At 39.9% G+C, this 121,896-nt stretch overlaps 3 protein-coding genes and 2 long non-coding RNA genes across 9 annotated transcripts in view; all 5 read left to right on the top strand.

The window, feature by feature from the left end:
- LOC147252460 (uncharacterized) overlaps positions 1-13,238 on the top strand; it is an 18,494-nt gene extending 5,256 nt beyond the window's left edge. Inside the window, exons 2-5 of one of the 2 annotated variants that reach the window (XR_015118847.1) lie at positions 513-669; positions 9,083-9,140; positions 10,709-10,840; positions 12,410-13,238. This is a non-coding gene — a long non-coding RNA (uncharacterized LOC147252460). The remainder of the gene's footprint in view (positions 1-512; positions 670-9,082; positions 9,141-10,708; positions 10,841-12,409) is intronic. The other variant, XR_015118846.1, reaches the window with a different exon arrangement.
- Positions 13,239-43,705: 30,467 nt separating this feature from the next.
- parp4 (poly (ADP-ribose) polymerase family, member 4) lies at positions 43,706-78,725 on the top strand. 2 transcript variants are annotated; one of them, XM_086220772.1, is made up of 37 exons: positions 43,706-43,895; positions 45,915-46,042; positions 46,344-46,569; positions 47,723-47,843; positions 48,544-48,622; positions 48,720-48,824; positions 49,195-49,353; positions 49,538-49,675; positions 49,795-49,962; positions 51,282-51,433; positions 52,847-52,978; positions 54,869-54,967; positions 55,277-55,460; positions 55,797-55,938; positions 57,621-57,760; positions 57,994-58,125; positions 59,857-59,943; positions 60,134-60,298; positions 60,451-60,497; positions 61,173-61,254; positions 61,508-61,645; positions 61,732-61,921; positions 63,105-63,175; positions 63,575-63,762; positions 65,330-65,429; positions 65,702-65,872; positions 66,026-66,106; positions 67,073-67,153; positions 67,256-67,351; positions 67,456-67,602; positions 67,693-67,722; positions 68,797-69,318; positions 70,440-70,558; positions 73,889-73,958; positions 75,707-75,809; positions 76,537-76,669; positions 77,737-78,725. In XM_086220772.1, exons 1-37 carry the CDS (start codon positions 43,721-43,723, stop codon positions 77,945-77,947), a joined length of 5,112 nt encoding a protein of 1,703 aa, XP_086076898.1. In that variant the 5' UTR covers positions 43,706-43,720; the 3' UTR covers positions 77,948-78,725. The 2 variants fall into 2 exon arrangements, with proteins under 2 accessions (XP_086076898.1, XP_086076899.1); XM_086220773.1 differs by having other exon boundaries at positions 68,797-69,206; positions 70,475-70,558.
- A 4,627-nt stretch (positions 78,726-83,352) lies between these two features.
- Positions 83,353-83,789, top strand: LOC147252462 (uncharacterized). Its single transcript, XR_015118848.1, has 3 exons — positions 83,353-83,381; positions 83,483-83,579; positions 83,669-83,789. It is a non-coding gene; the product is annotated as an uncharacterized LOC147252462 (long non-coding RNA).
- Positions 83,790-86,808: 3,019 nt separating this feature from the next.
- vtcn1 (V-set domain containing T cell activation inhibitor 1) lies at positions 86,809-91,832 on the top strand. The gene is made up of 5 exons (XM_086221145.1): positions 86,809-87,005; positions 87,747-87,811; positions 90,564-90,923; positions 91,080-91,331; positions 91,726-91,832. The coding sequence occupies exons 1-5, from the start codon at positions 86,974-86,976 to the stop codon at positions 91,830-91,832; spliced, it is 816 nt and encodes a 271-aa protein (XP_086077271.1). The 5' UTR covers positions 86,809-86,973.
- Positions 91,833-94,255: 2,423 nt separating this feature from the next.
- On the top strand, positions 94,256-111,243 carry trim45 (tripartite motif containing 45). Of its 3 annotated transcripts, XM_086220776.1 has the most exons (9): positions 94,256-94,614; positions 94,695-94,985; positions 97,158-97,446; positions 97,789-97,934; positions 98,963-99,279; positions 101,846-101,975; positions 104,399-104,513; positions 105,318-105,444; positions 107,560-111,243. In XM_086220776.1, the coding sequence occupies exons 2-9, from the start codon at positions 94,867-94,869 to the stop codon at positions 107,712-107,714; spliced, it is 1,398 nt and encodes a 465-aa protein (XP_086076902.1). In that variant the 5' UTR covers positions 94,256-94,614; positions 94,695-94,866; the 3' UTR covers positions 107,715-111,243. The 3 variants fall into 3 exon arrangements, with proteins under 3 accessions (XP_086076902.1, XP_086076901.1, XP_086076900.1); XM_086220775.1 differs by having other exon boundaries at positions 94,256-94,985; positions 105,318-105,472; XM_086220774.1 differs by having other exon boundaries at positions 94,256-94,985.
- The last annotated feature ends 10,653 nt before the right edge of the window (positions 111,244-121,896 follow it).

A 121,896-nucleotide genomic window follows, 5' to 3' on the forward strand; every position in this document is an offset into this window, starting at 1 on the left:
TATATATATATAATGTGTATTGCCCAGCAAGGGAGTCATATTAATATTGGATGGAACAGGACCCCAACACTACCACCTCCCATACCGTATGTGGATATGATGCAGCAAAGTGGCTGCAGCATGATTATACTGAATCCACTGTGCAGTTGAGGATCATGGGATTCTCTCTCAATACCAGAACAATCTAATACATTCAATCATTTCCAGTCAAAATACAGGTTAAATATGGGGCCCATTGTTGAAAATAATACAACAATTTTCCATGAAGAGGAAGAAGATTCTTTCTGTAATGTAGGACTTGAGGCTCTAATGAGACTAGGGCAACAGCACCTGATTTAATATATACCGTCAGCAACCCCACTATCATGCATGTGCGATTGATGGGCTGTATTACTTTCCCAGCCACCATGTTTATTAATGACCTGAACATGTAATTTCACAGATTATTGGAGTCTGATTCATTAATTTATTTCAAACAAAAGTTGCTCATGTGTTACTTTTCTCTTTTTCAGACCAGAGACTGTTCAAAGCCTGGTTGGTGTTTGAAAGATCTACAACACTGCTTTTAAACTACCCCCGTTGGTTTGAGACTAACTCAGACCGCTGCATGATTTGGAAGTAAATGCTCAAAAGGTGGCAAGGAGTCTGAGAGTACAGGGAGGGGCTGAGGTAGGATGCATTGCATCACCAAGCACCAGAGCAGCCAACAGAGAAATTCAATGGCATTATTCAAGTTTCAACCAATAAGCAGTCAACCCATGACTCTCAACTCCGTGTTTATTATCCATCTATCCATACATTTTGTATATCATTTATCTGTGAAGGGTTGCAGGAGCCTATCTCAGCTGACTTCGGGCAAGAGGCGGGGTTCACCCCAGACAGGTCGTCAGTCCGTCACAGGGCCAACACATAAAGATAAACAACCATTCACGCTCATAGCCACACCTACAGTCAATTTAGAGAATCAATTAACCTAACTTGACATCTTTGGACTGTGGGAGGAGGCCGGATTACCAGGAGAGAACCCACACAGGAACAGGGAGAATATATATATACACACACACACACACGTGTCACATCTTGAGGGCAAGAAATAAGACCCAATTCCAGACCGAGGGAAGGAGTGTTCACAAGAAGGGGGTATTTAATAATCCAAAAGACAAAGTACAACAAAGGATTCAAAGTACCAACTGAGGAGCAAATACAAAGTACAACAAAGGAAAAGACAAAGTACCAACAAAAGGGGGTCAACAGGCCTAAGTCCTGGATGCGAAACAAAGTATCAACAAAACCCAGAATTTTCACAGGAAAGTGAGGAGCAGGAGCAGTGACGACAAGAACATGAATGAAAAAACAATGGTCCAACGCGGACAAAGGGAAACACAGAGGCTAAATCCACTGGGGAAATGAGACACAGGTGGTGCAACCAACACAGGTGAGACACATGAGGTAATCACAAGAAGGCGCACAGGAAGACAAGACACTACTACAAAGTAGGACAGGAAGACAAGACATGGAACATGAGGCAGGGATCATGATAGTGTGTCTGCATACATTATATCTCTGAGGATATAATATATTTACACATGTGTACACACACACACACACACATATATATATATATATATATATATATATATATTCACTGAAATCACAAAAATCTTGCATGGTAAAGCTCTCCCCTCAGCACTTACAGTGAGGATTTGCATTTGTATTTGTATCATCTTAAGCTCCATTGTGTTTTAAGACAATTAGATGTAATTACTTTGATCCATGAGGGATGTTCAACACCAGCATACAAGCTGCCTAGAGACAAACTTTCCAAGAAGGAGGCGGGACCCGCTGGTAGTTTCAGTCAGCCTCTACATTACCAAGACATGCCACCTCTTGGCCTCCTCACCGGTGTTTTCCCACATTTGTAATGTAAATGTAGAACTGTTTTCGTTCTGGGAAAATGATATTTAATTCATACATTCTATTGATGCAAAGATATGGAAATTTATTTTCGTGACCCACAGTGGATTACAGGCTAAAAATGGAAGCTAATAATTAATTTATTGCTGTTAAAGATGCATGGGTTTACTTTAACAAGCTGAGGCGCAGCACGTCAAAAGAAATGTAGCTAAATAATTAAAATACAGAGAAAAAAACACCATGTTGGAAGTGCATTGTTTTGCAGGAGATTTCCTTTTATGAGAGGATGGTAGACATAGAGAAATTATGTTTTTTAAAAATCCAAACCCAAAACACACAGGTGTGCTCATTAGCACCTGCAGTTATGCACATGCATTTATTGGCACGTCAGGAAAACAGTGACTTTTATGCGAAAACATTTGACCGACAATGCATTCCATTGTGTTTGTAGCAAAATTTCAGGGAAGAGTGCACATCTGTTTCATCTGTGAAATTTATCTGCCAGGTTTATGATCCAAATAACACATTAGATGTGTCAATCTGAGAATTTAGAAAATGAAAAGGATTCCCAGCACCACTTTTACTCATCTTTACCAGTAACTCTCGTTTAGCCAGTTTCAAACAACTGCTGTATGTTGTTGTCGCACTATTGAGTGCAGATGAAGTGCACTTAAATTCCATACATACTAAACTACAAGGAAGATAAATAATAGGTAAAGTGCATCACTCAAACGGAATGGGATACAGAAAGGAAAGCATTGTTGACTGTGTGAATGTGCAAGGAGATCCCAGAGATTTCCTTCTTACGTATTCACTTAGCACTTGAGGTTGCCATTCTTGTCAGAGAGACTGAGGTATCACCTTTGTGTAAAAAGAATTCATACATTCAAACTTGATCAAAAAATGTAAAACATGTAAATCTGGTCAGTTCAGCGACTACACAGCTTTAAATGATTTAAACAGTTTCAGCACTGGGAATAAATCAAGATGATATAGATAAACACCTTCCCTCACAGTTTATATCTTTTATATAAATGCTTGTCAGGAAAATCAGGGTGGGGGGGACTCTTAAACTGTTGGCATTTTAGTCTACACGCTGAGCTCCACAGGATCTTGCGTGGATTAACAATTGATGCCAAAGCTGTTGTGTTAGATCACATTCAGTTTTGCCAGTGTTTAAATAAAACTAAATATTGTTTTTGCTCACAGCAAAATACTTGCTTTGAGCCACTTAAGGGAGTCAACAGCTCTGCTTTCAACTTTCTGATCTACGAATCAGCAGATTTGGCAGTTTATTTAAACTGCAGGACTTTCCCATCCTTTCTTTCTCAGTGGTTCAGCCACCATTCACCACTGCCTATTATCTATTCACCTGCAGGCTGTTGCAAGGTATTCAAACCTTTGCTCATCACTGACCAACATCTTAGTCTGGGGCCTGGATGTAAACTCTATGTTGCAATAAATATTTTAAACATGAGTTCCCTGACTGAACTACATTGGCACAAGCAATAGAAAGCTGAAACATATTGTACTCCTCAGAACACAAGACATTGATATGGTCATACTAGATGGCATTGTTTTGGCACCAACATAAGGAACTGTTAAGGATCCTTTGATCAGGGTTTGATTATACCAGGGTGGGTTAATGCATTCCATCTTATCAAGCTGCTCCAGCAAGCCTCTAAAGACTCCTTGGCAAATCCAGTCCAGAACACGATGTACTGACAGGAACTAGTAAACGAGATCATATTTCTGCTATATTAGCTTCTCTACACTGGCTCCCAAAGCCCCTGACAGTCAGGCACCATCATATCTGAAAGAACTCATAGCACCTTATTACCACTCTGTACACTGCACTCCCAGAGTTCACGCTTTATTTATTCAGGGGAGTTTCATGGAGAGTTCTGTTTTTCAGAAGCACCCTGATCACACAGACACACATTCACACTTGGAGGCTGTTTGGTACAATCGGGCTGATCTGTCAACTGCTGAGCAGCAGCTGGATTTGAGGGCCTTGCTCAAGGGCATCTCAGTGGTGGTAATGAGGGAGAAGCATGCGCTTTGATTTCAGTAGCTATTTCTCCCTCTGGAGTCAAAGATTCTGGGTCCGTGATTGTAGCCACCTTGTAACCCAAGAGCTTAACTCATTGTTTTCGATATCATCAATATTGTGAGTCTCTGATTGAAAGCAGCATTAACGAACTAAGAGACCTAATTTCTGAATTGAATTACATGTTGGCGCTGGTAATTCATAGCACAACCTGAAAATTATGGTTAGAGGGTAGTGACATGCATGATTAAATGATCAGCCACAGGTGGACGACATTCAGTGTGTAATGAAGTGCTTGACCACTTTTTACTTACTGATCAAGTTGCCGTTATCATTAAGCTATAAAATGCTTACATAGCACCTTTTAACCAAAAGAAACTGTGGCTCAAAGCACTTTAAAAGTTATTGATTTAAGGACTTATTTTCAAATTGAACAAAACTGCTCCAAGCAAATGTACATTGATCAAAAAAAGACAAAAATAAGAGATGTGAAAACATTTCAATAATATTAAATACTGCAAAAATTATATAAAATCTATGATATCAAAGTGATTGACAGCAGGGCTGTTAAATATTCCATATTCAATTATGTATTCAAATATATAAAAGAAAGGACTATTTAAATATATTGATATGATATGTAAAATAAAATAGAAAATCAAAGTACTTGTGAGACGTTTGGCCACTGCTTTAGCGTTAAGCGATTACAGTTCTGTTCTTCTGCCAATTGGTAGCAGTAATGCACCATCCATCCATCCATCTGTCCATGTAGACAAAAACATCCATCCATCCATCCGTCCATGTAGACAAAAACATCCATCCATCCATCCGTCCATGTAGACAAAAACATCCATCCATCCATCCGTCCATGTAGACAAAAACATCCATCCATCCATCCGTCCATGTAGACAAAAACATCCATCCATCCATCCATCTGTCCATGTAGACAAAAACATCCATCCATCCATCCGTCCATGGAGACAAAAACATCCATCCATCCATCCATCCGTCCATGTAGACAAAAACATCCATCCATCCATCCGTCCATGTAGACAAAAACATCCAGCCATCCATCTGTCCATGTAGACAAAAACATCCATCCATCCATCCGTCCATGAAGACAAAAACATCCGTCCATCTATCCGTCCATGTAGACAAAAACATCCATCCATCCATCCATTTTCTACCACTTATCCTGTTAAGGGTCGCAGGGGGGCTCGAGCCTATCCCAGCAGCCTTTGGGTGAGAGGTGGGGTTCACCCTGGGCAGGTCACCAGTCCATCGCAGGGCCAGCACATATAAACAGACAACTGTTATCTCTCACAGCAACACCTACGGTCAATTCAAAATATCCAATTAGCACCCCAAGAGAATCCACACAGGCACAGGAAGAACACGCTAACTAGTCAAGTCAAGTCAAGTCAGTTTTATTTGTATAGCGCCAAATCACAACAAAAGTTATCTCATGACACTTTACAGGTAGAGCAGGTCTAGTACCACACTCCTTCAATGAGTTTACACCCAACAATTCTCCATGAGCAAGCACATCAGGCAACAGCGGCGACGAAAACCTTCCTTTTAACAGGCAGGAACGTCGAGCAGATCCAGGCTCAATGGGGACGGCCTTCTGTTTTGACCAACTCCACACAGAAAGACCCCATGCTTAAGCTGGGACTCAAATGCGGAACCCTCTTGCTGTGAGGTGACAGTGCTCACCACTGCACCATCATTTTGCCCAAGTAATGCGCCCTTAAACTGTTTTGACAGCTAACTGCCATTACACCTCAGAAGAAGCCACATGAAAGAGACAGCTGTTGAGTAGACCAGTCAAAAGCGAATTGAAAAAGTGTCCTGCCCATAAGAAACACTCCAAGAAGCCCAACGAACTCACCTGCTAAGGGGCAGGGATGATTTCACCGGTCAACACTAAACCTTGTCTCGTATTTTTCAGGGGATTTAAACAGGGTTCCTAAAACAATCGGAAAGTGTAGAAAAAAAATCCAAGAACAGAAGTTTTAGTGGCAAAAGTTTCACAAGCAAGCAGAAGCATGAGGGCAGGAGTTGAAGTGCAAGTGCAGAAAATCTGTACATCCAACAATACGCAGTATCTGAAAACAGTTTTACAGACTGAGCAGAAACAGAGTAAATCTAAGAGCAAGCAGAAACTATTTGTGTATGAGGCTAGGGTTTTGAGGGAAATTATTGAAAAATCTGAAAATGAAATCAATAAATCTTGCTCTCAAAATGTTATACCATTAAAAACAAATTGGAACATAAATCTATAAATCTCCCACTGGAATTTTATTTCATATGTTCTAAACTTAGTTTTTTTTAACAAAGACTTTCTGGTTTTGGATTTAGCTGCTTAAAATAAATCAAGTGTTATTAAAAAAAAATCTTTGTCATTGCTCACAAAGGTCCCAAAGTTGTCCTTGTGCTTCATTTTATTGGGTTTTAGATTTTTGGGGTTTTAGATAGAAATACATGAACACAAGGATTATGATGCATTTGCATTTGCTTTGCTTGTTGATGGCATGTTAGATGGGTCTTGACCAAGCAGCTGTCATCACAAAGCAAACAGAAATGAAAAATTAATGTGAACTTATTAATGAACTATAATCAAATGACAGCATCTTCTTTTAAAAGCAGAGGTTCCTAAACACCAAGCATGCTTTAGGTATGTAATCATCAAGTAAGCCTGTTACATCAGCTTGTAGTTCAAAAAGTAGAATCAAAATTTAAATTAAGGTTGTTTTTTACAACACATTATAACCTCTTTTCACTTATTAAATGAACTGAATACAGGGGAAGGATTACAAATGGTTAATACACAACTGCTTTGTGTTTTTAATATCTTTGAGGTCTATGCACTGTTGTAGTGACATGAAATGTTATTACACCATAGATAGTAAACCAAATTAAAGTACACCATGAATTCTCTTAAGCAAGAAGATTTTATTTTATAATTTTATTCATTTTCTGCAACATTTTAAAAACAGAAACAAACCAAGTATTTATTCAAGGTTTTCTATGGTAAATGGACTCAAATTTATATAGAGCTTTTCTACCTCAGCGGCACTCAAAGCGCTTTACAGTGTCACCTCATTCACCCATTCACACACACACACACTGATGGTGAAGGCTGCCATGCAAGGCGCCTACCTACTTATCGGGAGCAATTATGGGTCCAGTATCTTGCTCAAGGACACTTGGACATGGTCACCGGGTCAAGAATCAAACCACCCTTCGGTTGCTGGACGGCCACTCTACCCCTGAACCATGCCGCCCATGTTTCTGTTGTCCTTCCATTGCAACTGCTCTGTTTTGGATAACAAATTGCTACTTGGTAAATGTTTTTTCAAGTCTTGCGATGTGAGGACAGCTGGTTACTGTATGTTCAGATAAACAATAGAAAGAGATGAGAACCTTGTAAATATGAATTAATCACAACTAAATCAATAGTAACAGGGTCCTTCTGTTATTTTGATGACAAAACTCTCCAAACATTTGATTTTGACATCTTTGGAACCACATTGAAATAGTCTGTGGCTGCATGTATACTGTTCAGCCACAATATTAAGTGGTGAAGTGAAGAACATTGATATTTTGATTACCATGACACTAGTCAAGGGTAAGGATATATTAAACAGCAAGTGAACATTTTTTCCTTGATCGTCCTCTTTTTGGAAAAATAGGTGAGAATAAGAATCTGAGCTGATAGTTACCAAGAGTCCAAAGGAAGGAAAACTGTTAAAACAGGTCATGGGTGCCCAGTGTTCACTGATGCACAAGAGGGAGCGAAAGATTGCTTGTCTGGTCCAATCATAAAGAAAAACTCTTGGTCTTGGTGCCAGACACCACAGGATGCCATCAGAAATTTTGTGCAGTCCACATTAATGTTGTGGTGGAATGACAAGTGCCTCAAAGGTGTTCAAAATTAATAGAGGATAGCAAAAAAAATTTGTGTCAAACAGTAAATGAAGTTGCTTTTATTTAAATAAGATGGAGAGGAGAATGAGAACCCTGGAATTCTTGATGCATGGCATATTAAAATTCTTTGACTGGTGAGCAATCAAAAACACTAAACACTATGTTAAATACTGATAAAACGACATCTAAATGCATTCCACTTTGTCTGTCGGTGTGGAAAACAGAGTTTTAGCTTTTTCTTAAAAAGGGAGAAATGTCCTTTCACCACTTGTTTATGTCTGCCTCTGTTGCTCAGTCATGGTTCATCTGCTCCTTGCTGACCCTGCTTCTTGAGGCACCTATTGTATCCTACAGATCCTGCAAAACACTTGAGATAGGGAAAGAGGGGGGCAGGAAAGTGCACTGACAACTGAAACGCATAGCTCACTTCAAAGAATACGGTCAGTCTGCTGCCAGTGTTTTTCATCGTAGCACTCTGGTTCTTCTCTCTGCAGCCATTAGCCAGACAATGTGCTTGTCCCTATGTGGTTCTCCACCATGTAATTACACCATGCTGCAGGCTGCTTGGGCCTCAGTTTTGCCAGCTTCTCATTATCTACCTCACTGTCGTCCATGTCTCCCATCATCTGTGTATGCACCCGCTCTTTTTCAACCAGACAATCTGCTCAGTTGTTAACTCATCAGGTGTGCGTGTGTTAGGAGCAATTGAAGAAAAAACATGATTTTTCTGCCCTCTGAATAAAAGCAGTCTAATATAATAAATACAAGATTAGGTGATTCTAAATTTTGTTTTTTGTTTTCATTTCTGTTTGCTTACAAATAAGTATTCCCAAAATGGTTGTCTATACACCTGTAAGGTGCTATTTAAAACAATTATGATCATATTCATACCAAAATCCATTAGTCATAAGCTATATGTGTACCTCCTAAAGCTGTTGAAAATTTTAGATTCTTCTACATAAGAAAACAATCACACTTATTACAGCAAAACTCTTAAGTTTGGAATTGACCTATAAATTGGGTAACTACCATGAGAGACATAAACATGAACTGAACAAATGTGACACGAGCCATTGTTTTGTGGTCTCTTGTCTTAAAGGTCTCCTGTTTTGCATTTTGGCAGTAGCTCTGCCCAAGACAGATTTGACCAATAAACACAGTAATCATTTTCACATTCTTCTTTTCTAGGGCTAACAAGAACATGTTTACAGATGAATTACCTCTGATGATGGGCAAAGCAGTTATGGTCAGTATCTAAATTCCTAGAATAAGTTAATAAAAAAAAAAGATTTGTTGATGAAAATATCTGGCGCAATGCCCTAATCCTTTCTCTCGAGTAAACAAAAGTTGTTCAGGAGAATTATATTTTTAATGTAATCCAAGAATATCATTTTCATTGTGGTAAATTTTCAATTCACATTCAATAATGAGCCAACGGACAGTAAACATCACCGTCTCATCTCGTGGCAGCAGCACCACTGATGAGTCTCTACACTCGCCTGTCATTATTGGCCAGCCACCTATTAAGTAATTAATAAAGAAAGTGTTAAAACAACGGTTAACTTGTTGAGTGTCCATTAGTGCTCATGTGACTTGGTAAAGGTAACCTTAGTGACTCTGGGGTATATTAGTTATTAGCTTGGGGGATACACTGGGACATAATCAGTGAGTGACAGAGAAGGATTTCCATTTGATTGCAGTGCATTGCTTGCTTTCCGGGTTTGAGCCCCAGCTCAAGGAGTTTGCATGTTCTCCTTGTGCCTGCATGGGTTCTCTCCCGGTACTCTCCCCACAGTCCAAAGACATGCAAGAGGGGACTAGAGTAATTGACCGTAGGTGTGACTATGAATGGTTGTCTGTCATTATGTGTTGGCCCTGCGACGGACGACTAACCTGTCCAGGGTGAACTCCGCTTCTCGCACGAAGAATACTGGGATAGGCACAAGCCCCCTGCAACCCTTAACAGGACAAGTGGTGGAAAGTGGATGGATGGATGGCATTGCTCGCTGCCTCACTCACATTTGAGAGCTTAGCTGAACTTAGAAATGTGCAGAGCTTTTAAGTTCAGTTTTTTCACTAAAAATACTGGCAAATGACAGCATGTTGGTTTTTGCTTCGATTTTTGTCTGTGAGAAGAGGAAAATTTCCAAATTGATTGACGTTGTTTAATCAGCTGAGCCTGAAAAAATAAATGTAAAAACATCTCAAGTCTTTTCTCAGGTCATTTTTTTCCTGTTTTATGTTTGTTTTTTGTTTTTTTTTTAACATTTCCAGCACCTATGCAGGGGAAATGAGGCAGGCTATAATGTAGCAGAATTGTTCTTTCCAAATCTACACTTCTAGGACTATAGGGCCAGCAGTGAGCTTGCAGATGTCAGCCAAATAGGTCAGATCATTCCCAGTGTATCTATCATCCCTGCCAGGCAGTTCAGTCTATTACACCCTGTAGTGATTTGCTTTTCTGGATGAAAGGGGCTAATGCTCTGCCTCTCTGACCCTTGAAAACCTGAAGGAGAAAAAGTAGGATCTGACACCCTTTCAATAGTTTAAATGGACAATGTATTCAGTAAAGTTAACGAAAACCCTCAAGTTGAGCTGAAGCCCAAAATTGAGAGGAAATAAGAGTTACCAAGTTAGAGCTGTTGTCACTTTGTTCTGACACAGCGCAGATCTACACCAAGGCCCAAGTAAAATGTCCATAGAAATCAATTTATTTCACAGGTGTATGAAAAACTATCCATTAGCAAGAAGGGAAAAAAACTCTTGCATTCTTTTCTGCTTCCTTACTTGAAATAAATTTTATTTGATATGCAGCACTTGTCCTTGGACCTTCATCAGGCAGAACAAAGGGACAATGAACGTTCCAAGCGGGTAAAGGTACACCTACTCAGGAAAGGCTGATCAGGAACCACCAGCTGTCAGGATATCAGCGCCCCAGGCATACAAGTATGTAATCAATTAGAGGGCACAGGTCATCATTAATAATGGACATTCTATGGTATGCAGACACAACACTGATCTAGTCTACACAACAATTTAATTTGACAGAATAAAAAACTAACCTACAAACTAAACAGTAAGGCCCATTTCCAATCTCGACATTGTGAGCCCTTGAGGACCCCTTACTTACCCCCTAAATCTGCCTTTCTGCTGAAGGAGTTGCCCACAGTTAATATTGTGACAAAATACAGTAGTTTCCATGGTTACCAGAGGTTTTCCAGGAAGTGTGAAAGAAAAATGAAGAAAGTAAATATGTTGCTGTGTTGGAAAAGGCACTTTTTTTTATTTTTTAATGGACAGAATCATCTGAAAAACAGAATTTTCACATCGATTTCATTATACTCACCAACATATTACTGGAGTTAAACTTAAATTATATTATATAAAACAGATGGTTAAATGTAGGTCTATAGAATAACTAACAACTTTTGGAGGGAAGAAAAGCTGAGCGTACTCCAATTTTTTTTTACATTTTTGTTGACATCAGGTATCTTTGGGATTCTTTTCTTTTTCCCTCATTATTTTAGTCTTTATCACTCATTTGTATTTGAATGTATGCAACATTGTTTTTTGTATGATTATAATTTAGCAAAATTTGTTGTTCAGCATTTCAGCATGGACTTCTTTAAGTTGCATTAAATTAATTTGGAATTAAATTTGTCATGGTAAAGTGAGAACACAGTCCCATTCCTACTAATGCCATTTCAAGCCTTTACACCCTCTCAGGATCAGAGCATGGTTTAATTCAACATACAATCAAATCAGAACTGAAGGGGCTCTTGCAAATCAATTGTTCCCATTTGGAATATTGGTATTACATTTTTGCCTTTCACAACCACAACTTGTCCCTAAATTGTGGTGAAAAAAGGCAGGAAACATACAACACCAGGTATTTAATTACGTTCCATTCAGTTTGACAGATACTCCAATGGTTTTCAGGGGCTGCTTCAAACCAGTTGAACAGAGGATACCCATGCCTTAGCTTGCCAATCACCCCAATTACACCATCCCTGAATCCAATGTGGGGAATGGAGGCACTCTTCAGTACCCATCTGGCCAGAGCAGGAACCATCATAGACCATTCATTTTGTGGTGGCTTGCCTTAAAACTGAAGACTAACACTTTTGTTTTCCTCTTTTTTTTTCAATTTTGTTGGGGTAAAATTGTTTGGAACTGTGACAAATGCACAATTTCTTGTGAAAATAGCAATTGGTGGGAAAAAGCAGCCCTCATCCTCCCCCATGCTAAATATTAATCAACCCCAAGAATCATAAATACTTCCTATGATAACGGGCATTCTACATCACAGAAAGAGATATTTTAGATCTCGATCTGTTTTTATTTTCCAAATTGTAAAAAAGACCCTTTCTGTAACAGTAAATGTTACAATATCGCATTCAAAGCAATGGTTTCATTACAAAAACAATGCAATTAATAACATTGTACACACAAAAGACCAAGTCCAATCTCTACATGCAAAAGCTACAAAATTGTTGTTTTTTTCTTTACCTTTAGGAAAGGAGGAGGGAGACAGTTTTGGGCTGTTTCAGTCATGAATCCTCCTAAATGTACTGTCCAAAGAAACCCAGACTTCCCGATTCTCCTTAAAAATGTGAATGCCCACAAACTGTTGCTTACTGTGTGCCAGCTACCATGATAGGTGCAGGTGAGGCATGCAGGACAACCAAAATAACCAATGAATGAGCAAGACTGATTGAAATGTATTTTTAACATCAATAGGGTACACTGAACAAAACTGAACAAACTACTGACTTGAACCTAGACGTCTCTGCTCTGGGGGGAAAAAATGACTGGAGAGCTTTTACTGGTAATTTGGTAATCTTTTTCTGCTGCTAGCATTCTTATTGGCTGACTCAGAGTGGATGAATTTCAAAAAATATATAAAGTTGCAAAAGTCGAAACAAAGCTACAACCACACTGTACCCTAACAAAGTCTTAGACCAGGGTACTCAAAAGCTCAACGTGAGGTTTTTGGAGTGTTTCTATATGTCTGATAAACCAAATAAGACATAATTGTTGAAAAAAACCTTGGGGTTCATTTAACTAGCTTTTTCTGTCTTTGGTAGAGGGAGCAACCCTTAACAATCTATCTTATTGGCTTTTAAGGAGACCCTCCATCAAAGGTGTGGGATTGGCTGTGGCAAATGAAAGTGTGTTAATAAGGGTCTCCTTCCTTTACACAGTATTGGATAACCTGACGGTACTTCTCATAAATCATGTGTCTTTTCTTTACCATAATCCATCCTTAATGTCAGGTCAAGATCAAAGCAGATCTGTTTCATTTTCTTCAGTAAGGAGATACAGAATACTTCAGTACTTCAGTATAGCAGTACCTTTGCAACACATTACCCACATGGCTGTTCTTGTTCTTGTTCTTGGTTTTCAACATCAAAATAAACCCTTGTATGTCATTACAAAGCCTGCCACACCAAGGATGAATTCATGTTGATGCACATTTGAGATCCTGAAGATCATCTAGATTAGAGCTTTAAAGATTGTATACTGCTTTTAATATAAAGATGATAAGCTCTTTGCAAAAGGCTTTATATAAAAATATCTTAACTCTGACATGAGAGACAGCAAAGTGTTAGTTATCTGTATAAAAGAGAAGATTCAGGGATTTCATTATCCTCTTCCAACTCAAAATGTTATAAGTCTAAGGTCTGACCTCACTTTATTGGAGAACCTCTCATTACGTAGCTGGAGGATTATTTCAGCTGGATATTTATCTGTATCTTGAAATCAGATGGCAGCTCCTTTGTCAGCATATTTAGTTGTGAAATCTTTAAGTCATTTCTTCTTTCACTGCTATTTTTTCTAGAATAATTCCTGGGAGATATAATGTCTTCCTTCTTTAACTATGGCAAAACCTGCTCTTGGTTTAAACGAAGAAGAAGCAGTTTGAATTATAACCTCGTTGTAGTTTAGGAATAATTCAATTTTATCAATTGAACACACTTAAATCTACATTCTGTTCATCAGTGTTTGGAATAGAAATGAAAGTAAAACCAGGAAACAACATGATTTTACTTGACAGACTAAAACATATTTCAGAAGCTAAAAGTTTAGCAGTTTACTTTGTGGCATTTACAACAACAGCTCTCTTCCAACATTCATTTTGGTATCTCACTATTGGACACGCCCCCACGCGCTGTCTCCAGAAGCATTTTTACTTTAAGCAAGCTTTGACTGGCAGAGAGAAGGTGCCGTCTGCGCCCCACATCACCTACTCTCCTCAGTCTAACACATCTTCCCACTCCCAGAAGCAACCTCTCAGACTGCAGGTGTAGCTCAACTGTTCATAGAGTGAGTTAACCACTCGGTCGCCAAACGCTTCTGGTTTAACAGTAGCTGGGCTGTTGCCAAACACCAGCTGCTGCAGCTAGCCGCCATACTAGTTGTCTCGCTTCACTCTTTTAAGTGGAGCTAACGAAGTTTGGAGCCTGAAACTGCCCTCACCATAGGCATGATCTAGCCACCAGCTAAAACCTGCATATATGGTAGCATACACCCATGCTGCTTGTGCTGCGTGTCTCAGCCTGCAACATGCCCAGGATGCCTTAGCATCTCTGGCTACTTGTGAGCATTGTGCGTGTCTCTCTCCAAAGACTCTCAGATGCAGACTAGCGCGCCAAGCTAGCCTGTCAAAGGCAGACTCTGTCATGGAGGTAGCCAACCCTCCATCACTGGAGCTGGCTGGGGGCACTCAGGGAGATTCAAGTCCTACATGATCATCATTGTTTGATCATTTTTGATAATTACGATGACCTGGATGACTGAGAATATTCACAAATACGTCCTACAAGCTTCAGTTGGGGCGACCAACTTGATGCTGTCTTGCCACTGACTGGTCTCGGGGGGCATGAGGCTTCCCCTCCGGAGTTCGGTGACATTGCTCATGTCGAGTCCGACTCCGGGGACGAGTCCATCAGTCACAGCTCTGAGGATGACGAGGAGGACTGTGAGCCTTTTCTTCTGCAGCGGGGGACGCATGTGGCCACTCGCCAAACCCGTCTGCTTCAATGGACCTGCATGACGTCTTTAGAAGAGCGGCTGCAAAGCTGTGCATAAAGTGGCCTGAAGCTCCCACAGAGACCACCACATCTCACTTGCAAGGAACAGTAAAGAGATGGTGAAGCATTACAGCTGTGTTTCCTCAGAAGAATGCCACTTCTTCCATCCACTGCACCCAGGCACACGTTTGTTCAAGCTGTGGCTCAACCAGCCTACCACTTCCCCAAACGTCAACCTCAGCCTAAGCCAGGTGACTGCACCCACGGGAAACTGGCTGAACTTAAAGGTGCATGGACTGCCCCCCTGGTCACTGTTGCAACTCATAATGTAATAACGGCTCATAATGTAATAAAATCATGAGGGCATAATGTAACAATTTATTACATTATGAGCCCAACTTTGTAGCAACTCATAATGTAATAACAGCTCATAATGTAACAATGGCTTATACTTTGAGAAAAGGGTTGTGTTATCACCATTTTTTTACCTTTGCCATTCCTGCAGGGTGAAAAGTTATGCTTTCACATCTGTGATTATCTGTCTGCATGGTGGAGCATTAAGTCCATAACAACCACACCTGCACACTGACTACTTAGAATTCACTGACAGATCCGGGACAGGATTTACACCAGGCCGATTGCTCTTCTTGTTCCATTGCCCTCACTTACAACTTGACAGCAATTTGGTTCAAACACAGAACCTGTAGTTCTGTGGGGGCGGCTGAATTCATCCATGCTGTTGAAATGGCGGCATCTGGTGGTCAACCATGGTGCATCTATTAAAGGAGCAGTAATTGCTGACAGGTGTGTTGGGAGCTCAGGTGTACCTGCAGTCAGCATTTAAAGTCAGTCATTCAGAGCTCTCCCTGACCCCATCCACTCTCAAGCCATGGGTCCTTGACCATGTAAGACTGTTTAATCTTTGTTTTACTGCATTTTCCTTCTGTTTGTTACAAATAGAAAATGGATTGTTTAGAGTTATGTTAATATATTACTTTAATTGTTTGTCAATACAGAAACCATGGTTATGAGTGGAAATAAATCCTCAAACTGACTTCAATCGTCATTGGCTCTTTAATTTAAGACACTTGAGTGGTCAGCACTTTCAGTAGAACCCACAAGTTTCGATACCTACAGTCAATATTGAGTATCAATTAGCCTAGTCCCCATTTACATGTCTTTGGACTGTGGGAAGAAGCTGAAGTACCTGACAGAACCCACGCAGACACAGGGAGAACATGCAGATCCCATGCCCAAGCCAAGGCTCGAACCCGGAACCTTCTTGCTGTGCTCTTAAACTACATGAACTACAGTCCCCCTTTCTGTTCCCTTATCTGCCCTATTACTGTAGTGCCACCTATGTACAAATCATAGTTAAAACACAGGCCTCTGCCTGTCAGTGAATTTTAAGTAGTCAGTGTGCAGGTGTTGTCAATATGGACTTAATGCTCCACCATGTTTTGCAGAAATTTATGGATTCTGCCTACATACAGACAGGCAATCACAGAGGTGAAAGCTTGACCTTTCACCCTGCATGAATGGCAAAGTTAAAAAATGGTGATAATGCAACACTTTTCTCACAGTATAAGCCATTGTTACATTATGAACCGTTATTATGTGATGAGTTGCTACATAGTTGGGCTCATCATGTAATAAATTGTTACGTTATTACATTATTTGCAAAGACGTTATGTGATGTGCTCATGATTTTATTACATTATGAGCCGATTATTACATTATGAACTTGTATTACATTTAAGCTATTACATTATGAGCCGTTATTACATTATGAGTTGCTATAGTCACTCTCGGCGCAAAGAAAAAGAGGCACACTACAGAGAGCGCAGCCACCGGGGGGGAGAGTGGGCTCAGCCAGATGTCTGCCTCCTGCCGTTTAAGAGATGTTCTGCTCCAGCCAGTGTTCTCAAGGGCACGTTCCAGGCCCACCACAAGGCGTGCAGAGGCCGTTCTGGCGCTCCAAGTTCACAGCCAGTTAAAGAGGAGGAAAACAGGACCTCCAGGGTGCTCTGTGGAACCACAATTGCATCCCACAAGTACACCCCAGTGCACAAGCACACACCAATGCTTCAAGGTACACTGTCCCCTCTCCACCAAGAAAAAAAATTAATATTTTTTTTTCTCTGGTGTGCAACCAGACCACTTGCAAAGGGTGCAGCCTCAAAACAAAAACTATAAAACACACAAAACTGGCTGGGGAGCAGAACAGGGCTGCTCGGCTGCATATGAGGCCGTCAGGTGGAGTTACAGTTCCACCTATGGCCCCACAGCCTAGCCTCGCTGCTGTGAGCAGGATAGGCTTTACACCTGTAGAGTCTGCCCCCACCCGGTGTTTTAAAACAAACGCTGCTTAATCCGCTGTCAGCTCAAGCGCAGCTGTGGTGATGCGTGTCATTAGATTGGGTGTTACGGACTATAACCAAGGGTTACAGACTCCAGTTTGCATCTGCCCCACCCCTCTACAATGGCATTCTGCAGTTGCATCCCAAGACATTTAGCCCCTAGCTAATAATAAGTAGTTGGCTTCCCTGATGTGAGAAATAATATGTTTCCAAATTCCTCCAAAATTCACAGCCAACCCAAAGAGGACAGTGGCTTCAGCAAGAGCTTTGTTCTCAACTGTTTGTGCAGAAAAGGTCAGTGGAGGAGGTTCTGCCAAAATAGTTGGATGCTGTACCACGATTACCAGTTTCAACCTTGCCCTTGGCTGGATTAGGTGAGGCTGATTAATCAGCAAACAGTTCTGATTTTTATTGGAAGAGGTATGTCTTGATGCTCTGTTTTAGGGAGCAAACTTCAGTTAATGCGGTTATTTGCATAGCCCACCTCTGAGAAGAGCAGCATGACATGCAACACACAAACGACACAGTCTAATTAACAAACAAACAGGATTTTTTATGAAGTTAACACTAACAATTTTCCAGACCACTGACAGTCAATAACCCACTCCACGGTATGCACATCTATAACCATCAAATAAGTCTGCATATTTTAAGAAATCATCAATCAATCATAAACCTTGGATCTGACCCAAACTTGAATAAGTCCTTCCTTACCCTCCAAGTCCTGATAAATTCAACCAAGCACTTACAACACATATCATCAAAAGCACATGCTTCAACTTTTATATCTGGAACTGTGAAATAACCAAAAGCCCAAGAAAGCTCTGTCCATGGCTCTAAGAAATACTATAGTATTCCATGATCACCTGATGGTGCTGTGATTTATCTGTTCCAAAATTCAGTGTCTCTCATTGGTCCATTGTACACCCCTCCACCAAGTTTAACGCCTCATAGTTTTTCTGAAATCCTTCTTCCATCCTTAAATATGGACAGAAAAAAAAAAATCCTCATCTTTTTGTTGCTTAGTGGGTTGTGGTTCCTGTTAGTGTTGAGAAAGAAGCAGGTCGAGTAATAATTACATAAACTAAAAAAAAAATTCTCTCAGAAGTCACACTGTTTGTCCCTCTTAAATAAGGCAAACGCCGATTGGCTTTTATTGATTGATGGCAAGACAGAGAAAACAGGCAAAAGTGAAAGTGTTTGTGATCCAGCCCATGTGCTCTCTGTACTTACGTAAATCAGTCAACAGCGAGGAAGAACCTCATCCCTATAATATCACTCTATAATCACAAGTTTTCCTGTGGTTTCAGTGGTGCTGAAGTAGCTACTAAGCACTTTTTCCCCCTCCATTGGCTTACTGATCGATTAACCCTGAACCTAATGAGGGTGACTGTCTAAATGATTAAAATGGAAGACTATGATTAATTTATTGTTTTTAAAAATGCATGAATTTTAAGTAACAATCAGAGCCACGGCATGTTAAAAGAAACGTAGCTAAATAATTAAATATACAGCTGGTGGATGAATTGTTTTCTCCACAGAAGGTTTCCTTCCAGTCATAAAACTGCGCCATTAAACCCCCCTGATAGCCATCCACTGTGTTGTACTGAGGTGGGAACTGTAACCTGTGATATTTCATAGTTTGTGTGGTCAGATAACATCCAGGGGGTTACAAACAGCCTGAACTTTGGTTGTTTGGTGTTTGCTTTGTTATTGCCTTTTGATATTTCATGCAATGTGTTTGCCACAGTAACAGTGTGTACGGCGTATTCATGCTTCGCTATTATTACGTGGAGAATAGTTTGTAGTAATGCAGAGGACTGTGATTTTCAGTCTGTGCAAATATGCCAAGTCTGTATTGTATTTTGTGAAGTAAATGCCAAGGCAAAGTACCCTGTATAATTCAGCAAGCACTGACGGCATCAGGTAATCCTGTATAAACTGGCATCTCAGCAATATGGGGTTGTAATTCATTCGGCAGAATTTAAATTTAACCTGCTCACTTTTCATGCCCCTTCCAGAATAGTCCTGTCAAACCCTCTTACTTAGAACTGGGCCTTTTTTATCAAAAATGAAACTTCTGATCCAGTCCTTTTATTGTTTTGAGGTGGTCGTTGTTCTTTTTCTACAAGTATTCCAACATTTCTCTAAACTTTCACTGCTGTTCACCTTTGCAGTGAAAATCTGAGTGCTGCAGGGATGGCAAACCAGGAATTAGCACTATCATGTGTTCCATTGACCAAATGAGAATTTTACTACATTGGGTCATGTTGGGCCCACACAACCAGGAGAAGAGATTAATTCATAGATTTGACAATTAATGCATGCGAACAAAGGACTTTTGGCCTTTGAGGCCTAACACCCCTTTTCTGAAGCCTGCATTAGGAGTGACCACACAATCTAAAACAAAGAGTCGTAAAAAGGGGGATCATCTCTGGCCATTGATCCCCCCAAAAACGCAGGCGGACACCCCCCCCCCCCCCCCCCCCCCCCGTCCACATATCCAGACACGACACCGTTGAGCCATGCTACCCGCGTGAATTGGATCCCTGGTGAACGAAAGCTCGGCCAAGCTTGTTCACCCCTACACCAGTCGACTTCAGCAGATCCGTGCAGGCTGCCCGCCGCTGTTTTTGCCAACCTCCGACTCTAGCAGGACCCCGCGCGCCCTGGACCAGCGGAGCTTGAATACCTTACCGACCAAGTAAGGATTCCCCTAACTAGGCATTTTCTGGGCAGAGAAATAGCATAGTTGTCTTTATATAGTGTCTATGAATGCATTTTTTTGTGATGGAAGTCCTGTGAACAGCCAACACTACAATACGGCATTATGCCGTAACTACTAAATTTGATTGTTTACACTGTAACATTTTCAAGAAGGTGCTACACATTTATTGATTCTAAGGAATCCTGCAACACACATTTTTGGGTTTACTTCTGCCTTTTCCTCTATCTCTATCTATCTATCTCTCTCTCTCTCTCTTTCGCTAAGCCGTTCGGCTTACTAACTGACCGCTCAACGCTTTATATCTGCACGTTGCTAACAAGCGGCTAGCCAGCCTCAGCTGTTAGCCTCCGCTGCCGACGCTGACTGGTTGCTAGGCAACCAGGTTCTCCCTTCCTCCTTCTCTCTTTGGTACACTCATACACACACACACACTCACACACATGTTATCACTTTGTATCTTTTGGTTAGATTGAACCGTTATACCAACGTGTTGCTGATCAATTGATGCATTGTGTTCAATAAACCCTTTTTATTTATAAGAGAGAAGTCGCAGTGTCTTTTGTGTACAAAACTGTGGTCACGTGTCTAAGTGATAGCCAGCGCTCGGATCTCACCTTTCTAAGATCAGAGTTATCCCTAATGATATTACAGAATATTGACTGTTTAGTGGATAAACTCTGTTTGAGACTGACTACTTTTCCAAATTTGGTCAACATTTTAGTTTCCCTGAACTAATCAGGGTGGTGCCCCGAATAATTAACATTTAATATTAATTAGTAATTTTATTAAATAACCAATAATTCTATTCATAATTATTGATTATCGTTTTGACCAAATCGCTCCTCAACGCACAACAGTTACGACAGAAAATATGGACTGTGTAAAACAAAAGTTAATTGTCGTTATACAATTAGTCAGCAAGATCATTGGCAAAAATTCTCAAAACACCACTTCACTGCTAATCTCTCAAATGGACACTACCATTATAAATAAACTACACCAGGGATGCATAACTTACTTCTCACCGCAACTAACTTTAGACCTCTTCTTTCCTCTTTTATGTGTTCAGCCTCAGTCATTGAGCCACTTGCTGGTACCCATCTTTTTAAGATGAATAAAAACTTCAAAATTCACGAGTGTTATATTTCCTGGCATCTTTTATTGCAGGGATCAAAATGTGAAATATCTTAAGCTTGAGTTAACCACAGAACTTATTTGGGCATTGGGCATTCATACCAAGATCTGATTCAAAAGGCCCATTGACTTGGAGACAAGGGAACTGGATGTTTAACAATGTTAAGTTTTACAACTTCTTCCAGTGTGGTGCTATGATGACCCAAAAGTGAATGTCAGGCTTAGCCTTGTATGCAGGAGGATAATGTCAGTAACTCTGAGTAAATTACAGACTTTGCTTGTGCAGTGATGTGCCGCAAAATATATACATTGGGGCTTAAGTTACATGTGGCTGTTGGGACCTCACTTGGCCTTTCTTAAAAATTGACAAGATTTCCCGAAAGGACCTGCATTACAAGACTGATATTTAATGTGCTTCTCATAATCTTTCAAGAAATTTCTCTGAGGGGATGTCATGTTTTTACAGGTCACATTGTCTAGCTGAACTCATTAACTCACACTATATCAATAATTTGAGCTGCCCGATTTAGTGGATTCTATCCAGGGCCTTCAGTGTTAGTCAACATTTTCTTGAAATGTTTCACAACAACAGTGTTACTTCAATTAGCCAGATAGGTAGAGTCCCATTGTATACCGTCTTTTGCTATGTCAATATATGTTTTGAATGAGTATCGGTATCTGCAAAGACCATAGGCAATTTTTTTCTTTTCTTGTCTGTTTTGCATCAGCTCACACTGTCATTTTTCTTGTTCAATCACTTTAACTCATCTAGAATGCAAAAGCACACCCATGGTGGCTTGTTTGATGTGATGTGAATTGTATTGCTTATTTCCTCTGGTCTCCCTGTTGTGAAAGCCAAGCCATTTGGTGGAAATAGACCATCATTCTAAAGTAGCCAATCAGAAAAAGTACATTCAGCTGCTATCTTCACATGACTCTCAAGAAGGCAATTACACCAAATCCCTCCTTACCATTCAGAAAAGGTCAAAACGCTCGATAGCTGTTGATTAAGATCTCTGCATGTGGAGCAAATTCTAACACTTGATGGATGCAGAAGCATTCAGAAACCTTCAGATTGACTGAATTTTGTGTTCACTTTGGTGACAGATTGTTTCCTTTCACCAACTAAAGGAGTCTGAGGCTTTAACTCCTTACAAAGAACAAGCTTTTTTGATTGACTGATTTATCCAAGTGTCCTTCACTACATGTCGCCTCACCACAATAAGGCCTGTCGATCATTTAAACTCAGACTGACACGTAGAAACACTAGAAATTGATAGAGCAACCCTGACTTCAAATCAGTCACCTCATCTGAGCATTGCAGCGTCAATACAATCAGTCAGTGAGTGACTGCTGGAGTGGCCGTGCCAACCTCAGTCTGTTTTTGTTGTTGCTGTTGACTTAATGAAAATCAATTCCCCCTGACTCAACAAAAGAGTGTAAGGGAGAAGAGTTGATGGAATTCTGTGTGCACTTGGTATGATGTGGTAGAGTGGAGTACAGCATATGGCAGTTCCATCGTTACAGAAATAGCAGCCTTCTGTTGTCTTGCCACAGTAGCAGACAGATGACAATGTTGGTGAGGGACTGAAATATCTCGACAGCAGCTGGACAGATTGCCATTATGTTTGGAGGAGATATTCAATCAATTCTAATTTTGCTCACTTAGAATTATACTCTTTGTAATATTATCTTCATATTTTAATGTTCTCTCTTTGTTGGAAAGCAGTTATTATTATTATTATTATTACCAAAGGTAAGCTGACATTGACCATTATCAATATTTTATGGACAAGATCTATAATATATAATCTACATTGAACCTATTTTAACCTAATATTTTACTGCATTCAAAAACAAATAAATTATGCCAGAAAACAGAGAAAGCAATATAATAAGGTAGACATATCCTAAAAGTCTTTGAGTGTGCTTTTATCATCAAATTATCAGGCTCTGCAGAAGTCATTCAATGAGCCATTCATTTACAGTATATTAGGTGTGTTTGAGCAGGGAACTAAAACATGTAGCCCAGGACCAGGCCTTAAAAAAGCCTGATGTTCAATAAAAAAATGTACCATTTATTTCTTTTTCAAGTCATCAAAAGCACACAGTATGAAATAGGTATGGAAAATGAGTAGGCCTACATGCAACATGCTTAAAACAACACCACCATTTGCTTCCTAATACTGACTTTCCATCACCATGTTTTTATATGAATTTTCAAGTATTGCATCATAAAAGTGGGATGGAAATTTCGGGAAAAAAAATTATCAAAATTGCAAAATGTTTTTGCGCAAGCATGAGATGTTTTTTTTACTTAATGCAGATATCGGGAGACGGAAACAATTTTGCCGAATAGGTACTGCTGGAGCAAACACTGAACTCAAGGGACAGCTGGTTCCGCTGACAGCTTCTTCCCAGTTTCTCCTTGATGTTCGACAACATGGCTGGTAACAGCAACATATTTGTAGACAGATGAAGGGACCAAAATATTCCTCGGTCTCATTAATGACAAAAAAAAGCATATTAATGGCTTTGTTGCCAAGGTGACGAATACTTTTGTTTCTGTTTGGAAACCTCTTCTTTCGGTATTTTATTACGACCATGTGAAGTCACGCAACCTATTTGCCATCTGCTGACAAAACCTGTGTCGTTTGCACCTACTACACTTTTTTTTTTTTTTGCAAACATTTCATCACATTTAGATTCAAAGCAGATTACTGTTGAACCAGGAATTTATGTGTCTACTATCAAAGCTTTGTAACTCTCCATTGCCATTTTGTCCTGTGGGGCCAGCAAGTCATTTTAACGCATTATTTGTACCGACACATAAATCAGTGTTCAGAGAGTGATGGCTGGGCTAAACTGACATTTTTTATATACTGAATGCTGTACTTTTGTCGTGTCAGTTTACAGCATTACATCAACAAAGTGACCTACTGACATTCAATTATGCAATGCATGATTTTCCTTGATATATATGAACTAAACTTGCATTCATGTAGTCATGATGAGTAAAATGGGGCTTTTTTAAGGACATGCAGACATCCTATGATGAAGGATGGGACATATACTATGTGGAGGTACACTCACCTTCAGGTTTAACCCCCTTTAGGTAGGATGTATTATTAATTAACTCCAGTTTGCACCTGCTGGCCTGTGTGTCAGATTATATGTTTAAATCTTAGCTGTTGCCTATTCTGTGTTCCCCCAGTGTTCTTTATAAATCGAATCTTTGGTAAAGTTGAGTGCTTATGAATTACTTGGGTATTTATCCATAAATAAATGACAAAATAATGATCCTCTGTATAGAAATAAATAATAACAAAACTGTCTTCTCTAAATCCAAACAGAGACAAATTTTAATAGATATAACAATCAAAGGCTACTGTTATAGCTATTATATCACTAATATCTAGGGTTAGGGTGTTACTCAAAGGATCTGTTCTGTGCTCACTATCTCTCAAAAATGGTCACAAAGGACATTAATAAATGGTTAATTTATGCTTAATTCATGCTTTTTAACTACTTTTGCCAAAATTATAGTGTTAACAAATGCCTTTATTGCAAGAGGTTGGCTGGAATTTTGTTTTTTGTTACTGCCAAAGCATGACATCTGCTGGATATTGTGTTCCTGGTAATAATTCTTTTGTTGTGGCTGTCCCACAGCTTGTAATTTCTGCATCTGATTTATCACTGTTCTGAGATTTTTCCATGTTTCCAACAAGATAGAACAATAAATTGAAGGACTTCTGTTTTTAAGAGCTCACCCTAAGGAAGCCATTACTAGCTACTAGCTCTATTGAAAAAGGTGAGGGTGGATATGAGCTTGCTTATGAGGAACTTAGAAAATCATTGCCTGGTCTCCCAAGATAAAGACACATTTTTTCAATTTTTACCCCCCTCAGGTGAGTTTTTACTTTCCTTATTTATGTTTATTATGACTGTCTGCATATTCCTACCAGTGTCATAGGCATAACTGCAAAATATAAAGAATTAAATTGTTATTGCCTTGATTCAAAGGGTTCTGGTGTTTACATCATAACAGGCAGGTATGTCTGCTTATAGCATAACTTTGATAGTTTGTCGTCAACACTGACTGACACTTCCAGACAATTAAAATGCACAGTTTTTTTTAGATGGAGCATAAAATGGAATTCTTTTTTCCTTTTCCACCCCTCCACCAAGTTTTGTGCTGACAGCTAGACAGACAAACATGACCTCCTCTGTAGAGGTCATGAAGTAAGAAAGACAGAGGTGTATTCTAAGTTTGTTAATGCTTAGATGGGATGAAACTGAGTTTTTCACTCCCGATAACTCAAACTCTGGGTAGATGAAAGAGGTTGAGGCAATAGAGGTTTGTTTCTTTTGTTTCAAATTGTAAATAGCATATATCAGTTTTTTTAATGGCAAATTTGTCAACTTCCTTCAGTTAGAGTTTCCTTTTCCTTGGATGGGGGGGGGGGTTGTTTTGATGCTCAAGATGCCTTGCCTACACTGGCCTGACACGGCTTTAAGATTTGGGAAAGTAAAAATATGAGTCATGGTTTACAACTGTTAACTTAAAAGACATGAATGGCATAAGTGTTCCTGCAGATTATGAAATGAAGAAATGAAGACAACTTCAGGTACACTATGTTTCTTTTTTTATTGTTACAATTGAATATTTAAGATTACATTAGATGGAAGGGGCTATAGTACACACATTCATTACTTTAGTGGGTACTGGTTAAAGTAGAGGCACATACCAACCTATTTACTCAAGCAAAAATTAAAAAAAAAAAGTACAGGCTATAAATGTAATCACAATTAAAAAGTAAAAGGACTGAGTCTTTGTTTCTGCTCCAGCTGCAGATTTGGCTGGTTCACTCTTATGTCCTCTCTTGTGTCAAAAACACCACAGATATCGCATTCTTTTATACGCTAGACATACTCTCTCTGCATTTGTGTGAAGTGAGCAAATGAATATGGTAGGTGTGTTCTTCAGGTGTCCTAACATTTGTAGGACATCTTCTCCTTCATTAATGCTGTTTGGCAAGTTTTAACCACTGTTCATGTGTATTACCGCAATTTATGTTAGGGTGTGAATGCATTCATCTGCCACTTAAAACTCTCAACTCTTCCTCTTATTATGCGTGTTGTGCAACAAATGTACATCAAAAAGGCTGTTGATAAAAATGCAAATGTTTATGTTAAAATGCAATGAGTAATAGTAAGAAGTATCATTGTCAAGTATAAGTATTTACCGGTAGTTGCTTTCAGTTTCTGTGAGTAGACAGTTTCATTGCTGCTAGTCTAATTTATAAGGGTAATATTAAAAGGTTTGTGTGCACAGTTTGATCATCATTTGAATCTCGTATTTTGGAGAGATTATCAGTAGAGCATTTGAGAGCCATTGCTCTGGAAGACCTTATACCACTATGATTTGGTGGTTTTAAAAGGATAAATAGAAGGGTAGCATGGACTTTGTCGAATCTAAATTGTACATGTAAAAATCCTACCTCCAAAATAGCTCATACCTAACAATCATATTGACACCTTCTGATTCTCTATTGCAATGTCTTTTTCTACCCTCTTAGACTTAGTAAACTCATCATCAATACATAGTTTCTTTATCTTGTTTTCTTTTTTGACAATTAAGGTGAGAGAAGTTAAGATAAATTTATCATCTGGTGACCGGCAAATCCTAGCAGCAGTTTTCACTCATCTGTTTATGGATGAAGCAAGTGCTACATTATCCAGTCTCAATCCAGATCTTGCAGAGCATGAAATTTGATTTTAAAAAGTTGCAAAGCTCCTAGATTGTGAGACTTCAGATGAGTTCTCAATTCGATCTCATTGCTTCATATCTCAGAGTGCAAAGAGAATGTTATATCCTCAGAGTGGAAATTCCAATAACCAACCAAATAAGATAGACTACTCAATTCATATGCCAGTGATTGGTAAAAGGCAGCCAGTGGACCAAAACTGGGGCCCAAGCAATGGAATCTGGCCCATCAGATCATATTGATAATTTTACTTTTAAATTCAAACATTTGATCAAATTTGCTTATCTGCAAAATCAAGACAATTTTGAGCTGAATTTTCTGAAAATTCACAAAAGTGCAGAACAAAAGAAAAATTGTGCCACATGCAGTGTCTGCTTGTAAGTCCACCCAACAGCACATTTACCTGCATGATCTCGCTGAAAGTGGGACCTGTCACAGAGGCGATAATGCCATTTATCTGCTGTCAGTAACTAGTTCCTCCAGTACCTCTTTTAAAACATCTGCATCATTGAATGGCCTGCTTTAACACTTTTGATGAGGCACCTCGCACCAGAACCCTGTGGTGCTTTGCTAACTTGCTGCCAGTGCTTGAATTTTGCACACACGATCTCCTGTCTAGAATAGAAAGGCCACTTTGATCTAAAATCGTATTCTTCGCAAACCCAAACAACCCTGAGCTATAAAACAAATTGAAGTACCTCTGCAACTAAATAGCACTAATTTTCCATAACCTACAAATACAACAGATGACTCTTAATAAGAATGTCCAGGAGGCCAAATGGCTTTGAATGGAGGAAGAGCACCATGATGCAACAAAGACCCCGGTGCTAAAGAACAAAGCCAGGGTTTTGCAGGCCTCAAGGAGGATCAGAGATGCTGAATGTTACACAGAAGAGTGGAGTGCAGCAAAGGCCCTAGACCACTCTTAACTGGACTTGTGAACCGTCATCACTGGCAGCCCAACTACTGCTGTGATTCAAAAATTCACACTGCAGAAATTTGCAGACTTGCCAAGCATCCCAGCTTGCATTTCTCTGCACCAGCTAACAGAGCCAGAACACTGAGGTTTTTGGAGACATAAGAACTGGCTGGTGGGGATTGGAAAGCTAGCTAGCCTTGCTTGTTACTTCTGGGACATCGGCCATCATGATACACGGTCATTCAAATCTTACAGCAGCAGCCTTCCTCCATGCAGGTGAGAGCTTCCACCATGTTTTTAAAGTATCTTGAGAAAGCAGCACTTGACCGAGAAGACTATTTTTCCTCTTAATACTCACAAATTAGTGTCTTAAGCTCACTGCTTTTTCCCTCCTGCATTACTTATTCATGATTCAGGAGGCAGAAAGAGCCATCTACGTATATCTACCTTGAAGCAAATGGAGAATTCTGGTTACACTAGCAAAACCATTCAAAAATGTCAGTTTACAGACCCTCAAGTGCATATTCTGGTATAAACCACATCCTCTTATCCAACTGTATGCTTAGTAAACTTTTAGCTGTATTTTATGTGAGTACACTTTATTGACCAACAAAAGAGAATGAAAAGATGTTGTGAACCTTGGTAACTAAAGCTACAAACTGATACAGTGTTAAAAAAAAGCTTTAGCTGTTATCCGTTTGCTCTCTTGGGTTAATACATCCCCACAGACCAAATTAATGGTTTCGGTTGTCCTACTCTGGGGTTAATCATGTCAATGCCACCACTGTCAAAGTAATAATTGCTACATTAACACCACCATTATCTTAATTATCTGCACTTGTTTAATTTCTGATTAAAATAAGAAAGTGAGAAATTTTGTGATGCTTTTTCATTGTCAATAGTTCTAATCTGTTAATTGGCAGAGAAAGCTGGCATGCAGTGAACAATTTATTTAGTGTGTCTAATTTGGCCTCTGTGGTGCACTTGTTAGTGTTGTGTTATTTATGTGTAACTCTAAAACAAAGCAAAAGCATGCTTGAGAGTGATAGAGGGCTTGAACCGTATTCATAACCCGACTGATGATACACACACACACACACGCACAGTTTTTTCACTCTCAACACCTTTCCTTTCTGTGAGCGTTAAGTCTTTGGAAGCAGATTGACTGCTGCTGACAGACCCAGCCACACTCACAGACAAAGCAATGTGACAACCTTCCTCTGGCTGTCAGAAGACGCCTGAAACTGCTGAGGCCTTTTCATCTGTTACTGCAACCAACAACATCTCCCTGCAGCCCTTCCTCCCTGGCACAACCTTTGTTTCAGCATCACACTTTGATCATTTCTCATGTTTTTCTGTCCTTTCAACTTTTTTTGGTTCTCTTTAAGCTTATATATATATATATATATATATATATAGAGAGAGAGAGAGAGAGAGAGAGAGAGAGAGAGAGGAGAGAGAGATATAGATGTAGATAGATATAGATATAGATAGATAGAGTGAGAGAGATTCAGCGGCAGGATAGGACAGTAGTTAAGTCAAGACTTGAACATTGTGTTTGGGGGTTTGAATCCTGGCCATGGCATGGGGGCCATCCAGTATGGGTCACTAGGTAAGACCCCTAAAGCTACACTGGCGAATCTCAGAGAGTATGACAGATACTAACAGTAGAGTCATACTTGCTTGGATGTCTGCCTGGTCAACAAGGTCTGTGTCAGTTGCTAGGGAACCAAGGCAATCTGATGAGAAATGGGATACTGGAACAAGATACACTTGAATGAGGACTGAAAATTTGGAATTGTTGGAATGCTATTATCCAAGCAATCCCAGAGAGAGGGGATACATGCAAAGAATGTTGGACCAATGGATACTTTGAAAGCCACAATCTAGGCCAACAAAGAAACAACTGTTAACCCAGTGTTCCAACATCTGAAACCAGAAACTACTGTCAGAACAAGAGATTAATGAGATACAACAACAATGCTATGGGAATGGGGAGCCAGGACAACGGGTCAGCAGGGGGATGTCATCATCACCCCACCAACTGAGATTGGGTACCAAGCCCCAATAGATACCAACAGCCTCAAGACAAGAGCATGATGATTGTGAACCAATAACAATTCTGGAACATCCGACGAATACCGAAGCTGGGTTGTCAGGTACCCTCAGAGGATCTACTAGTAGATGTGAATACCATACTGAACACATTACCTATGCCAACCATCACAGATACCAACAAGCTGATGCACAGTGTGGCAACAGTAATACTGGAGATCAGTACCCTTCATGGAAGAGAATAATAGAGGCCAAAATAAAGAGAGAAATTAGCAAGCTAGCTGAGCTGCAGCGAGGAAACAGGAAACAAATAAAGGTGTGCCCTGGAAATACACCAAGCTATGCACACCAGAGGCACTTGAAACTGCCAAACAAAGGCTAACAGCTCTGGCTACCCAAATGAAGAGATACACCAAAGAGATAGAGGCTAGGGGAATAAACAAGATGTTCACCGACCCAGCCAAAGTGCACTCTCAGTGGCAGGGGGATAACTACCAACCAAGAGCTGAGATGGAAAAGTGCTGGGAGGGCACATGGGAAAGACAAGCATCACACAACACAGATGCCCAATTGCTCGTGGACCTGAAAAGAGAAGAAGCCTCCCAAAACAAGAACCAGTAACTATCTTAATAGCAGACATCCAAAATAGAGTGTACAAGATGAAGAGCTGGACAGCAGGAACATTACACAAGGATGGAGGATTTGATCATAGACAGCCTGGAGATGCTCCAAACTGTTAAAATGGGTGTTATTTGCAGATGATACCACTCTCTAATGCTCTGGTAAAAAACCTACAAAAGCTTCTGATACAACTGAAAAAGAATTAAATATTTTTTTAAACTGGTTTGACATAAGAAAAACATAGAAACGTAGAAATTTACAAAAAAAAAATTTAAGTCTCTACCTGCCTGAGATCTGTCATAGCCCAACTATTTATGTTCACTGGAAGACAGACTGTCAAATATGTTCCATGTTCGAAATAGAATGTGCTTTTGATTAAATATTGAGAAAAAATACAACAGTGACATAAAGAAAGACAGCGTTTGCTACCTTTATAAATATCTTCACAATTTTTTTTTCTTTTTAATCCATGGTCCCCAGAGAGCTGCAGAGAAAACCCTCTACTGACTTACTTCAGCCCTGACTGAAAGAGAATGCTCTAGAGCTATATTTATTTGGAAATTCGGTTTTCTATTGAGGATAATTTTAAGTTGGTAGTGTGCCACGTTGAGCTTTAGATGGACAATGCCACCTTGGAAATTTCAACCAAAGAATCAAATACAACCAAGGTACACAAATTCTATCCACTAAGGAGCATGAGAAGGTATTCAATACAAAATACAAAGTTTATTGATACATAAAATACTAATAACACTTTTTGGGCAAAAATACACTAGGGAGAAAAAGGGCAGCAACCCCCTTCAGTGGCTGGAGCTTACCGACAAAGTGAAGGCGGATGAGAGTGAAGGGAATCCCGACATAAACTATTTGAAAAAACACTCGACCACACGTGACAGACATTCTTGGGCAAATGACTGTGTGTGCGTGTGTGTGTGTGGGGGGGGGGGGGACTCACAACCTCAACCACAACCACAAAGAACACAGCACAAAAAAGGGGACACCACCACCAAAGTAACCAGCACCCAATGAGCATATAAGAGCGTCAGACTTTCTGCAGTACAAGGGTGAACTCCATCCGACTACAGTCGTATAAAATGTCTTCAGTTGGTTTGATCTTTTTCAATAACCAGCTGAAAATATATCGTTATTTATTAGGACCTGACCTGGTCCATGACCCTATTGAAATGCACTGGAGAGCGCTGGTTTGAGAGGCAGCATGACTTGAGCAACAACAGGATTTGGAGCAAAAAAAACAGTGAAACCAATCTAAAATAGAGAAGCTGCTCTCAAAATGCCACCAAAGAGAACAAACTCAGGGGGTTGAGGAAGAGCTGGAGGAGATCGAGTTTCCTGTTACCTATCCACTTTGTGCCTTGTGGCACATAAGGCCTTCACAGAGCTCTTCCACTTCTCGCAATCTGCTGCTGCAGTCCTCACCTCCGACCATGAGTTCCATCCTCCCTCTTTCCTTTCTTTCTCCACGGTATGCCTCCAGGTGGTCTTTGGTCTTCCCTTTCTTCTTTTCCCCTCCGGTGCCCAGGACATGGCTATGCTGCAATGGTTGTTATGGTCCTGCTGTAGTATGTGTCCAATCATCTTCCATCTTCGCAGCTTCACTTCTTCACTTCTTCACTGAGTGGCTACATATCCGCTCTCTCCAGCAGTTTTTCAGTGCTGATGTGATCTTGCCAGCATATTCTGAGTATTCTTCATAGGCATCTATTATGGAATACATCAACCGCCCTGTTAACTCCTTTGTTCATTTTCCAGGTTACGCATCCGTATAGCAATACTGGTACCACTAGTGTCTTGTATAGTTTTAGCTTTGTTCTTCTTGTGATGCTGTTGGAGCTCCAGGTTTTTCCGAGTCTGATAAATGCACCTCTCGCTTTTGACAGTCTATTCTTCAGATACTTCATGCCGCCTCCCTCTTTACAAACTGTGGCTCCCAAGTAGGTGAACTGGTGTACCTCTTCAATATCTTGTTCGTTGATTTTGATTTTTTCCTGGTTTCTTGCATTAATCCTCATTGTTTTGGTCTTCTGTGTATTGATCCTGAGTCCTACTCGCCTGGCTTCTTCGTTCATTCGTGCTGTTTTGCTCTGTATATGCTGTTTTGTGGAGGAGAGTAATGCCACGTCATCTGCGAAGTCCAGGTCGTCAAGTTTTGACGTCAGCTTCCAGCGAATTCCATTCTCTCCCTCTTTAACTGTTCTTCACATTATCCAATCCATTACAATCAAGAACAAGAACCCAGACATATTGCATCCTTGTTTGATGCCGGTTTTAATGTCAAACCACTTGCATGTTTCTCCTTGATCTTCTACTGCACACTGGAAGCCTTCATAAAATATTTTAACCATTTTCACGATCTTCAGTGGGATTCCGTATTTCTTCATTATCATCCACAGGCTTCCATGATGGACGGAGTCAAAAGCCTTTTCAAAGTCCACAAAGTTAATGAATAGTGTTGCTTGCCACTCATTAACCTATTCAATGATGTTTCGCAGTATGAATACTTGCTCTTTTGTTCCCCTACCTGTTCTGTAACCGGCTTGCTCCTTTCTTAGTCTGCAGTCTACTCCCTTTCCAATGCGATCCACAATGATCCTTCCAACTACCTTTCCCACTACGGAGAGTAGGGTTATGCCTCTTGAGTTCTTGCATTCTTTGAGATTTCCTTTCTTTGCTAGTTTGATGATAAGCCCTTTCTTCCAATTTGTTGGGATCTTCTCAAGTTTCCATATTTTTCTCAGCAGTTGGTGTACTTTCTTTGTTGAGAACTCTATATCCGCTTTGAACAATTCAGCTGTGATGTTGTCGATTCTTGGTGCTTTTCCGTTCTGTAGCTTTTTTATATCCTCTTTGACTTCCCTGGGTGTTGGATCAGTTACTGTGATTTCTTCAGTTCTGTCGTTGAATTCACATTCGTCCTCTTGAGTGATTGGGTTTACTGGTTCTTCTCTATTCAAGACCTCCTTAAAATGTTCTGTCCATCTCGACTTTATTGCATCTCTTCCACTGATAAGGTTACCATTTTTGTCCAATACTGCTGTGCTCTGTCTGGGCCTTTCGTTGCACAGTATCTTTGTGAGTTCGTATAATATCTTCATATGAGATCAAGAAGTCGCTCAAATTCATGTCGAGTGAACTCAGCAAAGTAGCTGGACAACAAAATATGCTACATAACATAATGAATGAGATAAAGCAACTAAGAAAACTGACAATGGAGAAAGCTAAGGAAATAGACAGCTTGAAGTGGTGAGTCAGGGACTGGAACAGTACACAAGGATGGAGTATTTGATCATACATGCTCCAAACACTCCAAACTGTTAAAATGGGTGTTATTTGCAGATGAAGCCACTCTGTAATGCTCTTGTTAAAACCTACAAAAGCTGAAAAATAATTAAATATACTTAAAAAAAATGGTTTGACATAAATATGTTATCCCTGAATTAAAACAAAACTAAGTTTATAATTTTTGGGACTACACAAAATTGCACTGACATTTTAAGAGTGTATGAAAATAAATTTCATGGAGTGACAATTGATGATAAGCTTTGTTGGAAGCCTCATATAAATAATGTGAAAAATAAAATGTCAAAAAAATTATCATGATACTTTATAGAGTACAGGTTGTCTTTCACAAGAAATCTTTATATTTACATTATTGTTCCTTGTTTGGCCTGGTGTAATATTATGTATTTAATAGCTCTGGGGGATAGATGTGCAAAAACAACTTTACATTGCCCCCTCAAAAATTTTAATTAATTCTTACCAGCTGTGTATTTGACCTAAATATGGTAGGTACTTGTAACATGACAAGATATGTAAAAAAGTCCATTTTTTTGTGTGTGTCTGATTGGAGGCATGGGTGACGTGTGGGAGGACAAAAGACTGCCAGATGTCACATTCTGGTGGATGAAGCACCTTGCTGCATGCTCAACACTCTTTTGGGAGGGAGGGTGGCATTTGCAGTTGTTTAGGACTGCCAGTGATGAAGACAGCCAAGGTTGGGGGGGGGGGGGGGTAGCTGTTCCTGTGTGAGGAGGGGAGGCCTCCTGGAGAAGATTGCACAACCTGCTACCACTCCCTGCGTTTCTCACCATCTGTGTGATGCTACCATAAAAAGTTGGCTGGGTGGACGATTCCAGGGGTGTTAAGTATTTAATTGAGAAACACTACTACTTTGAGTGCAGGCTGCTGCTTTTTATGCATGTGTGTGGGTCAGCCTATTGTGTGTTGTTAAATGATGCAGGTAGGGAAGGCAGGTGAGGGAAGAGTAAATGCCGATAAGCGGGGCGTTCGTATGCTTTCCCTTTAAACTGGTGTTGGGTATTGCAGTGGGAGTGTTGCGTTGCATTGACTTATTGTGTGTAGTGCCTCTTATTTTAGAGAGTGTTAGCAAGCCCTGTTGAGTGGTGTGCCATAAACCAACGGTTTGCCTTGTGTGTAGTGTTTCACTTTAATAGAAGCCCCGATTGCCCTGAAGAGGCTGATTGCCCCCTGCGTGTAGCTTCCCTCACCCTTTTTTGATGAAGTAGCCAGTTTTTACCCTGTGTGAGTATTCAATAAAGATTGCCCTTTTGTATTAGACCTGTCTGGTGTTGCGATTATTCAAAGGCTCATACACCATAGCAGTGTTTTCCTGCTAGCATGGTCAAAACGCACATTTATTACAATATTTTAGGAGAAGTTAAAAATGTATATTTCTACTAGTATCTATGGTACAGTGTGACGGCCCCAGGCCTGGGTCCTATGTGGTTTGTGTGCATTCGGTTGACTGGGAGCACCTGGCAAGCATTCCCAGTCAGGCCTTTATAACCCCGCCTTCCCAGACGCCCGTGTCGGTATCTGCTCGTCTCTGCTCCGCCCTGCTGGGAGCTGCTGTTTCCCTGTTGCCCTCAGCCAGCATGCTGTTGTGTTACTTTTTGTTGTTCCTTGTTTTACACTAACAACATGGTGCATGTTGTTAATGTGAAACCAACACAGCCACACACTTACCTACACGACTGACACTGTCTTCCACACCTCATATGATTGATTATTTACGTTAATAAGTGTTAGTTTGCCGCGATTATGTTTTGCTGCTCCTCCTCCTTTGTTTCGGCCTAGAGCCCGTCGTAACAACTGATACTGAGTTTACCAAATGTATTTGTGTTTTGTATGTATTATATGAGCAAATAATGGAATACAAATGAGTGAACGACAGAGCTGCTTGTCTTTCTTCACTCCTCTCTCACAACTATTCTCTGTTTAAGGGCACAACTGTGCAGGGGCCTGCATTTTGGCAGCCATGGCATTCTAGTCTTCTTTCCTTCTTCAGTCACCATTTTGGTGGTTTTATTAAACTGGACAACGCCTGAAATTTTGAACAAAACTCAGGCCAGGTGAAACTTTTATATTTTGTGGGTTTTTGTGAATATTTACAAAAACACCTCAACTGCACCCCCCACAAACATAAAAATTTCTGAAAAAAATAATTTGTCTCATCTGTATGCACAAAAAATGGTTGGTTCATTTAATATCCCAAGACCTACAATGTCAAACCAACAGGAATTGTGATTCAATTTTTTTTAAATTAATTTAATTTAATAGTTCTCTTTAAAATGATATAATTTGGCTGTGTCACACTATATGGTTGTGGTAGGCCGGCGAATATTTGTGATCCTCTCTGAAAAACAGATAACATTATAACTCCTCCCCACATCTGATCTGCTTCAGGCTTGACAGGTTTGATAATCAGCCCACTCTATAGTGCCCCTCCTCACTTTACATTTTCCTACCGCTGGCTCAGCTTTTGGCAGAACACATCAGAGCAAGTGAGGTAAATGGCATCAATATTTTAGGCCGACAGCTTATTTATTACTCAACTGGCAGATGACACCACAATCTTTATTAGGGATAAAAATCAAGTCTCTATTGCAATAAACACCATAAATGAGTTTTCCAAGGTGCCTGGCTTAAATCTAAATCTTAATAAATGTGAAATTATGCCCATCAAGGGTGATAAATCATCCATTTGTAGTATGCTAGTCAAAAATGAAGTTGTTTACTTAGGCATTACAATAAACAAGGACCAACAGAAAAGAACTTCACTAAATTTCAATCTTATTATCCATAGAACTAAAAAAAAGCTAAATCAGTGGCTATCACGGGAGCTCTCTCTTAGAGGTAGACTTCTACTTACAAAAGCAGAAGGAATATCATGCTTAACTTATGCATCTGTCTCTGTACGTGGACATTGATCATATTACTAAGATTGACAAGTTGCTTCGCAATTTTTTTATGGAAAAATAAAACTTACATCCAACGTACAACGGTGGTCTAAATTTTCTAGATTTTTTCACACTTTTAAGATAAATTGTTTGAAACAATTCTTTAAAATTCCCAAGTCTATATGGAATGACGTACCATCCGATATTTCCTCAAAACTACGTGGTTTAAACTTTTTCTTTGCCTGTAACTACAATATTGATACAATTCAGATAAAAATGTCATCTTTTCAACATCAGCCCTTCCTCTCATGGTGTCTTATTTTGAAACACAACTTTTGATCCCATAAATATATCATATGGAACAACAAGGACATACTGTTCAAACCAAATCCCTATTTATTAAGTACTGGTTTAATAATAACATCGTATTTGTGTATCAAATGTTTAACAGGGATGGTCCTTCCCAGGGCCAGTTCTTGACAGGCATATATAAGGGGGCAAACAGATTTTTCAGCTGCTGTAGTAAATCTTGTCCATATTCAGTTTGCGGGTAATCTATTATTTCCTTAAGAGAGAGAGAGATAGAGAAACGTTATATTTTGATTGCAGTCAAATGCAGCAAATGTCCGTGTCCATGCTGAACCAACCCTGACACCACACAGTCAGGCTACGTCTTGGGTCATTTGCATCCAAACAGTGATTGGATGTTGACGGAGGGCTGAGGGGTTGGGAGGGATGTGTGCGTGCGTGTTTGTGTGTGTGTGCTGCACAGCCTGAGAAGATACACACACACACACACACACACACACATATACAGTGTGTGACAGAGAGATGAGATGAAGCTGATCCTGTATCTTGTACATTTTTCAGCCGATTTTTACACTACTGCAGATAATTTTGTTAGTATATCAAAATGTTTTTTTTTAAACTTCTAAAATTTTGATTTGAGGGGGCAAGATATTTGTTTGAGGGGGCGTTGCCTAGACTAGACAAAAACTCCATCCTCCTTCGCTGCATTAGTGCTCAGACATTTTCCAATCTGCGCTGAGTTTGTATCCTTTGCAAAAGAGACAACATTGGAATGGCAACGTCAATGTTGTTGTTTGTTTATCTCTCAGTGCACATTTATGTGAAATGATGACGTTGTCAGCGCGATGACATATGAGACAGAAAAACACAGGCACGCAGCCCTCACAGGAGGAGTTCAGACTTCTGTCTTCTGGAAACTTGAATGCACCCTGATGCCGAGCAAACGCGAGTCCAAAAACCAGCGTAGACATTAGTTTTTCAGTGAGAAAAGGGTATAATTTAGCTGCAGAGGTATTGATGTGGTGCAGTGGTTTGCACTGTCGCCTCACAGCAAGAAGGTTCCAGGTTTGCGTCCCAGCTTGGGCACGGGATCTTTTTGTGTGGAGTTTGCATGTTCTCCCCGTACAACACATATAGACAGACAACCATTCACTCTCACTGCCAAGCCTGCAGTCAATTTAGTGTATTTAATTACCCTTGTCTGTATTTGCATGTCTTTGGACCATGGGAGGAAGTCAGAGTACCTGGAGAGAACCCTCGCAGGTACAGGGAGAACATGCAAACTCAACACAGAAAGATCCCGTGCCCAAGCAAGGGATTGAACCAGGAACCCTCTTGCTGTGAGGAGACAGTGCTAACCACTGCACCACCATGCTACCTACATTTTTAATCCAATAGTATTTCTTGTCACCAAATACCATAAAGATGGATTTTTTGTTGTTCTTGTTCTTAAACATCTGAAATACAAAGAATTCAGATTTTCATTTTAATGTTTCAGCTGCACAGTGGCGCAGTGGTTAGCACTGTCACCTCATAGTAAGAAGGTTCCGGGTTCAAGTTCCGGCTCGGGCAGGGGATCTTTCTGTGTGAGTCTGCATGTTCTCCCTGTTCCTGTGTGGGTTCTCTCCAGGTACTCCGGCTTCTTCCCACCATCCAAAGACATGCAATTGGGGACTAGGCTGATTGATACTCTAAATTGACTGTAGGTGTGAATGGTTGTTTGTCACTATGTGTTGGCCCTGCGATGGACTGGCGACCTGTCCAAGGTGAACCCTGCCTCTTACCCGTAGCCACCGGGATGGGCCCCAGCCCCCCCCCGCGACCCTTAAGTGGAAGAAGATGGATGGAAAAAAGATTGTTGATCCAAGATGCATAGAAGAAATCTGGTTGGAAAAAAAAGAACTTAAGTATTCTATGATTTAGTTGAGACGTAAACACATAGGGGGGCCCTGATTAGGTAACTTACCCGATTATGTCATCTACTTCGTATCATCCTGGCCTTAGCGAAAGCGCTTGGTATAGTCTTTTAAATTTTTCTTGCATGAGGGGTTTCATTCATTCATGCCTTCCTGGGATATCCTGTAACTTAGCTTTTCTGTTTGTCTTTTTTTTATTATGAGGTGCATTATTAGTTAAATGAAAACAAATTTGAGAGTCAAATGATGAGACTAGGATGGATAATGCACACGTGGGGTGACGTGTGCATTATCCATCCTAGTCTCATCATTATCACAGTATCTCAGGCTTGCCTTGAGGATTTTTCAAATGTGACACAAACATTTATGGGTACTCAAGAACTTAAAACAATTTTGTAGGTCAAAGGTTGAGGTTTTGGGCGGCAAAGTGGTGCAGTGATGTTCACCTCACAGCAAGAAGGTTCCTGGTTCGAGTCCCTGCTCGGGCATGGGCACGGGATCTTTCTGTGTGGAGTCTGCATGTTCTCCCTGTGCCTGTGTGGGTTCTCTCTGGGCACTCTGGCTTCTTCCCACAGTCCAAAGACATCAAGAGGGGACGAGGCTGATTGATACTCTAAATTGACCGTAGGTGTGACTGTGAGTGTGAATGGTTGTCTGTCTATATGTGTTGGCCCTGTGATGGACTGGAGACCTGTCCAGGGTGAACCCTGCCTCTACCCTGAACACTGCTGGGATAGGCTCCAGCCCCCCTGCGAGCCTTAGCAGGATAAGCGGAAGAAAATGGATGGATGGATGGATGGAGGTTGAGGTTTCTGTTACAGGCAAATATTGCAGTCGGACCACTAATGCAGTATCTCTAGTTTTGAGGATGAAACCAAAGTTTGTATTGGAGTGGCTTCACAGGAGGTATTTTCTCTTTACCCTGCAATGGACGAATAGCTTATGTTCTACAACACTTGTACTGTGTATCTGGGTGACCTTGACTACACAGACATTCAGTGCAAAACGTCATGTGATTTTGTTGCTGATTACATTTTCAACAGACTGTTCTTGCCCACCTAAGCACCCCTGTGTCAAATACAAGCCCTGTAGGCCAGATCCAGCCAGTACATAAATGGTTTCTCAATGCTAAATCCTGTCTTGCTTCATAATTTTTACTTCTTACCACTTCAGTCTGACTCTTAAGAAATACTGTGCACACATTGTCTGCAGTACATTCTCACTGAGAATTGTTCCCATTAACACCAATTAAGGTGTGGGGAAAGGCATATTTTTATATACACATATTGTCTGCATAACCCCAAGAGGTCAGTGCAGGCTGCTGCTGAGCTGTTTTTTCATGTATACATGGGTTCAGTGAAATTCAAACATTACACTGTAATGAACTATGATGTCTTGTACTGTCACAGTCCCATACGGAACATGTCCTCTTTAAGTTATAGACAGACATTAATACTTTTGTGTTGTAGTTTTACATTGTATAATTTTTTTCCGCAGTTTCTGTGTTACTTGACAGCTCCTGTATGTTTTGAAGTGCAGAGTACTTCACTCGTGTTGCTTCCTGTCCGTCTTTTCCTTGCCTTTTAGGAGTCTTTCACCACCGTCTTATCAGTTAATCAGTCCTTGTCAGCCACAGCCAGTGTTTCCGTATCTCTTCCCATCAGCTCCTCCCTTGCCCTTATGTTGTTCAACCTGTTTCTTGTTAGGTCATTAGTGAACTTTGTATTCAGTTCTGCATGTTAGTCTTTGTCCACTTGTCTGTTTGTTCTTCAGTCAATTTCCCTCCCTGGACTGTAAAATTCCAGTACATAGTTATTTCTTTAGTTTGCCTATCAAACTTTTTCAATTTTAGCCTTTTCTAATTCAATTTGGATCTCCCTGCTTCAAGGGAATCAGCTGAGTTAAACAAAACACCTAGGGCTGATAGGAAAGTGATGTAAAAAGCCTTTATAAAGCTCTTGACACCATGAATAAAAGCAGTGCACTGATTACATAGCCATAGATCACGCCTGCTCCTTGACTATGTGACTGTGTGTGTGTGTGTGTGTGTGTGTGTGTGTGTGTGTGTGTGTGTGTGTGTGTGTGCGCGCGCTTTTGTGTGAAAGAGAACAAGACAGCAGGTTTCCATTTTTCACCGAAGCAATTTTCTCATAAAAAAGATTTACCTAACATAATTTCATAAGAGGGCTGCACGGTGGTGCAGTGGTCAGCACTGTGGCCTCACAGCAAGAAGGTTCTGGGTTCGAGTCCCGGCTTGGGCGCAGGATCTTTCTGTGTGAGTCTGCATGTTCTTCCCGTGCCTGCGTGGGTTTTCTCCGGGTACTCCGGCTTCCTCCCACAGTCCAAAGACATCAAGAGGGGACTAGGCTGATTGATACTCTAAATTGACCGTAGGTATGAATGTGAGTGTGAATGGTTGTCTGTCTCTATGTGTTGGCCCTGTGATGGACTGGTGACCTGTCCAGGGTGAACCCTGCCTCTCGCCCGTAGATGCTGGGATAGGCTCCAGCCCCCCCGCGACCCTTACTAGTAAGGAATAAGCGGAAGATGACGATGGATGGAATTTCATAAGAACAGGCTTGTAGCTTGCATTGAATTTTCAAAACAAACCTAAAATAGGCAAGAAAATCTGAAATTAAAAAAAGGGTCAAATGAAATATTCTCCTGGATAAGAATAGAATTTGAAGAGGTCAAGGCTTGTGACAGATCATATAAAAGCTAAAGTGAGGACTGTTGTATTTCTTTATTCAAAGTATTTTGAAGTTTCCCACCATAAAATAATGTTTTTCTCCCTATTCCTCCAGTCGAATGTTTGAGCTATACTCTGTAGAACAAAGTAGGTACAGCATTTTACGATGGAATGATATTTTCACATTCATTGGGGAAAATGTAAATTTTCTCTGCACTCAGTTCAAAGGAGATTTTAAGCAGTAATTAAGATTTTAAGGCAGTCCTATGAACAGGATTTGCAATGTCACAAATATTTGGAGGCTGATATTGGTCCAAAAATAATTTGCAACCATAATATGGAACTTTGAAGCCTCCAAAAATGAGAATAGACTCGACTGAGATGTCCAAAGACATCTTGTGTCTAGCAGTTAACATTCCTATCACTTGGGGTTTTAATAAGGGAGAAGAGAAGGTGGCATCTTAAGAATTTAATGTGGTAATTATGCTCTTTTATTTTTTTTTTACTTTAAAAGTATTTTAGTGTATCGTAACTCACCAGTATTTTGTATTTCTAAAACCATGAGGTTTTTAAATGCTTAAAAATACCACCTATTTTATACCTACATATACAATGCCTACATATACAAACACACTCGAATGCCTGGACATGGGACAGCGTATGGAAATCTTACTTGCAGCTGCCACTGTTAGATAAGGTGCTCTCTGCTGTAATGAGGACATTTGACTGTGAAATTGCAAATTTTTGGTGAAGAAATATGGCAAGGATACGGTGACCAATTTTTATGTTTCATCAAAAAAAAATAGACACTGTTCTTGATCATATCAAGAGGCCAATTTTGCAATGCAGTCAAAGTGCTACCTGGGAACGTCTATTCTGGCAAGTGATCTGTTCACTTGATATACAGCAACATACTCAATAATGAGAATAAACATTTCCTTCAGAAGGTGCCATGTGAATGCAAAGCTGTGAGAGGCTGAAATAAACCAAAAGATGTAGAGAAAACAGGCAGAAGTAGTTTAACGGTGCATTCAGTGGATGTAACCGAAGTCTCAGGCCTCTTCAGCTGAAAAGAGCAGGCAATGACACACAACATCCGAGAAGTGAAGAAGGAAATCTGCAGCTTTGTGTACAGCCATTAGATCACTGTCCTAAAACATTTATAACCAAGCATCACCTAACATTTGATGGGTAACATTTTGTCTCTGAAGGCCACATTGGCTTGAATAAAGGGAGTGAAGAGCCATATATTGGACAATTAGAAGAGAACATGAAACACACATGCTGGAATAGATTCATGAATTGGAACTTTTTTCTATTGTATGTGTCAGTGAAAATGAAAAGATTCTCTTTTTGCCAGACGTTTATTTATTTTTATGCATTTATCACAGATGAAACACACTGAATTATGTTGTAAATATGTGAATATGTAAAAAAAGAAAAAAAGGTTGGACCATGTCTTTCATATCAGTGCTCTCTTCCACCGTAATGGAAAATATTATGAAATCAGCAGCGCAGCAGACACATTAATAGCAGTACAGACACACATCAGAAAGTTTTTGATCAAACATCTGAATGTATCTTACTATCAATCACAGGCATATGCTGACTGGTTAGTCTGTGGAGTCAAACTACAGAATAAGGCAAAATGTCAGGAGCAGAGAAAAAAGAAATTAATGGGGCTTTTGGTGAAAGCTGATGAGGAATCAGAAGTCAAATTTCTCTCCATTTATATCATAAACTGTAGACTAGATTAAAAAAAAAAAAACTATATAGTATCCATAGCGAAAACATCAGAATGTCATTTAGAAAAGGTAAGTGTTGTTAGATGGTATCAAAGAGGGGGTTAAAACATCATAGGGTCTTTGCCGACCCTAATTAACAGAAGGCAGCATTGCAGATGTGCAAGACAACTGCATACATTTCTTGTACTTCATGGAATTTCAAACATGTCGTATAAACAACAAGCATATAAATAAAATGAATTCAAATTTGATATACTAACGCCAGTCCGATAAAAAACGTCTTCATTTGTATATGGAACAAGATAATAGGATAAACGCTTTTTTAATTTAATGTACCTTTATTTTGAAAATGGAGGCACAACGGAAATAAACATTCTCCCGGAAGCCAAGACTTCAGTGCGAGCCTGCAAAACGCAGCAAGAACAGGTCCGTAATTCAACTGAGACAGGAACTAACGTCGTCTTTGAACAGCGAGAGGACTTTCGCCTGGACATTCAACTTTACAGTGAAGTCAAATTTATTTTCTTTGTGACACTTAAGTATCTGTTACTTTCACTGCTGTATAAACTGTGACATTTTGGTTGACTTGGCTTGTGAAAGTGTTGTTAACAACAAATTTTACTGTAATTTTATGTTCAGTTATTTGAGTTACATGACATCCCGACGTTACTGTATGGTTTTAAGTCGATTCAGATGCTGTTAAATTGTTGGTTTGTAATAATTTGAATGGTTTTATGTGCTTCCGCACATTTCTCCCATAAAGTGGGCGTATACTCTGTGTGTGAGTGTGTGTGTGTGTGTGTGTGTGTGTGTGTGTGTGAGTGTGTGTGTGCATTTAATTGTATTGTCCAAAACATGCAGGAAAAACAGATTTGCCAAGGCAGTCAGCACCAAAAACTTCACGACACACTCGTGAAGCACAACAGGTAGAAGCGCAAAATATGCAGAGAATGAAACATGAATAAAACTGCAACAGCACTTCCGATGGCTTTTCACAGACGTAACACTTCAATTCAGTCAGCATACAAGACTGAAATGATAGTGAAATTGAAGACTGCATATTTCTTTTGCTTTGCTGGTTGATTTAAGGTGTAGCACCTTACACTTTTTACGCTTGGGCTGCTAAAAATTCTCAGTAAGAGGCTACACTGCTCCTTGTAAAAAAAAAAAGAAAAAAGTTAGTCTGGAGCCCTTAAATAGTAATGTCAATATGGCCTGCTGCAATTTTCAGATTGGAGGAAGGTGCAGTATTTGTTAAAGGCTTTATGTGTTTCAAAATACGATTGTAAATTGTATATTGCGCTGCTGCAGTGATACACGTGAAAGTCTACAGACTGAAGAAAACATCTGTGTTTGACATAAAAAATCACACCACTATCATTTTGTTTGGTTTATCTATGCAAATGTCTCAAATGATGAAAAAACTAAAAATCCCTGGATTATCTAATATGTCAAAAGATGTATAATATCTTTTCTAATGTACAGCTTTAATTTTAAGGAATCCTACAAGTTAAGGAGCATATTTACTCCACAAAAAGAAAATGGCATAAGCAATGATTTACTGTATGATTAAAAAAAAAAAGTTTTTCTCCATTAAACTGATTATTATTGTTATTGTTTTTTTTATTAAATTTGGTGTGGCAAATTGAATATCATGGCCATATTCTGATAGTTTGTATTACTTTAAATGTAGGTGAGCCATTGTGGTACAGTACTGGAGTCACAGGAATCTTACTCACTCATACTCCCGCCAGTGCATGAGTCAGGGAAAGTTATTCCTACAAGTCATTCTACATACATATAATTTATAGAATGTTGTAATAATGTTAAGATGAGGTAGCACTGTCATGCAGTGGTTAGCACTGTTGCCTCACAGCAAGAAGGTTCTGGGTTCGAGCTGTGTGGAGTCTGCATGACTCCCTGTGCCTGTGTGGGTTCTCTCCAGGTACTCCAGCTTCCTCCCACAGTCCACACATATGCAAATGGGACGAGGCTAATTGGATACTCTGAATTGACCGTAGGTATGAATGTGAGTGTGAATGGTTGTCTGTTTATATGAGTTGGCCCTGCGATAGATTGGCGACTTGTCCACGGTGAACCCCTCCTCACGCCTGAAGGCTGCTGAGATAGACTCCAACCCCCCTGCGACCCTTAACAGGACAAGCATTAGAAAATGGATGGATGGATGTTTAGATTGAGCTATAAATACCCATGTAAAAACATCCTACTGTTCACATTAGGAGTCAGTGGTTTGTAAGAATTTGCATGATTTTATTTGTTTCTGTGATGGTTTCTCAATAAGTCAATAGTGTGTATGTGTGTGCATGTACATGTGTACGTGTCAGGGAAAGTTAGTCCTTAAAGTCATTCCACATACTTACCATTTATAGATTGATGTAATGATGTTTAGATTAAGCTATAAATACTCATGTTAAAACGTCCTACTGTTCACACAAAGAGACAAAGTGTCTGACAGCACTGTTACCCTACGCTTGTCTGAATGAGGAGTGTCCTCTGCTTACAGGCATGGCTGTGTTTGAGTTCTGCTACGTTCTGCTGGAGCTGAAATACTTGCCATTCAAGGAGAAGAAGAGGCTGAAGTCAGCAGTAACAGAAAATGGAGGCACCATTTCCTTTGTGGTCAACAAGCAGGTTATTCTCCACCATAGGTGTTTTTTTTTAATAACGGGTTTGGCCAGTATCACTCTGTCTGCAGAGATGTCTGGCTGGTTGATGTATTTGTATTAAAATAACACCATCCTTCTCCCAAATGATGGATGGTTGATGCAGCCTGCTTGATAACATATCATCATAAAGGTACAATCAAGAAAAACACTGTGTCCGACAGCAATCTACTGCCTTTCCTGTGTGGTTAGGAGCATCTATTCCTGTTCTCTGTCACGGGTCACAACAATGACAAGCTGCTTACTGTTTTGTGCCACATTTCCCACAGTGCTCCTTTGTAGTTACCAATGATGTGTCCAACCTGAGCTCCAACAGGCTGCGTAGCATCCAGCGCTATCAGACGCCGGTGGTGGGGGTGGAGTACGTGGATAGCTGTGTGCAGAATGGAGGTCTTCTGCCGATCAATGAATACAAGCTGGATACTTCCTCTCTCTCTGCCCTCTCATATGATCCCCTTCTTTGCTTACCAAGGACATTGCCACTCACATATCAAGGTACCATTTATTATTGGTGGAAGTGTGACTGAGGGCCACAAATACATCAAGAACTACTTAGCAGATGTCTGATGAAGCAGATGATCCCCCTACATTACAGTCTTGTTTTCTTTGTTGCCCATGATAAATGTATACAGACAAAAATCACACTACTTCGCAGTTCCTCTCAGTTCAAAGAGCTTTACAGCTATTTTCCCAGGACTGTTTACCTCTGGGGTTGGCAACTGTTATAGATCACTCTTCCTGCTATCATAACCATGTTTTTGGTTACAGCAGTTCAGTGATAAACCTAAAATACGTTGGTGTTCAGCACAGGGCTTGTGCTCTTATGAAAAACCTGGCAAAGTCATGATGTGTAAAAAATTACAATTTCCTAGTAAGGAGAAGTTTTTGAAAAATAAATTATTCCAGAAAATGTTGACAAAGTCGTGCAAATTTGGTTTGTAGATATCTGCGTGCACATGAATTTCTTCATCAAACCATGCAGTTTGTTGTTGATTTGAGTTAAAATTTTATATTTTATGGTCGAAAATTTGTCATGTGTACACAAACGTTTCAGAAATTGTATGACCATGATATTTTTTTTCTCAATGGTGTGAAGAACTTGTGGAAATTTATTAGTAAAATTATACATCAACTTTTCTTTGGAACTGGAGACTTTTTCAAAAGCTAAAATAGAAATTTATTGATATAATATTATGTTACTTTTGCAGCAGATCAATGACTATGTAAGTCTATAAACTCTGTAAATACATACTATTGTATGATTTCATCTTGTCCACGAGTTAGAGAATGCAGACCAACTGAATCAAAGTCAGAACCCCACCCAGTTCCAGCAAGGTGACTCATGGATGTTCTGTCACTGCCTTTATTTACTTTGAGCACAGATTGAAGTCAAAAGTTCAGTACCTTTGTCTCTTTTCAGTGTCTGTATTGACACACAGGCAGCAGTCAGCAGATTTGTCACATCAGGTGTGTTTAAATGGTTGATATTTTTAGATTTCTTTTGAGCAAGTTGAAATCTGCCATAGAAAAGTGTCTTGAGAATCAGTTTGTTAAAATTCATAACTGCAGCAGATGCAAGGCTTTTATTGGAGATTGTCTCAACTTGAAGTTGAATTTGTTGCTAAGGTGTTTGTCTTACTAACTATAGAATCAAAGAGCACAGAGGTTGCAGAGCGGTCTAATAACCAAGATCAGCCCATGGAATATGAAAGACCGATTCTAGAGCTGGACACTGGTGAGGGAAGTGGAAACGTCCTGAAAAGGTTCAGGTAGGTCCAGGCAGTTTAAATTGTGATACACAAAGTCAAGTGTTACATGAACACTACATCGTTTTTGATGGAGAGTAAGACATTTTGTAGAAACACACCAATGTAAAATTTAGCATCTCCTCTAGTACAAATGTGTTGTAATATTTACCAAGTATGACTGCCACGTAAGGCTTGGATCTTGGTCAAGCTGATTGGCAAATAAGATAAAGCCTTATTTCACCTAAATTAATTTGTTATTTGAGGGCTTTAGTGAAAATAAAACAGTAAGATAGACCACAGTCAGTTTTTTGAAGAGGATTAATAATTTAAACGTTATTGCTGGGAATGTTAAAACCAACCAGAACTGATGGACCATGCTGGGCGGAAAAACGAGAGTAACTGGAAACTGTAGATTGCTTAAATAGGGCCCATAGACTTTGTTGGGAATAACATGGGTGAACGGACAGATTTCATACTATTCAGCTTCATACATGTCACTCAAAATACAGTCCTGGTCCTTAGACATCACTGCTGTTCCTCGAAGCTTTAAACGTGAAGCACCCTAAAATGCTCTTAATAAGCATTTCAAGGAAATTGAAGGAACATTTTCTCTGTAAAAAAAAGTATGGAAATCTGCATCCATTAGTCTTAGAAAATTTCATTCACTTGACACTTAAAGAAAGAACAGTGATATGTAAACAGATTTTGTTACATTTCACAGAATTTATACTGAAATGGACAAAGACCTCCCAATGTACCCAGATCATTTTGAAGTTGCCAAGTATTCCATCTTTCAAAAGGTATAGTTATTTTTATGTCATTGCCAACATTACTACCTTTCTTTGAGAGCACTAATGCTGAAGAAGGCTATCATTAATAGTATATATTACTCTGTAGATAAATAGGAACACCTGGAGTGTTCTGGAGCTGCAGAGTTTCAAAGGAAAGAAAAGGCAGCAGTACCGTGTGGTCAGGTACTGGAAGGATGATACAGACGCCCAGGTAAGTCTTTGGATAGTACAGCTTCCAGTGCATGTTACATCACAGGTTAGCTCATTTTAGACGCGTACACACGCATACACATGCGTACACACGTGTACACACACACACACACACACACACGCCTACACCGTGAAGCATGGAGGAGGAGGTGTGATGGTGTGGGGGTGCTTTACTGGTGACGCTGTTGGGGATTTATTCAAAATTGAAGGCACACTGAACCAGCACGGCTACCACAGTAGCCTTCAGCAACATGCTATCCCATCCGGTTTGCGTTTAGTTGAACCATCATTTACTTTTCAACAGGACAAAGACCCAAGTTGTCATATTTTGCATGAACCAAAACACCCCTACCCTGTGTATGTGTTGACAGAAGGGGGCAGTGAGAGATATGCTGGTGTATCCATCCACCTCAGAGGATGCTCTGGAGGTCTACCAGACCCTGGCAGAGACACTTGAGGAATCAGGATTGGAGCCTAGGACTCGCATCCCTACACAAGCCCTGGATCTTGGCTCTGCCCCCCTCCAACAGGTTTGCTAATGCAAATGATGAAGAGCTCTCAAAATGCAGAATGAGTTCCTGACAGTGTAACTGATACTTGGCTGGCATAGCCAAATATGTATCTACATATATAATAATATATGATATATAAAGCTTTCCTGCTTAATCCAATGAGCTGATCAGTTCATTAACATGTGCCTTGTTTGACTGGCAGCTTCTACTGGAGGAGACACTTAAGACAGGAGCCTTGTCACCGGATGTGGGCATCTTTGTGGAGCTTCTCTGGACTGAGGCCCTTGGTTGTCTTGGTACCCTCCTCAGCGTTTCAGCAGACAAACTCAGCCTCAGTGATGTAAGGTTTCTCTCCTTGGTGGTTCTGTTTGCTTGGGATGTCCCAGTATTCTGTTGTGTGTTTCACCATCTTCAAGCAAATACTGTTAATGCTCCACTCCATTCTGTGTGTTTTTAAAGGTGAGCAGAGTTGAGGGCTTGTTGATTCAAGCTCAGAGGAAGCTGAGAGAGGGGAATCATGCTGAAGTGACAGCTCTTCTGGGTGAGGTTTACAGCCTGCTGCCACACAGACAGCCCAGTCCATGTCCCAGTGCCAAGCTCATCTCTCAGAAGCTGGACCTCTGTCAGGTGTAATGGAGCACACATGCACAAATACATGGATACAAGCACATAATAAATATAAGGCAGCTATACATCTTTGTGATTAAAGCTACTTGATATGCACAGACAGTGTGCCTTAAAACTTATAAGCACACATAAAAGGCTCTACAGATGAGGCTTTTCATCAGTGATACCAAGTCATCTATCTCATGCAATTTTTGGTGAAACAGATAAGCTTCCCTTTTAATTAATACAGCTGCCTTCACTGGCATAACAAGACAGATATTTAGCCTCAATTTAGAGAGTGTAGTGTAGCATTTGCAGTTGAGTGATTACATGGTTAGGAGAAAAAAATCTTTGGCTCCTAAAGTTATTCTAAAGTACCTTTGTAATCCATCTATCCATCCATTTTCTACCACTTATCCTTTTAAGGGTCGCAGGGGGGCTGGAGCCTATCCCAGCAGCCTTCGAGTGTGAGGCGGTGTACACCCTGGATGGGTCACCAGTCCATTGTAGGGACAACACATATAGACAGACAACCATTCACACTCACAGTCACACCTACGGTCAACTTAGAGTATCAATCAGCCTCATCCCTTCTTGATGTCTTTGGACTGTGGGAGGAAGCTGGAGTACCAGAGAGAACCCACACAGGCACAGGGAGAACATGGAGACTCCACACAGAAAGATCCCGTGCCCAAGCAGGGGCTCGAAGGAGCCTTCTTGCTGTGAGGCCACAGTGCTAACCACTGCACCACCGTGCTACCTACATTTTTAATCCAGTAGTATTTCTTGTCATCAAATACCATCAAGATGGATTTTTTTGTTGTTGTTGTTCTTAAACATCTGAAATGCAAAGAATTCAGATTTTCTTTTTAATGTTTCAGCTGCACAGTGGTGCAGTGGTTAGCACTGTCACCTCATAGTAAGAAGGTTCTGGGTTCAAGTCCCGGCTCGGGCAGGGGATCTTTCTGTGTGGAGTCTGCATGTTCTCCCTATCCCTGCATGGGTTCTCTCCAGGTACTCCGGCTTCTTTCCAGAGACATGCAATTGGGGACGTGGCTGATTGGATTCTCTAAATTGGCTGTAGGCTTGAAATTGAGTGTGAATGGTTGTTTGTCTCTGTATGTTTGCCCTGCGATGGACTGGCGACCTGTCCAGGGTGAACCCTGCCTCTCGCCCGTAGCCACTGGGATAGGCTCCAGCCCCCCCACGACCCTGAATAGGAATAAGCGGAAGACAATGGATGGATTTTAATGTTTCAAGGTATCTGTTATTGTCAATCAGATTAACCTAGGTCATCACTATGCATGTCCATGCTAAAAATGCCTGTTTCTTTTATTAAGTTAATCAGAGATATTCTGAATGTGAGTGAGATGACGCTGGGAAGCCCTGTCCCTTCTTCTCTGGGGAAGTATCGTGCTCTGAGGTGCTGCATTGAAACTGTTCCTCCCAACAGCTCCGAATTCCAAGCTGTGACTGGGCTGCTCCAGGACAGGTAAAATACATCTTCAAAAATGTGTGATATTTTAGAGGGGAGTTAAATATGGCACCCGTTACTGAAATTCATCTGTTAAGATGTTAAATGTCACAGATGTACCAGAATCTTCACATAGTCCTACACATGTAGTCTGCCTACACTATTAACATTTGTGCTAAGAAAAATATAACTATACTTGTATTGATTTATGAATTTATACAGGAATAAAAAAATAAAGAAATGTATAGATACTAAGATGAATGCATGGATGTATGTGGAAATAAATGATTTCAAAAACATAAATATACGGTAGTTATACAGAAAAACTATAAGTATATGAAAGTAGAAATGCAAAGGACAAAATAACTTAATTTAAAGATAGAGAAATAATGTATAAGGCCAAAAAGTATTTATTTTGTATTTATTTATTTTTGCTTTAATTATTTCATTTATGTATTTATTTATAGGAGAGATCTATTGCAAGACATTTGTTTTTTACTCCCTAGGAAACTTGTCAGTGATGTTAACATTTTAGTTGAATTTTTCATTCTTACTGAATGCAGCAAATGTAAGTACTCGTATACTGCAGCATACACATTCAACAATGAAAGAGGAATACATTCATAAGGGTGTCAAGTCAAGTTGCTTTTATTTGGAAAGCCAAACCACGACAAAAGCTATCGCATGACACTTATCAAGTAGAGCAGGTCTAGCACCGAGTAAACAAGATGAAGGGAGAAAGAGGAGCTGAGAGTAAGACAGAGGGACAGGGGACAAGGAGAGTTATGACTCAACAAGCAGTAACAACAATGACTGCAAGAAGAGTAAACTAGCTACTGACAACAACATGTACCAGCTACTTAAGCAGTCAACCTCTGTATAATATGAGCATTGAAGTGCACACACTGATACTATTGCTAACACAATGCTGATGTACTATGTACATGAGGCCAGCACTGAGAATACTAACATGAATACTACTAGTAGTTATACTAATACTGATACTAAGGGTGGCAGCCTGAGCCTTGTCAGGTCTGCAACGTCCACCAGCAGCAGCATCAGTCATCATCATGTGATCTAAGCCTATTTCAGTTTAAATATGGGCTAGCCTAATCCATCCCTAACTGTAAACTATCAAAAAGGAAAGTCTTAAGTGTACTTTTAATGTTGAGAAGGTGTCTGCGTACCGGACTGAAACTGGGAGACAGTTCCACAGGAGAGAAGCCTGGTAACTGAAGGCTCTGGCACCCATTTTCCTTGGTGAGACTTAAGGAACCACAAGTAACCAATCATGGGAGTGAAAGGTTGTAGGTGTCAAGGTGTCAGATTAAAATTTCAAACTCAAATGTATTCTTTTTTATTCACATTCATTTTCTACTGACACGTTTCTCTGCCTATAGTTACATCTCATTGCCCATCTGTGCTTTCCAGTGAGGTAAATATCCAACAGATATTTCGTGTGAGCAGAAGTGTGGAAGTTCAAACCTTTAAGAGTGAACTCGGGAACTTGAGGCCCCTCCTCCACTGCTCGAGACCCAGCAACTTTGTAGGAATCCTGTCCCGGTAAGATTTCTCAAGCACACAGAGCCATGTTTTGTCACTTGACCATGTCAGTACAGGAGGCTTAGTGAGAGCAGCACATTAGCAACAGCAGTCGCAAAGTAATCTGTCTGTACATGTATGTCATATATTCATTATAGCTTTGATCATAAAACTGAAAGAAAAAAGATTTAAGCGGTACACTTGGGGTCATGGCTACTTGCACATTCACCACTGATACAAAAGCCATTACGTGGCCTATCTAGACAGCTGTACTGACTGAAAATAGAAACTAATCTGTTTTGTCGGACAATCATGAGACAAAAGACTGAGCAAATGCCACTCATTGCATCTCCTGTGGAGACATAACATTAGAGGACATAATGCTGATGTCTTGCTGCATTACCCTTAATCTAATTCCATCCGTTACCCTAACCCACTCTCATCCAAATCCGTATTTAGTTGAATTTTTAGATATTGTACTTAACATTTCTATTGTGAGAGGGACCTTCCCCTTGTTACATAAATATCTTTACCTCATACTGTGACGAAAACATCTTGACAGTTATAGTCCAAGTCTGTATCTACATATAATGTTGGAGGTTTCTTGCACAATATGAATTCTCTCCATGCCTCCATACCATCAAAAATGTTGGGCTCATTTATATTTCATATTTCATACTGACTCAAAAGGTTATCATTTGAATGCTTTAACAGTTCACATACGGTAATTAAGTTCCCAAGAAGTCTTTAACAGTGAAGAAAACCATAAAACACCAAAATTTTGGACAAATTACAGTCTGTTTGCGTTCAAGCTATAATTCAAAGAGCAGAAAACAAGGATGGATGACAGTGGGAGTGAGATTGTGTTTTCTACGCACAACCAGGTGCGTTCATGTTAGTGAGTGATATCATCATTTGACAACTGGAATGAGCACACCTTGTCTGAAAACACACACACACCAGCAGTGTGACTTGTTCCTCCACTCAGTAAGACAAATTATCAGGAGCATTTTGTATGTGAATAGTGTTTATTTATCATTTTGTGGATCCAAACAGCAAACCATAAAATAATCACCTTTTATCGTATATATGATTCAATTATATGTTTGAAGTGAATATGAAAAAAATATTTTGATATTTAATTAATGAACTATTGATTATATATTCTTGTATTGTAGTTAATCCTGACAGTAACATATTCCACTGCAAACTTTACAGCCACACAGTGAAACCACCAGAAGCTAAAAAATATACTGTGACACATTTTTGGTCACAATGCCAATTTTCACTTACCGTATTTTCCGCACTATAAGGCGCGGATTATAAGACGCACCTTCAATGAATGGCCTATTTTAAAACTGTTTCATATATAGGGTGCACCGCATTACAAGGCGCATAGAATAGAAACAACTGTAGTGGCTTGGGTTGCGTTATGCATCCACTAGATGGAGCTGCGCGAAAGGGAACATCAACAAAACAGTCAGATAAGTCAGTCAGTAAAGCTTTATTAATAGAATACAAACCAACGTTCTGACAACTCCGTTCACTCCCAAAACAAGTTAGTGCATTCACTATACGGTACGTACTGGTAGCTGCGTGACTGATAGCCTTGAGTTTGAACTCTGTGTCGTAAGCGTGTCTCTTGAAAGGAGCCACTTTGGTGTCTTAATACAAACACAAGTGGTGTGGGACTGGAATTCCCCTTAACTGTTTTTACCGCTGTTACTTCAGCGACGCCCCCTGACTACAGTAGCCATAATTAACCAATATTGATCCATATATAAGGCGCATTGGATTATAAGGCGCACTGTCGGTTTTTGAGAGAATTAAAGGCTTTTAGGTGCACCTTATAGTACGGAAAATATGGTACAAGTCAATAATCTTGGCTCTTTGTTTTTATTCTCTCTTTAGTGGTCTGCTGCTGCCTTGTGTTGGAGTGGGGCATCATGGAATAGAAAGAACAGATGCTGGTAATCTTGGAAGTGGTATCTACTTCAGCAGTGCCATGAGGTCAGCGGAGTATTTTATAGTTCAACACATGACATCCTCTTCTACTATAATTATGCAAAAATATGTCAATTAACCCAAGATACAGAGTTCACATTTTTACTCTTGACTTCTTCTTTTTGATTAGATTTTTTGATAGATTTGAAACATAAAAAATTGAACTAAAATAATTGTATGAGCATGTCTAAATTGATGAAAATTGAAGTTTTATTTATGATATAGGTATGTATTTCATTTCATCATCAGGGGACCTTGATTGTATCAGCACACATCTTTAATATGGTGGTCCTTACTCCTGATATCCTCCTACAGCACCTGCCTGAAATACTCCAAGCCCTGTGAGACAAATGGTTCTCGGCTGCTGCTAGTGTGTGAAGTGGCATTGGGAAGGTGTGTGGAATTCCATGAAAAAGACCCCACACTTATTCAGGCACCTGAGGGATATGACAGCGTGCATGCAGTCCGCCAAACCCCAAGCACTCACTCTGAGTTTGAGGTACAACTGTTTGTGAGTGAATGCTAAGAAAAAGTAGTGCTATGAAGCACATACACAAATTTGTGTTTTTGGTACTATGTTTTGATAGTAAGTACTTAACTCATTTTTTACGACGTGGCCTTTGCCTGATTTTAGGTGTTGCTACTATGAAATGTTAGTCCTTATCAATTTCAATGTCAGTGTTCAGTTAAGCTGAATGGATTACTTTATACCTGGTTATTACATCCAAATAATAATATCAGTAATCATCCTCCTACTAATCATTCATTTTTTCTTTGTTTAGAATATCCTACAACTTTATCCCATATTATGATTATATTTACTCACATGTTCTAGGATGATGAGTTTGTGGTATACAGCCCTGATCAGGTGAAGTTGAAGTATGTGGTCCAGTTCAGTCGCAATGGAGACCAACTGACTGAGTTCAAGCCATCTATCGACACCTCAGCCGAGCTATGCCTGCCCTCTGCTGACCAAGGTGAGCACTACACACCTGCGCATTACTTTTTTAATGTCCTGTTCTTTGGTCCTCTTAAGCTTTAACGTGGATCGTTTTTCTTGAGACAGCAGAAGGAAAGAAGGATCACCATGAAGTATAACTTGCTCTAGTTTCAAAAGCAGTATGTCATTAAGGCTGTAAAGATCTCCCTAATACAGACCCTGAAGGGTCTGTATTCATAAAGGATCACTTCTAATCACCAGGATTTCTCTTTGTGCCACTTAAGTTTCTCAGCAGTTTCCTCTGCATTTGATTCGATCAATTTACAAAGCTGCTAAACATTTTTGACTCTTTTATTTAGGAGATTGAAAAAAAGCACAAGGTAATTTAAGGCTAAAATATTTTCGAATACAGCATTTATGCAGACCATATGCTGCCATGGAGTACTCAGTGTGTATATTTGTTTACACGCTGTTCTCAGTATTGCTGTTGGTGTGTAATGATGTGCTGGAGTTGGACACATAATGCCAACCGTCACACATGTGACACAACCAACCTGATAAAGGGGCCTGGCAAAGAGCTGAACCAAGCGTTCTACATGCAGCTCTATGGCAGTTATGTGTAGGAGTGGAGTCTCATAACTCCCAAGGGAATGCCACAGAATGGGTAAATTTGTTCCTTCAGGGGTCAAAAGACCAAAAGCACCTACTTAGGACATTATAATCCTGCTTTGGTGTCTCTATGGGTCCTGACTCAAGGACCCTAAGGGGAGGACTGTTATACCTAGTTGTGTGATGAACATGATTTGCTGATCAGGAACAAAGAACTATTGGTAAAATTCACAGCTGGTCCTTGCTGGGCTACAAGAGATGTTATGTTGAAGATTTCTTGCTCCCGCATCAGAGTAGATCCCAACCAATTGTCCATGTAAGGAGAAACATGCATTCGCTTGGTCTGCAAAGGGAAGGCTTTGTTGCAGTGCAAAAGATCAGCGGAGCTGGTAAAAGCTAGAATATGAACAACAAGCTAACCCAACTCTCAAACGAAGCTTAAGGAACTGCTTGTAGTGTGTGTCATTGACACATTAAAATTAGTATAAATCAAATCGATGTTTATAAACCAGTCACTCTGATTATTTTAAAGTCAAATCTTTCATGATATCATATATTCCTCTAGCCCAGACTCCCTTTAAAGAATCAGCAATTTTACTGATGCAACGCACAGCAGGCTTTCTGCTCCGCCCAGAATCGGAGGTTCCCATCCATCTGGCCAATCAATACAGCCCCCAAGAAGTGGTGCACTCCATGTCAGAGACAGACTCTGCTGACCTGCTGTAGCTTGTGTTCATCAGGCAACGGATAGAGGTGCAGTTTAACTGCAGGTCCAAGCAAAGTGCTCTAGTGCTCTGCTAACTTCCATGATTTCTCTGTCAAAAGTAATACTAAAGCCCGAGTTGAGTAAATTAATTTTTCAATTGCTGGCTGGTTGCTTCCAGTAAGTAGCTGTTTTTTTTTTTTACAGTAATCATGTTTCGGTTTTGCATGTGTCCATTTAAGTTATACAATGAATAACATAACAATAAAGCTAAATGCAGCAAGATAAGGTGTGTGTGTGTGTGTGTGTGTGTGTGTGTGTGTGTGTGTGTGTGTGTGTGTGTGTGTGCGTGCGTGCGTGTGTGCACGTGTGTGTGTGCCTGCACGTGTGTGTACTTGTGTGTGTAGTGATTTCGATGGATGGGGGGATTGAATTCCTCAAAAATCGTCTAGAGGATGTGAAGGCTGGACTGCTGGACAGCTCTGGACAGCAACTCCCCCTGCAGGCCATCAATGTGAAGTGCAAACTGATGGATTTGCTCTCTCAGGTGAAAAAATTAAAATACTTATTGTCTCCTCACTCTCTTAATCAGTTTTGAAATTTGGTCAGGCCAAAATGTGCAATCAAGAAATGGATTCTCTTGCATGCAGGTGTTTAAGTTTCCAAAAATACAGCATACTGCTGATTGTAAATCCTTCACTTGTCATTGCACATCAAGCAGTAACAATCAATGTTCTCTCATTTGTCCTGAATATGCACTATCTTAATCATCTTCTTTAGGTCATCATCTTCCAAACATACACCAATCAGAGCAACGTGCCAATTGAAGCAAAGTATGTTTTCCCATTGGATGATACTGCAGCAGTGTGTGGCTTTGAAGCTTTCATCAATGGAAAACATGTGGTGGGACAGGTAACGCTGGTTTTCCTTTACCGTGAAGTACTTATTGAGTCGACCTCTGCTCCACAGGCTGTGCCACAGCTCACTTGCTGCGCAAATGCCTTTCATTGTCCATGAGAGCTTTTTCAGAGGTGGAGCCCTTGCCCTATTTACAAGTGTATTAAACATGTATTTGCAGCTTTGGATGTGGTAATAGATGCTTTGTGGCTGGACATGTACATTTGTTGACTGTAATTGTCTCTGATTCCTGTTTTAAAGTAGCTCCTAGGACTCTCATCAGATGATTTAGTTGTACGGATGCCTCTGTATGACATACATTGGCAAATGAGTGTCAGCCAGGAGATTCCTCATTGCTTCATCTAAAAGCCTACGTTTTAGTCGGTTTCCCAGTAAAATAAAACAAAACAATGACTACTCAGCACCAGAGGCACGACGATTGCTTGTAGTCTTACACAGGATGCCCATTTCCCCTTCATCATATTAGTTATTTATTTTACGTAGGCAATCAGATACATTACCTCATTAGAAACTTCACATCCTGCTTTCGGCATTCCTATTATTCTGTTATACTCAAAATGAATGTGTGTGCTCCATCCAGCCTGATACAAGCAACTTACGAACTTTACATTTTGAGGCAGTGGTGCTCATAAGAAATGCAGTCTGTATTCAAAACACCGCCATATATGGCCAGAGGGACTGCCGAACAAACTGAAAGTTAGTGGCAGCTGTTTTAGATGTCAAAATACAGAAGGTGTCATAAACCTGTGTTTTTGTTTATTTTCTCAAATGATGGTCGTTATCTTAAATCTTAATCAAGATTTCATCGATGCTGTGATCATTTTTCACACTCCTCATGTCTGACAGCTGAGCAGAGAAATATTTAAATCACAAGTTATAGAGTGTCACCTGCATCAAAATGTACTATGTAATCAGAAATGGCAGGAGAAGTAACAAAGGTTGAATGAAGTCTTTTATACTTCTCCACCCCAAACCACCTCCAACCGCATCTCGGTCTTTGTGAATACAGTTTTGTTCTGTGTAGGTCTGTCATGGTAACAACGCTTTTTGGCCGAGTTTCCCAGAAATTGATAATTGATATTATTGGCATTTTAAGAGCATTTTATGATACTTGAAATAATGATAATGTAATTGCATAATAATGCAAGTACTTTTTTCAGAGCGTAATTAATATTCAATTCTTAAGAATATCCATAGTCGTCAGACATTAGATTTAGAATCTGAAAAAGATTGAAATATCCTAAACTTAAAAAAATCTAATGACATTATCCACAAAAACTGTATGTTTTGTCATTCTTATGCTAACAAACACATAAAAAGTACTGAGCAATATATTGTAATATTATTGAGTTAAGGTTTATTTATGGTACAATAAGTAGATATAGGTCATTATTATTGTGACAGGCCCAACTGCATATGTAAGACAAAGCCAGTAACAGAAAAGGTGTTTATACATAAATTAAATTCAGTACAGGAAAAATTATTAACAACATAGTTTTATGCTTCAGAGATGCAAGTCAGTTCAGTAAAAGTAGCCCTCTGTGGGCTACACAACTCACAGTCCTGAGTGTCACAGATGATACAGCAATGCCACAAGTCTTTGACTTAGTGAGCCCTGCTGTTGACAGGCTGTTTTCTTCTACCGGTAATTGAAAAATGAGTGGTAGGATTCATTTTCATTTTCTCACATAAATTAATACACTTGGTTCTGTGCCTCTATCACAGGTGAAAGAGAAAGAGATGGCTCGCAAGGAGTACCGGGAAGCTATTCAGAAGGGCCATGGTGCCTACCTCATGGATCAGGATGCCCCTGTACGTCTGCACACCACCAAACACACACACAAGGATGATATGGGCTATTTCTATATGAGTCCAAAACGCCAACATTTTAGTTATCACACTGATTACTTGTTACCATATACCTGATTTAATTTAATTAAATGATAATTTAATACAAGTTTTATCTCAGTAACTTGAGTTGTGATGTGTGTGTTCCCTGCAGGATGTTTTCACCATTAGTGTGGGCAATCTGCCACCAGGTGCGACTGTCCTCATTAAAGTTACCTTTGTGTCTGAGCTGATCATCAGGGATGGAAGTATCTTCTTCTCCCTGCCTGGGAGTGTTGCTCCATGGCAGGAAAGCGCAGCACTCAACCAGACCACACAAGTAAGGAGAGCTTGCATAGCACTCCAAATATAATCTCTTGATTTGTTTGAGAAGAAAGACAAAAAGGGAACAAGAGTTTATGTTTTAAGACATTTCATTCCATCTTCTCGTCGGAGCTAAGAGTTTTTTGTGGGTTTTCTATTGCTCACCAGGTCACTTTGGAGAAAGTGTGTGTGACCGGTGAAGCAGCAATTGAGAGGTGAGCTATACCCTGGACATTTTTAAATGATACTTAACCAAGAAGTTTATTTTTGACGCTCAGAGAACATCAGTCTGTCAGTGTGGCTTAGGACATATTTGCGTTCACACGGTTTAAAGAATGTCGCCAGATGGGGCCCAGACAACCTCTGAATGTGAATGGATTTGAGTGTGTGTTCACACATGTAGTTTGAACTGTTCCCTCGAGATCGTACTGCTCAAAAGTATATTTTGCCTTCAAGCACTCACTCGTCATTGACCACTCTTTGTGTCATTGTTGTCACTTCTTTGTGACTTTTGAATGCAGAATGAGCCCGGCGCATACCTTTACCTTGACCACAAACTAGAAACAACAGCAAAACTTTACAAAGATGTCAATTTACAAACTCTCAATTGCATCATCTATTATAGTCCGCGTCTTTAACCATCCCAGCTTTCAGTATTCCACAATCTCATTGATCTGGTCTGTACTAAGTGAGGTATCTCTTTAATAAAATTTCTGATGAAATTAATTGCTAGAAGATGCTGTCAAAGTTTTTAGTGGCCGTTGGTGTGGTGTAGCAATTCCAAAGAGGTGTGTTATTTGCCTTTGATTCTTTGCTAAATTGTTTTCACAGAGTACACTTGAATGTATGAAACTCAGTTCTGAGTTTATTGCGTTTCTCTTTTCCTCCAGAACATTCACCCTGGACATGTCAATCGAGATGCCCTATGAGATCACAAACCTGCAATGTATCACTCATAAAGTCAAGATGAAGGTCAATTTGATGTTTTCACATTATTCTATCAAACTTAATTGGGACAAAATTAGAATTAAATGAATTCTTATATTGTTTCTTTTTGAACACTTGCATGTAATTAAGATCAGAATTAACGTACTTGCATTCTGAATTTAGTATTTTTTTCTGCTGCTTAAGCTGAGTAAGCAATTTTTTTTTTAAGTTGTGGAAAATATAGTTTCATATCAAATACATAGTGTTACTTACATTCCATATGTGTGTGTTCCCACAGAGAACAGACTGTAAGGCTGTTGTGAGTGTGCTGCCAGGAGAAGTTATTGGTCCAGAAGGTTTCCAACTGTCAGTCAGTCTTTCTTTGGTGCATTTGCCCAGGATGTGGGTTGAGAAACATCCTGAAAAAGACAGCCAGGTGTGACAGTCTGTTTTCTCCTGCTCCCTTACTGTGTGTTTTAAATATTTTTTGTTGTTGTTTTTACTAACCCGTCTCTCCTACAGGCCTGCATGTTGGTATTCTACCCAGACTTTGACATAAATCCCAGTTCAACTTCTGATGAAGTTGTCCTGTTGTTGGACACATCAGAATCCATGAGGGGAGTGACTCTCTGCACAGCCCAGAGGATTGCCCTGCAAGTCCTCAAAACACTTGACCCGAATACCAGAATCAATGTCATCTGCTTTGGCACAGGTCAGTGTTATCCCTTTTTTATAGTAATGAAGTAAGTGCTTGGAACGTTAATGCTTGCGATAAATCTAGAAACCTTAGCGCATTCATTTTAAGTTAATGCAAATTAAGGATATGACCCACTCTATCCTGAAGTTCGAATGTGCATTTACCAAAATGCATGAGGTGTATTTAGCAAATCATCCCTTTGTAGTATCTATATAGAAGGTCAACACAGCCTATTTGTGAAAGGCGGTTTGTCAGTTCTAATGTAAGAAGTTTGACATTTCAAACAGTGTTGCAAACACAGCAGAGCTGAAAGTTTAGTGGGCTTCTCTCTGGTCCAGGACACAGCCTCTGATAATTTAACTAACTGATGATGGCAATGCCAGTCTAGCTCTACTGTAGTATCCTGGGCTGGACTCAGTAATCCAGTGAGAGGGATGAACTCAAAACACGTCCTTCCTTTGAGACTCTGCAGTTACATACACACTTCACTCAGCTGCATACAAAGACTTTTATTTGTTTGCCAGCCATTACCTTACCCTGCAACTGCCTCAATAAACCGTAAGATGGCTACAGCATCACACACCTGACCACTCTGTTACAAACCTTTGTTACAAAGCGGATTGAGATACTGCTTTAGAAAACGATGGAAATTTAGAAACTCAGATGTTATTTATTTGGTTTTTTAAAAAATGATTCCTAGAAAAGTAGCATGCCTTTCTCTACTCTTCCTCCTCGACTCGAGTGTCACACAGATTAATTTATCTCTCCCTTAAAAGTAAAACAAAATACTATTATTTTAATCTTGCAAGTAATCTTGAGTAATGATATGATTTTGTGTGTAATTGAAACCCTAGAGAAAAATAAGAACCATTTCTTGCCATCAAGATACTTATCTCACCTTAAAAGTTCTAATTAAAGAATGGAGAAATAAATAAACTACACTGCAAGCAATAAAAGAAAAGAAATTCACAGAAAACATGAAAAATATGTAATGTAATACACATAAAATGCTTCATGAGTAATGTGAGTTGATCCTTCATGTAGATCACTCTGCTCAAAAATATAATTAAAAATATATATTGTTGTTAATTTGATCAAAAATCTGTTATTGAGTGGTCAATATGCAGTTGTATGCCATTGAATAACTGCATGCGTGATTTACAGAGAAACATTTTTCGATTGTGTCTCTGTCCGTCAGATCATGCTCAAGCTTTCCTGGTAGCACAGCCGCTTGTTCAAGTTCGACAAGCAGCTGAGAGCTTCATCAAGGTGAGTTACGTGGAAGACTAACTTATTTCTGTACAACGCTATATGGTCTACAACATCTTAAATCAAAAACTGTGTTGACGTACCATATGGTAGTATCCAACATATTCATCCTGTACTAAAATAGTAAACATAGTTTAGAATTCCTCTTAAATCAATGGTTTAAAAACATAGAATAAATCTGTACATACATCCATGAGAGGAACTTGGTCTTGACATAACATTGTATATCTTTAATACCATATCATCAGTTGTTGTTATAAAATAATGTATTTTACAATAAAAACACTAAAATAAACAGTTGAAGAGCTGAGTCCGAATTTTTTTAATATTGATTTTGTACAACAAAAGAATATGTAACGACAAATCTCAAATCTCACATTGTATGCTTCTGTTGTGTAGCACTTGTCCCCAGTGGGGGGCAGCACTGAGCTGTGGCGCCCCTTACGAGCTCTCAGCCTCCTGCCTTCATCCCGTGGCATCAGAAACCTGCTCCTGCTCTCTGACGGCCACATCCAGAATGCAGGTGTTAGCCTGCAACTGCTCCGAGACAATGCTCAACACACCCGGCTCTTCACATGCGGTCTAAGGTGTGACTACCAGGCGATATATTGAGTTTGACTTTTCTTTGTTACTGACAGAACATGAAAGGAAATTTAGAAGTGTGTTTGCATTAAATGTCATTGAATAGATGTCACACAATGTGGATCAGAGTGCATTCAAGCTATAGTTTTTAGTTAAGTCTTAGCCATGTACGTACAAACACACAGGCACCCGTCCATTGCTACATCTTCAGGGCTACACAACAGTGCACTCTATAACTACCAGCATCAAAGCCGAGACCTCCCTAGTAGGAAAATATGAAGTGATGAATTACAAATACAAAAACGTAAACTTTCTATGCAGTCTTTATTATTAATACACAAATCAACACAATGAAAATATGATATACACACACACACACACACACACACACACACACACTCTCTCTCTCTCTAACAAACTCCTTACGGAGTACGCGGAGGTACTCCATAAGGAGAACCCACGCAGGCACAGGGAGAACATGCAGACTCCACAAAGAAAGATCCCATGCTAAAACCGGGGCTCAAACCCAGAACCTTCTTGCTGTGAGGCAACAGTGCTGACCACTGTACCACCGTGCTGCCAAAACCTTCTTAGTACAACTGAATAATTATTCATGTGTTACAACCTTTAGTGTACGATGACGGAAAATTGTCCCTCATACCTGCTTTGGGGTCATAAGCATCATTGTCTCAGGAGCACTATCTCGGCATTACTCTAACATACACTCCATGCTTTTTCTTTGTCTTTCATTTTTACAAAGCAGACTTTATATAAATTCAGATTATTACTATAACTATGCATTTTTTTCTTTCTTAGTTAAGTATTGCTGTGCACTCAACATGTCATTGGGTGAATTAATTGACCAATGTGTGGTTTTAATGCATGTATCATGACACAAACATTTCACCATTCAACTGATAACATCAACTTTGAAATGCTAATGTTTGGTTAACCAATTAATGTGGACTTCCCTGTTTGCAATTGTACTGGCTGGTATATACACTGGATTGGTTTTAATAACACTAATCTAATTCTTGAAGTGTAAATTGCAACTGTGTACATCAACGTGTGCATCAGATCAGTATCGGCAGACACTCACTATTATAGGAACGCAACCAGAGGGGAAGCATAAAAACTGAATTTGGACATCCCTGTATGTTATTCTGATCCAGCAGCATACATGTCTAAATTGTATGGAATAAATATAATCTGAAAGGGGTTAAAATGCAAATTCAAAACTTGCTGGTAAAATAAATGTAGGTGATTGTTCCCAATATATGTGAGATCCAATCACAGATGCTGAGCTCAAGGAGAAATATTAACATCTATGAAGGACCATTTTGATTTAAGAGTAAAGCTCTTCAGAGATATTTAAAACTCTAAACAGCATCCACATCTTATTTCTATTCAAGTAAATGGCTTCATACATTTTATAGATGTGTCTTGAGTGTTGCATTGCTTCACCCTCATCTGCCGTAATCTACAGCAAGAGGTTTTTTTTGTTTTTTGTTTTTTTTTTATTCAGTGACAGACATTTGACAAGTCTGTGTTTGTGTCCCTTTGTTATTTCAGCCAAACAGCTAATCGGCACATGCTTAGAGCCCTGGCCCTGGCAGGGAGTGGAGCCTATGAGTTCTTTGACACAAAAACAAAACATAACTGGGCAGAGAAGGTGAGACTGACTATACCAATGGGTCATTTTATGAAAAAGCAAAGAAACAAATATATTCCCATCCCATATATTCCCATTGTAATTATGTTAGTAGGGTGCCAATAAGTTTCAGAATATGGATAAACTAAGTTATAATGTATATTCAATATAATCAGTACTTTTAGCTTCACAATCACAAAATCTTAATAATTTTAATGCAAAAATGAACACATATGATCAATAATCCCAGTAAATTATTGTTCCACTTTTTGCTTTGTCTGTTTTGGCTGTAGGTGGTATGTCAAGTTAGGCGCATGGCATCTCCAGGCTGCAGTTCAGTGTCAGTTAAGTGGCAGCGGTTCAACCCAATCGCGTCCCCTCCTGTGCAGGCCCCCAAGCAGCTCAATGCTCTCTTCAATGACTGTCAGACCCTTGTCTATGGCTTTGTGCCTCATTGCACGCAGGTATGCAAATATTTGCAAAGTGAATAATACTTTTTCGTACATTATCTCAGATTTTCAGAAGTGTGTTAATTACTCTGAATGTACAACTTCCATGGTTTTTAAAAAGCAATCATAAATCAACCTTGAACCTTGAAGTTATTTCAATTTCTAAAGGCCACCCTTCTTGGCAACCTGAGTGGTCAGGAGCTCCAAACCATGGTGTCAACCAGTGAACTGCAGAAAACCAAGGGCACAGTAAGAAAACAGACATTCACAGAGTTTGTATCGCCTTCGTTAACAGCCCTTGATCAGTGGGTTTGTTATAGGTTCACAGCAACTTTTTGGGAAATATTGTTAGTGTCCATCCTTCCTAGAGCCATTCAGAAAAAAAATAGACACTTTCTGCTCTGTGTTGCATTGGAGACCTGAGACCAACAAACGCTGACTTACTGCCACTTAGCTTTGCATAATAGAAGTTCTTAAATGGACACATTAGCACAGCTTCATCTTGCCTGGTCAGCTTCCATATCCCATTGCCCCTTCACTGTGTATTCTGGTTCTAGTTTAGGTTCAGGAACTCAGTTTGTCCAGAGATAATCCTCCTCATCCTCTCACAAAGTCGGCCATGACAGATAGATGTCATCAACAGACATTTTGTTTAGAGAGCCAGAGTTACAATGTGGGTTTGGAAGTGTTCCGTGAAACCACTACATTCAGTAGTCTTGTCAAGAAAGTATGTGTCTGATTCTAAAATTACAATGTTTTGTGATTTTGAATTGTTACATGATAGTGAATATTATACACAACATTTTATCATTTTCTTAATGCAGACAAAGATTGTTGAAGAGAACACTGTATTTGATGACAAAGGCATGCTAACGCTTTTCACCAGGAGCCGTCCATTGTGCTAAGCTTATTGCCAGTCACCGGGTCCTGTGGGTCTCAGCTCCCCAAACAATCACAGAGGCGAGAGAAATATCTATTTTTTTATCTGAATCTTGGGAGGATGGACAATAAGTGTTATTCCCAAAAGGTTGACATTTTCCTTAAACTGAAAGAAAGTAAAACTTAAACGATCAAATATGAGAGATTGAACTAAATTTTAGCAAAGAACACATCCGTAGTGTAAATTCATGAAACAAGTTAGTTAAGTTCAGTCATGTTCTTGATGGAATTTTTTTCACCATAGTGCCGGTATCTTTTTTTTATTTCTGTATTTAGTTTCTTCATAAACTCACAGCACGAGCCCTCATCAAGGATTACGAAGATGGAAACCTAGATTCCAATGAGGCTGAACATGAGGTTTGTTTGTATGTTTGAGTGAGTGATTCTAGTCGCAAACCCATTTGGCTGTCTATTTCCAAACAGAAAATGTCATGTTGACTTAGATTTTTGGTTTCCTAGGGGAAAAAAAGCGAGTTGAAGTCCTTCATCATTGAATTAAGCAAGGAGTTCTCCATCTTGTCTCAGTTCACCAGCTTTATAGCTGTTGAAGAAAGGGTTTGTGCAATATTCAACCCCCTTGTTATTAACTTATTTATTTTCATATCTGGAAGCTACTCCGTAGCCCCAACTACTAATTTTGCATCATGGACTTGTTTCAGGACTCTGGACAAACAGGAGAGGGTTTTACAGACATACCCAAGGTGATCTCAGAGGAAGATGTGGACTTCCTCCCTTACATCAGCTGGATATCACCCCAAAACAACAATGTAAAGGAGGAATGGGAATGTTTGCAATCTTCCATGGGGGTAATGCCAGAACCAGGTGTTGAGTAATTAAGACTTGTTAATTTTACTAAATTCCCCTTTAATGAGCTGGATTTGACTCTCTTCTTGCAGGAAGATTTTTGTGGAGTGGAGGCGGACATGGTTGGTGATTTTTACTTTGACTTATATCATATGTATCCAAACATATGTACTTTCCGTGAGCTGTAGTGAATTGTCCTTAAACACTATTGATAATAAAATGATACATTTTATTAAAAAATAATTATCATTTGAAGTCCACTCCACCAGTGCTCTCTTACTGTTACTAACACCAGATTAGAGGAAAACACTGGTGAAAAAAGAAATCGTCATAATCATATTAATGAATTATAGAACACATCTTCAATAGTTTTTAATAACATTGTCCAGTGTTGTGGTCGTCACCAAGTACTGTTTAGGTTCCAAATAGTGTATTTTAGTTTGTAAAATCGCTGCAGTGTACATGAACTGTGAGATAAAAAGAGCGGCAGTAGCCAGGCACTCCTTACTGCATGGCTTGTATAGCCTACATGAGCAAAGTGTGTGAATAATGAAACTCCACATCTTCATTATCATAATGCAGCAAAGTTCATCACAACAAAGCTGAAATATAAAAATTATTGCCCCGACCTACAAAGCTATGCTTTCAGATCATTTCGGGACGCCACTGATTCATGCAATCACGTTATGGTTAGCCATCTATCTGATCGCTAAACACACAAATACCACAGAGGAGCTCGTGTAACAATGCATGATCAACTTTTCTGACTCTTTCTCGTCGTTGCCATGATTAAAAAAAATCTGACAACTACTGAAGATGAAACACTACTTTGGCCAAAATCGTCTTATTTTCACTGTAGTTTTGACCGCTATGATAAGTCCCCCTTACATGTGCACTTCTGTATTATATACTACAGCAGGACAATGAAACATGCACAGAACGCTGTGGCCAGTTGTGGTCTGTACATACTGAAGTAATTTGATACATAATTGCATTATCTCAGTAAATTAGTCCAGCTTTGAAATTTTCCATCCATTCTGACAAATATATGTAAATTAATTTTTCAAGTCCTGTTTTCATTGAACTAACATAATAATTTGACACGTTCCAACATCCTGTCAATGTTCTGATAGTTATCAAAGAACGGCAATGCAGAATGATTTATTTTCTGTTGTGTGTTGATGTTTGAATTACAGAGTCCAACAGAATTTTTTGACGACGACCCGGAATTTGTGTTTGGCAGCAGGAGACCCCGCAAAATGAGGAAAGAGTTTTTTTCTTCACCAGAAGAATTTACTGTGGATAAACAGAGGGAATATCATGACTTAGACTCCACCGTCTCCCCCATCTCTTTTGAATCTGACATTGATGAGTTGGTCCCATTAACCATGTCATTACCACCTCCACTTCCTGCTGCTGTTCCTCAGTCCATGTCATTACTACATTCAGATCTTGCTGTTGTCCCTGAATCAGTGGCATTATCATGTCCGCTTCCTCTCCTGGGTTCTCCCCCATTACCACCTCCACCTGTTATTCGTCGCTCTTACCGCATGTCATCACCTGAAGGTGCCTCTTTTGAAAGTGACGAGCTTCCTGTAATCCAAAGGTCAGTGAGGATGGTTGATGATCTCTGTGAGTGGATGATAGATGAACCTCACGTGAATGATTCAGTGACCCCTCTGTGGAGAACGGAATCACATCATACTTGGAACCAAGAAGTAAGTTATGGTCTAATTCTACTACTACTATAACAACCACAACTACTGTGATGTGTGATGAAATCCTGATTTGTCTGACTTATTTGTTCCCAATAAGAATGATTTTAGGAGGCTCTATGTCCCCAACTGATATGGCTCAAACTTAAAGCTATACTGTATGCAGAGAACCACACTCCGAATGGTTAAAGAAAAAAAAATGTAAAAAGTTTTTTCTTTTTTTTAGAGCAATGTCTTTTTTTTTTTTTTGTCCATCGTTCCTTTTGAACAACAGTGAATCCAGCCATGGTCCAGTCCTGAAGGATTTTATCAGCTGGTGTGATCAGTCTCTCTAGGTGCTCAACACATCCAAAACAAAGGATAGGATTGTTGATTTTAGGACACAGTCTCCAAACCATGAGGGTCAATCTGTAGAATGCTTGGAGAGCTGCAAATATCTTGGGAATGTCACTGATGCCAAACTTACTTTTGACAAGAATTGTGAGGCAGTGTGCAAGAAGGGACATTAGTGTTTGTTTTACCTTCAGAAACTGTCCCGTTTTAATAATGACAAAACTAGGCTGACCTTACTTTACAGAGCTCTTATAGAGTCTTTGTTATCTTTTGCCCTGGTGTCCTGGTTTGGTAATCTGTCACTACAGGATAAATATTCCCTGAACCAGATTATCAAAAGAGCTGGTAGGCTAATTGGGGAGCCTCAACTCACTATTTCGGCACTCTTTGACGCACAGCTACAGCGTAAAACCAGCTCTGTTCTTAATGACTGCTCACATCTCTTGCATGGGGAGTTCCAGCTACTTCGCTCTGGCTGTTGTTTTGTTGCCCCAAAGGGTAGGACAAAACCGTATAGAAGCAGCTTTGTACCTTCAGCAATTGTAATGCTGAATAGTGAGTCCACAAGGTGATATTGATCATACTGAACTTTAGTTAGATCCAGGGAGATATAAAGAATTTTTTTTTATGACTATATGTATTTTGGGACAATTTTATTGTTTTTCTATCGTGTGATCTGTCTGTTTTGATGTCCGTTATTGTATATTTGGATTTCTGAATTCCCATCTGCTAAACAAATGTACTATTTGGTATTAGTAAAAGTACCTTGACCACAACCTTTTCTTTTGCAGAGTTACGCTTCCCCTGTATTTGGTTCCTTACATAGGTCACAGAGAGCGTGTCTGACAGACTTGGTCATCAAATCAGCTGCAAAAAAGGTGCCTCGCCAAAATAAAAAATCAATGACGCGGTAAGTCTGTAAAAGAAGACAGCCCATTCACTTTTTTTGCAGTTACCCACACAAAACCTAATAGAGACTGTATCCCCACCCCCACCCCCACCATGTCAGTATTAACACTCTAATATAAACAGAAAAGAAATCAATTAGAAAAATCTAATACAAAAATTAAAACAAAACTGAGTTAATCCAGAAGAATATAGGAATTAAATGTGTACCATTAAAAAGATCTCTGTCATCAAAAGCTGTATTAGTTAATGATATCTGACAACCATATGAACCCGTTCATTCTCACAGACACCTGGCTGTGTAATGATGAGTGTGTTAGTCTAAATGAATCCACTCCTCCCAGTCCTATTAACACTCATATTCATTGTCCATATTCTAACTTCTTATCTGAATACTCAGAGTTTATATCCAGTTTATTTCTTTAAATAAAAGTCATTATTGTAGCTGATTTCAATATTCATGTTGATGTTGATAACAACAGGCTGGGTACTGCATTTTCCATCAGTCACTGTCACAACTACACCTGATGTATAGAATTGAAGTTGAACATTTAGTTGGATTTCCGCTGAACTCTCTTTTATCGGACAATCAATCAATCACTTTTGAATATGAACTACTGGACTTCACACCACTAAGGAAAACTGTACTTTCCTGCTATGTGTCTGATCACGGCAGGAAGTGATCCCACTGGTGTTTAATTCATTGTCATGTCCCATTTTAATAATAATACATTTTATTTAAGGCGCCTTTCAAGGCACTCAAGGTCACCTCACAATACACAAACAATGGTTAAAAGTACACAACAATATAAATCCAATAAAGGCTGATGGAGGAGGCTGACCTCAGTTTTGGGGAGGGAGGGGTGATGTGGAAGAGTTCAGAGAGGTATACAGGGCCAGGTTGCGAATTGGCTTGTAAGTGCGAAGTAGGATTTTGAAGTCCATATGAAATTTGACAGGAAGCCAGTGGAATTGTTGGAGAACAGGAGTGATGTGATTGATGGATGGAGTTGTGGAGACAATATGGGCAGATGAGTTCTGGACCATGAATGGACTTGAGGGGGAGATCAAAGAGGGGGGAGTTACTGTAGTCTAGGCAGAATGTGACAAGAGTGTGGACCAGGATGGCACCACTGTAGCAGAGGACTCAGTTGTCAACTATAGTTTCACCCAAATTGATCATTTTATCAATAGTGTGTTATCTTAAGGTACCTTACGAACAACTTTGAATTGCATTGCCCCATTATAAAAAGAAAATTAGGAAGTAAGTCAAACAAGCACAGTCGTACAATTCTGAAACCCAACTGCTTTAGCAAACAACTCAAAAACTGGAGAGGATATAGTGTTCCTCCAAATTGGAAGGGTCAACATGCAATCTGCCAAGATAGCCTGAAAAATTGTAGGAAAGCCCTTCATAAAACAGCCCGTTACCAGCATTAATGGAGAAACACAAGAACAACCCCAGTTTTCTCTTCAGCACTGTAGCCAGACTGACAGAGAGCCACAGCTTTGTTCAACCAAGTATTCCTGTTTCCCTGAGTAGCAATGACTCTATGAACTTTTGTGATGGTGAAATTCTCCTTATTAGAGAGAATTCTTTTCCTCCTGCCATCAGCTGACCTTATGTCATCTTTATACTCAGAAACCTTAAAGACAGCTGCAGGGCCAGACATGTACGTGGATAGCTTTTCTCCCTTCACCTTCAAAATTTTAGTACAACAATTTCCCCCTCTAAACCATCTACCTGTGTCCTAGACCCCATCCCAAATAAGCTGCTTAAAGACACTTCACCCAAAGTTAGCACCTCTCGCTTAGATATGATCAGTATGTTGCTGTCATCTGGTTAAGTTCCTGTAAGGATGGGAATGAGCTTTGAGTCAAGTTATTTCGAGTTTGTGTTCAGCTGGACTGAGGAAAAGCGGACGCCCCGAGTATTGTATGTGGTGAAGTTCTCAATAGGGAATCCATGAAATAAAGCGCACCTCAGTTGACACTTTTAACCAAACAGAAAAAACATAACGCACTAAAGCAGTCCAGGTCTCCGATTCAAACGTGCTACACCAGTAGCTCAGTAGCAAGTCATCTGGCAGGATTTGCTACTCACCTCCACAGAATGACCAGAGCCAGCATTTTCCTTTCATTGACAGAAAGATACAGTCTAATGCATGTGATTCTTAAACTTTCTAGTGCATGACTCAGTCACATAGCAACTGTGTGCACGTTTCAGTTGTGCTCAGCCAGTGCAGTGTTTGCCTGTCTGTGCTGAAACCAGAGCAGCACACACTGCATCTTGTGTAGGAGCCTGTACTGAGTGTGCACAGTCAGTACTGCTATCACATGTGATTTCAGCTGAGGTTCCAGCTGTCTGATGATGTCATATATTTCTACATTGCTGGATGAGAGCACTGATACCAAGGACATCGCCCAGTTACTTATTTTCATGTATTTCTAACATAAATCAGTATGATTCATATGTATGTGTCAGCAATTGGTAGACTGACACATAGAGTTGAGAATAGGTTCAAGTTCATGAACATATTCCAGCATGATTTATTTCATGTTTTCTTCTGATTTTCTGTTGTGTTGCCCCTCACCAAACCCATGTAGCCCTCTGAGGAAAAAAATGGTACTCACCCTTGCTATACCTGAACAGAGTCACTATGCTACTGTATTTTATTTTTGGTTGTTATGATGGCACTTGGAGTGCTTGATTTTTTTCTGATGTGGTACTTGGATAAAAAGTAGCACCACTTCATTAGAAGTTAACAAACCACTCTGTGAGCTGTATGTCTTTCAAACCCACCTAATTAAAATATGGAAAAAAAACTTTTAGTCGTTCTTGCACCGTCCAAGCCTACAATTTACATACAAAGATTTGTGTTCTATCCATTCATATCATTTATGAAAAGAAGTTTCAGTTAGAGAAAGTCTGAAAGGTCTTTGTAAAAACAGAACTCATGTTGACAGTAATTCAATTTCAGTTACAGTGGAAAATCAAGTCTTTATTGTTAGATATTTTTCTTTTTATTTAGATTTCCATACAAACCAAATAAATAAACAGAGAAATGAGGGGGAAAGATTGTGTCTGATTGTTCAATATCCCTCAGTTAGAAGGGTGGAGGTGGGGTCCAGGGCGTTCATTCAAACTTGGTTTGGTTACAGAAAAAAAACAAAACACTTCCAGTCAAGACCACGCACAATTCCAATTTGGTGTCGTGAAACAGACACAGAAACAGATAATGTTTTCTTACACCCATATTAAATATTGTGTGTGTATGTGCATGTTGAAGGAAGAGAGGGTGCTGGAATGTTTCAGTCTGTTGTGATTGTACAGTTCCAGGGGTCGACCAGCTTCTCAAGAACCAAAGCTAAAGTGGGCAGAGATCTTTCAGATGCAGCATTCAGTAAGTGCCTGCTTCATTCTCAAGGGATTTCCTGGTTAAATAAAGATTTTTTTTTTTTTCTTTTTAAAGCACGAGCAGGCTTTGTCAGGATTCTCAACGGGCTAATCTCAAAGGCAGCATGTGAACATAACCACTTTGGTTTACAAGGAGTTCCTTTGTGTTTGTAGTTTTAACACTTCTGTCAGTACTCTTATTGCTCTGTCTGTAATGTTTGCTCACATAAGTAATCCTCAGGCCACGAGGGCTGCAATCAACCAAAGAAATTCTTGATCGACTGAAGCCCTCAAATTTCGACTAAAAATCGACTAATTTTATATATGAAAAATATACTGTGTCAACTATCAGCACAAAACCTGTTGAGGAATATTTAGACAATTGTTTTTGTCATGTTATAATGATTGACCGACACTATCATTTGTCCTGCGCACAGAGCGAGACAGAACAGAGGAGCTCAGTATCGCGGCTGAGACACAAATAGACTTTTAACTTAAGTTAGTTGCTTGGCCCCAGATCTTCTGCAGATTGTCAACATGTCACTTCTCTCAGGTGTCTTTCCACACGCCCTGAAACCTGCCATCATAAAGCCGCTCTTAAAAAAGAGCAATCTAGACACCTCAGTAATGAACAATTATAGGCCTATATCAAACCTCCCGTTTTGAAGCAAAATCATTGAAAAAGCAGCTTTTCAACAGCTTAACAACTTCTTAGCTCTAAACAACTGTTTTGATGTTTTCCAGTCAGGGTTTCGACCATACCACAGCACCGAGACAGCTCTTGTCAAAGTCTTTAACGACATCTACTTAAACTCAGACAATGGCAAAATTTCAGTCCTAGTATTGCTGGATCTCAGTGCTGCTTTCGACACGGTTGACCACAGCATTCTACTAGATCGACTGGAAAACTGGGTGGGACTTTCTGGAACAGTACTAAACTGGTTTGAATCCTACTTAAAGGACAGAGACTACTTTGTGTCTCTAGGTAATTACACATCAGAGCGGACAAAAATGACATGGGGTTCCCCAAGGCTCCATTCTGGGGCCACTCCTTTTTTTTTTTTTTTTTTTTCTGGGGCCACTCCTATTCAACATCTACTTGCTCCCTCTGACTCAAATTATAGAAAACAACAAGATATCTTACCATAATTATGCAGATGACGCACAGATTTACATAACCATATCACCAGGAGACTATAATCCAATACAAACACTGAGTAAGGGCATTGAACAAATCAATGATTGGATGTGCCAGAATTTTCTTCAAATGAACAAAGATAAAACTGAAGTAATTGTTTAAACTTTGGATTCAACTTTTTTTCCATTATCTATTTTCATGAAATGCTGCCGCGCTGCACATGTCTTTGACATGGTGGACGAGGACTGACTTTAAATGAAACCATTCGAATTAAATATACATTCATCAAACCACCAGACGTTGGCCTTCTTGTACTCTTCAGTCTGTCCGTCTGTAGCGGGTCGGGCGAGTCCAAAATAGCAAAAACAAGGGGGATGTTCAAAGATAGAACGTTATCTGTGAAACAGGGGTGCTTTCGGTACTTTGCTCCTGATGAAATTAACGTGGCAAAAAATCGACCAATCAGAATTGTGGTCGAGCCAGAACGTATCGACTAATAAATCGACCAGTCGATTGGGAGATTACAGCCCTACAGGCCCAGAACATTATTTTTATAATGAAATGTTTTACCTCTCGGTAGGAAATAACAGCAGCTCATGTTTGTCCATGTGTTGCAGGATGGCTACTGGGAGTTATCCACACAACTGGGTTCACTCATAAACTTTAACAAAGATGTCTTTGTCAATGTTTTCCTGAAACAAAAGGGGATCCAATCTCTCGGTAAGATGTTCTTTGTATTAGTCAGACAGCGTGAAACATGGCAAACACTAGCTGGCATGAAAGAACAATTGCAACTTTCCATCCATCCATCCACTGTCTTCCGCTTATTCCTGTTACGAGTCGCGGGGGGGCTGGACCCTATCCCAGCACCTATGGGCAAGAGGCAGGGTTCACCCTGGACAGGTCGCCAGTCCATCACAGGGCCAACACATAGAGACAGACAACCATTCACACTCACAGTCACGCCTACGGTCAATTTAGAGTATCAATCAGCCTCGTCCCCTCTTGATGTCTTTGGACTATGGAAGGAAGCTGGAGTACCAGAGAGAACCCATGCAGGAACAGAGAGAACATGCAGAGTCCACACAGAAAGATCCCATGCCCAAACCGGGACTCGAACTTGGAACCTTCTTGCTGTGAGGCGACAGTGCTGACCACTGCACCACCGTGCCGCCCTCAATTGCAACTGTCTTGACTGAAATTAATTCTTCAAGAACTGTTTGTTTCAACCATTTTCATGGTGCTTATACCACGATCACTATTGGGATTCCTTCTGTTGTGACATTGCTAATGATTATATTGAACCATAACTAATGTGGTCAGTTCTTCAGTGATACGTCTCTGGTCTCTTCCCAACCATTGGTAAAGATGTTGCAGTGTGTGTTTGTGTGTGTGTGTGTGTGTGTGTGTGTGTGTGTGTGTGTGTGTGTGTGTGTGTGTGTTTCAGGTGGAAGGGTTCAAGCAGACATTCTGAGGTTGGTGGCGACTCTTCTGGTTCTGCAGCTGATGAGGATTAAGCAGCTGGAGGAAGGCAAGCTGCTCCGTACCCTTTTCTGCCTGGAAGATTCTTCTCAGTGCAGGTTTGTCCACAACAGTCAGAACTGACACATCAGTCAAATTATAAGTGTTGTCAGAAGACATGTATGTATTTATTTGATTTAATATATTTAACTATCTTTTCCATAGCCAGCTAAACCAATAAACCCTGCTGTTCCCTCTGTGCATTACAGAGCTCCAGCCCAGTAGCTGCACATATGTATCAGATGAAATAACATCATGGAACTTTGAACCCAAATTCTAGCAGGCACAGAATGTGCAGGAGAATAGTGTTTTTGATGACCTTTGAGATGTTCTGTTCCTACACCCCCAACACTAGCATTAATTGCAGCTAAGCTAACTGGCAATCAGCCATGGGGTTTGGAGTTCCATGATATACTAGGGAGGAGAGAGAGGTATCCATCTACTTGTCTGGCACCAAAAATATTGAAAGTAAGAATAAAGATGCCACAGCCCTTAAAACACACTTGAGTAAAAAGTTCATTGAATACATTTGCAGCCTGATGATTCCAAAATTTCTCCAGTCAACCATGTTAAAGTTATGGGTTCAAAGAAGAATTTCAGCCAAAACTAAAAGCATCATTGTGTTTGTTTTAATTTTATCAGGGTTAAACCTATATTTTGTTGTGATATCATTACAGTAAACAGCTGCAGATGCAGATTTATTTAAGTAATTTGTTTTTCTTTCCAAAAGACAACAATCAAACAACTATTAAAAATGCAGTTCAGACTTGACGTAACTTTGAAGTCAGAGCTTCTCATGAGCCAAAAGGCAAATGTGACCTTTATCATCTTCCAAATTTTTTTTATAGAATTATCCTTATTACTGGGATTATACTAATGTCAATTTCACATAGCATCTGTCCTTGCAGTAAAATAATACAAACCACAGCAAAACAACAATTAGAAGCAGTAAAGCAACAGCTGTCAAAATTAACACAATTTAAATATTTATTTATTTTATTAAAATTTGTTTACAGAATTTGCATTTTCCTGTTTTTCTGTCTCAAATATCTTGATAAAACCATTTCGATTTCAGTCATATTCCTCATGTAGCCGGAGCTCACGAATGGTCAATCTTTTCCTCTAGGCCCCCGCAGTGGGAGAGCGTGAAGCGGGCAGTTGACTGGGTTTGCTGGGCCGACCGAGAGTACCCATGTGTCTACAGTCGATTGGAGTTCGGTTACAGCTGGGAGTCCTCCACACGTCAGCTGCTGGGATATGAAAACCTCCCTCACTACTCACCTCTCAGGGGTGTTAACCTGAAGATGCCCGCAAATGAATCTCCTTGGCCCTTGTGAATTTTAGCTGTGGTCCTCAACCCAAGGGGTTGGGACTCCTATAGTGCGGATTGAAGTCTTTTCCAAATGATTGTTTAAAAAAAATTAATAACTAATAATTCTTATGACATAGTACTTCTTGTCTTGGCGATCTAATTTGGCATAGGTTTTATTGATTCAAAGTGTACCATCTCTGGAAAACTTTTATAAACTTAATCAACTGGAAACAGTTCTTCACCTTTAGAGCCTGTAGGATGAATTGGCTCATCTTTTTATTTTGACATGTTAGCAGGCCAAGTTACCTCACTAATATAACCTATATTTCTTTCATTTATTTACATAAACCTTAATCATCAGATTATTCCTCTGTGAGCCCACTCCCACGCGCAATACCAGCCTGACAGTTGTGGGGAGCCAGGACACAAAGGTTGAGAACCAAAATCTGCAGAATTTCTCTCACGCTAATCACAATTCTAAATGTACAACATCTACCTGTTGAAGATTTTGGTCCTACTGCTTTTGCTTTTACCTCTTTGTGTATCATTTCATGTCTTGATGTCTCAGACGCTGTACTTCATTTGAAGGAAACGTTTCTGAAAATGATCTTGAAATGACGGTCATATAGAGGACCTAGCAGATTGATTGCGTTCTTGCTTTCTCAGTTTGCTTGGAAAATATTTGTTACTAAAAACAAATTTAAGTTGAGATCATTTGGTTTGGTGGCGGTGAGTTCTAACAGACATTCAGGTGTGGGCTTCACCAGTGTGGCTAAACAAAATAAAAACCTTTTCAAAAATTCCTCAGAAAGAAGGAAGTATCTCTTATTTTTTGACTCAACTTAGACTCAATATTTTTGGAAACAAACCATGGGGTTCTTCTAGTCTGTATATCTGATGACAGGGCACAAGCTTGACTCTGGTGTGACCAGAATAGCCAAAGACTTTTTAATATTCCTGTTGTTTTCCAAACCTATTTGAATGCTTATAAGACATCACTGGTACCTTATCACTCTGCATGCATTTTAGGAATAAAGCCATCTTTCAGGGGGTTACAGAAAGAAATGTCTGAGTTGAACCACAATCTTGTTTCCACCTCTCTCTGTCTACATTATTTGTCCATTCCTGCCATTTCCCACAGAAGCAGATATTAACATATATAACAGAAACATGCTGCTTTAACAAATTGTTAGTTTTCAGAATTAAATGAACTGTATTCAGGTGACAGTCTCAAGTCAAGTCACTTCTACTTTGAAGGCACATTTACAGAAGACTGAGCTGCACCAAAGTGCTTTGCATGAAAGTGCTCACAGGGATTAGGGGACATATTCATCAGCAACTGAAAGGCAAATGAAACAAATGGGCCTTCAAATGGGAAGATAATAAAAAATGAAGATTATTTTTTTTTATTGTGTCAAAACCCGAAACAAGACAGGAAGGTCAATGAGCACAAGACCAAAAAGTCACAAATTTAAAGGACGTAAAATGAAAATGAGGACAAATCATCTTTGTTGTCAGAAGAAACATGGTGTCAATCATGTGCAGGGAATCCTGTTATTGTTTGAAATGATTGTTTGTGTCAGGAGGGTACCATAAAGAACAGAGCAAATACTTTATGTGAATTCAACTTTGAACATGTATAATAATTCTACATTTAAAAAATGCGACTTTTGGATTGCAGTAACCTACTTTTTGGACTTGCCAATAGTTTCTGTAGTGCACAGCCAAAAGGTGCCAAGTTCTAATCACTAAATCCTTCAAAAGAATTCACAAAGGTCATGGATTAGAGAGCTAAAACGGGTGTTATGTGTTCAATAAATTCAATCATTCACTTTCCTTTAAGATACAGAAAAAAGATTGAAGCTGGAATTCTCTTTTCTGGTCACTACGTATTCCTATCGACTCATGGTGAAGGGTGAAGTGAGGTTGGTAGACCCAAGTACAAAAATCAGCTGAGACAGGGAAGCCCCCTAAAGAACTGAACACTTCATAAGATTAATTTAATTCTGGTGGGAAGGTCCAGCATAGGGACCTCAGGTTGTGGATCATGGCATGAGATTTTTTTTTTTTTTTTTTTTAGCCCTTGTTATTCTGTGTTGTTTTCATGGACCTATTCCATGAAATATGAATGACATGTCATGGGTCATGTCACTTAGATTAAGTTTTCTGCTACAACTGAATTCAGAAGGGAAAGCAGAGACACAAAATTTTTTCAGCAACAACATGTAAGGAGTTTTAATGCAGATATTTGCATCTGAATTGACTGCTGGCTGGAGGGGCTCATCTCTTGTGTCTCAAAGAGCTTCACAACTTTTTGCAGAGATCTTATTGTGTTACAACCTTAGCTCAAAGGGAAGCAACACAGGGAGTATACAACTGCTAGAGGACAATTAATGAGAGTTCGTTTAAAAAACAATGAAAAGTGTAATGTGGATTGTCAGCATAATCTGCAGCCAAGTGTGTGTGAGAGGGTGGCAAGGGTGCGCCCAAGGATTTTGAAGGCGATGAACACCTGCGTTCAGACACAGACGATTGCAGGCCAGGTTCAAGGTACCTGGAAAAAAAGGACACTAAGAAAATACCAGGCATGTAAAAATTGTTCCTCTTTATTAAATCATTACCTTTTTGTGTTTATCGTTGTAGATTTATTTACCAGGGTATTTATTTAATTGCGTAGTCTTTTTTTCTTTGGGTATGTTTGGGGTGGAAAGAAAAAAGTAAAGTAAAATAGCCTTGTTTTATTTTTTTCATGTTTGTAATATCAAAAACATCTCTGATATTTGGGTCACATAAAAAGCAGATTAAAAAAGGTATATTGAAATCTTATTTTAAATAATAAATTCACCATGCAAATGCCCCACCCCACCACTCCCACTTCACCCTGTCCTCAAAAGGCAAAGAAAAAAGGTCTCTGTTGTTGTAACTAAGACATTTAAGTCTTCCTGCAGAGCAATGACCCCAACACCATGAAGATTAATTATCTTCACTACTTAGTGGCTCAACATGTTCAGATCATGAATTCTTCCAATCGTCCATCCATCCTTCCGCTTATTCCTATTAAGGGTCGCGGGGGTGGGGTGTCTGGAGCCTATCCCAGCACCTATGGGCAAGAGGCAGGGTTCACCCTGGACAGGTCGCCAGTCCATCACAGGGCCAACACATAGAGACAGACAACCATTCACACTCACAGTCACGCCTACGGTCAATTTAGAGTATCGATCAGCCTCGTCCCCTCTTGATATCTTTGGACTGTGGGAGGAAGCTGGAGTACCAGAGAGAACCCCCTCAGGAACAGGGAGAACATGCAGACTCCCCACAGAAAGATCCCGTGCCCGAGCCAGGACTCGAACCCGGAACCTACCGTTAACCAATATTTATACAACGATACACATAGCAAAGCGAATATCACAGATCAATTTTCAACTTTGATAAATTATCAACAATCATCTTCTATAAATAACAAAAATGCCAAACTGCGCAGCTTATGGCTGCAGAGCAAGAACGGGGCAGAAACAAATGCATCGTTTTGCCCATGGCAAAAAAAAACAGGGGAGGTTATGGGAACTGAAGGTTTGGAGAAAACGCTGTACACCAACTGATTTCTCTGTATTATGTGATGGAAGTGTTAATTTCTCTCTTTGACTTTTGTGAAGAATTTTTTTATTCTATGAAAAATAAAGTCACATCATCATTTATTCATATCATGTTCTCAAAAACTCCCTACACCGCTTTAGAAATGAATGATGAATGAAGTTTAACAAGACTTATGATAGCCTTAAGCTAGCCTTATGCTAGTGAGCTAGTTATCCAGACGAAATGCTTAAAAAATTAGGAGCTACTGCCACAACCTGAATTTAACTTGTCTCATCTCAATTGCCAACTGTAACTCAGATGCTACAGACTGTGAAAACCATTTGTGTATGTAAATTATATAATATTGTCATGATGATAACACTAAAAAATTAGTTCCATCCATCCATCCATTCATTGTCTTCCGCTTATTCCTACACATTAAGGGTCGCGGGGCGGCTGGAGCCTATACCAGCAGCTACGGGCGAGAGGCAGGGTTCACCCTGGACAGGTCACCAGTCCATCACAGGGCCAACATACAGAGACAGACAACCATTCATACTCACATTCATACCTACTGTCAATTTAGAGAATCAATCAGCCTAGTCCCCAATTGCATGTCTTTGGACGGTGGGAAGAAGCTGGAGTACCAGAGAGAACCCACGCAGGAACAGGGAGAACATGCAACCAAAAATAAGTTGTGCTTTCTATTTGTTTTTCTCTGTTTTGTAGCTCACAACATTTTACTCGACTCTGTTTTCAGTCGCAGCTGATGTGCATGTAATCATGTCATTCTTTATTTACATTGTAAAGTGCATGTGACGCAGTTTAGCTGACACGTGTTCTCCTTTGACCTGAATGTCTGTGTGACACCACAGAGTCAGGAGACTAGACCACCTGTAGAGTTTGCGAGGTAACATCAGCACATTACTTGGTATCGGATCACATGTTCACCACATTTAATTCTGTTCAGGTTTTATCATGCCATCATTGTGAAAGTATTTCTTTTTTCATCAAATAGTGGAAGACGAAAACGGTGTTTGGAACACACTCTACTGACTTCAAATCCACCAAATTAGCATATTATGGAGGAAAATACAATGTGAATGCAAAGCTGCAGATCGCCGAAATAAACTAAATGAGGCAGACAACACAATTATTATTTTAGAAAGTAGAAGATTAATTAAGCATGTACCTCAATTCAGCTTTGGGTGAGGACACACTGCACTTGGAGGCTGTTTAATCAAAAACCTTCCATTCTGTTGTGGTGAAGAGAACACAGACAGACAGAAAACACATTTTTCTGTGTTTGTGATTTTTCTATGAAAGTTGGCTGTGATGCTTCTCACTCTAATGCTCATTTGGAAAAATTGAGAAAGGTCAACCATAATAAAAGGGTCTCTGCAGCTGAAAGTATGAGTTGATGGTTAAAAAAAAAAAAGAACATGTAATGACCAGCAGGTCAAATTGAAAGATACTTTGTAAAATACTAGAAGTAGACAAAAAAGTTTTTTAAAGTGTCGCTAAGAATTGAATTAAAAAAGCCTTAACTGTTGCAAGCAGCATCTCCATTATTTGTTTGTTTAAATGTCTGCGTGAAATCAGAGTCACAAGGGTAGTTTATAGAGATAAGACTCATTTACCACAAATGGGGATACTTAGTGTGAAATGTCTGTCAATTTCAAGCAACATTAGCGGCCCTCATGACAAGTTTGTATAAAGCTGCACTCCTGAGAATCATTGCCACAGCTGAGCTCCTGGAGAAGAAGCCCCTGCCCCAGTTTGACCATGAAGACTCTGCTGCTGGCCTCTGCTCTTATTATTGCAGGACTGTTGGGCTCTCCGGCTGCCATCCCTACACCTTACCATGCCGACTGTACCACACTCTGGTCAGTAGCACTATGCCCTCTCACTATTCATGTCCAGAGTTTTGTTGTTGTTGTTGTTGTTTTATATGCGCTGAATTGTTTATGACTCTCTGCTCCTCCAGGCTCTTTTCAAAGCCCTGCACTGAAGTCAGCACCAAACTAGTGCAGCAGATTGAAGCCTTCAGCCTGACAACTGGCTGTGATCAATGTCTTTATATGGTAAGATGTGTGTGCTTCACACGATTAGAATTAACCAGAGATTTATTTTCTGTGGACGTGTGTTATCAGTGGAACAAATTGTCTTCCAGCTTGTGTCCACCACCCTCCTATCTATCAAGGCCAACCACACTTCCCTGGATGGCCTTCAGGCTGAGAACATCACCTTCACCCTGAGTCCCACCATACTGACTCAGGGCTGTCATGTGTCTGTAAGTTGCACTGTGGAATGTTTTGTACTAAGAACTTCCATTAATCAGAAGTCAAATAATTAGTTGTCAATCAAAAATGATATGCGACTAAAACAAGAAAAAAAAAGATTATTTTGATTGGTGGGAATGCTCTACCAATTCCAACAGATTTGAACAGCAAAATATCCCATCATCCTGAGAGACAACACACTTGAAAAGGTCATCTGCAAATGCATGAACAAAACCTAAAAAAGGAAATTCAGCGCCAAATAAATTCAGAGCATATAAATGATTGCATTTGATGTCATTATTAAATTCATAGTTCATATCCTTTTTTTTTGGATACATTGTAAGAATGGCTGAATTATTTACTTGTTAATTTTGCATATGTTTGTCTCTCATTACTGCCTCTGTTTAACTCCTACTGATTTCCCCATCTTTTTTTTAAAGCAACAAAAACAGGAGTGAATTCTTAACGGTCTAATTTTGGTGTTGGAAAAATGTTTTCTTCAAGATTTCTTACAGTTTAAAAAGTTTACTTTTAACATTTACAAAGTGCGAGTATAGGATTTGTAAGAGATGAGACTGGAGGGAGAAAAACTGCAGGACCTAACAAGCTTGAGTCATCAACAGTAACGATATAAAGCAGCTGTATGAGCTGTCTGTCCACCCTTCATTTTACATTCTTCTATGCCTTTTTAATTTAAGTGAATAGAAATGTGTTCTTTTCCTGATTATTCCAGGCCCAGTCAGTTTCTCTCACATTCACAAGCCTTCTTGATGGTGGCCTAAACTACTGTAACCTCCACAACCTGCTGGCAGGTGAGCCCTCTGCTAGGATCACTTTGATCCTGGTGATGACACTATGTATGGCTTTGCTTCTGTATTTAAATGCTGAATACTGCATGTGAATATGGAATGATCTCATTTCCTGATTCTTTTTCGTGTTTTGTCCCCAGGCAGTGACCTTGACTTGGACCCGGGCTTTACGGAGATGACCAATGAATGGGCTTGCCTGGGCTATGGACTCTCCACCTGTGATGCCTGACAAATTCATGTTGCTGTTACTTCTTCATGTTTAGAAAGAGCACGGTCTTTGTTTCACATCATTCTCCTGTCATTTCTTTTTAACCCATTGCTCCACCAATGTTTGTATCTTTTTTCCACTGAACTCCCTGTTATTTTACTTATGAACCCATAACTTTGGCTCGTGAAGCTGCTACGCCACTGTTAAATGTTGTATTGCTGATTTTTAACACTGTCGAGAGAACTTTAGTGGAACAATAGTTTTTAAGGATGGCTAATAAACAGTTTTGTTTGGCTACATAAATCACAGTATGATTTCATGTTTAGAATACAGTTTGAAAACAGTAGAGCATTTTGTGTCCGGGGTTAGGGAAAGTGCGTTCACAAAAACAGGATTACTACAAAATTGTATGTGGAATTAAATTGAATCCACACAAAAAACGGAATCAAATTGAAATGCATTTAAATTATATATATATATATATAAAAACAAGATATATATATATATATATAAACAAGATAGATATTCAACAAGATACAGTAACACAACCTCAAATGTTTGCTTAATCATAGAAAGCTTAGTTTTTTTCTCACAAAAACATAACAGCAAGGCAAAACAAGAATCTGTCAAGAGCCGATTGACACACAACATTGTTCATATCACTGAGCTTTGGCCAATTGAAGGTCCATTATCAGACTGAGGCCTGGATGAAAATTTTACTGGTTAATTACTGTCATGAACAGGCCTGTGCATGAATTGTGTTTCTTCTTGGAGGCTGTATTTTCAACAGTTCCTGAAGCTCTACAATTCAAAATCACATGAAAACAAATGGAAAAAATTGGAAAGCTGAGTCATCTGGCAGCTGACCAGAACCATGCAGAAACATACCAAAGTCATCATCCTTCTGCCCACCAAGAGAAAGCCCTCAGCACACAGATGAACACTGCAGCAGCCCCAACTTGAGCCAACAAAGACTGTTAGTAAGGCGGCCATTAAACCAATCGCAACAGCAACAGGAGGCAGTCAGTCTGGAGTAGATGAAGACCTGTACGATTCAGCTATTAAAGAACCAAGCTAGCTTAGCTTGCTGGCGGCTGATAATGACATCTCCTTACTCCCCTGATCCTTTAGACACCTGCAGAAGGACAAGGGCCTCTAATTCCAGCTGTGTGAAATGTGCCACTTAAGGGAAGTTCAGTTCACCTCCTCACTACAAGCCTTGATGCTTAATTCTGATTTTTTCCTCAAATCTGATTTTTCCCATTCTCTTACAGCGTGCTGTCTTGCAAAAGTTTCAAACCAGTTGATGGTGGTAATGCACATGTAACTGGTTTCTAAACAACCAATAATCATTTAAGAAGTGTAGACACAGTAATTGTTATGTTATAATGATAATCATACTTTCATCTCATTCTCTAAAAAGCCTAATAATACACAGCTGTCAACCTGAAATAGAACGATCATCAAAACTCTTTCAATTCCAAAGAGGAGCTTTCATTCAGTATGTTTTTAATTCTTTATGTGTGACCTTTATTCCCTATATTAACTTCCAAAGGACTAGAACATTCCAGACTGCAGCACTCTTTTGAGGAATATGTAGCTCCACCAGAGGACACTGCTGTTCCTTCTGGAAGATGGTCTTTATCTTTCAGAAGGAGCCAGAGATGTTGACAGTGAATATTTAAAGCGCAAGACATACCTTTTACTAGATGCACCTAATTAAAAACTTAGAGGAAAAAGATTTTTCATCATTATTTTGTGGGTAAATGCAGCAATATTGTGGGTAGTATTACTCAGGACAGAGGAACATTTGTTAAAAAAAATCAAAACAAAACAGAAACTATTTTTAGGATTTTGAGGTTACATTTGATGGTTATTGATATGCAGACATAATTTTTTTTTTAATGGTTTCAGTAATTGGGGCCTAAGACATGGGCTACCTTGAATTACGGTGACAAGTCAACGGAAGAGCACACGCCTTAAAGGTAATATTTACTTAAGGTGTAGAATTCAAAGCAGCAAAATAGCAGGCTGTCATACTGCAGAAGTCCATATTAATTGTTTTTTGTGGAAGCTTTTTAGGAGAAATGGGGGATTTTCAGGCAGAATGTCATGACTAGACAGCTGTCTTTATCAAAAGGATTGAATTATTTGTTCTCTTGACACTGGTTCGGCTGCCATGGCTACCCTGGGACGTATCATCTTCTACAGGTGGAGTTCTAACATTAGAATGTCTTTACTGCGGTGAACAGAATAGCTGTCTAAATATCAGTATACATAGTTGTATGGGTGATAGGGACTAAGTGTATCTACTCAGCTATGAGGATGTAGAAGGTGTATTTCCAGTTACTGCTTCTCTGCTCTACTACTGCATACATTTGCTGGCTTTAGTTACCAGTGAGCTGCTAAGATGGTCATGGAAACACCTCCAGTCACTGCTGGAGATTATTCTCCATAATTCAACCTTTGAGAGTTCTCATGGAGGAGGGGAAATGTGAAGTTTTTCAACATCGGTCACAAAATTCTATTAATTAACATCCGTGCATTTAGCTGAAATTCTATTTAAGATTATTGATGTTTGTTTCACAATTAGCTGGAAATTTGTGCTGTCCAGTTTCATCCCTTGTAGACACGGTAAGCGATAGTCCTCTTTTGTTGTTGATTCTACAACTGGCCAGGCTGAAAGAGGCACCAATAAGTTGGGTTTGGTAGATTTCTTTAGTTAAACATCTGGATCTTTGCTTTTGTTGGTCTTTGTGAAGATTTTTGAACAGAAATGTATGTCTTGGGTGAAGAATCAGCAGACTTCTTCTTCCACTGATTCTGTGTATGGAGGAACTTCTCAATTGAAACTGAGCTACATGTTATGTAACATGCCACTTAGGCCTGTCGTGAGTTTATTTCCCTGCACTTTATACAAGCTAATTTCATATGTGTGTCCTTTGTGTGTAGCATGGTTACCCTCATCATCATATTCTCAATCATCATCATCCTCATCTTAGCCTTGACATTCTCAGGTAAGACCTTTGGAGATGCTGATATTAGTTATGTTCGTCTCAGGGCTGAAGCCATGCATACACATTTCCAGGACATGGTTTGTTTTTCTAAACAAAATAAAAAAGATCTAAAACTATTTGTATCTCTGTGCAACTTTTACTGAGATCTACATTTGTGCATTTTAGCTGAATTTCTATCTGAGATCATTGATGTTTGTATTAAAATCAGTGGGAAATGATGTGCTCTCGAGTTTCATCTTGTGAAGACACAATTTCAGTTTTGGCAACCGATGGCCCTCTTTTCTTGTTGTTGCTTTGACTGGCAAGGCGGGAAATAGGGCTGTTAATATCTCCATAGGATGAAAAAACGTAAAATTGTGAAATGACTGGTAAAGTATAGTTCCCCTTTGTTCCTGTTCTTTCTGTTTATTTCAATAGATTTTTTTTTTTGGTTTAATTCTGGCTCCATTTTATCTGTCATTAAAAACAAAGCTGATAGGCTAAGAATTCCAGAATTACATTACAGGCCTGTAATTCAATTTGTAATTTTGCATTTAATTAAATTACAGTGCAGTATCTAAAATATTACATTTTTACATATTTTATTGATGCTGAGCAGGCTCCTAGATTTCTTGTGAGAATCTTTTTTTTTTGTCACTTTCCTTTCCAGCAATAGTTGCATATGGTTTCAAAATTTTCATGGGCAACCCTCATGTCTTTGAGATTTTAGATATGCTATCATTTCACATGGCATAATAATGATGCATCCACCTGCAATGGGGGAAAAAAACTCCTTAAATGATTATCTGCACATCTTATTATCACCCGTCTCCGCCCCTGAGCATCAAACAATGCACACTGAATGGGTAAATTCTGTAGCATTTCAGTTCTAAGTGATTCCTCAAGAATCAAAACAACATACATGCATAGTTGAATCATCTTCAATGAACTACAAATTACCTAGATCATTTTGTGCTTTAGTGTGGCACGGTGGTGCAGTGGTTACCACTGTCGCTTCACACTAAGAAGGTTCTGGGTTCGAGCCCTGGCTCAGGCATGGGATCTTTCTGTGTGGAGTTTGCATGTTCTCCCTGTGCCTGCGTGGGTTCTCTCCCGGTACTCTGTCTTCCTCCGACAGTCCAAAGACATGCAAATAGGGACTAGGCTTATTGGATGTTTAAATTGACTGTAGGTGTGAATGGTTGTCTGTCTCTATGTGTTGGCCCTGCGGTAGACTGTCCAGGGTGAACTCTGCCTCTTGCTTGAAAGCCACTGGGATAGGCTCCAGCCCCCCCACAACCCTTAACAGGACAAGTGGAAGAAAATGGATGGATTTAGTGATTTCTTTTGAGTATGTTGTGCTGTGCTTCAGTAGTTAGTTTCTGACCTCAAATATAACGTAGAGAAATGTTTGAATTGTAAGAAGCCAGGAAGAGAGAAAATTAGTGTTTGTCCTGATTTCTTTGCTGATAAGTACCTCTAGAGTGTTAGACGTTGTACATACAAACAAATATGTTGGCTCATAAATTCAGTTTGTTCAGTACGGTATATGCTCAATGACTGTGAAGACCAAGCAGTTGTATCACTGCGAGAAAAAAAGTCAGCACTTCTTAAAATGATGATGAGGCAAAAGGCAAGACAATTTTATTTGTATAGCCCGTTTTCACAAACAGTTTGTCTCAAAGGCTTCACATGGCATCATAACAACATCCTCTGCCCTTAGACCCTCACATCGACTGAGGAAAAACTCCATAGAAAACCCTTTTAACAGGGAAAAATCTGAGAAACCTCAGGGTGAGCAACAGAGGAGGGATCCCTCACCCAGGACGGACAGACGTGCAGTAGATGTTGTTACAGAAAAGAAAACAGTTTACAATACAAAATGTGGACTTTTGGTAGGCGGGGGGGGGGGGGGGGGGAGCCAGCTTGATGGGAGGACTGGATGGCAGACTGGTTCATAGGAGGGGAGCGCAGGCCGGTGTAACAGCAGGGAAAGGGGGGGGGGGGTAGGGGGCGATGCAGGCGGCAGTTGGTGCAGAGAGATGGAGCTCTGGTGGATCTGTGGAAACACAGAGAGACTGTGAGACACCAAGGCCAAACTACAAAGTGCAACAAGTAATGGTAATGACAGTTCCAAAATGTGCAGGGAGGAGAGAGGAGGAGGGGAGAGGAGAGGAGAGGAGAGGAGAAGAGAGGAGAGGAGAGGAGGAGAGAGGAGAGGAGAGGAGAGGAGAAGAGAGGAGGGGAGGGGAGGGGAGAGAGGGGGAGAGGAGAGGAGAGGAGAGGAGAGGGCTCCATGTAACCTGATGTGTCCCCCAGCAGTCTAAGCCTATAGCAGCATAGCTATCAATGTTCTAGAGCTACCTGAACCAGTCCTAACTGAAGGCTCTGTCATAAAGGAAAGACTTAAGCCTGGACTTAAACTTAAGAGGCCACTTAAAGATCTTAGAGGGTACAGTGTAAACTACAGTGTAGCCTCAACTAACCCTAATCTAATGTCCATTAGGTGTATAACCTGGATTTCATTTCCTGAATTTTGCACAATGTGATATTTTTGTCCTCATCCTATTCTTGACATTTTTTCTTCCTTGTGTTCACCCAATAAACTGTCCATCAGCTGAAGGTTTTTTTTTTAATCTTTTTTTTTGTTTGTTTTTAGCATTTCTGTGTAGGAAATTCTAAACCTGTAAAGACGTGTGTTGTATGTATGCTCAACTACAATGTGCAAATTTCAAAAAGAAAAATAAACACATGAAGAAATCTACTCCTGCAGGCTCCTCATCAGAATTGCAAAGCAGCAACAGATTCCCCATCGCCAACCTCAGTGAGGACAAGCTGCTAAGCTGCTTTCTTCACCAAGACAATGAAGATGCGACATTTAGCCGAATGTCTGTCACTTGGGAGAAGGCAGAGCTAACAGGAGTCGTTTACAAGTATGAGAATGGAGCTGAAGATTTCACAGACCAGAACTCAGACTACAGAGGGAGAACACAGCTCTTCCCTGATGCTTTGAACACAGGAAATGTTTCTCTGTTACTGAAGAATGTGAAATATAGTGATGAAGGGGAGTACACCTGCCAGGTGAGCTACTCCAGGGGCGGAGGGAAGATCAACATTCATCTCAAAACTGCAGGTAGGAGGACTTGTCTTTCCAGTTCCTCTGTTTGCAATGAAACTGAAAAACTCATCATCATAGACATAAATGTCCTTCTCTACAAATGCACTTAAATTTTCACTTTTCTGTTTTTTTTTTCCTTGCATGACTTCCACAAATTTCCACATTTGACAGCCTTTTCCGCCCCCACTTTTACATTCTCAAATGGGATCCTGACAGCTGAGGCAAACAGGTGGTTCCCTAAACCAAATGTGACATGGTTGAACTATGATGATAACGTCCTGCAAGGAAGCACGAACTTCACACTAAACTCAGCAGGGACAGTAAGAATAGTCACCAAGCTGCAGCCAGTCAACACCAACAACACCTACACCTGCAAGATTCAAAATGACCTGGTTACGTCCATCTCCGATGTAACTGTGACAGGTATATGCACTCTCTTAGACATTTCTAAATGTTTCAACCATCGACCATTTTTGTCAAGTATGGAGGAAGATGTTTTGATGCATTGTGGGATATGTAGGCTCCATGTCAGGGGTGAAAAATCAGGCTATATCTGTTGTTTGATGGTGGCTGACTACCCACTTTAATTTAAGGGCAGGCAACCATTCCTATGAACTCTTGCTACTTGACCACAGATAGTGGTTTTCATCATTAACTCATAATATACAATGGTGTCAACTCATGAAAAGAAAATTAAAAATATGTAAAATATACATTAATAATTGAGAATGAAACTATTACTCTCAGCAGAAAACTCTAGTTAAATTAAATTAAATTAAGTAATTAAATTAAATTAATTTCTCTCCTATTTTTTCAGGCTCAGATGTTTCAGGGAACACATACTTCATCTACAGCACTGCAACCTCTCTGCCAGCGTTTTACTGGATTGTGACCAATGTTCTCTGCATCTATTATCTGACATAACACAGAAATATTCAAATTACATGCAACTGAATGAAATAAAGTACATCGAAAAACGAATAAATCTTGATAAAATGTTGCTGCTGTTTATTTCACTGTGTGTACATCCATGCAGCACATTTATTTTTACATGTGTGTCAAGTCTGAGGTTGATTTTTCAGTTAACCCTTTTATATTCCTCAGCTTTATTTGTTTTTTTTCCCTCGGAAAACAAGACAAATTCATATATATATATATATATATATATATATATATATATATATATATATATATATATATATATATGTAAAGGGTAATATTCTAAATTAAAGTATAGTATAGTAACTGAATCAATCAATTCCTTTATGAAGTTTAGATTTTTAAAACAGTACATTGTTTTATTTCAGCAAAAGAAAGAAGAAAAAGAACTGGTAGCCACGATAGCACAGTAAATACATTGTATCTCAATGAAATTATGAGATAAATGTCATAATTGTTTATAAGTAAAAGTAGGAATTGTGAAGTAAACATCTAAATTATGATATAGAAAGCCATAATGAGTTATGATGGGACCACAGCCACACATCCAACAATTTCCTGAACATTTTCAATCTCATAATTCTGAATTTTTTTCTCAAAACGATGCCTTACCATTGATTATGATTATGATTACCAAGTAATTTTGATGAATTTATTGAACTTCAGTGTGTTTTTATTCAGTCTCAAAGAAGTTACTGATGCTTTTCTGGCAAAATGACCCAAAGCATTAAACTGATGCAGATGAATTGGATACCTTTTCTCTTAAATTTATGGAATAACTCATGTGTTTAATTTGACTGACTCCACTAGAAGAATCCCCACAGTCTGGAAAACAGGTGTAGAGAGTAAATAATTATCATCCTATTGCTAATGGTGTTATGAGATGCCATGCTAAAATTTGGGAATCCTTCGTTAATAACCAGCTCTCGTCTTATCCACCTTGTTCTTTCTGGTCACATCCTCAGATTTAGGCATAACATAATTTCTGCCACTTCCCTGAATTTGCGTTTGCCCTGGAAAGCAAAATGTTTTGAACTCCTCTTTTTATTTGTCAAAAGCTAGGATTCTTCGCTCTATGAGTACTTGCTTGGAGTCCTTTAATATCTGTTCTACTAATGGCACATGCATAGAAAAAAGTGCCTTAGCGTAACTTGGCATCCGGCTGGATAATGATTTTAGTATAAAAAACAAACAAACAAATGAACTAACTAAATGGTAAATTGAAAACAAGGCTTGGTTTCCGCAACAGGGTTAAAAACAGCCTCCGTATTCTCTACAGAGGGAGAAAAGTTTTGCCTCATGATGTTCATAATCAGTGACCCTAACAGTAAACCACTGCATTCTTTGCCAACAGTAGCTTGGTCATCCTGGATTGTGAGGCGAGAACAGCGTTGATTTTTACTTCTTCTATAAAGCACTAATACAGATACTGCCACTATATATTTGATCTCATTTAACTCTGAGATCACAATGTTGCTACTTTCATAGGCTGTTGCTCCTCACTAAATAGTTAGAACTGAAGTAGGAAAAAAAACGGCATCATTTTATTTAGCGCCTTACACATGGAATAGTCTGCAAAATACTTTAAACTTTGATTCATTACCACCATTAAAAGTATTCAAAAGCCTTGTAAATGTTTTAAACATTACTCATCTTTTCTGTTTACTTGTTGCTCAACTTAGTTTTATTCTTTTTATCGTCTGAGCATTGTTGCTGTTGTTGCTGTTTCTAAATGCCATTGTAAATGAGGATCACTTTTGAATGGATTTTGAGGTAAAATAAAGGTGGGAATTGAATTTCTTTATTTATCTATTTATTTATTTACCACAGGCAAAAATGGGCCTCCTAGTAGGCAGTGGGTGAAAGTGTCCAAGTACTTTACATTCAAATCCAGGTATCTTCACTTTAGTTAAGAGTTAATATTTTGGGAAATTTCCCTTCAATACAATGCAGATTTTTGTACTTTTATTGTTCCTATTTTCGTGTACATATTAGTCCACTGCATTAATATGAACCCATCAATTATTGTGAAGAGAAAGATTTTGCATGGGGAAACCTAATGCGGATGAATTACTTTCAAATTTTATACCTGCCAACTCCAAGAGGAACACAATCAAATGGAGCACACACCACTTTTACATGGTTTGGAGACTGAAAACTTCCAAAAACTGAAGTACTTGAACAGCTCGTACTTGTTGTACTTGTTACTTTTACTTTGATACATAAGTAAACTAAATATTTCTCTACTTTTGCCTTGGTAGAATTTTGAGTGGAGACTTTTACTTTTACCATAACATCATTTTTCATACTTTTACGTAAGTAAAGGAACTACGTACGTCTCCCACCACCACGAATGTGAAGTGTTGTTGGGTAGATGGGGGCAGTCAGTCCGGGTTTGGTAGCCTGGAAAACCCTTCGGACCAACCCCCAACAGACCTCCCGAGGCTTCCCATTGGCCTGGTGGGAAGTGAGGAGTCAGATGTCCCATGGAGCAGTGAACGCACCCTTGCAGGACTTTCCTGGCTCTTCAAGCTGCATTAAATCTATGATCAGAAAGGAAAGATCAGTTGATTTTGATGGGTCAGTTTCATACGACAGGCAGAGGCAAAGCGCACTTCAGTTTGTTTCCACGCAGATAGAGGCTTGTTCATTGTGAGTTTGGAGCAGTTTCCTGGCCGTAGAAGTTGTAAATATGTCTGAACTGAAGGAAAACGCGACTTCCAACTCGGGACACACGAAAAGCGGCGTTGGGGTGAACCCGAGGGCGGTATGTAAAGTCTGCAATGGCTTATACCGAGACCCCAAAATCTTGCCCTGTCTTCACACCTTCTGCTTTGACTGTATCAGTCAGCTAGAGCCCTTCTCGGTGTCCGCTCGGTGTCAGCGGGACGGTCCGGAGGACGTAAAGGAACAGGCCACCGTCACCGTGCTTTGCCCCGACTGCGACTCCGAGGTGGATATTCCGCCTTCAGGACCGGTAGGGCTGACTACCGACCACCTTGCTCTGGACGAAGTTTTCATGCAAACTTTGACGACTGACAATCCGTTGGGGTGCGACCTGTGCGGCGAGGGAGGCGCGGAAAGCCGCTGCGAGGTCTGCTGCGTCAACCTTTGCGAGTTCTGCTGCCAGGCACACAGGTAGTCTAGTCTTCTCTATTCGGTTCTATTCTCTTCTATTCTGCCATAGTATTTAGGGCCTGAGCCCGGAGGCACTCCGGGGCGAAGACCCGATTATGTTTTTTACTATGTTGTCCTATTTAGCAGGTAAAAGCAATCTAATATAAGAACTTTTTTTATATAACCGGTGTATTTTAGTTTAATTGGAAAACAAATTCATGAAAAAAACGAAATCACAGGAAATAAAAGGTGCGTGCACCACATTTAGCAGCAATTTCCATATGCAGTCATTGATTACATTGTAATAGTCAAATTAACAGCTATGTTTGTCTCAAACTGGGAATTGCAAAGTATCATTTTTATAGTTGCTTAGGTTTTATGTTTTTAAAAGTTTCTTTGATGTAGAAATAGGAACACAAGTAAAAAAAAAAAAGTGGAAATTATTAGCTACTACTCAGCTACATTTCCATTTTGGACCCTTTTCAAAGCATCAGCAGGATAAACACAGGTGCAGCTAATACCATTATTTATGGTCCTGTTCTGTTGAGTTGGTCCTTGGCACTGTGCATGTTGACTCATTTGAATGGCAGGGGCCATAATTATTTCTACCAGTGACACCTTATTCCTACTATGACAGGGACCTGTTTCAGTCATCAGTCTAGATGTCAGAAACAAAGTGTGTTAAAGAGGAACAACTTTCTCACTTCGACTTAAATTGAATGACTTTTTATTTTCCCACACTATTTTTACAAGAAATGAGAATTCCAAGTTGGGGGTGAGAATAATGGTGTTCTGGTTTGTAATCTGGATGCGTTATGCAGTGATCCGTGTTCAGCTCTCGATGGGGAACTTGAATGTGAAGTATCGTGATGTTTTAATATAAGGTGGTAAGTAAGTGCACAACACATACAAACAAAAATGTTAATCACAAAAATGTGCAGGGCAGCACGGTGGTGCAGTGGTCAGCACTGTGGCCTCACAGCAAGAAGGTTCTGGGTTCGAGTCCCGGCTTGGACATGGGATCTTTCTGTGTGTAGTCTCCATGTTCTCCCTGTGCCTGCGTGGGTTCTCTCTGGTACTCCGGCTTCTTCCCACCGTCCAAAGACATGCAATTGGGGACTAGGCTGATTGATACTCTAAACTGACTGTAGGTGTGACTGTGAGTGTGACTGGTTGTTTGTCTCTCTATGTTGGCCCTGTGATGGACTGGTGACCTGTCCAGGGTGAACCCTGCCTCTCGCCCGTAGCCGCTGGGATAGGCTCCAGCCTCCGCGACCCTTAATAGGAACAAGCGGAAGGAAATGGATGGATGGACAAAAATGTGCAGTCCTCAGTTAAATAAAAAACCTACAAACAGAAAAAACATACAATACATACATATCATGTAGGCAAAAAAAAGACAAATGCATAAAATCAAAAATAAAATATATACAAAAAAGAAAAAACACAAAACTAAACACTTGTTCTCCTGAATTGTAAAACAGAAAAAAACATGAACATGCAAACCCAATGGCAAAAATGCATGGAAAAAGAGTTAAAATCTTGGTGGTCCAGTGTTCATGTAGACTTTTCATTAGTTAAGACACTTCCATCTGTTGTGTTACATGTTACTAGAAATGGGTGATATGGCTTAGAAAGAATATCATTATTATTTAAACTTTTGCATTTCTTACATTTAATAAATGATTATTTATTCAATGTGTTTATACATTGTGGTTTTTTGACATTTCCTGTACTGTAAATATGCTAAACTATCAAAGTGGGAAATAATGCAGAGCCAAACAATTATAGCTGTTTATTTCTTTTCATTTTGAATAATGCTGTGTTTAAAGGAGTTCATAAATGCTCACCCTGAAGAAAGAATGAACTGACATGAGCAAGATAAACGTTACAGAGGTTTTAATTGTCATTTTGATACATGCTGGGTTCTTTGCCTAGTCCTAGATGTTGGTCCAGGCAGTGAATCTCTTAGGTTCTTAGGATAAATTCTCTATTTTGTGCTTCACACTCATGAACAGGTGTGAGGTCCTTTCTTTTTCTCTACCAGGTTCTGTTCTATTACATTAAGGAATATTGATTTGTATTGTGTTTATTTGCATTATTGTTTATTTCACTGATTTCCATCATATCCTGGGCTGAAAAGACTCTTTATTCTCACTCTTCTAACGTTTGTGTTGTCTACTTTGTCTGCAGGCGACAGAGGCGGACAGCCTCACACTCTATACAGTGTCTGCAGGATCTGAAGTCTCAAGGTCGTCTCTGCCGTCCCATCTTGTGCTCCCTCCATCCTGGCAAGGAACTCCGGCTCTTCTGCCAGCCCTGTGATCGGCCAGTCTGCCTGGAGTGTGCCACCACACTGCACTGCGACCACCAATGCTGCCCTATGCATGATGTTATTGACCATCACGGAGACCGTATCCGAGAGCTGGTCACAGGGTGCCTACGACCTCGCCTGGAGTGGCTGGAGTACACTTTGCAGAAGGTACAGTTTTGGAGCCTATTTGTTCTATTTGGACTGCATCTAAGTTTCAAATAGGATTTTATTCCTGTAAATAACATTGTAGCAAGACTCAATCCTAAATTCAGGCTTCAAACCACATTTTAGAAACCTGTCATTTTGTCCTAGATTCAATTTAACAGAGGTTGAGAAGATTTTTTTCTCTTCAATTCCTCTTCCCTTCAGTTGTTTGCGAGCTCCATGCTATTTTTAATACAAAACATTACCCTCAAGACCTGTGATAAAAGATTTTAGTATTAGTGTACTATAGTATTACTATAGTATTAGTGTATTGTAAAAATAAATTCTTTTTGCCATCTGTTGCAGGTAGAAGTATCGCAAGAGGCTTTGCAGGCACGAGTGGAAGCAACAGCAAATGAAGTAAGATCCTTTGCACAAGGCTATGCCAGCGCTGTGAAAGCCCACTGCCTGTCTCTGCTACATCGGCTGGATGAAATTCGCATCCAGCGCAGGTACAACATGCCATCAAATCTGAGGGAAAGTGCTTCAAAAAATGCAGTTATTCTTTTGGGACTGTTTAAAAACAGTTTAGAAGTCAGCCCAGAATTGGCTGTACTCAAGAAATTTAACTCTCTGAAACAGAATCAGTAATCAGGTTTTTGAAACATCTCACTCACTTTCTAGCGTGCCTAACATGATCAAGCTAGTTTTGAAGTCTTGTCTCAAACATTTTCTTGTTCTGGCCTCTCAAATGTGAAAATCTGCTGCTGTCACTTTTTGTGGTATAAATTTAAAAAGAAATGTTAGATGGTTCAGATTATTCCATCCATCCATCCATCCATTTTCTACTGCTTATCCTGTTAAGGGTCACGGGGGGGGCTGGAGCCTATTCGGGCAAAAGGCGGGATACACCCTAGATGGGTTGTCAGTCCATTGCAGGGCCAACACATATAGACAGACAACCATTCACTCTCACAGCCATACTTATGGTCAATTTAGAGTATTTGGTTAGTCCCCCCTTGCATGTCTTTGGACTGTTGGAGGAAGTCGGAGTACCTGGAGAGAACCCACAAGAATGTGCAAACTCCACACAGAAAGACTCTGTGCTCGAGCCCCTTGAGCCCTGAGCCTTCTTGCTTTGAGGCGATCGTGCTAACCACTGCACCACTGCGCTACTCCGTTCAGATTATTACTCTGACCAAAATAAATTGGGGTTCTGGGACATTACATCAATTATAGTTTTATTAAATGCATGTACAGATGCTAACATGCTATGTAAGCATGGCTCAGAAACAGCTCACCATATTAACTGATAATGCAGAGTGCAATTTAAGTTAACAGTTATGTTTGGTTGCAACATCAACGTGTGACACAACTAGAGAAACAGCAGGGGGGCGATAAATGGAGTGACCTTGAGGAAACTGTTGATTTAAAAAAAACAAAACAAACATCTTTAGTATGGCCAGGTTACCGTCAGTTACAAGTGTATTCATTTCTCACAAAGCATCATTTGTCATTTGCACTTGTCTCCGTTCCTCAGGAACCATCTGCATGTGCAGAGAGCGCAGCTGCAGCAAGCTTTGTTAGACATCCGTGGTGGTATGGAGTTTGCAGAAAGACTGCTGAGCTGTGGCTCAGACGCTGAGATCCTCAGTGCCAAAGGAGTTACCATCCAAAGACTGACCAGCCTGCTAGAGAGCAGCTGCAACCCCCATGTGGCAACAGTTGTCCCTGATGATGGTGCAAACATCAGCTTTATGCCTAGAGTGCCTGCAGGAGAGGTGGAGGGCTACCCTGTGGTCGGGTTGATCGACTTTAAGACAGTGGATCTCAACAAGTGCACTATCGAAGGGGAAGGTAAAACACTCCCATTAAGCTTCATATGTGTTCTGTTTTGGTAAGAGTCAGGATGATATAGTACTGACCAGTGAAACATATTCCTCTTTGCGGTGTATGATGTTGTAGTTCATCTTTTTAGACAACTGTGGATTTAAGACCTAATTAATTTCAGTCTGCAAATGTGCAATAAACAAAGTAGGTTTCTTCCCTTTTTCCCTTTTAAAAGGGTGGTGCATTGTGTACTGATTGTAAAGTCGCTTTAGGCAAATTTTGACTTGTGATTTCAGGATTTAAAAATGAAATTTGATTGATTGAGTCACATCTTGATATAAATTGCCCAACCAAGTATATCCAGGATCCGAACTTCTCTGCACCCTTCCCTTAGTCATTGCATAAGGGTTTAGATTTTCTATAGGCCTGTGGTGTTTTTATCTGTTTTTTTTGTTTTTTTTAAAGCTACAGTTTGCTATCTGGATCTCCCATTGAATCCACTACTGAGGACTCCAACTATTTTACTAGTTTGAGACTGTTCAAACCCAGACCTAACATGGGTCTTTCTGTGATCTGCATTTAGCAGCATCACTGGTACTGGTAATACCAGAACCCCAATTTTGAAAGGTTGCAGAGAAGAGAGGACTCATGTCAGATTAAAAAAAATTACACATCCACCACCAAGATTTGATCACGCAAATTTTAATTGAGAGGGCACATGCAGTCATATTTTTTTGACAGTGTGAACCCTAATGTTACAGATAGTACCACCTAATGAGCTGATGTCCTCTGTGCAAGTAGAACAGTGTCCTACACGCATGTTACCAGTGTTATTATTCTAACACATTGCTTGAAAATGTAGGAAAGTGGACCAAACATCTTGGTCTTTTGGTTTGACATGCATCTGGAAACGAATGAAACCTGTTATATTCTTCTTTCAAGAAGAATATAACAGCAGATGCAAAAACTGCTGCATCGTATTTGTACTATGTTAGATTTTTGCACAATTTGAGCCACTTGTAATAAGTAGAAGCTGTCACAGGAATTATAAAAATGCTTCTGTTAACTTCTTTGGTTAAAATTGACTCGTTTTTAGATAGCACCTCTCTAGTTTAACAGTACTTAATGTACTTTACAGTATCATCTCATTAACCCATTCACGCACTGATGGTGGACCCTGCAAGGTGCCAACCTACTCATCAGGAGCAATTAGGGGTTCAGTATCTTGCTTAAGGATACTTCCACATGTTCACGGGGGAAGGGAGGACCAACTCAGCAACTTGGTAACCAGACAGCCACTCGACCCCTGAGCCATGCTGCCCTTCAGGCCTCCACCACTGTGATTTTGCTAACCAGCATTAAAATCCTGATAAATTCGGATCACAAATTCTTACTTGAGACAAATTGTGTTCTAAAAGTTTGAACTCACATACCTAGAGCCTTCTACGTGTAATCTCACATAGCCTGGTCAATTCTGGACAGGGCCAAAGGGTTGGGAGAGGGGTGCTGTTGGGGGCAGTTCTCCTGCTGGAACAGGAACAATTACTGTCTCAGATTCTTTGGCTCAAAGGGCAGGAATTTCTTTGGGACTGACTGAAGCAATGTTGGACACACACGCATGCACACACACACAGATGCGTAGTAGCTTGTCTCTGTTTGGGGCTTAGCTTCAAGAGTAATGTTTAACTGTTGAGTGTATGGAAAGCCTCCACTAATAACAGTGTGTAGGTTTTGGTCTTTGAGGTGTCAAACTTCATGTGTCCTTTCCCCAGCTTGCTTGTTTTTGTACAAGAAGGTGTAATTTTGGTTTGGTTTGGTATTTCAGGGGCATGTTTCCATTTATCCACACTGTATTGTCACACATCTTGATAGTGTCACTCCATAGGGATGATACAACACTGTCATGCTAAACTGTCTCTATACACTGTATAAGCGCAAAGACCATTTTGAACCACTGGCAGCAGTAGTTGTAGTAATAGCAGTAAATAGAAGTTAACAGCTGAGCAATATTACTAGAATCAGCATCGACACAAATCAGCCAGCAGCTACTGGAAATCGCTAGATTATAGCTGAGAGAACAAAGTGTAAGATCACTAGTTATTGAGCAGCTGATTAAATCTGAGTAGTTTTGGCAAAGCAACATTAATCACTGTGAACACCAATTATGTTGGTTAACACACAACACAACATCAGCTCATAAATATTGTGTGTCCCAGAAGCAAACATTTAATGATGATTGTGGGTTTTGGAAGACTGTGTAGCAATGAATTAAGGGGTGCACCAAGTCACTTGAAATGGCTGGAAGCACCATGTGCTCATGGAGAGGAAGGCTTGCTAAAGCAGTCAGGGTTGTGAGTGTGTGTCCGTGCGTGTGTGTTTGTATGCCAGCTATCTTCATGTCCATGTGTGTCTTAAATTGTGCGGTGAATATGAAGTGCTTGTTTAGTTGAGATTTTTTAGATCACTTGTAAGATTTGATGAGCCTGTTTCCTTCCAAGTGTGTTAATGACTGTCTATTCCAAGACCTCTGAATTTATGGCTTTTTGCCACTGTGTTCACATGTGTGGTATCTGACCCTCGTCCCTGGTCACAGGTTTACAGCAGGGAACAGAGGGCCAGCAGGGTCACTTCACCCTGGTCTGCAGAGATTCGTCTGGAGAGCAGATGGCAAGAGGCGGGGAGAATGTCCTGGCTAGCATAATTCACAGGGAGAAGAAGAGCTGGTGAGTGAATGAGAATGAAAATTCAGTGGTCGTCCAGGTCATGTTCACCCATGGAGGGTTTTTCCAAAGTGAACTTGATTTGATTGTTGATACTTTTTTGGATTTTTTTTTTTAGGGCCTGAGCCAGTCCCTGGCGAAGACCCTATTATGTTTCGAAGTCACACTCGCCACTTCAAAAGTGAATTTGACCCCCTAAACATGCATGAAAACTCACCAAATTTGGTAAGCACATCGGGTGCGGCGAAAAATTCGATAATTAAAAAAAAAAGAGGCGCTCTACTCAATAGCGCCACCTACATACACAAAAAACCACGCCACAGACTGTAGGAATGTCCTACAGACATGGGACAAACACCACTGAACTCGTCTCATCAAGACGGATAAATCATACACTCACACCCCTGACCTAACTGTAACAGGATGTCCACAATTTGGACACGAATGTCTAATTTTGGACAATTTTGCGCCCCGAACAAAATCTATCTCCTCCTAAACCGTAAATGCCAGGGCTTCCAAACTTTCACACATTACTCTCCCAACTGTGCTCTTCAAAAATCTTTAAAGGCTAATATACTACGCGCTCGGTTTGGATTTTATAAGCTGTCAAAGTGGTGGAGACACATTTCACCTTACAATGGAAGTCTATGGGGAGAGCGTGTCCTCTCAGGGTACATACTCTCGAACAAATGCTTCTCACGCCTATACCATACATCGCACAGCTTTTAAAAACACACCACTGTATTCCTGACAAAAATCCCTACAAAAATATGGTATTTTGTGTGACTTTTGACCAACGTATGCCGAGTTATTCAGCTTTTACACACTACATTTCTCTTAATCCTCCACTCTCTCCACTCCAGCACAGATCAGACACAGTGCAGCGGGGGAGGGGTTCTTAAAGGGCCAGCTGGCAGCTTTGCTCTCAGCTCTGCTCTCAGCTCTGACAGAGATGGCAGAGAGCGAGCAGAGAAGGGAGGGGCTCTTAAAGGGCCGGCTCTCAGCTCTGCACTCACACTGGGCAGCGCACTGAGGCTCGTATCTCCTAAACTACAAGGCCTAGGGATTTGCCGATTACACCGTTGGATTCGGGCCGGCGATCCGGCCGCGGCTAGGCGGGGGCTCAGGCCCTAACAACGCTGCTTGCAGCTTTAATTAGGGCCTGAGCCAGAAGGTACTTCTGGCGAAGACCCTATTATGTTTTTTTTTTTTACCTTTTCACCTTTTTTCTCTTCAAATTGTACACAGACAATTCTTCCTACCAAGCTCCTCCCCCTCTGCCTCTTTGGGGAGCAGCAGCCCCTATGTTGGTAGCCTGCACAACAGACTGTAGCAGTACCTGGGTTGTGGGTCATAGATATATGAATATATTTCACTTCTCATCATTTTCCTCATGATTCATTAATGTCCAGTTGCCCTAAATTCAATTTAATTGGATGGCTGAGCAGGTACTGCTTTAATATTTCAGATTTCTCATTTAGAACATAGCGGGGGGTCAAGCTGATCTTAAAGGCTTCTGTGAAATCACACAAACCGCCTTTCAGGTAGACTGAATATTTTTCAACTCAAAGAAGTCATTTCAGCGTCCATCCAGTAATGGTGCCTGGAAGACTCTTATCTGATTCCTGCAGCATCTCTCACCCAGGACACTCATGTTTGTTTTTTCAGGTGATAAAGTAGCAGCTTCAACTGTTGTCTGAAGATGTAATGAGTGTGTTTTCCATCTTCAGTCAGTAATTCAAGTGATCTGCACTGTCAAACCACAGTCCTTCACTTCAGATCCACAGTGGTTAACCTCAATTAAAATCAACCATCACCAGGCATATGTAAACTAACCACACAACACATCCACTTAGCCGTAACAGAGGCATTGGAAGCCTCTGACTGCCATGTATTACACAGTCCACAAATGCTTAAGTAAAATATGCTGTTCAGTTTTAAAAAAAAAAGAAGATTTGTGGACTCTAAACACAATTATCAGGGGAACTGTCAGTGAGATTAACGAGCTGAATGCTACGCATAAACTGAAGCTGTTTTCATTAGATTTCCCTTGTTTTTTCCCCACTAAATACCCATCAGATTCCATTGAAGACTACTATTGATTTTGTGAATTAAACTTTACACAGAGTGGCTTTAACTTTTAGAGGATGCCAAAAAAGCATAATGTCTGTTTTTCTCCTTGCTCCTCCGGTAACTGTTGGACAAATTGTTCCCTATGAGTTGATGACGTTGTGGTAATAATTTAGAACTAAGAGTCATCCTTCATAATTACATTATTGATTTATGTGACAGTTTCTAAACAGTGCCACGATGAATTGTATGAAAATATTGAGATGAGAGATGATGAAATTCCAGAAGTTATGTAGGCATTTGAATCCCAGTCATATTTTAGGGTTTTAAAAAACAAAATGTTGTTATTCCTACAGCACAGTGGAAACAGCAGTGGTGGACAACAATGATGGTTCCTACAGCATTTCATACATATCCAAAGAGCCAGGATCTTACTCAGTGTGGGTTTGTGTCAGAGCCCAACATATCAAGGTAAACATCAAAGTGGGGGTTAAAAGAAACTGTATGATCATTGTGATGATTATTATTGACTCTATAACCCTCAATTGTATAAATGTCAGTGTTAAACAGCCATGTTAAATAGAAATAAAATAAACAGTTTTGGTCTCAGATTATGGAAAAATTTTAGAATTGTAGTAAGTTGATGCAAAAAATTCCACGTGTCACAACTTAATGATGCCACACAAAGTATCTGAATAAAAGCCAAGTTGGGACAGACTGTGTCAGTATACCATCTGTAGCGTGATATCCCTGCAGGACAAGCAAATGAAGACAGAAAGACCAATACACAGCTTTCTGCAGTGATGTTGAGCTTCAAACGATCCACAAACATGTTCCATCACTGCTGTTGAACAAAAAAGATGACTTCTAAGTCTTCAACAAAAGCTTGAGATGCCTGTAGGAATTGTTATATTGACCTCCATTGCAGGAGAAAACCTGTAATGTGTTATGAATCTGTTGATGCCCTGAAAAATCTGTCTGGTAGATTACTGTTGGCCTTTGTACTATTCTGGGTTGTTTTCTAAATGGTGGCTGTTAGTGTATTGTTTCATCTATATCACAGCACACTTATTAGCATGTTTTGGCCTGAGGTCAGACCAAGCTGTGGCCTTGCCGATTGTTCTCAGAGCCTCCTAAAATTTTTGACAAAACTCAAGCTGCCGATAAGTTTTGATTTTAATTGCATCTGATATTTGATAGAAGACTAATCAAAGTGATGAGAATGTGATCATGGTTTATATGCTGACAGTGGCACTGTCCTTTCTCATCCTGCAGGGTTCCCCTTTTGCACTTAATGTGAAGAGGAAGTTGAGGCATCACACTGGGAGGTTTCATTGTTGCTCCTTTTGTTCCAGTGGAGGAGCCAAAGAGGCTCGCTGCGGCTGTCCAGGAACTATGCCAGGTACACAGAGGAAAGTTGTAACTCCTAGGTATATATTTACGTGTCAAACTTTTCTCATCTTGTTGCCTGTCCAACCTCAAAAGCAGTGTTTTGTTTTGTTTTGTTTTTAAGTATGAGACTGTGGGTGGGGCAGCACAGTGGTGCAGTGGTTAGCACTGTCACCTCACAGCAAGAAGGTTACGGGTTTGAGCCCCGGCTCAAGTACTGTCTCTCTGTGTGGAGTTTTCATGTTCTCCCTGTGCCTGTGTGGGCTCTCTCCGCGTACACCGACTTCCTCCCACAGTCCAAAGACATGCGAGAGGGGACTAGGTCAATCCAGGCAGGCACAGGAAGAACATGCAAACTCCACACAGAGAGACCCCGTGCTCAAACCCAGAACCCAGAACCTTCTTGCTGTGAGGTGACAGTGCTAACCACTGCACCACCATGCCACCAACTCGGTCAATCGGATAATCTAAATTGACAGTAGGTGTGGCTGTGAGAGTGAATGGTTGTCTGTCTATAAGTGTTGGTCCTGAGATGGACTGGCTCTGCCCCCCACAACCCTTATCAGATAAGGGTTAGAAAATGGATGGGTGGATGGATGGACTGTGGGTGTGCCCTCAGACAACTCCCCACTGGATCATGATAGTGTTATACATTGAGCCAAGGTCACCCAATAATGTTCTTCAAAAGAACTTAAGCAATACATTTTAAGGTCATTCCTGAGGCATTTAGTTATATCTGACACTTGGACAGTGTGAGCAACAGTAAAACTACCCATAACTACTTTATCTTTGAACTGCATTTTTAACCAAACACATTTATTTATGTCCCCCTAAGACTCATGTAATAGTCCCGCAGTTCAACTCACTGATCTTGTCTAAAACCCTTTGGCACGTCCCACTTTGAGAACCTCTACTCTTAAGTCACAAAAATAAGGAAAAATGTTGTTTGGATTTCTGTGCGATAAATACAGTGTCACATTCACTGGTTCAGTGAGTGTGACGAGGAAGGAATCCATGCTAGACTTACTCTTATTATCTTTGTATTTTGTAAAACAAAAAAGAAACAGAAGCAGTAAGATGGGTTTAAAGCTCAACATCATCCCCCGTGAAAGTGGGTCATGACATATGCAGTATGTTCTATGGACATGTTTAACATAAAAACTGTAGGTGCATGGTTAGGGCTGCTGCTACTAAAAATTTAATCTAAATCAGGATTTGGTTTCCTGCAAAAATTGCAGGAAGGAACAATGTTTGTTAAAGGTTAATGGTTTGTAAGCCTGTTACAATAAATAATATATCTATGTATCATACAATAGACATGAATGATAATTTTGCTGACATCAGTATATTGGTCATTGTATTTACATGCGTATTGATGAACATAAGAATGAGGGGAATTTTTTTAAAGTCATTTTTCTTACATCTTCAACACTTTTATAAAGCCGCTTTCACATTGCACCAAAAACGTGGGTCAACACGGGTTTTTCGGCACTCTGAAAGGGTTGACTGGCCATTTCGACCTGCATCGACCTGCGTCGACCAACTCACCAAGCAACCCGGGTGTTTAGCGGCGCAGCGCGGCTCTGCTCAGCTCGCCTGCAGTGTGAAAAAGGCAACCCGCGTCATCTCCAGTTTTACGCGACCTTCCTGTCGCATCCTGATTTTGTCACTGTGCTCCCTGTCAGGCTTCACCTGTAGCTTCTTCGGCTCCCTTCCAGACGAGCCAAGAACTCCATCCTCCTTCGCTGCATTAGCGTTCGGACATTTTCCAATCTGCGCCAAATTTGTATACTTTGCAAAAGAGACAACATTTCAATGCACGCAACGACAACGCTAACGTTCAACTTGGTGAAGTCCACGTTGTGGTTTGTTTACCTCTCAGTGTTCCGGCGCACGTTTATGTGAAATGATGACGTGGTCAACGCGATGACATATGAGAGGGAAAAACACAGGCACGCAGCCCTCATAGCGGGAGTTCAGACCCGGGTCTTCTGGAAGCTTGAATGCGCCCTAATGCCGAGCAAACGCAGGTCCAAAAACCCACGTTGACACGCATTTTTCAGTGTGAAAGTGTTTAGAGACTTCTCCCGGTGTTCCTTATCTCTTGTCTTGCCCTGTCTGAATGCAGGAGGATTCAAAGGCTGTGGACACAGCCATAAAGGTCACCCTGGGAAGCCTCACTGGTCTTGCTGTGGCAGCACCATGGAACAGTCTGAGTGTTTGCCTCCGAGTGTGCTCGCTGCAGTATCCCCCCACAGCCACCTCCGAACTGCAGAGCTCTGAGGTGATGAGTGATGGCCAGACCTGTCAAGATGATGGCCATCAATATTGGATGGCAGCAACCAGCAGATAGTTTGTGGTCGTCAGTGGGAGTCTTGGGCAGATGTGAAAAAGTCAGATAAGGCCACTAAAGCTGTAAAAAAAAAAAGGGATCAGCTTGGAATTGTGTTAACCTAATTGTGATATAGTGGGAAAGAAACCACTGCCTCCATGAAAATAACATCTAACAGAAAGGTGCAAACTCTCAGGCCATATTTTTAAGTGGCTTATCCTACAACTTTATGAACAGATTGCTGACAAATTAATTGAAAAATTAAATAAATCTCCTGAATCATTGTAATATCAAAGTCAGACAAGACTCAGTAAAACCACAGCGTCCTTCTCACACAAATATGTTGAATGGTGCATTCACAGTAGTTGCCAGGAGAAAGTTTTGCTCCTTCTGTTCTTCTCTTTCAACATCAAATTGTAGGTCTCATGGTGAGCTTTTATTGTCTAGCCTACTTTCAATTTTAAAGGCACTAAAATTGTGTTAAAGGAACAATGTGTAGGATTAAAAGGAATATTTTGCCAAAAACTGAAAGAATATTCCTAGCATCTTTAGCCTACACTATGATTACTTAAAACCAAGAATTGTGTCTTCTTTAGCTTCGAATGAGACTATTAAATCAACATAGAGAGAAGGAAATGTTCTACAGAATCCAGAACAAATAAATCAGCATCTTGGCATTGTAGTCTGTATCTGCTAGTTTCCCTTATTTCTTTAGTCATACTTGTTACCATTTTACCATTAGTAAACAATTTGGGCTAATGCTCTCGCTAAACAAAATATATTGTTTCCCTCTGTTCTGTTTTTTTGTTTTTTTTTAACGTTTGTCGCGGAATCTGTTTGAACAGCAGTTCCGCATTCTTACTCTACACCAGCTGATAGGTGAAAATGACCCACCCACCAATGATGAAAGCTTTGGACACCCCTGCAGAATTTATGATGACTTTGGTCATGGCAACAGAGTCTGATGGAGATGGAGGTTTAAACCTGTACCTGTGTTAGCAAATGAATTGGTAATTTTTACTGGTAATTCCTGCCGATAATTCATGCACATATGATGGTCAGATCGGCATGGTTCATGTTAGCTGCTTATCCTTGATAGAATCCGAGTCATAAACAAACAATGAGCTGGTTCCTATCAAACATTCTCAGGTAAAACAGTTAATGCTCTCTCAAGGTTTCCTGCTACCTCAGTAGTCACTGTGTTTAATGAGGAGAGAAGTAGTCTACATAGCTGCACATTCAATGTCATTAACATGCTGTTGTGTCATGCCCTCCTGTGATAAGGGTTTTATCTGGAGAACAGCATCATTCAGCTGCACTCACCTTCCTCGTAGAATTTAAAGTTGTTTGTCTCAAGAGGCAGTGTCAATCTGCTGGTTTCCCAACCCCCAATATGGGGCTCCTAATGAACCACTTCATGCCGTTTCTCTGTACTTTGATGATGCCTTATCAAAGTGTAACTGCAGGTAAAAACGTTTTCCTAATGTTAAAATAGAATGGAGCTACTGATTAAAATGGCTATAGGAAAATTAGACCAATGTAAATATCTAACATTATTATTTGTTATCCATAATTCTCAGATTGACAATCTTGATATATTGCCTAACGTTTGTATTGTAAACCAGGTGCACAATCATTAATATATTTTCATCATTTTACTGAAACAATTACACCTTTTCAATGAAATAAACATATTTTACTTTTTTTATTTTGCTCCAAAATTCATGCTGGTGCACCATGTTTACTTATAATTTCACCCCATCCATGTGCTATATATGGGAAGTATGACATTTACTTGTCCACCCGTAGACTAACATAAAACCCAGTTCATACTCGAGTTGTATATTGAGTTCATTATTAAAGTGAAATAATTATATTAATCACTTGTTGAATAAGGAAAATTAAAACCTTCAGTTTTATGATTTAATGTTAAACCTGTGTACACTTCTACTGTATAGCTGCCAAATAGATAACCCATCAGTTGGTTTTTGTTCCACAAAAATAAACAAAAACAGAATAAGAAATGGGGCAGCATGGTGGTTAGCACTGTCGCCTCACAGCAAGAAGAAGGTTCCAGGTTTAATCCCTGGCTCGAGCATGGGATCTTTCCTTGGAGTCTGTATGACATGCAAGAGGGAATGAAGCTGATCGGATACTCTAAATTAGCCGTAGGCGTGAGTGTGAATGGTTGTCTGTCTATATTGTTGGCCCTGTGATGGACTGGCGACCTAGCCAGTGTGAACCCCACCTCTCGCCCAAAGGCTGCTGCTGGCATAGGCTCCAGGATCCCCAGCGACCTTTTTAACAGGAGAAGTGGTATCATTAGTTGGTTTTCGTTCCACAAAAACATATAAAATAACAGAATTAGAAATGGCATCATGACTGTAGCTCATATTTAACTTGAATAATAACAGACACCTGTCACTGACAAAGCTGTTATTCTTGAGCCTTTTGGATAATATTCTAATTTTTTTAACTGAAAAATGCATACACTTTTCATTTCATCAAGCTGGATAGTTCCTTTCTAGATCACTAGGTGGCAAGAGAGGGCTGCCTTTTTCTATCTGCTCTTCCAGAACTAATGATTGTGTTCCTCCACCTGTGACACTGAGTTCTCTGAGCTTATTCCTACAAATCATTCATAATCGGTGGTCTCAAATGCTTCCTGTACCAGAGCTATCTAAGAGACTCCAGATGATTACTGCATTATCTGGAAAAAAAGATGTAAAGGATTCAAGATTGACTACTATGAATTTTTGATGAATGGGGACCTGTTCCACTAAAGCCAGAGAGCACGCTATATCAGCACTGTCACTGGTGATACTGTTGAATTAAACACTAATTGTTTTGTTGAATCAGATTATGAAAACTCAATGACAATCATTCAGGAGATGGGGCTTCAAGGATATATTGAAGTCACTGAGGGTGAACCACACACACACACACACACACACACAACCACATACACATTCATAAGTGGAGGGTGGGTGTGAGTTAAAGATCGTGGAATGGTCCAAAGCTATGTATTTATTATGAATTTTTCTCTCTCTCTTTCACTCCCACTCTGCTTTTGATAGCGTAAATAAAAGTTGAAGTGCAACACCCTCAAGGAACATGTCAACTTTTTGGGAAATACTTCCTTATTGTCCATCATTTTTACAGCTAGACAAGTCAATAGATACCCTGCGCTCCTCTCTATGTACAGTATATTACAGTGCTCCTAACCCCTTAGTAGAGTAGTAGAGAAAGTCATCTCAAAAGTAATCAAGTAGATTTTTCTGAAAAGTGGTCTTTGCTTGAATTATGGTTGTGCTTAACATTAAATTCAGTATTACTTTTTCAGATACATACCCAGTAATACTTCAACAGCCTTAGCCTCCCATCGTGTTGCGCTTGTAGTCCTTTTCCCACAGAACAAAAACCCACTAACACCCTTCTTCTGCAATGGGAAACGCTTTAATCAGCATTCACCCAAGTTCAAATGGCCCTGCATTAGATACGAGTATTTGACGCTGATCAGAATAATGGAAAACAAAAACTGGGTGAATGCAAAAATTTACTGCCAGCTTCTGCTGCTTCCAATCTTGGACAGGCACTGTGAGCAGTTGGAACTTTGCTTGCAACAATATACATAGAGGCTTGTCACCTTGTGTGTTGAGCTGGTCCTGAGTTTGAAAAACAGACAGAAAGTAAAAATAGGACAGAAACATTGTGGCAGTTCTCCATGCCACATTTACTACTGCTACCAAAGGTTGTACACAGGCTCAAGATACTTCACTCCCTAGCTGTTTTGACAACCCAGATTGTGCCTTTCAGAGCAATGACATCAAAAATGAAGCACCAAAAATTAAAAAAAAAAACCCAAGAGCAACTTCTCCTTTCATCATAGTGGGAACAGGATCAATATTTGCAGGTTTACCAGGGTCCAAAACAAACCCAAACTGCGTGTACACAGTTGTGAGCTGTGGGAAAGATTATCCCCCTCCAAAGCCTGCAGTCCCCCCTGTGCATATTCCAGCTCAAATAGTTCAGGATCAGGGTTTTGGTTGGTCCAGAAGTAATCTTCCCCATTCTCTGGTATACTGTAAAATCAGCCACAGCCAAGTTAGCAGCAGCCACTCTTTAGTCACCAACACATGTTTTGTTCCACTGACCAAAGCTGCAATGAGATTTATGAGGTGCAGCACCAAATCACTGCGCACAGTGTGGAAAGTAGTTCACTGTATCTGACTCTAAAATAACAACAATGTGTAATTTTCATTATTTATTGAAATGAATGTTATGCATAACAAGCAAAGAAAATAGAAGTTAGTTAATGACGTTTAAGGTGGCTTTCTCGAAATGGACTCAATTTTATATAGCACATATACTCATCAGGAGCAATTATGGGTTCAGTATCTTGCTCAAGGACACTTTGACATGGTCACCGGGGTCAAGGATCAAACCAGTGACCCTTTGGCTGCTAGACGGCCACTCTACCCCTGAGCCATGCCGCCCACAGTAGTGGCCATCTGCTAGGGTTCATTGCAGTTAAGCTAACTAGCCATCAGTCTGGAGCTCAGTAATACACACAGAGGAGAGATAGTATCTACCTGCTTGTCAGGACAAATAGACGGTATGTTTATTTCGCATGTGGCTATGTCTATTTGAGAACAGTCGTGCTTGTGACTTGAGGTGAGTCTAAGTCAAAAATGCTGTGCTTTGTGACTTTGGGTGCAAATTTAATCCATAATATGAGCCAAGACTAAACACAAACAAAAGAGAACGGCACATCATTAAGTTGTTTAGGTGAAAGGAAAACATCCTGGAATCACCCACGTTTCATAAAGGCTCCAAGTAAGTAAGCCTTAATGAGGTGGGAGGATTCAGCCCATCGTTGACAACCTGCAGGCCAATGCAAAGGCTCTCACAACACAAACCAAGCAAACACTGACTTTCCACTGCTAATAACAGATGCTCACTGCGGCTATGAACCCCAGAGACAGAGATGTCTTACAGCAGACTTCATAAACCAACTTCACCCACTGCTGAGCTCTAAAGTAATGTACCTTGTAATTGAGAGAACCAACGATCATAATACAATATTGTCTCACAGGCTCAGGACATCTTATGCCTAAATTTTCATACCTGGTGCATTTTATGTTTTCATGCTTTATGTATCAGGCTTATCCAGAGAGAGGGACGGGAGGGGCAGCACTAGAGCAAGCCCAAACGTCTCTATTGTACCAGGCCACCAGACAAGAGGAGGGCTGGCACATAAAACTCAGGCAATGGCATCTAACAATTATCAGAATCATTCCCAATTATAAAGCACATTAGAATATACCCATTTGAGTTTGGATTTAGGAGTTACACAGAGATGTGAGGTGACAGTATACCTTGACATTTGACCACCAATATCATTTCAAGTCTGGGGACTAGGCTGATTGGATACTCTAAAAACTTGACAGTAGGTATGAGTGTGAGTGGTTGTTCGTCTCTGTGTGTTGGCCCTGCGGTGGACTGGTGACCTGTCCAGGGTGTACCCCGCCTCTCGATAGGCTCCAGCCCCCCCCCGTGACCCTTACTTGTAAGGAATAAGCGGAAGACAACGACGACAAATACAGTGACCTTTGACCACTGATATATTTTTAGTTCACTCTTGAGTCCTACTAGACAATTATAGCAAATTTTAAGAAATTCCCAAGGAGATGAGAAAAATGGCATTAATAAAAAAAAATAGGTGATACAGTTGGACAGACATACAAAACATTTTGCTTGGTCTATGTTTTTTGTGTGGAGGCAAAAAAACACGCACCCATTAAAAGCTACAGCATGATTTTATTTTTGTCTCCATCCTCAGACAATGACGTACTAAAAACAACTGTCGACATGCTAACATAATAGGCTGTGCTGTAGTTGATGCTAACCATTGCTGTTGCAGCTAACAGATAACAATTGGCGAAATAATTTTTGCCATCTCACAATCCCACAATCCCTACATGTTACCTTGTTTCACTGTAAGAATTTGATAAATTTGGTATTTGAAATGTCTAGAAGAGCTGTAAGACCAAGTTTTGTTTTTGTTGTTTTAAGTGAGAAGAGGGCTAACCTTATGTGTCTGGGCCAACATTTGTAATGAATTGTAAAAGCGAAAGATTTGTGGTAACATTACTAGTTACTAATTACTTAGATTAGGGTGAGTCAACGATAGAAATAGTTCGCATTTCCTGCACAATATAGCCCAGCCAGTGATCAGCTCCATCAGATCTGTCGGGGCATTGCTTTGTGTGCTCAGTATCCTCAACACATTTTACTGTGCTTTACTGCCCTACCAGATGATATTAGCAAATTGGATGTGGAGTTTTTCTCGGTTGAAAATGTTTTGGTGCTACATAGTTGAAAACAGACAAGAATGTTCTTGTCTTTGATCGAAACACGCTTGGAATACTGTCTATACCTCCTACTAGTGAATGTGTATTTATCTCCTTCCTTTATGCTTAGTTTGTTTATGCTAGTAGCCATCACAGTCTCCTCCCAGAGACTCTAAAGATAAAAAGTTCTACTCTTACTCTGTCAGCAATGATGTAATGCCATATTAATGTATAATTACTTGGAATAGTTACTAGGTTTTAATAACTGCTTGGAAATTATAATGCATAAAATTACTCCGTCACCAAACTAATCAGATAGCAGTAACTGCCCAACACAGATTATAAACAATCCAGTGCCAGTAACTATTTGTTTCACCCTCCAACATACTAGATGGCACTGTTCTTTAAATTGAAAAAGTTGGGACTCAACAGATATATGTTCAAATATGTATTGATGTACAGTTTGAATAAATGTACTTATGAGGAGAACAACACAGGACAGGACAAATCCATCCATCTTCTTCCACTTATCCTGTTAAGGGTTGCGGGGGGGGGGGGGGGGGCTGGAGCCTAAGCCAGAGTACCCGGAGAGAACCCACGCAGGCACACGGAGAACATGCAAACTCCACACAGAAAGATCCCGTGCAAGGAAAACCAATTAAACCAATAAATGAGCTTGGTTGATTCTATAAAAAAAAAATGCAAATTTAGAAATCCTCTACATGTGCTCTCCATGACTGCAGATTTTCAACAGGTTGTGTACAAAGCTGTTGCTTGTACAAGAAAAATGTCCAAGACCTTAGCAGGGACTCACAGACTCCTCAGAAATATAGAGGACAGTTAAGATGGAACAGATAGCCAATAAAGCTTCCACAGGATCATGCTACCATCAGTTCAGTGTTGTGACAGCATCTGACATTGTCCTTCTGAGAGACGCTTCATCACTGAGCTGAACTGTAGCAGCACCCAGTCTGTCATTGTCAAGATAGAACACACACTCAACAAACAGACACTGTCTCTACATATATTTGAGATCACCTTAAATACATTTTGGGAGGAACTGAATTTAGTATGTGTGTTAAACTGTGAATAGTTCATCCTGATTTGGTCAAACTCATGTGGATTCAATCATTCATCACAGAATCATGTTTCCAGAGCATTTTGAAGACTAATGTCTTCATCTGTGTGTGTATGTGTGTGTGTGTGTGGGGGGGGGGGACATTATGTAAGAGGTTAAAGAGGTTAGGTCATGACAGTAATACTCTTACTGGCTCTGAATGGAGCCTAACTATAACACATTTGAGCTGATGGAGCAATGTGAAGGTTTTCAAGTCCACATCCAATGATATACCTATACAGTTGCAGGTTATAGTTAAAGTTATACAAAACCAATTGGGACACTTTCTAAGGAACTCTGCACAAGAAAATATGTTTTTTCAGTAAATATTATGATTCGAGAGAATTCATTGCTGACTGCTAAAGGTTCCATTATGAATGCTGTTAAACAATTCACTATACAAAGGCTCATTGAAGCCTGGAACATGTGAATACGTGATTGGCATGAAAATAGGTAAACTAGTCTTATACAGAAGGCCATTTTTGCAGTTGATTTTTTTTAGGTTGTTATCTGGTGATAATGGGATATTGGCCCTTTTACAAGACATACTAATTACTTCAACATAACAGCAATTTCTATCTCAAGATAATAAAGTTATATTGTTATATCAAATCATTATCTTATTGTCATGAAAAAATGACCTTTATTATTAAAGACATATCACATGAGATGGAGTGCTGTTGTAGAGAAAGCATGGCTGTGATATAGGAGGAAGATAACCATCGCATTTTTTATGAATTAGCAGTAATGCTTCTCGATACAGAGCAACGGCTTGAGCACGGGGTCTTTCTGTGTGGAGTCTGCATGTTCTCCCTGTTCCTGTGTGGGTTCTCTCTGGTACTCCAGCTTCCTCCCACAGTCCAAAGACATTCAAGAGGGGATGAGGCTAATTGGATACTCTAAACTGACCGTAGGTGTGACTGTGAGTGTGAATGGTTGTCTGTCTATATGTGTTGGCCCTGTGATGGACTGGTGACCTGTCCAGGGTGAACCCCACCTCTCACCCGTAGCCTCTGGGATAGGCTCCAAACCCCCTGTGAGCCTTAACAGGAGAAGTGGTACAAGATGGATGGATGGCTTCTCCATACAGAGTGTGTGAGTTTTTGTGTGTGTGTGTGTGGGGGGGGGGGGGGGGGTTCATGGGTAAGTGATGCCTTGTCTGTCCTCTTTCCACGTATGACTACCGTGTTAGACTTGATCAGGAGTCTAGTCTCTAACAAGCCCACCACCTACGATTATATGTGGTGTGGTTGCAGACCTTGTGGACAAATATTTGAGTGTTGTCCTCCATGATGATAAATTTGTCTTTGAAACCCCATGTGGATGCTACTTTATTGAAGACATTAGCCCTTTTAATGTTTCTTCTAAGACAATTACTTTTTTTTTACAGAGACTTTTCACAACATTTTGTGAATCTTTTTTTTAACTTTTTGAATTATTGATTTGTTTAGGAACTTAAATCAAATCAATAAGACCAATAGGCTTTTTGGACATTATAAGAGACTGGTCCGTCAAAAGGCCAAGGAAATGTTGGATGTCTCCTTCATCCGCTGTGCCACTGATTTACTGAACAATCGCACCCTGATTGCTTTCCTTGCATTTTCTTCTTGTTCATTGCACATTTTCATTTGTGCACATGTATTTTATGATGTCTACGTCCTTGGTGGAACTCCTCCTTTCACTGTTTTATTGCATTGATGTGTCTCCTGTTAAATTCTGTTTTTATGTGAAACCTGTTTGCTAAACGAATTTGCCCTTGTGGGACAATAAAGATAAATTGACCGAAATCATCTTTAACTGTATTTTAATAAACATTATTGATAAGTAATGAGGCCCTAGCATAAAAAATACTAACATTACTTGATTATTCTTGTTGAATAACTGTAATTAGCCAAATCAACTGTTCACTCCCAAATCCTTAACCCTTGTTTATGAAATGAAATAAGTATCTAATAAGAATGTATAGTGTGGGGACCTTATTACACATTAGTTACTGCTTACTACATGCATCATGTTATTAGGCAAGGCAAGGCAAGGCAATTTTATTTGTAGAGCCCGTTTTCACAAACAGTTTGTCTCAAAGGGCTTCACATGGCATCATAACAACATCCTCTGCCCTTAGACCCTCACATTGACTGAGGAAAAACGCCATAGAAAACCCTTTTAACGGAGAAAAACCTGAGAAACCTCAGGGTGAGCAACAGAGGAGGGATCCCTCACCCAGGACGGACAGACGTGCAGTAGATGATCAAATGATTTGACTAGATGTCAAATTTATCAAATAATTGTTTTTTTAAAGACAAACTCTTAAAAGCAAGCAGAAAGAAGAAGGATGATGAGATCAGGTATCCTTTGTTATTCCACCCTCAGCGATGTATGGAGCCGTAAGTCACTGACAACATGAAAAGCTTGCCTTCGACTGATTCCTTTATATCTTCAACATACTGAATGCTGATATTGTGGTTGAGGACATGTTTCCAAATGGATATGCACAATCTGAAATGAATCCTGGAATGATTTGTGGTAGAACTGAACAACATAACTGATAGTGACGAGCTGTATGTAATAAGGAGCACACAGATGTATGAATGTAGACAGAAAGATTAGAAATACACTCATGGAAAGAGAATGTTTGCATTACCAAAGCACAGTCATCACAGACAGTGATTCATAGCATTCAATATACTGCACTGTTTTGCACACTGAAACAAAAACAAAAAGAGCAGAAATGTGAACTGCATATATTATCCTTTTTACAAACATCTGAAGCAACAATTACGGATTAATATTTTTCTGTATGAATTAGTTTTACATAGAAAACAATGTAATAATGATGTAATTGATATGCATGATTTCCAGTGGGAGAATACTAGGCTTTGACTCGGGTTTTGTGATTAAAATAAATGCATCAGTATATTCCAGACCCTAATATTGTTACATTAATAAATAAAAATTATCCACTCCTGCATTTGCCACTATTTCAGTCAGATGTTATACTAGCATGGTGGACAGCAGCAGGAAAGACTGAGTTTGATGAAATGGGTGTGATGTAGATATTATTAGACTGTCCAGGTAGTTAGTTGTACTTGCAGCTCCACAGAGGGTTTTCGCAATACATCATCAATCCAGAATTCAGTCATCTTGTAAATATTGAACATAAGTAACACATTACAACTGAAGTACCAAACTGAACTAATAGGTAATTATTGTCATATATTTGGCTGTATAGTAATCAGTCAAAGTGTAAAAAAAAACAAAAAAAACAAACATTGTCAGAGGAAATGTTTATGGTTGGCCAAACTGAAACAGGATTTCCAGGGCAAGACTCTTTGTACACTCAAATCATGATAAAATATTAATGACTGCTGGCTAATTTTAATTTAACATTTGAAACTATGCACACATATTCAGCTGCTCTTACTAACATTTTTGGCTGAATAATATCAGCATTACCTGACTCTGTTTCATTGACACAATATTTGGTTGTCAGTCTCCACACCTTTGTAGCTTTTGTACAGCCTCTCCCTGAACGTCAGGATGTTAATTACATCTTCAACAACAATTAACTCAGACTTGAGTCTCAGTTACAAAATGTTATATTTAGTGTTGTTTCTTATCCAAGGATATGTCCAATATGGCTGGGTAAATGACAGAATTGAGGCACAGGTGCAAACATTCTATATTGAAAAGTAATTATGTAGTGTATGCAATGTATACATATCATATTACATAATATGCAAACGGATCAGAATAATTCCATGACCCATCACATCCTATTGTGAGGTCCTTGGAAATACTTACTAATTTAGACATTCTTTCCATGTTGAAAATAGCAAATAAGTGGCAGGCTATTCAGCTTGTTAGATTAGTAAGCATACGTACCAAAGTGCATAAAGAGGATGTCCTAGATCGTCGCCTTCTTAAAATAATGGCCTATGTTATTTTTTTCACATTTTTCAGAAAACACAATAATTTGGAGACAAAACATCACCAGGAGTTGATTTAAGCAAAAAAAAAAAATGTGTAAAAACATGACTCAGGCAATTATCTTAAGAAGGTGATGATATGCTGTCAAGAGGCCAGACCTCTGTTTATCTACCCATAATTCTGCAGGGGTTCACAATGGCTGTTCTACTTGAAGTAGGAAGGTGTCCCTCCATAAACTGGAAAGTCAAAAATAAGGAGTGTGTCATCAAGCTCCCTCCCCATTAAATGTAGTTATCTCCACTAAAGCGTAGGATGGACACTTGAGACACACACTCATTTCCTCAACTGTCACACATTTTTGCACATACATATACCTGTCCAGGGAGGTATGAGCTGGCCTTGAGTGAGCTCTGATAGCCAGGTTCCTGTTGTTCACAGGGTTGAAACCACCATAACTCACAATGTCATCCTGTCAAATTGATGCATAGGTTATTTTCCCCGTTGAAATATGGCCTCTCATGTCAATGCCCACTGTTACTTTTGTGTTCTTTTCTAATCCTAATTCCTCATCAACACTGGGATGAGTGATTAGACAGAATGACTCTTTGTAGGCGAGAAATATTTACCCTTTTGAAAATACCCAGCTGGCCCCCCATATCAATCAGAATAGAGTTGCCTTTGGACAATGTGAAATTGTTGTTAAAAATGAGAATCAAGTTGATGTTGAAACTAGGGCTTGGTAACATAAGAACATGTCAGTATCCTTTCATTTACTGATGGGTTGACGTCAATACTTTACGACTTCATTCTGGAATTAGAATATTTTTATTATAAATGCAGTGTTTTTAGCCAAGACATAAGTGATCATTGTGCAACTGGTCGCATACGCTCTGGCTCTGCAGTGAAACGTCCACCTAGAACAGCATCCATACGCTCTATGAAGAAGTTCAACAATGAATCTTTTCTTTGCGACATTGCAGCAACAAATTGGGAAAGAATTTACACTCATTCCACAGTTGATGCTGCCTGGTCTTTCTTCAAGAACACCTTCAGCAGAATCATCAACAAACATGCGCCACTAATAACATATCGGATCAAGGATCGCCTTAGCCCCTGGTTTTTCCATGAACTGACCTCATTAATCCGCCAAAAGAACATCTTATGGCAAATAGCTCAAGCCTCCCAATCTCCTGCCGACTGGCTTGCCTTTAGGCAGTACAGAAATAAATGCACTCAAGCCATGACTCACTACCTGAAGAAATTTGCATCTGGCGGCAGTGATTCCAGGAAGTTCTGGAAAACAGTAAAGTCAATGGAAAATAAGCTCTCTACCCCCAGTTTACCAACTTCAATGACCCCGGATGACTGCATTGTCACAGATAAGTTCTGCATGGCCTCACTCCTCAACCGACATTTTGTCAACTCGCCAGTGCCTTCTCCACCAGATCCTGCACTGCTGCCCCAACACATTCACTGTTTACCTTCACCTCAGGCAGCTTTTCCTTTAGACCATTCCTGTCCTCTGAGGTTCTAGATGAGCTTACCAAACTAGACTTGAACAAGTCAGCCAGCTCCGATGGCCTTTACCCCATATTTTTAAAAGTTGCTGCTCTGGTCATCGCCGTTCCCATCACGTTCCTGCTTAATATGCAGGAAGCCCTCAGCCCGCCTGAGCTTCCTCTACCGGAATTAGGCATCCCTCACCTGCTCAGCCAGACACACCCTTGTCAAAACGACCATCCTGCCAATTTTTGATTTTGGTGACACCATTTACAGAATGGCTTCTCAAACCACCCTCAGTAAACTTGACACTCTCCACCATTCTGCTATTCGATTCGCCACGGGCGCCCCTTTCTCAACCCACCACTGCAACCTGTACAAAATGGTAGACTGGACATCACTCCACACCAGACGACTTCACCATTGGTGCCAGCTCATATACAAAACCTTACTTAGAAAAACGCCTCCCTATCTCTCGTCACTCTTGCACCTTTCCCGCTCCGAACTCAACCTCAGATCCAGTAAACTCATCAAATTCACCATCCCCAAATCCCGCACTACCTTTGGTCGCAAGGCCTTCAGGTTTGCTGCACCGTCTGACTGGAATGCCTTACAATCAATCATTAAACTCACTGGTATGATACCACTTACTGTTCAAACAAATCCGTCACCAACTTCTACTTGACCAATGGACCTGCTGAACTCTTCTCCTTGATCATTCATTCCATTGACACTGTATTTCATGTGATGTTGCTGTTGACTATTGCTTTATATAGATGTACAACTTCGTGATACCTTTTTCCTTATGTACTATGTTGTGATTGTACAATGCATACCCTGTTTTTATTATTGTCTTAGCCCTCCTCTGTCCAAAAAGAAGATTCCTGCAGGCTGCAGTTGTAAATAAGAACTTGTTCTTAATTTGCTTGCCTGGATAAATAAAGGTTAAATAAAATTTTTTTTAAAAATTATAATTTTCATTAAGGTAGCTGGCAATCAACTGGTCTCTTTGGGTCTTAGCTCCCTCATTCAGCCACAGAGAGGAGAAGGGTATCTGTCTTCTTGATACTCTGGGGGGATGGCAAGTGGGTGTATGTCATTAAAATAATAGCATGCTCCTTTAAGATAGGTCAAAAGATGTTGACATTTAACATTACGTGGATGGTAACATTATGAAGTTTGAAAGACACTGAGTTTGTGTTAGTGAACTGATCAGCAGTCATTTAATCTTGATCA

This window comes from Aulostomus chinensis, chromosome 12 (assembly GCF_037954235.1).
Source record: "Aulostomus chinensis isolate RoL2024-O1b breed Wild chromosome 12, RoL_Achi_v1.0, whole genome shotgun sequence".
Taxonomy (NCBI): domain Eukaryota; kingdom Metazoa; phylum Chordata; class Actinopteri; order Syngnathiformes; family Aulostomidae; genus Aulostomus; species Aulostomus chinensis.

Coding starts and splice junctions, on each gene's coding strand:
- parp4 (XM_086220772.1), top strand. CDS start 43,721: ATGTACCTTTATTTTGAAAATGGAGGCACAACGGAAATAAACATTCTC. Junction 52,979..54,868: donor TTTGTAGGAATCCTGTCCCG/GTAAGATTTCTC, acceptor TTCTCTCTTTAG/TGGTCTGCTGCTGCCTTGTG. Junction 67,154..67,255: donor CCAATGAGGCTGAACATGAG/GTTTGTTTGTAT, acceptor TTGGTTTCCTAG/GGGAAAAAAAGCGAGTTGAA.
- vtcn1 (XM_086221145.1), top strand. CDS start 86,974: ATGGCTACCCTGGGACGTATCATCTTCTACAG. Junction 87,812..90,563: donor CTTAGCCTTGACATTCTCAG/GTAAGACCTTTG, acceptor CTACTCCTGCAG/GCTCCTCATCAGAATTGCAA. Junction 90,924..91,079: donor CATTCATCTCAAAACTGCAG/GTAGGAGGACTT, acceptor CACATTTGACAG/CCTTTTCCGCCCCCACTTTT.
- trim45 (XM_086220774.1), top strand. CDS start 94,540: ATGTCTGAACTGAAGGAAAACGCGACTTCCAACTCGGGACACACGAAA. Junction 97,935..98,962: donor GAAATTCGCATCCAGCGCAG/GTACAACATGCC, acceptor TCCGTTCCTCAG/GAACCATCTGCATGTGCAGA. Junction 105,445..107,559: donor CTGTCCAGGAACTATGCCAG/GTACACAGAGGA, acceptor GTCTGAATGCAG/GAGGATTCAAAGGCTGTGGA.